Here is a 144179-nt window from a genome sequence, read left to right as displayed (position 1 = left end):
TGTGCAAATTGGCCGGCTGATGCAACCAGTTCACTAAGAATAATGTTGGTGCGCTCTTTTTTGGACTTTGGCTGGCAAGAACTAGAACCGGCCAAGTATTCATGATGACGGTGAGAGCGGCGGTGTCAAGAAGAAGTCCCGGAGCGGCATCAACAAGCAGAGGAAGGAGAATAATAGTCCCACACAGAGTGGAACACAGGAGGACAAGGAACGGAGGGACAAGAGGACACGGAGCAGAGACGCTGGAGGTACAGAGTGGGTGTGAGAAAACGCGGAAAAGCCGCCGCGAGTACTCAGAGTAAGGCGGCTGATTCCGCGTTCAACATGGCAGCTTGCGCGCATGGGCCTGCATCCACTAGCCTGACGGAGCGCGGAGAAACCCGCCGCATGCCCAGTGAACAAGGCGGCGGATTCCTCGTCCGTCGCGGCGGTTTGCACGTATGGGCTTACCACTAGCAGTATGGCTGAACGCGGGGAAACCGCCGCATGCTCTGACAGCGGTGCGGCTGGCCCCGCGTTCAAACTAACAGATGCATTACAACACATGTCTGGTGTGGCTGGGACTGATAGTCCACACAGGTTCAGAAGGACGTGCGCGTGCTGAGAGGCAGAGCCTTTATGGCAGTCAGAAGGGTGTCAGCTGATCTATTCTATCAGGTTTCATTGGTCCAGCACTTAGGGGAGGCGCTGGAGAGCGCTTGTGTATATATACTGGGTGCTGGTCATTTCTCTGGTGTCTGGCATTGCGATCACTACGTGGTAGCACTCAGACCTTGTCAGTATCTGTGATATTATCTGTGTTATTATCTAGACCAGTTCCTGGGTGTTGATGATCAAGGACCTCACACCTCAGTCTAGGGAAAACTGTATATTATCTATGTTATTATTTAGACCAGTTCCTAGGTGTTGATGACCAGGGACCTCACACCTCAGACTAGGAATTAGCTTTACCATCTAGTTATACTCAGACCAGTTCCAGGGTGTTGATGATCAAGGATCTCACACCCAAGACTAGGCATTGTTGATTATTTGTTATGACCTTCTGCTTTCCTGACTACTCTTCTGATCTCTGATTAGGTACTTCGCTATATCTGATACTCTGTTGCCGAACTCTGCTTGTCCTAGGATTCCGCATCTGTCTCCTGTCTCTGTCCCTGATCTGTCTGTCTGTTGCCGACCCGGCTTGCCCGACCTCGAGAGCTATCTCCTCAGTCAAGAGATAGCTCACAGACCTGTGGGTGACACCCTTCCTTGGTGTCACTCACACTCTGTCCTTCCTACTCCTAGCCTGACCCCTCCCTCGGGAGAGTCTCAGGCTTGCGGAAGGAACGTGTTACTGTGCAGTACTCCTTACTGCTGTGCACCTGCTCCTCAGGTGCAGTCCTCAAAGTATTTCTGTTGCACCAAACACTCTTATTACCCAGGTGTCCAGAGGTTAGAGATATATCTGATTATCGGTGATACTGCAGATCATCAATAATCGGGTATATATCTGTATTCTTGTAATCAGACCCTCTCTGTGTTACACCGATCGTTACAGTGGGACAGGAGGTGCACAGCCACTCCAGGAAATACATTTTTCGGGACATGGCCAGCCAGGTCCTGTAACTTTGTGTTTTGGCCAACTTCAGGTTCTGGCCATAATGTATATAACATCATATTTATTTGACATATGCCTCAAGTGGAGATTAGCTTTAACCATTTCAGCCCGCTGGGATTTTTCACCTTATGCATCAGAGCAATTTTCACCTCCCATTCATTCACTAATAACTTTATCACTACTTAACACAATTTATTGATCTATATCTTGTTTTTTCCGCCACTAATTAGGTTTTCTTTGGGTGTTACATTTTGCTAAGATTTTTTTTTTTATAAATGCATTTTAACAGGATTAATAAGAAAAAAAATGGAAAAAAATCATTATTTCTCAGTTTTCGTCCATTGTAGCTTTAAAATAATCCACGCTACCATAATTAAAACCTATGTATTTTATTTGCCCGTTTGTCTCAGTTATGACACCATTTAAATTTTGTCCCTATCACAATGTATGGTGCCAATATTTTATTTGGAAATAAAGGTGCATTTTTTCCATTTTGCGTCCATCACTATTTACAAACTTATAATTTAAAAATTGTTTGTAGTATACCCCCTCAACATGCATATTTAAAAGGTTCAGACCCTTAGGTAACTATGTTTTGTTTGTTTTTTTAATTGTAATTTTTTTTTCCCATTAAAAAATTTATTTGGGTAATATTTTGGTGTGGGAAATACACAGTTAATTTTTAACGTTATTATATGTGTAAATTTTAATGTATAATGTATGTTGATGTAGTTTTACTATTTAGCCACAAGATGGCCACCTTGAGTTTATTTTTTTCTCCTTGTGCTTCTCGATCATCGGACGGACGGGGAAACTTTTTTTTTGCAGAAAGACTGAAGCCTCTAGTAAGAGAGCTTCGGTTTTTCTGCTGGGGACATGGATGGGTGATCGGGAACCATGTTCCCGTTCACTGATCCCAGGGCTACCGGGGGACAGCATAGGGGCGCGGCACCGCAGCAGAGCAGCCGCCTGGACGTGAGGATCACGTCTGGGCGGCTGAAATGGCTAAAGAGTAACTGTCGGACGTAAAATCATAAATCAATGATTTCTTTTTTTCTGGTAAACCTGTAATAAGGATGCTAACCAGGCAATCCAACAGTTAAAATCTCTTTTACTTTTCTTGCTGATAAATGATCATTCCCCAGTTTACCTGACTCTTATTTGGTACACACAAAATTTGGTACACAAAAAGGAAGTTGCAGGGCATTCTGGGTTGTCCTTTTTTGCTTCTATACTTCCCCTCAGAATTAACTAATGCAGACTGATTGGCTGAAGCCTCTTTCCCTCCTGTTTTCCCCTCCCACACCTCTGTTCCTCTCTGATTGGCCAATATTTCTCATGCTGAGACAATGCACTTTCTATAGTGATAGCTTCAAAATAGCCACACTTAAAATGAAAAAAGGCTAAGAAGGATTTTCTCTTTTTTTACTGTAGAGAAATCACTAAAATCAAAACGTGGGGAGTGCAAAACATATGTTATGTAAGTAGAGCAAGTATTTATCTACTTATATATGTGTTTTTTTTCTGAGATAGTATGTCTGACGGCTCCTCTTTAATCCGAAAACTGCTTGAGTAAAGATGCCATCCTTTTACCAGGCTCCAGTGTTATGTGCCAGTTTATTTAGTTAACATCTTGCTACTTTTGCTAATCAGGTACCAGGTTATTTTAAAGTATTCCAGAGTGAGCAAGCAGCTCGGGGTGACCCAAACCACTAGGAATGTACAGGGGAAAAAAAGAGATTAAAAAGCCCTCCTACTACATGGTTGCAACCAGCTGTGATCCTCATATGTGTCCTGTCTACATCCTGCCTATCCTGTGCCTGTTCTGGCCCCTGGCCTTGTCAGATGTCACTGTTGACTTTGCACCTGGATAGCTTTGTGGTGGCCATCAGGAACCACTGAAGTCATGGCAACTATGACAACCTCAGAGTTCCTCGCATTTTGCAGAGCATAATAGCTTTCCTGATCTCCTTGTTCCTGATACTGTAAACAAGTGGGTTGAACAATGGAGTCACCACAGTGTATAGAATGAACACAACCTTATTGACAGTTACTAACTGTTTTTTGTTTGGAACAACATAGATGGTGATGAGGCTTCCATAGTACATACACACTGAGGTCAGGTGAGGGCTACAAGTGGAGAAGGTCTTCTTCCTCCCCTCCTTGGAGTCGATCTTGCTGATGGTTATGAAGATACAAATATAGGTCACAATGATGAACACAAATGGAGTGAGCAGTAAAGGAATGGAAACCACATAAATAATAATTTGAAACTCTATCACATCTGAGCAAAACAGCTTAAACAAAGGTCCAATATCACAAATAAAATGATCAATGACTTTAGGACCACAGAATGGTTGTGTAAAGGTCATGAGAATCGTATACAATGACGTTAAACCTCCAATAAGCCAAGAAAGTCCAACTAACCTAAGACTAACATCAAGGTTCATTATGGAAGAGTAGTGAAGAGGTTTGCAGATGGCGAGATAGCGATCGTACGACATTGCTGTCAGAATTAGATATTCCGTAACTGCTGTCATTCCATACACACAAAATTGGGAAAAACATTTTAAAATGGAAATTTTTACTGGGGCCTTTAGAACGGTTTGAAATATGTTTGGCACGATGTTAGTGGTAAATACAATATCACAGATGGACAAATGCATGAGGAGGAGGTACATGGGCCTGTGGAGCAGGTGGCTTCTCGATACCAGAATAATTATTAGGAGGTTTCCACATAATGTTGTTGCGTAAATTGTTAGGAAGGTGAAGAAGATTGGTATTGGACTATGAAGTTTTCCAAACCCATGCAGGGTAAATTCATTTTCTTCAGTTATGTTTGTCAAGGTCATTTCATCAAAGGCTGAAACAAAATGTATCATGCTCTGATTAGTGTTAAACTAGTGGCAGGAAAAGCAGCATTTTAACCCTCCTGGTGGTCTATTAAACACCGCCAGGAGGCAGCGCTGCCGGTTTTTTGATTTTTAATTTTTTTTAAATCATGTAGCGAGCCTAGGGCTCGCTACATGATAACCGCATCCCCCCAGCCCCTCTGATCGCCTCCGGCGATAGGCGATTAGGAAATCCCGTTCAAAGAACGGGATTTCCTGGAGGGCTTCCCCTGTCGCCATGGCGACGTCTAAGGGAGACCCGATCCACCCCTTAGAGCTGCCTGGCGCTGATAGGCCAGGCAGCGCAGGGGTCTAGGGGGGGGGGCTCTGCAGCGGCGCGGATAGCGGCGAATCGGCGCGGGGCGGCGGCCATCGGTGTGCTGTTGCAGCTAGCAAAGTGCTAGCTGCGTTCAGCAAAAAAAAAATTACGCAGATCGGCCCAGCAGGGCCTGAGAAAACCTCCTGCGCGGCTTACCCCAAACTATGTTCGGGGTTACTGCCAGGAAGGTTAAACTGCTTCCGCACGTTGCTATTTTTTTTTTTATTTGTTTTATTGAAAAAGAGGGCATAAAACAGTACAGCATTTAAATTGTACATGAGTAAAATACAAATATAATGTCTGCTGTTGTATCAAACAGGAGCTAATTTTCTGTAAATTATACAACACAAAGCTACAATCGAGTTGATAATATTGTCAATTTCCATATTACAGTACTGAGACATTATACATTTCCATATGTAGGATACTAAGCAGTATTTCTCTTCAGCATTTACCCTTGCACTACTTGTTCATTCAATTCGCACATAAGATTATTATCCTACAACTAACAGGAAGTACAACAACGTGTTGCACTTGTCTATTAACAGGTATTTTGGCGTCTAGAGGTGGGGCAGGCGGCCCCAGGTGCAAACAGTAACATATGCCTCTGGATTATTCAACTGTATCTGTTGAATCCAACCAATTTTGCCAAATCATACTATATTTTTGTGGGCACTTTCGATGTGAACATAAGATCTTTTCGAAATGTATAGTTTCAATCACTAACTTCTTCCACTCGCTCACTTGAGGAGGATCAGGAGCAAACCATTTAAGGATAATTACTTTCCTAGCTAGAAACAAAGTTTCGTATAGGCATATTCTATGATAGTGTTGGCCATCTTCAAATATCATAATACCAAACAGACAAAGTTTTGGTTCCAGGCTTATCGAGAATCCGGAAACGGTGGATAAAATTCTAGTCACCTGGGACCAAAAACTCTGTACCATTGGGCATGACCATATTAAATGCATAAAGTCAGCATCCTGTGCATTACATTTCGGGCAATTTGCATTATTTCTAAGATGTTTTAAAAACATTGATTTAGGGGTCCAGTAAGCCTGGTGTATAATATAAAGTTGTATAAGCCAATTGTGGGCAGCCGGAGATGACTGTTTTACTGACAGAAATAAATCTTCTTGTTCATCATCTGTAATTGTTATTCTACATTGGTCACATTTAGCAAAAATTGGCAAAGGCTGTTTAGTGACTTTTGTATTCAACAGGTGAGTATATAAATAGGAGATAAGTCCCTGGGCACCCTGTTTCTTGAGTATTCCAATTAGTGGGTATTGGGAGATGGGTAATGTAGAGCTTCCAAATTGGGTACGTAAGGCATGACGCAATTGCAAGGCCCTCAGCCCAGCTGAGCTTGGGATCTGGAACTTAGAGGTAAGGTCTGCTAATGACAAAATTTTATATTGGTCTGAAGTCACATCAGTGAGGGTTTTTACATTTTTTGTTTTCCAGTAGATTGGGTCAGGTAGAGCCAACAATTCAGGAAGTCTAGCATTATACCACAGAGGGGTCTCAGGTGGAAGATCTTTATATTTATGCAAATATATATGCGATTCATCCAACACCAATCCAATGTCGTAGTCATGGACAATGAACAATATGAGGAGATGTGCTTACGTATGCTGAGGAATCGTGAATGGTACTCAAGGGCCTCCGCGTCCAATGTGCTGAGGGACCAGGTGGCGCTCTTCTCCATCATTGATCGCGCAGCTAGCCAGGGTATCATTTCCCCCCAAACGGCTGCGTTCCTTAAAATTCAACACCCTACAATACCAACATTTTATGCGTTGCCTAAAGTGCACAAATCCCTTGTGCACCCCCTGGGAAGACCGATTATATCGGCCTGTGGTTCTTTGACGGAAAATATAAGCAAATATTTGGATTTCCATTTGCAGAAACATGTACAAACACTGTCTTCATATGTACAAGATACTTCCCATATGCTCCGGGTCCTTGATGGGGTATGTGCGCCGCCTGGTGCCCTCTTGGTCGCATTGGACGTTGAGGCCTTATATTCGAGTATACCCCACAGTGGGGGGCTCCGCACTGTGGCCAGATACCTGGATACCTTACCTTGTACAGAGAAGAATCATTCTCTTTTTCTTTTCCAATTATTGGAATTTTTACTTACACACAATCATTTTGTGTTTGGCACCTCCCATTACCTCCAGGTGCAGGGGACGGCGATGGGGACCACGTGTGCTCCGTCGTACGCTAACCTGTACCTGGGGGGGGGGGGGGTGGGAGGCAGACATTTTTTCTTATGATGACATTGTCGAGTACCTGTGCCACATTGATGTGTGGCACAGGTACATCGACGACATTTTTATGTTGTGGACAGGAGGGGAGGAACTCCTCCTGCAATTTGTAGAAATACTAAATACTAACACTTTGAATCTGAAATTGACATGTGCCTATGACAAGCTATCGTTCCCCTTCCTCGACCTCCAGGTTAGGGTAAAGAAGGATGGGACTATTATTACAAAGTTGTATCGGAAGCCAACTGCTTCCAATGCAATATTACATGCAGAAAGCTTCCACCCTGCACATTTGATTAGTAGCATACCTGTGGGCCAATATTTGAGGGCCAGGAGAAATTGCTCCAATTTGGAGGATTTCAAGCTGGAAGCAACAGAATTAAAGAGAACCCGAGGTGGGTTTGAAGAATATTATCTGCATACAGAGGCTGGATCTGCCTATACAGCCCAGCCTCTGTTGCTATCCCAACCCCCCCTAAGGTCCCCCTGCACTCTGCAATCCCTCATAAATCACAGCCACGCTGCTGACAAACAGCTTGTCAGAGCTGGCTGTGTTTATCTCTATAGTGTCAGTCTGCTGCTCTCCCCGCCTCCTGCAGAACTCCAGTCCCCGCCTGCATCCCTTCCCTCCCTGCTGATTGGAGGGAAGGGACGGGGGCAGGGACCAGAGCTATGCAGGAGGCGGGGGAGCAGCTGAGACTGACACTACAGATGTAAACACAGCCTCACAGCGTGGCTGTGATTTATGAGGGATTGCAGAGTGCAGGGGGACCTTAGAAGGTTTGGGATAGCAACAGAGGCTGGGCTGTATAGGCAGATCCAGCCTCTGTATGCAGATAACATTCTTTAAACACACCTCGGGTTCTCTTTAAACTCTAGATTTAAAGCTAGAGGATACTCGGGGTCATGTATTAAAAAGGCCTACAAAAGAGCAGTGGATTCAAATCGAGATGCCCTGATTGTCCAGAGAAAGTCTAAGAGGGGCAATATTTTTCTTGACACTGTCCCGCTTATTACTAAGTATAATAAACAACAGGACCAATTTTACAAAATTCTAAGGAGACACTGGCATGTCCTCACTGATGATGTGAGGATACGCCAATGTGTTTCAGATAAACCTAAATTGGCATTCAGGAAAGCCCCTACTATTTCAAATAAACTTGTTAGAAGTCACTATCAGGGGAGCCAACGAGGAGATTCATGCACTGATCGGGGGATTTACAGGTGCGGCTCCTGCAATCAGTGCCCTTATATAAAGGTGGGTCGATTCAATGTTTTTCCACATGTCAATCGGACTGTAAAGATTAGACATTTTATTAATTGTGCCACAGAGGGTGTCATATATGTACTTTAGTGCGTGTGTGGTGCCTTCTATATAGGCAAAACTACTAGGAATTTACATTGCCGAGTCTATGAGCATGTCAACGATGTGGAGAGCCATAATTTTGGCTCACTGGTCGCTAGGCATGTCATAGCATGTGAATTAAATCCATTCAACAAAATTTCTTTCTGTGCTGTGAATAGGATACATCCACCTCTGAGAGGAGGCGATTTTGATAAGATTCTGACACAGCGTGAGTGTCGTTGGATTTACAATATCAAAGCAATCAAACCCCCAGGACTGTTTTTTTATGAGGGTGGTATGTGTACAGGGGCCATGGTTGTGGGGACAGGTGGGGGGTGGGGGTTGATGGGCGGAGTGGGTTTGACCCTCCCTCTACCTCCATTTGGGGCTCTCTGGCTGGATTGGGGGGCCACCGGCAGCACCCCAAATTTAGGGCTGCATTTTATATTTTTTTGCAGTCAATCTTTTTTCCCTCTCTTTTTCTTTATATCATCATTGTGGTGAATATTCATTTTTTTATATGAGATGCTCTTAATGATAATGTACATTGATGCTTCTTACTTTATCTATGCAAGGATAATGTGATATGTCGATTTAACCCATTCAGGTTCCGTCGTTTTCACGGGAGAAATGTTCACCTCCCATTCATTAGCCTATAACTTTATCACTACTTATCACAATGCACTGATCTATATCTTGTTTTTTCCGCCACCAATTAGGCTTTCTTTGGGGGGTACATTTTGCTAAGAGCCACTTTACTGTAAATGCATTTTAACAGGAAGAATAAGAAAAAAATTGAAAAATTCATTATTTCTCAGTTTTCAGCCATTATAGTTTTAAAATAATACATGCCTCCATAATTAAAACTCGCGTATTGTATTTGTCCATATGTCCCGGTTATTACACCGTTAAAATTATGTCCCTATCACAATGTATGGCGACAATATTTTATTTGGAAATAAAGGTGCATTTTTTCCATTTTGCATCTATCACTATTTACAAGTTTAAAATAAAAAAAATATAGAAATATTTCATCTTTACATTGATATTTAAAAAGTTTAGACCCTTAGGTAAATATTTACATGTTTTTTGTTTTTTTTTATTGTAATGTTTTGTTTTTTTTATACTAAACATTTTATTTGGGTACTTTTGGGAGGGTGGGAGGTAAACAATAGATTTATAATGTAAATGTGTGTTAATTCTGTTTTTTTTTTTTCAGGTGTAGTATTACTTTTTGAGTTTGTTTACATGACGTCACTCTAAGCGTAGCACGCGCTTAGAGTGACGCATCAGGAAGAAGACGGCCAGAAAAAGCTCAGCTTCCGAGAGAAGCTGTCGCTTTTTCAGCGGGGGAGAGGAATCAATGATCGGGCTCCGTAGCCCGATACATTGATTCCTTGGCTACCGAATCCGCGGCCGGGAGTGCGCGTGCACGCGCACGATCGGCCGCGGTGGCGCGCGGTAGCACGCATGGTTCCTGGACGTAGAAACTACGTCCAGGAACCAAAATAAGTTAATATTGTGTTCCTCTCAACAGGACGGTTCCCCTTTAAGAGTCCGTTGCGCTGGGTGGGGGCGTTTTTTTGGAGCATGCTCTTTCCTTCCCTTTCCCTTCAATGTGTGTGTATTTATTCTTTTCCCTCTGTTCTCCCTTCAGGGCCTGCTCCATTCTCCGCCCTTATACCCAGCGCTTAGCCTGGCAGGGGGAGGGGCGGGGTCGGCTAGTGTTGTCCTGCCCCTGGCCCTGCCCGCTTTGTTGCCAGGATACGCATTGGGCATGCGTGCGTGCGTCAGTTCCGGCTGGACGGACCACGCTGGAGCACAGAAGCCGCGCCCACGGAAGTCACGTGGCTTGGGCCTCCTCGACGTAAGCGCCATTTAAGGCTTATGGAGACCGTTCCTGACATACACACTTGGCGGTCTGTGTCCTGATGAGCCGAACTATTCGGCGAAACCGGTAGACAAGGTCTGGGCAGCTTGGGGATGCTTCTACTCCAGCACTACTCACGATCCTCCATGGAGGTCAATATCCGTCATCTATACAAGGACATGTAAGCCTGCAATTGCACCCAAACTTCTTTCAGCATATGTGTTGAGGCCTACCCTGTTGCCTCACATTGGGACTTTACAAATTACTCATATTGAGCCATATTGATCCTATGGATGCTTTATCCTCTTCAAATGATGCATGGAATATGATATGTGCTGCTGTACATTAATGGTGGATACTGTTGAAACATCTAACCAACTACACCATCTACATTAGTTGCCTGCTTCTGGACAGGAACTTTGGATTGCTTTTTCATCGCTATGATGCTGTCTCTCTAGGACACGGTGCCTCATTATTATATCTTGAGATCTTTTTGACATACAGTTGCCTGCTTCTGGACAGGAACTTTGAGTTGGCCTTCTGCTGCCATTACGCTAACTTGTCATAAATCTGTGTCTCATCACAGCCTATAGGCAATCCCTGATTCTCCAAAACCACCAACTGCCTGCTTGTGGACAGGAATTCCATGTACAATCGGTTGCCTGCTTGTGGACAGGAACTCTAAAGCATCATCAGTTGCCTGCTTTTGGCCAGGAACTTTGTGCAAACTTATTGCTGCTATTACATTACCCTGCATCCTAGCATCCTTACATCAAGGATTCTTTAGCCTTATGGGTTATCCCCTTGAATTTGGGGTGCATTGCCATCTTTCCTTGTTTTGAATCATGTCATATTGTTGTATAATTGCTGTTGTACAATAACATCTTTTTCCCTTAGCTGCCCAGACACTCCGATCACCTAAAATTGTATGACCAATACTAACCTTTTTTAAGTATATTAATAAATGGTATTTTTTATTCATCCTTTGGTGTTTATGACTCATTGAAGTTAGACCTGGGTGCAGATGGGGTCTGCTTCCTTTTCTTTGCTTCTTTATATTTATGGACAGACTTACTGAGTCTCCATACTTGTATAGCTAGTAAGTGGATAGATGTAAGTGGCCTAACCGCTCCCATTGCTCCCATCTCCAGTAACAGAAACAGATTCTGTTTAAGGGCATAAGGTGCCAGGAAATTTTCTGACTCTAAGGGGATCTGCTCTGGCATCCATGACGTAAGAAAACGGAGTTGTCCAGCTAAATAATATAGAAAAAAATCCGGTAGAGCAAGGCCCCCCTCATCAATTGGTCTGTGTAGTGTCTGTAGTTTGACTCTAGCTCTTTTGCCTCCCCATATAAACATGGAGACAATGCTATTTAATTTGGTAAAAAAGGATTTACATATAGGTACTGCTGTGTGTTGAATCACATATAAAATTTTGGGCAATGAGATCATTTTTAGTAGATTGACTCTACCAATAACCGCCAGTGGGAGTTTGCTCCAGACCTTACATTTGTCTGATAGCTCCTGTAGGAGAGGAGCGATATTGGCTTGATAGAAATTATTTGGAGACTTTGTGTAACAAATGTTGGAGAGGCAGCCGGGGTGAATAGCGCTACCTCCGCGGCTGCCTCCAGCTCCCTGTCTAGCGTTGTATTCGTGCCTCAGGTGTCTAGCACGCCGAGGACTGGTCTGTCTGATACACATAGGGTTGCCTTGTCGCGTGCGCGCACGCATAGACAGGACCTTTATTCGGGGAGAAGGCGCGTCAGCTGACCGGCCGGTCGGCTGACGTCAGAGGAGCCGCTCGCCGCTCCTCATTGGCTGATAGGAGGGGGCGTGCCTGATGGGTCTCCTCTGCTTCAAAAGCCTAGCTGATTCACTCGCAACTTGTCTGCTGTTGCGAATACTTCGCGTTAGCGCTCAGACCCTTAGATAGTTCCGGTGTGCTTTGATCCGGGAGGAAACCGGGGATTTCACACAAGATAGGAATTGTTTGATAGCTCTAATCATTATACTACTGTGTATTATTTGTGCATGACTCTGGCTTGTTCTGACTATTCTTCTGCTCAGCGATTCTGTACCTTTGCCCATCTGATCTTGCTGCTGACTCTGCTTGTTTATACCTTTCAGTCTCTGCCTTCTGATTTTGTACTGCATCTATCTGTCTGTTGCCAAACCCAATCTGTCTGACCTCTCTACTCTCACCAGAGGGCCCTTGACTCTGGTGAGGGGCACTGTACTGTTAGTACCCACCAGCTCCTCTGGTGAGGTATTGTTAAACCTCTCAGTACTACTGTTGTACCAAATCACTATATATTGCTGTCACCACAGCTTCTGATATACCCGCATTATAGGTGATTCTGCAGATCACCATATAATCAGGTATACTTCTGCATTATAGGTAATACTGCAGATCACTTATAATCAGAATTCTGTTATTTGCTGACACAAATCGTTACAGAACAGCAGACCAAAATGTCTATGGACGCACTGTGTAACCAGGTTGAGGTCTTGACCACGGCAGTGAATAATTTAACTGGTCAATACTTAACAAACTCAAATCACCCAGCTGTCTGGGACGGTTCGCACCCTCCAGACCGCAATGGTACCAGTGCAGTCCCCTCCAGTTATAGAACCTAGAATGCCTATGCCAGGCAAATTTTCAGGGCACACATCTGATTTTCAGAATTTCAGAAACCGTTGCCTTTCTTACTTTGAGATGAGACCTGTTTCATCAGGGACTGAGAGTCAGAGAGTAACTTTCATTAAAACACTGTTATCCGGGGATTCACAGACATGGGCTTACAGTCTTCCTAGTGGACATGAGGCATTAACTTCTGTGCAGAGTTTTTTCAAATCAATGGCTATTATATACGATGATCCAGATAGCGCAACCACTGCTGAGAGGAAACTTAAAAGTCTCAGTCAGGGACAAAAGACCGCTGAGGCCTATGCTGCAGAGTTTAGATGGTGGGCGGTATTGGCTAGGTGGGGACAGTTTGCCTTATTAGACTGTTTCTTATCTGGGTTATCCGACCCCGTAGTGGATGTAATGCTAAGTCATCCTGAACCCACGACTGTAGATGATGCGATCTCCCTTGCAGTAAGAATAGATTGCCGTATTCGCTATCAGAGGCAAGCTCGTGGTAGACACTCTGTGAGATCGGTTCCCACCACCTCTCCTGCCCCTTCTCTTCCTCAGGATGAACCGATGCAGATCGGACATTCTAAATTGTCAGAGGTAGAGAAAAATCGGAGACGGTCAGAGGGGCTCTGCCTATATTGCGCAGAAAAAGGCCATATAGTACAGAACTGTCCTAAAAAGGCGGAAAACTCTGTCGCCTAGGAGTAGCTAGAGGTACTACCCTAGGCAAGCCAGTGTTACCTCTATTTGATAATCGGTTACTACTCCCTTGTTCTATTTCTGTAATGAATAGTGGAGATACTGCCGCGTGGGCAAGCGGCATGGCGGCTTCTGTCGCGCAGCAACATGCTACTGGTTTGCCTGGTCCTTCTAGTGCACACAGATTGAGAGCTACGCGCGCGCGCCAGGCGACAGGACCTTTATGCTGGCAAAAGGGGAGTCAGCTGATCATGCCGATTAGCTGACTCCAGCTATGCTCCGGATTGGCTGAGTGACTGGGGCAGCACTGTGGAGAGCTCTGGGTATATATAGGAATTGCCTGTCAGTTGCAAGTTGTCTGCTGTTGCGAATGCTTACGTGTGAGCACTCAGACCCCAGTCAGATCTTACAGTGTGTTAGAACCAGCCGGGGCTGGGAATTCACACTTAGTCAGATTCCGTTGACAGCCTTTAAAGTATTACTGTTTATGTGTTAGACTAGTTCCCAGGTATTGAAACCAAGGACTTTACACCTAAGACTAGGAGATTGCTACGTTGTTACTGTTTATGTGTTAGACTAGTTCCCAGGTGTTGAAACCAAGGACTTCACACCTAAGACTAGGAGATTGCTACGTTGCTACTGTTTATGTGTTAGATTAGTTCCCAGGTGTTGAAACCAAGGACTTCATACCTAGATTAGGATTGTTATGTTTATTATTACCTGTTATGATCTCTGGCTTTCCTGACCTCTCTCCTGCTTGCTGATTCGGTACCTCCGCCTATCTGATAACCTGTTGCCGACATTGCCTGTACCCGGATACCAAATCAGTCTTCCGTCTCTGTACTTTATCTGTCCGTGTGTTGCCGACTTTGCTTGTCTGACCTTTCTGGCCATCACCCAACCCTTGGGTGATCAGCCTCACTGTACTATCCGCTACACTTGCTCTTCAGGTGTTCTTCAGCTGCAAGCACTGGCTTACAGTCACCTGCTCCTCAGGAGATCATCTTGCAGCTCAGCCAGTGGTTCCTACCTCTTAGGAGTCCACTGGCTGCAGTACAGTCTGATTCCCTGCTCCTCGGGGAATCCTTGGCTGCAGTACAGTCTGATTCCCTGCTCCTCAGTCCTGCAGTCTGATCATATCTCTCATTACAACAGTTATCACTCTTGCAGTCCAGTCAGTGGTCCCTGCTCCTCAGGTGTCCACTGGCTGCAGTACCATCTGATTTCCTGCTCCTCAGGGAATCCTCGGCTGCAGTTCTATCATAATCACTAATTCCACCAGTTCTCTCTCCTGCAGCTCAGCCAGTGGTTCCTGCTCCTCAGGTGTCCGCTGGCTGCAGTACTATCCGAATTCCCTGCTCCTCAGGCAATTCTTGGCTGCAGTAGTGTCTGTATCTCCCGCTTCTCGGGAGATAACTTCTCTTAATACTGTTGCACCAAACACAATCTCACATTGGGTGTCCTGTGTCTAGCTATACTAGTATTATTGGTGATTCTGCAGATCACTACATAATCAGGTATAGCATCTGTATTGTTGGTGATACTGCAGATCACCAAAAATCAGAAAAAATCTGTGTTGCTGACACCAATCGTTACAATTTCCTGGGAAGATCAAGTCCGGTCTGCCCAGGCATTTATAGACTCGGGTTCAGCTACTAATTTTATAGATTATGAATTTGTTAAAAAATTAGGGATTCCCTTACTCCCTTTAGACCAGGGGTCTCAAACTCAATTTACCCGGGGGCCGCAGGAGGCAAAGTCAGGATGAGGCTGGGCCGCATAAGGGAGTTCACGTGTCCCCGACGCAAAACGAGGGCTGCAGAGCCCCCAAATCGTCCAGGGGGGCAATCCGCCGGCATTTCCTGGAAGGGGTAGAGCTTTCAACTTCAGCTCTGCCCCTCCTGACATCAATCGCGGCGGATCGCCGCCTCTGCCCGCCCCTCTCACTCTTCCTTCACAGAGAGGGGCGGGGGAGAGGCGGCGATCCATTCGGCGATTGACGTCAGGAGGGGCAGAGCTACAGCTGGAAGCTCTGTCCCTCAGCGCAATCGTGGATGTTTGCGCTGGGGATTTGGGGGTCTGCAGCCCTTGTTTAGTGGCGGGGATGCGGCGGATTACTTGGGAGCACTGAAGCGAACTATAAAGTAAAATGGGCAAATATAGTTCGCTTCCGTGTCTCTTTTGCTTTTGCCGGCAGGCAGGGCTGGTTTAAGCAACAATGGGGCCCCAGAGCAAAATAAACCTGCCCCCCCTCCCCCAACAGATACCCTGGAACAAAAATCGGCATTAAGGGACCTTTTTTGCAGCTGGTATAGTCAGGGTGTGAAGCCCCAATCGGTCGGAGCTCCACATTCTGGCTACCCCAGCCTGCATGGGGGACAAGGGGTTAAAAAGTTTCAGGAGGGGGGACCCCACATAATTTAAAAAAAAAATTCCCACACTCTAAACATAAAAAAAAAAATTTTGGGGAAAATAGGAAAAAATGTCAGGAATTTTCATACAGCCATATTGCGGCTGTATAGCGATCCCTGGCCAAAGCGCTGCGGCTGCGTATGGACCCCCTGGAAACCCCGTCAGGAAATGTATTGCTCTTTCTTTTGATACATGTAAATTTACACTACCGTTAGGCTTGCTACTAAAAGTGACATTTACTGCATTTAAAAGTATACTATTTTCCTTCGAAACTTTAAAATCGATTTTCTCAAAAACTATAAGGTCTTTTTGAAATATGGTTTTTTCCTCTTATTCCTAATGATCTCCTGAACATATCCTGCAAATTTAGGGTTTCTAGCATTTAAGGTGGATTTGCTATTAACCATTAAAGTCAGCGGGTTTTTAAATGTGTATTTTTTTCCTTTGCAACTTTAAAATCGATTTTCTCAAAAACTATAAGGCCGATTTGAAATTTTTTTCCCCTTTAGCCACTGGGGGCCCCTACAAGCTCTGGGGCCACAAAATATTGTATCGAGGGCCGCAAATGGCCCGCGGGCCGCGAGTTTGAGACCCCTGCTTTAGACAGACAGATTGTCCTCACTGCAGTGGATGACTCTCCACTTCAAGGGAGTCATCCCCTGTCTCAAACTCCGAGTTTGTTATGTCAAGTGGGGGTATTGCATATAGAACAAATACAATTTTTTGTGCTTAAAATGGCTACTTCTACTGTAATTCTTGGGATGCCGTGGCTGCAAAAACATTCTCCTCAGATAGATTGGAGTTCCGGCCAGTTACTTAGCTGGTCCTCCTTTTGCCATCATCATTGTATGGAGAAAGTTGCTGTTTGCACTGCCAAGATTCAAGTAGGAGGGTAACCTGCACAATATGCAGAATTTGCTGGTGTTGTCCTAAGTCGGCGGACAAACTTCCTCCACACAGAAGTTTTGATTGCCCCATTGAGTTAAGATTGTATGCCCCCTAGAGGTCATTTGTATAACCTGTCCGCACCTGAAAAACTCGCTATGCAGGACTACATTAAAGAAAACCTTGCCAAAGCGCCTCTGAGGTGGTGTGCAATTCCCCAGTGGACTTTTGATTGGTATGTCGGGGACGAGGGGAAGGGGTGGGATCATGGAGACGGAGACGCAAGCCTGAAAGCCGCTAGTTTGATGCAAGCCTACTCATACACATCATAGTGTATCTACCCTTGAGTACTCCTAAAACTACGCTCATAACATCATAATCTATTTATGACTCAGATGTGTCTCTCTCTCTCTGCATTCCCCCCATGTTCAGATCTATAACTATTTAGGTCCTTGAGGGGTGGGGGACGGCCCATCTTCTCTCCACCCTACATCCTCCCTTCAATTTAGGAGAACTCTAACACCATAAATGAGATCTCAATAAGCCCCCTGGTCCCCCCCCTCCCCCGGGGATAATTACATTCGGAGGGACTAACCAACTTCTTTTACCTACCAAATGGCATCTTAAATAGCTGGTTGGCCATAATAGCTTACACAGCCCAGACACCACCCCATCTCTCTCACAAATAAAATAACAATCCCAGCCCCATGCAAGGGTACCCACTTAGTAGCCCCATGGTAGGCCCAGGTTCCCCAGCATCTATCCAACGATGGAGTATAAAGCCCAGGGATGCTAACCACGCACATTACCCCTCACCCTAAAGGCCATATGGAGTTTTGGCCCTGAGATTACTTACATGTTTAGTTTCCGTTATCTCATACTGGTTTCTGGTTGATATTTTATTGTACATTTAATAGGGGATCGAAGGCGGCCGGGCTCGTGTGACCGGTATTGGCTTTCACTCCCCACTAAATCATTCACACCGCTGGTGCTCCCCAGCCCCAATAGTGTGACTGTGACTGTACTACATACAGTGCCGGCAATCTTTAATGCCGGCTGTTTTTGTTTTTGTTATTTGTTGTATTTCTCCTTTACCTTTTTTACTCCCTTGTCCCCCTGTTTCTCTCCTTTCCTGTTTTCCCACCTTTAAGGATGCTGCTGCCCTACGGCCCGAAGAATCCCATCGTCACTTCGGTCAGTACTCAGGCGATGTGGTAAGCATTTGCCCCTTCTGTCTAATCCCATATGGATAGTTGTCTAATCTCCTCATTTAATGTCAAGGGGTTCAATTCTCCCAATAAGCGTTCTCAAGTCCTACATTACCTGCATAAACAAAAGGTCTCCATAGCCTTAATACAAGAAACACACTTTAGAACAAACGAAGTTACTCCTATCAGAACTAGATACTTTGATAAATGGTACCACAGCAGAAATCCATTAAACAAATCAAAGGGAGTATCTATTGGATTCCACAAACACCTCAACCTCTCAATCCTAAGGGAATTAATAGATCCACAAGGGAGATTCTTATTCTTGATTATCCAAATAGACAATCGTAAATACACTCTAGCTAATTTGTACTTACCGAATCAAAACCAAGGGGGGGTCCTCTTGACATACCTTTCTAAATTGGACTCATTTGCTGAGGGAGAGGTGGTACTGGGGGGGGGGACCTTAATTTATGCCTTGACCCTAAGCTAGACTCCTCATCCCAAAGACCTGCTCTATCTAAATCAATCATACTTAAGCTGAAATCCAAATTAGCAGCACTACATCTAGTAGACGCTTGGCGAACACTGAACCCAGACACACGAGACTACACCTTCTTCTCACCTGTCCACAAATCCTTCAGTCGCATCGACTATATCTTTGTCTCTCAATCCTTATTAGATCAACAAATACAAGCCTCGATCGGGAACAGGCTCTGGTCCGATCATGCGCCCATATTCTGTTCATTCTGCACAAATGATCGGTCCTCTCGTCAGTTCCAATGGAGACTTAACGAGAACCTTTTGAAAGACACAAAATGCGCGGCTGCCATTAAAGACACGATTGAACAATTTATATTAAACCACGCTGAGGACGAGACTCCAGCAACCTTCAAATGGGAAGCACTTCAATGTGTATTACGTGGAGTCTTCATAGCACATGGTGCGCGTCTGAAAAAGGAGAGAGGCACTCAAATATCAGATTTATTAGCCAGAATCCATACTCTTGAAACTAACCTCAAAGGGGCTTACTCCCCTGCCACAGACCTAGACCTGTCAAATACCAGACAGACCTTGCTAACATTATTAGATCAGAAGTCCCTAGTAGCAAGGGAAAGATTCCACAGTAAACTTTTCTTCCAGGGAACTAAATGTGGCACTCTTTTGGCCCATTACCTACACCCTCGGGCTACCACCTCTAATATTTTTTCCATCAAAAACCCCAAAGGGCAAACTAAATTCAGGAATTCAGAAATAGCCCACGAGTTTCACACATACTACACTGCCCTATACAATATAAAAGGCAGATACCACGATATGAATCAAGCTAAGCTGAGAGAAAAAATCCTTTCATACATTAATGAGACTAAATTACCCACCCTCCCAAATGAAACGATAAAAGAACTAGACTCAGACATCACTGACTTTGAACTTATAACTTGCATAAGAGCACTTAAAAAAGGCAAGAGCACTGCACCAGATGGTCTCTCGGGACCATTCTACAAACAGTTTTGCACCTCCTTAACCCCTCTGTTACTACAGACCTTCAACTCTATCAATGATAGAACCTTCACTCCACAGACATCTATGGCACATATTACAGTGATACCTAAGCCAGACAAAGATCCCAATAGCTGTGCAAATTATCGTCCAATATCCTTGATCAATATCGACCTTAAACTTTACGCTAAAATCTTGTCTGAGAGACTCAAACCTATCCTCCCTACTATCATACATACTGACCAGACTGGGTTTGTGGCGGGTAGAGAAGCGAGAGACAACACACTAAAAACTGTTTCTCTGATACATTATGCCAAGAAATCTAAATCCCCCTTATGCACTATGTCGGTCGACGTGGAGAAGGCGTTCGACAGGGTCCACTGGCTCTTCTTGGATTCCTGTTTGGAACAGATTGGAATGGGACCCAATTTCAAGTCCAAGGTGATGGCCCTCTACCAAAATCCCTCAGCCAGAATTAAGATTAATGGGACCCTGTCGGACGCCTTCCCTATCGCAAACAGAACACGCCAAGGCTGTCCCTTATCCCCCTTGCTATATGTCCTATGCATGGAACACCTGGCAGTTGCTTTAAGACAAAACCCGAATATTCAAGGAATCATAAGGGAAGATAAACATTTTAAAATCTCGCTTTTTGCAGATGATCTCCTGGTCTATATATCAAACCCTACTATAGCCTTACCAAACTTGCTCAAAGAATTTGAGTTGTTTGGCAATGTCAGTAACTTCAAAATCAATATCACCAAAACAGAACTGCTAAACATCACTCTGACAAGCCCCTCAGTCATAAACCTCCAAAAATCCTTCTCCTTTAAATGGCAGCCCCACATAATCAGATATCTGGGAATACAAATTTCAGCAGATCCATCTGAACTATTCACCTTAAATTACATACCCTTATTAGCTAAAATTACGAGAGAGATAGAGACATGGCACCCCTTACATTTATCCTGGGCTGGGCGTATAAACGCTATCAAAATGGACATCCTTCCAAAGATTCTATACATAATGCAGGCAATCCCAATCAATCTACCCACAAAATTCTTACATAAAGTTCAATCTCTAGTACTAAAATTTATCTGGCATAACAGACCGCACAGAACCAAGTTTAGATTACTCACTCGACCTAAGGCGGGAGCGGGCATGGGGCTCCCAGACATTAAAACATATTACCATGCTATAATACTCACACATATACTTAACTGGTTTCAGGATAGAACAGATAAACAATGGATCAACCTGGAAGCCTCCTTGTCTACCCTGGACCCCAGAGCCTTGCTGTGGTTGGGATCCGAGCATAGACCTAATTCTGAGGACATGGCATTTTGGGCCCAAATTGTAATTAAGAAGTGGCTCTCCTTACGTAGCAAATGAAGTCCCTCCACCCCTTATAGTCCAATCACCTCCTTACTAGACAACCCAGGTTTTGCTTTAGGTGTCCATGCCCACTCATTCCTAGGCTGGCCACGAGATTTTTGGCCACAAGTCCGACACATCATCAGCGGAGGTCGACTCAATCCAAGGGACACAATTGGCAACCTCGACAGGCAGACAGAACTCTCCTGGTTGTCCTGGAACCAATTAGTTTGCTTTCATAAAACTATCAGTTCTAGATCCCACATCCATAGACAACTTTCAGAATTTGAACGCTTGTGTACTTCCACATTTTCTCTCCCACATAAAGTATCCCTACTGTATTCACTCCTGATTAGCGCCTCCAGTGAAGAGGACCTTCTTAAGCTCACAGACTTATGGGATAAAGAATTAGGAAGCCCCCTCCTGGACGAACAATGGGAGAAAGTATTTTCACTCATTCATAAAACCTCCATCTCCTTGATACACCAGGAAAGAAACTATAAAATCTTCTCCAGATGGTACCTCACCCCAATACAAATAGCCAAGTTCAACACAGATACCTCTCCGACTTGCTGGAGATGCACCCAAGCACCTGGAACATTCCTCCACATTTGGTGGGACTGCCCCCTTATACAACCCTTTTGGACTAAGGTTTTTATGATCCACAAACACCTATACTGCAAAGACCTGCAAATGTCAATCCCTACAGCTCTACTTACACTCCTACCAGGTAGAACCTCTGCAATTAAAAAATCAATCACGCCTCAGTTAATGGTTGTTGCCAGACTCTTAATCGCTCGGAACTGGAAGTCCACCTCCATTCCCTCCATGACAGATTTTTTTCAAGGAAATTAACCATATAATGAGATTGGAAGATCTCTACACTGAGGATCAGGCCGCAGCTGAGGCCTCCACTAGGAAATGGGCAATTTGGGTGGACTTCCGAGAATCTCCCAGGGCTCTTGACATGCTCTAAAGGCCTAATTATTATTATTATCAATGAACATGGATATCTCACTTGGGCACCCCCTCGACACATTTCTGAGGTTTTGTACTCCAAATATGTACAGCAAATGACTGACCCTGCTGGCCGTGGGGCGGCGGCACTCTCTTCCCCCATACTCTTTCTTCTATCTACTTCTTTCCCCCCTGTCTGTCCCCTGAACCCTGTCATGCTTCAACACTGGGATATAGTATTCAACAATAGCAGCCTGTTTCACAACTGTGTATTTCCAGGGTATAATTATACAGGAATCTTAAAACCTGAATCACTTATTCATTAACATTTTTCATAACTCACTGTATTACCAACAGCCATATATACCCAATAGACTTACTAAAGTATAGAGGAGTCTCTCTTCTAGCACCAATATATCAACGCGAATGTTACATGTTTGTACAGTGAACATGACAGGATGTTGTCTTGCTTTGTTTCTGTGTTTATTTGCTTTTCACTGTAACGAAAAATTTAATAAAAAGTTATTTTACAAAAAGAAGGATGGTGGGCTTCGCCCCTGCATAGATTATCGAGATTTGAATAAAATTACCATAAAGAATCGTTACCCACTCCCGTTAATTGACAACTTGGTTTCCCAGGTTACTGATGCATGTGTCTTTTCTAAACTTGACTTGAGAGGGGCATACAACCTGGTACGCATAAGGGAGGGTGACGAATGGAAGACGGCATTTAACACACCTGACGGGCACTACGAGTACCTTGTTATGCCCTTCGGATTGTGTAACGCTCCTGCTGTCTTCCAGGAGTTGGTCAATGAGATTTTCCGAGAGGTCCTGGGACGATTTGTCCTAGTATATTTGGACGACATACTGATTTTCTCACCCAGTCTAGCTAAACACAGAGAGCATGTGAGATTTGTCCTGGAGAAACTGAGACAGAATTCTTTGTATGCAAAAATTGAGAAATGTCTTTTTGAGGTATCAAAGGTTCCCTTCTTGGGTTATGTCATCTCCACCTCAGGACTCTCCATGGACCCCAAAAAAGTAGCTGCTGTTTAGGAGTGGCCACAGCCCATGGGGCTGAAGGCACTCCAAAGATTTCTTGCCTTTGCCAATTACTACAGAAAATTTATAAAGGGATTTTCTTTGGTAGTGTCACCTCTCACCAACCTCACTAAAAAAGGAGCTGACACTTATAATTGGTCACCCGAAGCACATTCTGCTTTCTCATCTCTTAAGAACCTGTTTTGCTCTGCCCCTATTTTGCGACACGTTGATGTCACCTGTCCCTTTATAGTTGAGGTAGATGCATCAGAGATTGGGGTCAGGGCTGTACTGTCTCAACACTCAGGTTTCCCGGGCAGATTGCTTCCTTTTGCTTTCTTCTCACGTAAATTCTCCCCCGCGGAGAGAAATTACGATATCGGCAACCAAGAGCTGTTGGCCATTAAACTTGCGTTTGAGGAATGGCGTCATTGGCTCGAGGTGGCTGAACACATAATTACAGTCTATACTGACCACAAAAACTTAATATATTGAAGATGCCAAGAGGCTTAGTCCTCGACAGGCCCGCTGGTCATTATTCTTTTTGAGATTCAGATGTATCATTACGGATAAGCCAGGGAATAAAAATGTTAAGGCAGATGCTCTGTCTAGATGTTTTGAGCCCGAGACAGTACAGCCGTCAACTCCCGAGAACATACTGCCCGAGAAGGTTGTCGTGGCAGCCACCGAGACCTGGGAGGATTGGGCACTTATTTTGGGGCCCTATCAACAAGACGTTCCCGAGGCGAAACCTGACGGAGTTCTATTTGTGCCACTTCAGTTACGGCTGCAAATTTTGCAATTATTTCATGCACATAAAAATGCAGGGCATCCTGGGGTGGCTAGAACGCAGGATTTACTGTGTAGGTGTGTGTGGTGGCCATCACTGGTCTTAGATTGTAGAGAGTTTGTCAAAAACTGTACAGTTTGTGCCAGGAATAAGCCATCCAGACAAGCTCCTGTGGGCACCCTTCAGACTTTGCCAGTACCTGAGGAACCATGGACCCATTTGTCCATGGACTTTGTGGGTGAACTTCCCAGGTCCGAGGGAAAGACAGTCATATGGGTGGTAGTCAACAGGTTCAGCAAAATGGCTCACTTTATTCCGCTGGACGGACTCCCCTCTGCCCAGGAATTGGCGGATCTCTTCATTCAACACATTTTCTGCTTACATGGCATACCAGAAAATGTGGTGTCAGATAGGGGAGTCCAGTTTGTGTCCAAATTCTGGAGAGCCTTTTGTCATCATCTTGGAATGAACCTGTCATTTTCCTCCGGCTACCACCCACAGACCAATGGGCAAACTGAGAGGGTTAATCAGTCTTTAGAGCAATTTCTTAGTTGCTATGTGGCTGACGCGCAGTTAGAATGGGCAACATTTTTGCCTTTCGCAGAATTTGCGCATAACAACTTGAAAAGTTCCTCTTCAGGCTTTTCTCCCTTTCAAGTGGTGATGGGGAGATCTCCCAAGTTCTCTCCATTACCAGTGGTGTCTTCTCCTTTCCCTGCTCTGGAAGAATGGCAGAGATCTTTTAAGGAGATTTGGAGCATGGCCAAAAGGAACTTGTTAAAGGCCTTCCAGATCCAGAAAAAGCAGGCTGATAAAAAACGATCTGTAGAGTGGGACTTTGTGCCCGGAGACATGGTGTGGGTTACCCGATGTTACCCGACATCTGACGCTGAAACAGCCATCAGTAAAATTGGGTCCCAGATTTATAGGCCCATACCCTGTGTCCAAAAAGATTAATAATGTCAATTTCTTGACCACCCAGTATGAGAGGTGTTAAATCATTCCATGTGTCTTTGTTGAAGCCGGCTGTGCATGTGGATTCTTCCCCCCCCCCCCCCTGAAATGATTGATGGGGAACCTGAGTATGAGATTAAGGGGATTTTGGATTCCCGGCAGGTGCGTAACTCAGTACAGTACCTTGTGCATTGGAAGGGGTATGGGCCTGAGGAGTGATCTTGGGTGCCGGGTCATTGCATGTATGGTGAAGAACTTAGAAAAAAGTTTCATGGGTTGCATCCTGAGAAGCCATGCAGGACATGTCCAGAGTCCACGCCTCAAGGGGGGGTACTGTAACAAATGTTGGAGAGGCAGCCGCGGTGAATAGCGCTACCTCCGCGGCTGCCTCCAGCTCCCTGTATAGCGTTGTATCCGTGCCTCAGGCGTCTAGCACGCCGAGAACGGGTCTGTCTGTTGCACATAGGGTTGCCTTGTCGCGTGCGGGCGCGCATAGACAGGACCTTCATGCGGTGAGGAGGTGCGTCAGCTGACCGGCCGGTCGGCTGACATCAGAGGAGACGCTTGCCGCGCCTCATTGGCTTATAGGAGGGGGCGTGCCTGATGGGTCTCCTCTGCTTCAAAAGCCTAGCTGATTCAAATACTGTTGCCAAACCCGATCTGTCTGACCTCTCTACTCTCACCAGAGGGCCCTTGACTCTGGTGAGGGGCACTGATCACCCACCCTCACCAATAGATCGCCTGCAGATCCGACATCAGATCACCTCCCAAGTGCAGTGTTTACATCGGTTCTCTCCTCTAAACACCCACTAATTACCCATCAATCACCCCCTATCACCACCTGTCACTGTTACCCATCAGATTAGACCCTAATCTGCCCCTAGGGCACCCAATCACCCGCCCACACCCTCAGAATGCCCTCAGACCCCAGCCCTGATCACCTCGCCAGTGCATTGCTTGCATCTATTTCCCCCCTCTAATCACACCTTGAGACACCCTTCAATCACCTCCTGTCACCACCTGTCACCCCCTAGCACACCTACCCATCAGATCAGGCCCTAATTTGCCCCGTGTGGGCTCCTGATCACTTGGCCACACCCTCAGATCCCCCTCAGACCCCCTTCCGATCACCACCCCAGTGCATTGATTGCATCTATTTTCCCCTCTAACCACCCCCTGAGACACCCATCAATCACCTCCTGTCACCCCCCTAGCACTCCTATCCATCAGACCAGGCCCAATACAACCTGTCATCTAAGAGGCCACCCTGCTTATGACCGGTTCCACAAAATTTGCCCCCTCATAGACCACCTGTCATCAAAATTTGCAGATGCTTATACCCCTGAACAGTCATTTTGAGAAATTTGGTTTCCAGACTCCTCACGGTTTTGGGACCATAAAATGCCAGGGCAGTATAGGAACCCCACAAGTGACCCCATTTTAGAAAAAAGACACCCCAAGGTATTCTGTTAGGTGTATGACGAGTTTATAGAAGATTTTATTTTTTGTCAAAAGTTAGCGGAAATTGATTTTTATTGTTTTTTTCACAAAGTGTCATTTTTCACTAACTTGTGACAAAAAATAAAATCTTCTATGAATTCACCATACACCTAACAGAATACCTTGGGGTGTCTTCTTTCTAAAATGGGGTCACTTGGGGGGTTCCTATACTGCCCTGGCATTTTAGGGGCCCTAAACCGTGAGAAGTAGTCTAGAAAACAAATGCCTCAAAATGACCTGTGAATAGGACGTTGGGCCCCTTAGCGCACCTAGGCAGCAAAAAAGTGTCACACGTGGTATCGCCGTACTCAGAAGAAGTAGTATAATGTGTTTTGGGGTGTATTTTTATACATACCCTTGCTGGGTGGGAGAAATCTCTCTGTAAATGGACAATTGTGTGTAAAAAAAAAATCAAAAATGTGTCATTTACAGAGATATTTCTCCCACCCAGCATGGTTATATGTAAAAATACAGACATTTGGGTTCAAGACTACTCCTCACGGTTTAGGGCCCCTAAAATGCCAGGGCAGTATAGGAACCCCACATGTGACCCCATTTTAGAAAGAAGACACCCCAAGGTATTCTGTTAGGGGTATGATGAGTTCATAGAAGATTTTATTTTTTGTCACAAGTTAGCGGAAATTGATTTGTATTGTTTTTTTTTTCACAAAGTGTCATTTTCCGCTAACTTGTGACAAAAAAAAATCTTCTATGAACTCACCATACTCCTAACAGAATACCTTGGGGTGTCTTCTTTCTAAAATGGGGTCACTTGTGGGGTTCCTATACTGCCCTGGCATTTTAGGGGCCTTAAACCGTGATGAGTAGTCTAGAATCCAAATGCCTCAAAATGACCTGTGAATAGGACGTTAGGCCCCTTAGCGCACCTAGGTTGCAAAAAAGTGTCACACATGTGGTATCGCCGTACTCAGAAGAAGTAGTATAATGTGTTTTGGGGTGTATTTTTATACATACCCTTGCTGGGTGGGAGAAATCTCTCTGTAAATGGACAATTGTGTGTAAAAAAAATCAAATAATTGTCATTTACAGAGATATTTCTCCCACCCAGCATCTGTATGTGTAAAAATACACCCCAAAACACATTATACTACTTCTCCTGAGTACGGCGGTACCACATGTGTGGCACTTTTTTGCACCCTAAGTGCGCTAATGGGCCCAAAGTCCAATGAGTACCTTTAGGATTTCACAGGTCATTTTGCGACATTTGGTTTCAAGACTACTCCTCACAGTTTAGGGCCCCTAAAATGCCAGGGCAGTATAGGAACCCCACAAATGACCCCATTTTAGAAAGAAGACACCCAAAGGTATTCCGTTGGGAGTATGGTGAGTTCATAGAAAATTTTATTTTTTGTCACAAGTTAGCGGAAAATGATACTTTGTGAAAAAAATACAATTTAAATCAATTTCCGCTAACTTGTGACAAAAAAAAAATCTTCTATGAACTCTATGAACTCACCATACTCCTAAAGGAATACCTTGGGGTGTCTTCTTTCTAAAATGGTGTCATTTGTGGGGTTCCTATACTGCCCTGGAATTTTAGGGGCCCTAAACCGTGAGGAGTAGTCTTGAAACCAAATGTCGCAAAATGACCTGTGAAATCCTAAAGGTACTCATTGGACTTTGGGCCCCTTAGCGCACTTAGGGTGCAAAAAAGTGCCACACATGTGGTACCGCCGTACTCAGGAGAAGTAGTATAATGTGTTTTGGGGTGTATTTTTACACATACCCATGCTGAGTGGGAGAAATATCTCTGTAAATAGACAATTGTGTGTAAAAAAAATAAAAAATTGTCATTTACGGAGATATTTCTCCCACCCAGCATGGGTATGTGTAAAAATACACCCCAAAACACATTATACTACTTCTCCTGAGTACGGCAATACCACGTGTGGCACTTTTTTGCAGCCTAACTGCGCTAAGGGGCCCAAAGTCCAATGAACATCTTTAGGCTTTACAGGGGTGCTTACAATTAGGCACCCTCCAAAATGCCAGGACAGTGAACACACCCCACAAATGACCCCATTTTGGAAAGTAGACACTTCAAGGTATTCAGAGAGGAGCATAGTGAGTCCATGGCAGATTTCATTTTTTTTTTGTCGCAAGTTAGAAGAAATGGAAACTTTTTTTTTGTCACAAAGTGTCATTTTCCGCTAACTTGTGACAAAAAATAAAATCTTCTATGAACTCACCATGCCTCTCACTGAATACTTTGGGATGTCTTCTTTCCAAAATGGGGTCATTTGGGGGGTATTTATACTATCCTGGAATTTTAGCACCTCAAGAAACATGACAGGTGGTCAGAAAAGTCAGAGATGCTTCAAAATGGGAAAATTCACATTTTGCACCATAGTTTGTAAACGCTATAACTTTTACTCAAACCAATAAATATACACTGAATGGTTTTTTTTTATCAAGGACATGTAGCAGAATAACTTTCGCGCTCAAATGTATAGGAAATTTTACTTTATTTGAAAAATGTCTGCACAGAAAGTTAAAAAAAGTCATTTTTTTGACAAAAGTCATGTCTTTTTTGATGTATATAGTAAAAACTAAAACTCGCAGCAGCAATCAAATAGCACAAAAAGAAAGCTGTATTAGTGACAAGAAAAGGAGGTCAAATTCATTTAGGTGGTAGGTTGTATGACCGAGCAATAAACCGTGAAAGCTGCAGTGGTCTGAATGGAAAAAAAAGGCTCTGGTCCTTAAGGGAAACCTGAATTGAAAATTAAAAGTCAAAATAAGCATACACAAGTCATACTTGCCTTCCATGTAATCTACTCCTCAGTGTCTTTCTCCTGTCCCATCACGTGTCCTGTTTGTTCACTGTGATCAAGGGAATTTTCTGTCCTCCATTTTGAAAATGACCATTACCCCATAACAGCTTTCTGGTCAGCACACAGTTATACTGTAACATCGCCCACTTGAGCCGTAGGGAAACATGGACATTACCTGGTACATCAGTTTTCCTCTCAGCTATAACTGACAGCAACTGATATTTTACGGACAGCAACTGATATATTTCAGAACTGACAAAATATTGTCAGAACTGGAAGGGATTATTGTCAGAAGAAAATAGTGAGCTTCTGAGAGGAACTGATGGCAAGATAACTATGTAATGTTCATTTGAAGTTACCTCATGTGTTTATTTTAAATATTTTTACTCAGTACAGGTTCTCTTTGAAGGGGCGAAAAGACTGTGGTCCTCAAGTGGTTAAGCCAACATCTTCCGGACATACATCTCAGTTGCATATGCTACTGGTGACATATAGTAGACGTATTTGTATAGACTTTAAAAATTAAAGAAAGGGTTAGTTCAGTTCAGTTTCTCATATATAAGGATTAGGATCATGTTCGTGTGAAATACCAGATCTTTCTTCTATACGATTTCCAGGCCGTATACGGCAGGCTATCAGCATTAACATAGAAGACCTGAATACTGTGGATAATTATATCCTATATAAAAGTAAAAGGGCTCAAAGTAAGTCTCCAGCAGTGGAAAAGAAGGTAGGGGCGATCCCATTTAAACAAGATGATATTTAACTGCGAAATCTAAAGCCCCTTCAGGTGTTTCAAAAAAGTGAGTCTTACCATCGTGGATTACTCGTAGTTTAGCTGGATACGCCATAGAATAGTTCACTCCCTTATCGCGTAGTTTCTTCTTAACTGCCATGAAAGTAGCCCTGCGTTTCTGCAGAGCTAATGAAAAATCTGGAAAGATCTGTATCTTGAGGTTTTCAAATGATATGTCGCCTTTCTCTCTTGCCAGGCGCAGTACTGTGTCTCGATCTCTGAAGTTGAGAAATCGGGCAATGAATGGTCTAGCAGGGGCACCTGGCTGCGGTGCTTTTCCCGGGAATCCTGTGGGCTCTTTCCACAACAAAAGCGCTGGATAGGCCTTCAGATCCCAAGTTTTCTCTCACCCATTTCTCAAGGATAGCCTCTGGATTCGTTCCTACCGCCTTCTCCGGTAGGCCTATCAAACGAACATTATTCCGACGCAGCCGATTCTCAAGATCATCAAGCTTCTCAGCGGTTGCAGTATCTGATTTCTGTAGCTCAGATATTTGTTTTGGTATTGGTTTCACTGTGTCCTCCAGGTCAGAAATCCTTTGCTCGGCTTCGGTAGTTCGCTGACGTAGCTTCGTCATATCTTCCCGGATGAGGTTTACCTCCACCTTCATCTCCTCGATTTTGGAGGTTAGGGAGGTTTTGGTCTCCGTTATAGCTGCCAGCAGATTTTCATATACCTTGTTTATTAAGGTGAGTTCTTCTCCACCTTCATTTAGTGGAACCAGCGTAGGGGGTTCTGTGTCAGTTTCGGAGCCTTTTGCTGCGTCCTCCGCGCCCTTGCTGGGTCCGGCGCCATCTTGTCTTCCACCCTCGGCATACTGAAATTGAGCAAGTTTGTCCGCTGCGTTCGGTTTGTTCTTGCGGGTAGTAGCCATCGGAGCAGAGTCCAGTAGTTCCTGGTCTTAATATCAGCCAGATGGTGGATGTTCAGGAAGTTTCTATGTTGTATATTAACCTTGGATAATAATGCTGCTCGGGAGCTCAAGTCGCGTGCGTCCTACTAAATCGAGCGCCGGCTCCACCCCCTCCCGCACGTTGCTAATTTAAATCTGTGAACTGTTTAGGACCTGTTATCCCTGGCACGGTGTAGATTTCAAGTTCCACACTGCACACTACCACCACTCTCCTGTCCCTGCGGGCCACTCACTCTGTAGTCGCTAGGTCCATGAGCCATTCAGGAGCCAATTTCATTGGCTCCTAACCGTGTGATCTCTGTAATCACATTGGCTCCCAGTGATCACAAGATCAGAAGCCAATGATATAAGCTCCTGAACAGCTCATGGACCTCTGCTGTCTTAGTGACAGTAGAGCGAGTGCTCCACAGCGATGGGGGAGCGGCGCAAATGGCGAGGGCGATGAGTCCGTACGGTGTGACGTTGGTGATCCCCGTTTTAGTACCAGCAGTCTCTGTTCTGTCTCTGGGCTGGAATCTGCTGGTACTCAAGTGATTCAGAAAAGCCCAAATAAAGTATATCATGAGATTATTATATTGTCACTAATATTACTTTATCTAAAAAAAATGTGGACTAGTGGCTGCCTGCGTCATTCAATGTGGATATTCAAGCTCTGTCTACTAATTACTATTTTGTCATCTAACAACTATATCCATGGATGCTCAGCTTAGGTTGTTTAGGGATTTGAATGTTAGCATGCCAATTTTGAGACATACCCCAAAAGGTCACAAATGAAGCTGGATGGGATTCTGACCCTTTCCTAGTCATTGAGTCCATATGGTGGTGGAGAAGAGCACATGGAGTAGAGAGACCTCCCAAATAGGCTTACAATCTATGGGGTGGGGGAGAGGGACACATGAGGGTGGTGTGGTGTAAGTCCAAAGGAGCAGGATGGAGTTATGAAAAGGGCAGATAAGCTATGGTGAACAGATGCATCTTTAAGGCCTGCTTGAATGACTTGAAGGTGGGGGAGAGTCTAATGGGGGAGGAAAGGCATTCCATAGAGTAGCAGCTGCTCTTGAGAAGTCCTGGAGCCTAGCAAATGATATGAGATAAATTACTACTTTAAGTCAACACCAATATTTTTTCCTATCAGTTGCTGTTTGATTTGTTGGAAATTAGCTGCATTAGGCACTGTCATATTTACGTTATCACCTCTGTATTATGTACCCATGTTTTTCCTCACCTTGACTAGCAGGACATGCATGGCTAGAATCACTAGGAAATTCCCAGCAGAGTTGAGCCAGGGTTGTTTTTTCCCTGCAATCTGGAGTCGGGAAGGGATTTTTTACTGGCACCACTAGTCTAGTTTAAGGAACCCAGCGGGCATTTCCAACGTCCCTGTAGACGTGCATGCACATCCTCATGCTGGCAGCTCCCTGGGGCAGGTGCGCATGGCCACGCGCCCATCCGATTCCCTCCGGCACTGGTGGAAACAGATTCAGTAGGAGGTGATCAGTTCATTAAACTGACCAATTTGGTCAATTTGTTCTATGGCAGCCTGAAGGCTGCTGGGATCTGTTATTCCCTCTGATTGGTCCCAGCCTCGGTATATAAAACAACAACTTTGCCCTGTGTTGTGCACCTCACCCATGGTAATGTTAGTTGCAATTAAAGGGAATCTGAAATAAGGTTTAAGCAATACCATGCAGCAGATCAGCAGACGGTTTTGTAAAATCTGACAAGATTAGCTGCATGCCTGTTTCTGGTGTGATTCAGACACTACTGCAACCAAATAGATCAGCAGGGCTGCCAAGCAACTGGTATAGTTTAAAAGGACATAAATATGGCAGCCCCCATATACTCACTTCAGGTTCCCTTTAACTTGCTGCTAAGGAGTGAATTGGATTGACCTTATGCTGAGTCCTTGCTGGACCTGCTGACTTGGCTTTGGATTTATGCCTGTACTGACCTCTGCTCATTGTGAGGTTTCCTCTGCCTGACCCCTGCTTTATCCGTCTGGCTACCCATCTTCCCACGTTTGAACCTTGGCTTGTTCTTCATCTTAAGTTTGCCTGATCCTTAAATTGACAGTCATGTGACCTCAGCTTACACTTTGGCATAGTTCCTGGACTCTCTGGTTTTAAGGTAAGTACTAGCTTCACTGGCCTCAGATCTTACACTTGACATGCTAAGTCCTGGGGCAACCCTAAGTCAGGTAGACATATCAAGTCTGTAAAACTTCCACAACAAAAACCGCGCTCCAACTGAGCATAGGATCCTGGAGATATATCTCCCACAGATGACATTAATTAGCAAGCTCCAATGATCATAGGAAAGATGAGTACTGCAAAACAAGATAAAACAGGAGCGCTCTATGGTGCATTAACGTTTTATTGCTGTTAAAAAAAGTAATAAAATTGCACTTACAAGATGTAAATGCTATTAAAAAAGCATATCGCCCAACATCCGGGCTGTGAGGCTTCCCTTTCTCCCTCTCCTTCCTCCAATTCCCAATTGCTGTGACCAGTAGCAGGGATGTCGAGTTGTATTTCAGACCAGGGGGTGCGGTGGGATCATCAGGACCTCAAGTGTAGTGCCTGTAACATCATGACGCGTTTCGGCGTACCTACGCCTTCATCAGATGATGCTGCAAGCTGGTGCACTACTTAAATAGACCTAATTCTGTGGTCAATTGCTTAATAGGGGGCGGGGTTTATCTGGTGGGCGGGATTGTTATGCTCCGATCGGATCTTATTACATGCACACACCTATGACCTCCATTGTTACATACAATCCTCTATAGCGAGGTGCTGAAATAATATCTAAACTTACTTCTTTTTAAAAAAAGGAAATGCGGGGGGCGTGTCCGCTGCTCACGGATGTCAGACGTGTGAGACAGCGGCTCCGCACAGAGTGCCCACAAAGCGACTTATAAAGCGGCCAAATTCGGCAAAAAAAGCTCCCTCCGAGATGCAGGAATCCCCGATGGACACAGAGGCGTCCCAAAAAAGGAAGAAGAATCCGCCCAAGCCTCAGAAACTGCCGGAGATCTTTGCGGGGATACAGGCGCGCTCCGGGAACAAAGATGGCGCCGGCGCTCGGCCCGGCAAGAACAACAACAGACCCGACTCCCAGCAGCTGCCTACCCTCGAGTCAGAGACAACCAGAAGGCAGGACTCCTCACCAGAGAGCACATTGCCGGACTCCCGCAGCCCAGTCAAAGCAAGACAGCGGCTAAATGAAGCTGAAGAGCAGGTAGGCCCGTCAGCCATTATGGATCCACCCTCCATTACCCTGCCATTAGACATAGAGCAATTCCCAGCCTCTGATCAGACAACCACACAATCCTATATGAAAGAGCTGATGTTAGCTATGAAAGCATCCCTCTCTTTAGAAATCTCTGCCTTCACAAGCAACTTACAAAACTCTATTGACTCACTAGGTGAGAGAATAGCCACGGTGGAAAGCAGTGTAGCAGCTCTCACCTCAGAACATAACAAAGCTGTAGACTGTCTGGAAGACAATCAGAATGACATTTCCTGGCTTAAAACCAAGGCAGCAGATCTTGAAGACCGAAATAGAAGGTGCAACCTTAAATTTCGGGGAGTCGAGGAATCAGTAACACAAAATCAGCTAAGAGAGTATGTCACCAAACTCACCAGAGTGTCTCTCCCACAAATCTCTGACATAGAACTGGCTATAGAAAGAGTGCACAGACTCCCCAAACCAGCCAATCTTCCCGACTCTGTCCCTCGGGATGTCATCTGTTGCTTTCAGTTTTATACCACAAAAGAAAGCTTACTCTATGCAATCAGATCCAATGGCTCCCTGCCTGACCCGTACAAGCACATAACCTTATACTCAGATCTATCCCAGGCTACATTAGCCAAACGGAAAGAACTGCAGCTGATTACGAAAATCTTAAGAGATAACAGCATTCAGTACAAGTGGGGCTACCCCACTAAACTACTAGTATCCAGAGCAGGGCGCACAATCACTATATCAGCTACAAATGACGGGTTTAAACTGTTACGTGCCTAGGGAATCAATTCATCATCTCACCCAGAAGATAAGCAAAAGAAACCAGGGGCTTCCAAACTGATGCAAGATTGGCAGCAAGCAAAATAAGGGCCTCTGTAGTGGTACTCTGGAGGACTTACAAATGGGGTGGAGACTCCCCGACTTTAGAGTCTTTATCCCCCGCTCCCAGTCTGGAGCTCGAACGTGTAGGACTCCTATACTGGTTTGTTCATTATTACGGTTCATGATAACGGCAGAGCTACATCGAAGTAGAGACTTTTATACCACTAATCAAAGCATTGACCTGCGCCCCTTATACCCTCCTTCTCACAATCTCTTGTTCTCCAAGCACACTACGGCCTCGCCCAAAAGACTGGCTCAAAACCAAGTATTACTAGAGCGACACTACTATAATATCTAAATGGTCCTATGGCACTTAGAATTTCCTCTATCAATACTAAAGGACTAAACGTTCCAGTTAAGAGACACGCGATGTGGAAAGAAGCTATGAGACTTAAAACAGACATACTATTCATCCAGGAATCCCACTTTAAGGAAGGGGCTTCCCCTAAATGCAACCATCCCAACTATCCATTGATAATATTCAGCAACTTTGTTAAGAAAAAAGAGGTGTATTTACAGCCTTCCACAGGAATCTCAACGTAGTGGTGCACTCTTCTGAATCAGACCCTCAGGGCAGGTTTGTCCTAATCACCTGCTCCATTGACAACTCCCTATTAACTCTCCTCAATCTATAAGCACCGAATGAAGGCCAGCACAAATTTATCAGAAGCATGATCAATAAAGCACGGAAGATACAAAAAGGCAATCTAATAATAGGAGGAGACCTTAATATGATAATAGACCACTCCCTAGACACTTCTAATACGAAAAGGAAACCTTACAAAACCCTGGCTTCTCTTCTCCACCAAGAAGACCTATACAATCCCTGGAGAGCCACCCATAGCGAAGAAAGAGATTTCAATTTCTTCTCAACAATTCACAAAACCTATACTAGAATAGACTTCTTTATCACTGACAGGTATACTCTACAAAAGATCTCAAAGGCTACTATACATGAGATAGCATGGTCTGACCATGCTCCAATAAGTATAAGCTTGGCACTCACAGGAGCTCCAAACAGACAAGATTGCTGGAGATTAAATTCCTCCCTCTTACTAGATCCCACTAATGCTAACAAAATTCAATCTCACCTTCAAGAGTATTTTCAATGGAACTCTACCGGGGAAGTTGGAGTGAGCACAGTGTGGCTAGCCCACAAAGCTTATATTAGAGGGATGCTCATAAAGATGGGAGCTATAAAAAAAAAGGAAAAAACAGCTAAGATAGATGAGGCCCTAAAGGAGATTAAAAAAACTGGAAATGAAAACATCACCTCTCCCTCCCAAACCACAACAAAAAAACTATTTGAGCTTAGACAAAACCTAAGACTTTTGTTAGCCTCAGACTATGAATTCAATCTCACTAGACTCAAATTTCGTCAGTACCATCAAAGCAATAAGGCCAGCCCCTTACTAGCCAAATTGATAAAACATAGACAAGAAAAATCCCAAATCCCTAAATTAATACACCCATTTTCCAAAAAATTATTAACCAACCCACAAGATATTGCAGACGCATTCAGCGACTTTTATAGCGCCCTTTACAACCTCAAAGAAGATCCCCTGACCCCTCAACCTACAGACACGGTTATAAACAAATTTTTAAACAATATTAATCTCCCCTCCATATTCCCGTTAGACTCAGAACAACTCAATAAGCCTTTTTCAGTCCCAGAAGTCCTAAAAACAATAATAAAGCTGAAAAAACATAAAGCCCCAGGCCCAGACGGCTTTTCAAATGAATATTATCCACTTCACCACTGAGGGGTTTTACCCCCTGAGCACCAGAGCAATTTTCACCTTTCAGCGCTCCTTCCATTCATTCGTCTATAACTTTATTATTACTTATCGCAATAAAATGAACTATATCTTGTTTTTTTCGCCACCAATTAGGCTTTCTTTAGGTGGGACATTATGCCAAGAATTATTTTTTTCTAAATGTGTTTTAATGGGAAAATAGGAAAAATGTGGGGAAAAAAATTATTATTTTTCAGTTTTCGGCCATTATAGTTTTTAAATAATGCATGCTACTGTAATTAAAACCCATGAAACGTATTTGCCCTTTTGTCCCGGTTATAAAACCATTTAAATTATGTCCCTATCACAATGTTTGGCGCCAATATTTTATTTGGAAATAAAGGTGCATTTTTTTCAGTTTTGCGTCCATCCCTAATTACAAGCCCATAGTTTATAAAGTAACAGTGTTATACCCTCTTGACATAAATATTTAAAAAGTTCAGTCCCTAAGGTAACTATTTATGTATTTTTTTTAATTGTAAATTTTTTAATTTTTTTTTAATTACAAAAAAAAAAAAAATGGGGAGTGTGGACGGTAATGAGTTAATTTTATGTGTAAAAGTCATTTATTTGTATGTGAAAAATGTGTAGGGTGTAGTTTACTATTTGGCCACAAGATGGCCACAGTAACTTTTTGTTTTAATGCGACCTCCAAGCTTCCTTCCGGAAGCTTGGAGGAAGAATAAGGAGGCTTGACACGTGAGTTTTTTCTCACAATGATCGCGCTGCCCATAGGAGAGCAGCTGATCATTGCGGGGCTTAGATCAACGAACGGGAATGGATTTTCCCGTTCATTGATCTCTGGGCGAGCGGGCGGCGGCGGTTTTACTAGCGGCGGGCGGCGTGTTTACGAGCGGGAGCGCGGGCAGCGTCGGGAACGCGGAAAGTACGTGTTTCTCCGTCCCTGGTTTTTAAAGGATGGAAAAAGGGGCGGAGAAATACGTACGCGCGGGGGTAAAGTGGTTATCTCACCTTTGCTCCACTACTAGCTTCTAAATTGACAGCTCTCTTTAATCAATTTGTAGCCGAAAAACAGGTACCATCAGAATTTACTAGGGCTATTATTACAGTCTTACCAAAGTCAGGCAAAGACCACACAGCTCCCTCCAACTTCCGTCCGATATCTTTATTAAATTGTGATCTTAAGTTATTTACAAAAATCATCGCTAACCGACTTTTTGACATAATTCCTAGATTGGTTAAAATCGACCAGGTTGGGTTTACCAAAGGCCGACAAGCCTCCGATGGAACGAGGCGGGTGATAAATTTGCTCCACTCCCTGGAGTCCTGTCGGAGGCCTTCTCTGTTCCTAGCTTTGGATGCAGAGAAGGCCTTCAACAGGGTACACTGGGGATTTTTGGAGAGGGTACTGCAAAAATTTGGAATAGGAGGATTCTTGTTCAATGCTATCATGTCTGTGTATAAAAACCCATCAGCTCAAGTTAAAGTATCAGGATTCCTCTCAAAGCACTTTTCTATTTCCAATGGCACCCGTCAAGGGTGCCCCCTCTCCCCCCTGATCTTCATACTAATAATGGAGACCCTGGCCGAAAGTATCCGAAACAACCCCCAGATTAAAGGAATTCAAAAAGGCTCAGACTCAAAATAAGTTTATTTGCGGACGACGTCCTACTAACACTATCTGATCCTATCACTTCTTTTCACGCAGTTGGCCAAACGTTGAGTGAATTCTCTAATGCCACCTTATACAAAGTTAATGAAACCAAGTCTACATTACTGGGTATTAACATCCCTAGTACCATAAAAGAGGAGATATCCACTAAATTTCCTTTTCCATGGGCCAAAACGTCTATTACATACCTAGGGGTGCAGATACCTGCTAAAACCAAAGATATTTATTCCAGCAACTTTCCACAACTGCTAGATCTAATCAAATCAGATTTATCACACGTGGCATCCTTTGAATTCTCCATCTCTGGAAAAATAGCGGCCTATAAGATGTCGATTTTTCCGAAAATCCTCTATTATTTCAGAACCCTGCACATTACCCTTCATCACAAATTTTTTAAAGCTCTAAGATCAATCATCTTACAATTCCTGTGGCAGAAAATAAGATGTAGAATTGCATATTCAGCATTAATAGCTCATCCATCAAGGGAAGGGTTTGGATTACCAGACCCCAGACACTACTAGCAGCTGGCTGATGGTGTAATGGTTAAGGGCTCTGCCTCTGACACAGGAGACCAGGGTTCGAATCTCAGCTCTGTCTGTTCAGTAAGCCAGCACTAATTCAGTAGGAGACCTTTGGCAAGTCTCCCTTACACTGCTACTGCCAATAGAGCGCGCCCTAGTGGCTGCTGCTCTGCTCTGGCGCTTTTAGTCCGCAAGGAGAAAAGCGCAATATAAATGTTATTTGTCTTGTCTTGTCTACTACTTAGCATCCCTCTTAGATATGTCCAAGCATTGGCTACCTGAGTTTCAAAACAATTCCTGGGTGGAGTTAGAAAAGTCATCATCCCCTTATCCGCTACAAGACCTCATATACTTAACCTGGCTTAAATTTCCCTTACCAGGTATAAACCACCCCACTATCAAAGCAACAGTGAATGCCTGGCAATGGCTTAGGAAGACACAGCTCTCAACCCCCAAACTGACCCCTCTAGACATTCCTATTAAGGTAATAAGCTCAGCCATACCTAACATAAATATTAAAAATTGGGAAAAGGCGGGTATTGAACGGATACAAGACATGTTCATTGCCTCCGCATTAGCTCCATTCCCCTATCTGAAAGAGAAATTCAAGCTCACAGAAAAAGATAGATATATCTACCTCTAAGTGGCACATCTGAATAGAAGGCATCCCTTAGTATCAGCAAAACTCCCACAAGAATTAGTATTGTTTCTCTGGCCACAAGGGATCACCAATAAGAAACAGAAAGGCATCTCACTTTGGTCTAAACACCTAGGGGCAAGTAATCCTAACCCAATGGTTAAATTCATTCAAGTATGGAACAACGATCTGCAGTCATCTATAGAACCCTTAATGATGGAGAAAGCGCTACAAGACCTCCGGAGATATTCCAAATGTATCTCACACCTCGAGACATCCAAAAAAACTTATATAAATGGTACACCACCCCCAGACTGTTAGCCAGTTTCTCAGTACAAAATTCACCTCTATGCTGGAGAGGCTGTGGTGATCACAGAACTTTAGTCCACATCCTATAGGATTGCTCCCTAATAAGTCCCCTATGGAACTTATTATCAAAGGTTATATCCTTTTGGCTCAAGGAAGAGTTTAAAATCAGTCCAGAACTAGGCTTATTTTTAGTAGGAATGGATTCTATCCCTCCAATTTTTAGATCCAGAATTGTCCATTTAATTTGTGTAGCCAGACAACTTCTTTTATCAAACTGGGGGACAAACAACTTACCTTCGTTCACCCAGATTAGACACTCAGTTGACTATAACCTCTTGATGGAAACACTTTTTAGTAACAGATACCATCCAGTGGTATCAACGACCCACTTACAAATAAACTGGAACCCCATAGACTGCAATATTACAATTCCCCCACAGTTTCAGTAACACGAGTAATAATTAAAAATATCGGGGCAGTACACCGTAGTGTGAATTTTGGGTACAAACTCTCCCCCTCTCACCTTTAGATGCTCTGCGCCAAGTAGTAGGTAGGTTTAAAGGTTCATTTAGATAGCAACCTTAGTAAGATAGTGCTCTTCACGCGCTCCAGTAGTAGGTGGAAATATAGTCTTAGACCCAACGCTATAAAGTAATACGTATTGGATAAATCTAAGAGTTAAGCTATAAAAACTGCATTAAAAAGATTTCCACTGTCTGTTCTAGTGTTCTATTGTTCTAATGTGTAACCTTCTCATATATGAAACGTATGTGATATTGTCCAATTTCTTTACTCATGTTAATGTTCTACTTTGTAAGCATTTTTGAAAAATTTAATAAAAAACTATTGAAACAAAAAAAAAGGAAATGCTCCTCAGGCGACAGCCTGTGCTTCAGCGCTGTCAGACGATGTGAAACCGCTCGCTCATGGGCTCATATGAGCCTACTGCATGAGCTACACTTCCTGAATGGACGTCACTATCCGGGTGTCTGAGGGCGGAAGTGACGTTTCCGTATTGCCCAAGGTGTGGGCGGAAGTGTTCCGTAGTTTGGTACCATTATCCCAATAGCTGGGGGCGGAGGCGGCTTCTCCTGTACTGCCCTGTTAGTGGGCGGGGACACTGCTACCGTGCATTGGCATATGCTAGTATCGTCTATAGCGGGGAAACAAAGAAAGGAAACAGAGAGGGGGGAAGTAAACACAACGGACTTCCGAGATTGCCTTGCAACTCCTAGTTGTTTTGGGAGTAGTGAATTAATAAGGACATATGCATTTCTGATAGTGGCCTCATTTCTCTGGAAATCACATAATATGAAGGATTATTATCTATCTCTATAGGGCATGATCGTAAGCAACATTTATAAATAGAAATATACATAATAAAAATAATACTATGATGATTAAAATATGAAAAAGATGAACATAATAAAAACAACTTATAAACGTATGTCCCAATGACTGGCACCTCTCAAATACATGACATGCCCTATAGACAAATGTTACACATGAATTCATATAGTACATGATATACTTGCCAAAACTGAACTTGTTAGAATGGCTTTAGACAAACTATTAATTTTACAGAAATGTGGCAGATTCCAAGCTTTCATTTAGACCATTGGGCGCAAGAGCATTAAATCTAAATATCCAATAGGATTCTCTTTCACAGAGTTTCCTATATCTTATTCCTTTGTGGAGACTTTTAGGGATCACTTCCAATCCCATTATACTGAGAGTGTCTGTGCTCCCCCCGTGGTACTTTTTAAAGTGTCTTGGAACACTGTGACAATCGGTTTGATCAATAATATTCCGCTTGTGCTCGCCTAGTCTCTGTCCCAGAGGTCTGGTAGTTCTACCAATGTACACTCTGGGACAGCCACAGGCGAGCATGTATACAACAAAGTTGCTTGCACAATTGATGAAATCCTTTAATTTGACAATTTTATCATTCCCATCTCTGACTTCATGCTTTCTGTGCCTCATAAACTTGCAACATCCACACCTTTTCACATTGCACCTGAAGTTGCCTTTCAATGTGGGAAAAATTCAGGATGGACTTTTTTTTCAGGCATGATATTACTTGGAGCTATTCTATTTTTCAGGGACAACGCTTTCTTGAATACCACTCCTGGTTCACCAGGCAGTGCCTCCCTCAGGAGCGGATCCTACATAATTATAGGCCAATTCCTCTTAATTATATTTTTTATGCGTTTTGCACCCTCATTATAAGTGGTAATAAATATAGAGGTGTTTTCAATGGTGATAGTTTTTTTGGGCGAATCTTTGCCTTCCCGGTTATGATATTTGAATTCTTCTATGGCCTTTGTCACCAATTTTTTGTCATAGCCCCTTTCTAAAAATTTGGCAGCTAGAATGTCACCCTGTATCTCAAAGTCTGTGTCTCTGGTGCAATTCCGTCGAAGCTGACAAAATTGGCTTCTTGGGATGGAGGTCAGTCCAAGCAGCAGGCAAGGGTTATCCAGGAAACAAGGCAGAGGTTGGTCCAGGCAGCACCCTTGCCTGATGCCTGGACCGACCTCTGCCTTGTTTCTTGGACAACCCTTGCTTGCTACCTGGACTGACCTTTGCTAAGTTACTGGACACTCTAGTAAGCCTGACGTAATCCTTGCATATTGAATAACTTGCATGTGATCCTCGCATGAACTCTCTCCTTGCCTGGAGCATTCACTGCCTGTTGAATAATGTTGCATGTGGATTTGCATGAACTCTCTCAAATCTGCCTGGATCCCTCACTGCCTGATCCTCATACATCTGTCATTACTGGCAATCGACGCGGAGGGCCTCATCCTCCTGAATCAAGGTAATTGCCCTGTGTGATACTTATGAACTATCTGAACTGTGTTACTAGCCTTAGTGGGGTCCTAGCAGGTTGTTGTTCTCTCTACTTAATTTTGTATGCCTTGCAAATTAAGACCTGGGGGTAACCTGAGTCAGGAGACCTATTTAGTGTCCTGTTCAAGCGGGGACTTGTCAGTAGGTGAAGACGTGGGCCGAGCTCAGATCTGCGGCACTAGATTGGGGCATAGAGACTGATTGGGAACATAATCTGTCAGATCTTACAAGTGACAAGACAATATACTCTGTCCACTGCGGAAGATGTCGGCACTATATAAATAATAATAATAATTAGAGAAAATGGTAATGTAGACTGAGATGGATAGACATTGCTGCCGAATTGCTGAATATAAACCTATGAAGCTTCAAAGAGGCACATGATGACCAATGGCAACAAAATTAGATTTGATTAAATTATCAAAAGAATTTTGTTAAAACTCAGAATTTCTCTATTAGTCCCCTCTGCTTACAATATGAGTATCTTGCTGCAGAGAAACAAACCATGTAGAGCTTGTAATTGATGTATAAAATGAATGAGTTTTCATAGAACAAGGCAGGGGTTGTTTTTAAGCATTGACGCCGCAGACTGAATCCTGGAGGAGATGTTCCTCAAGTCCAATAACTCTTAAGGGATACCCTGAGATTATTTCCCATCAGTAAAATGCATTTACCAGCACCAATTAAAAATCTCCTTTGTTTTTAAATAATATAATTTAGTATTGTTTTTAAAACAAACACATTAATATTATATGCCTACAGACTCTAATCTTACTAATATTATAAATGTGAACGTTTGGATGTTTGTTACTCAATCACGCAACAATGGCTAAACGGATTTGAATGAAATTTGACACGCACATAGTACATTACCTGAAATAACATATAGGATACTTTTTATCCCCATAACCAAAAAGTGAGACAAATACAAATTTCACCTGGAAAATGTAAACTGCAGCCATTCTTACACTGTTAATGGTAGAGTTCTCAAACTTTGCACAGTTGGTCACTGGGTGACTGGGATTAACCACTTAAGTACCAGCGGTCTCTGCCCTCTTAAGGACCAGAGACCGCTGGTACCAGAAACGGCAGAACACCAACGGATAACGAAGAATCGCTGCACATACCTGCCACAATCGCCATCTCCGCCGCACATCAGGAACCTGGGCCACCCACTCTGCCGTCTCTATGACGGCAGAGTTCCTGTGAGCCAGTCAGGAGCCGCTTTCATTGGCTCCTGACCCTGTCTTTCATGTAAGCCAATGGGAGTTGCTTACATTGAAAGACAAGGCCAGGAGCCAATGAAATCGGCTCCTGACCCGCTCACAGGGCTCTGCCGTCATTGATACAGGCAGAGCAAGTGAGCTGCGGCGAGAGACGTCGGGATTCAGAGGCGAGATCAGTGGGATCGACTGAAACGGCGAATTGAAATCTACGCCCTGCCAGCCAGGTAACCACCAAAACAGGGCGTAGATTTCAATTAGCTTGGTCCTAAAGTAGTTAATATTCAGAAAAGTGGTTGGTTGGAGCCTACAAAAGCCAATCAAAACTCGCCTATTGATTTTCACGAGGAATAATTAATTGCTGCCATTCTGGCACTGTTAGTGGCACAAGCCTCAAACCTGGTACAGTTGGTCATTGGGTGACTGGAGTTCAAATTCAGAAAAGGAGGTGGAACCACAAACAGCCAATCAGATTTGTTTCATTTCAATGCAAATTATTGATGCCAAAGACCGCAAAGCTCACAAACTTGGTCATTGAGTAATTGTGTGTTAAGGTTAGAAAAAATGGGCGGAGCCCACACCAGCCAAATACATACCCAGGCAATGCTGGGCCATCAGCTAATATATATATATATATATATATATATATATATATATATATATATATATATAGTGGCTTGCAAAAGTATTCGGCCCCCTCCTAGAAGTTTTCCACATTTTGTCATATTAATGCCACAAACATGAAGCAATTTTATTGGAATTCCATGTGAAAGACCAATACAAAGTAGTGTACACATGAGAAGTGGAACGGAGATCATACATGATTCCACATTTTTTTTTACAAATAAATAACTGCAAAGTGGGTTGTGCGTAATTATTCAGTCCCCTTTGGTCTGAGTGTAGTCAGTTGCCCATAGACATTGCCTGATGAGTGCTAATGACTAAATAGAGTGCACTTGTGTGTAATCTAATGTCAGTACAAATACAGCCTCTCTGTGACGGCCTCAGAGGTTGTCTAAGAGAATATTGGGAGCAACAACACCATGAAGTCCAAAAAACACACCAGACAGGTCAGGGATAAAGTTATTGAGAAATTTAAAGCAAGCTTAGGCTACAAAAAGATGTTCAAAGCCTTGAACATCCCACGGAGCACTGTTCAAGCGATCATTCAGAAATGGAAGGAGTATGGCACAACTGTAAACCTACCAAGACAAGGCCATCCACCTAAACTCAGAGGCCGAACAAGGAGAGCGCTGATCAGAAATGCAGTCAAGAGGCCCATGGTGACTCTGGACGAGCTGCAGAGATCTACAGCTCAGGTGGGAGACTCTGTCCATAGGACAACTATTAGTCATGCACTGTACAAAGTTGGCCTTTATGGAAGAGTGGCAAAAAGAAAGCCATTGTTAACAGAAAAACATAAGAAGTCCCGTGCGCAGATTGCCACAAGTCATGTGGGGGACAAAGCAAACATGTGGAAGAAGGTGCTCTGGTCAGATGAGACCAAAATGAACGTTTTGGCCAAAATGCAAAACGCTATGTGTGGCGGAAAACTAACACTGCACATCACTCAGAACACACCATCCCCACTGTCAAATATGGTGGTGGCAGCATCATGCTCTCGGGGTGCTTCTCTTCAGCAGGGACAGGGAAGCTGGTCAGAGTTGATGGGAAGATGGATGGAGCCAAATACAGGGCAATCTTGGAAGAAAACCTCTTGGAGTCTGCAAAAGACTTGAGACTGGGGCGAAGGTTCACCTTCCAGCAGGACAAAAACCCTAAACATAAAGCCAGGGCAACAATGGAATGGTTTAAAACAAAGCATATCCATGTGTTAGAATGGCCCAGTCAAAGTCCAGATCTACATCTAATCAAGAATCTGTGGCAAGATCTGAAAACTGCTGTACACAAACGCTGTCCATCTAATCTGACTGAGCTGGAGCTGTTTTGCAAAGAAGAATGGGCAAGGATTTCAGTCTCTAGATGTGCAAAGCTGGTAGAGACATATCCTAAAAGACTGGCAGCTGTAATTGCAGCAAAAGGTGGTTCTCCAAAGTATTGATTTAGGGGGCTGAATAATTACGAACACCCCACTTTGCAGTTATTTACTTGAAAAAATGTTTGGAATCATGTATGATTTTCGTTCCACTTCTCATGTGTACACCACTTTGTATTGGTCTTTTACATGGAATTACAATAAAATTGCTTCATGTTTGTGGCAGTAATATGACAAAATGTGGAAAACTTCAAGGGGGTCCAATACTTTTGCAAGCCACTGTGTGTATATATGTATATTGTTTTTTTTTCACATGCACCCAAGAGTCAACCCTCTTTTGAATTAGTTTATATATTATTGAACAACAACCATGTTCTCAATGAACCCAAAAAACTCATTATTATCAAAGCTGAATATTTTTGAAAGTAGTTTTTAGTTTGTTTTTAGTTTTAGCTATTTTAGGGGGATATCTGTGTGTGCAGGTGACTATTACTGTGCATAATTATTAGGCAACTTAACAAAAAACAAATATATACTCATTTCAATTATTTATTTTTACCAGTGAAACCAATATAACATCTCAACATTCACAAATATACATTTCTGACATTCAAAAACAAAACAAAAACAAATGAGTGACCAATATAGCCACCTTTCTTTGCAAGGACACTCAAAAGCCTGCCATCCATGGATTCTGTCAGTGTTTTGATCTGTTCACCATCAACATTGCATGCAACAGCAACCACAGCCTCCCTGACACTGTTCAGTGGTGCTCTGGGAGACATCTCGAGCTCACTCCAACCTGAATTATCGCAAATTCTTTCTGTTTTAGGAAAGCAAATTTTTGTTTTTCTTAACATCTTAGTAAGGGGGCTTTTAGGACCATAGTAGTCCCTTACACACTCCAATAAGTTCGGGGTCACCATGAGCTTGCTGGTTAGTCTGTACCTCTCGGTTTACAAGCCCTACTCCATAGAGCCAAATTAATCCATGCCATGCACTGATGAGGATCAAACAATCCGAAACAGTCTGTATGCATGTTGGATTATTATGGCTCTGTACAATTTAACAAGCTGACACATCATTGCATTCCAGCGGTTCTGGAGGTGTGTTTAGATTCTAAGGGTACAATGGTTAATTTGCATATATTCAGCAGTGGTGCTCTGGGAGACATCTCGAGCTCACTCCAACCTGAATTATCGCAAATTCTTTCTGTTTTAGGAAAGCAAATTTTTGTTTTTCTTAACATCTTAGTAAGGGGGCTTTTAGGACTATTGTAGTCCCTTACACACTCCAATGAGTTCTGGGTCACCATGAGCTTGCTGGTTAGTCTGTACCTCTCGGTTTACAAGCCCTACTCCATAGAGCCAAATTAATCCATGCCATGCACTGATGAGGATCAAACAATCCGAAACAGTCTGTATGCATGTTGGATTATTATGGCTCTGTACAATTTAACAAGCTGACACATCATTGCATTCCAGCGGTTCTGGAGGTGTGTTTAGCTTCTAAGGGTACAATGGTTAATTTGCATATATTCAGCAGTGGTGCTCTGGGAGACATCTCGAGCTCACTCCAACCTGAATTATCGCAAATTCTTTCTGTTTTAGGAAAGCAAATTTTTGTTTTTCTTGACACTGTTCAGAGAGGCGTACTGTTTTCCCTCCTTGTAAATCTCACATTTTATGATGGACCACAAGTTCTCACTGGGGTTCAGATCTGGTGAACAAGGAGGTCATGACATTAGTTTTTCTTCTTTTATACCCTTTCTTGCCAGCCACACTGTGGAGTACTTGGACGCGTGTGATGGAGCATTGTCCTGCATGAAAATCATGTTTTTCTTGAAGGATACAGACTTCTTTCTGTACCACTGCTTGAAGAAGGTGTCTTCCAGAAACTGGCAGTAGGACTGGCAGTTGAGCTTGACTCCATCCCCAACCCGAAAAGGCCCCACAAGCTCATCTTTGCTGATACCAGCCCAAACCAGTACTCTACCTCCACCTTGCTGGTGTCTGAGTCGGACTGGAGCTCTCTGCCCTTTACCAATCCAGCCACGGGCCCATCCATTTGGCCCATCAAGACTCACTCTCATTTCATCAGTCCTTAAAACTTTAGAAAAATCAGTCTAGAGATATTTCTTGGCCCAGTCTTGACGTTTCAGCTTGTGTGTCTTGTTCAGTGGTGGTCGTCTTTCAGCCTTTCTTACCTTGGCCATGTCTCTGAATATTGCACACCTTGTGCTTTTGGGCACTCCAGTGATGTTGCAGCTCTGAAATATGGCCAAACTGGTGGCAAGTGGCATCTTGGCAGCTGCACAGTTCATGGGCAGTTATTTTGTGCCTTGATTTTTCCACACGCTTCTTGCGACCCTGTTGACTATTTTGAATGAAACGCTTAATTGTTCGATGATCACGCTTCAGAAGCTTTGCAATTTTAAGAGTGCTGCATCCCTCTGCAAGATATCTCACTATTTTTGACTTTTCTGAGCCTTACAAGTGCTTCTTTTGACCCATTTTGCCAAAGGAAAGGAAGTTGCCTAATAATTATGCACACCTGATATAGGGTGTTGATGTCATTAGACCACACTCCTTCTCATTACAGAGATGCACATCACCTAATATGCTTAATTGGTAGTGGGCTTTCGAGCCTATACAGCTTGGAGTTATACAATATGCATAAAGAGAATGATGTGGTCAAAATACTCATTTGCCTAATAATTCTGCACTCCCTGTATATATATATATATATATATATAACAGTGTATAACAGTGTACATTGGCATCAAAATAACTCAACCATTGTTGTCTAAGCCGCTGGCAATAAAAAAGTGAAAAATGTAGCTCCCGGTCTAATCCAGGGTCACTCAACTAGGATTCCATGATAATCTTTCAGGGGTATCTCACACTTCTGTGAAGCAAAATTATCCTGTTTCCCTTTATTCGCTGAAGAAACTGAGCAGTCCCATTTTCTCTAGTTTTGCAACTAGTGGTTTTGTATCAGACGCAGCAGGCGTGTCAATAGGGCAAGAGATTTAAGGCACTTCCTCAAATCTCTGCCCATGGTGCCTTGCAAATGTTTCCAGTGGGGCGCACCCACTGGGAGCAGTGCTGGAGGGTGGAGTAGGGGGTGCAGGAATGGCCAGGCCAAACTGTTGCACAAGGAGGGAAGCCCGATTTCAATCCTCTCTCTCTGTCCTCTGGGCCCCCCTCTTGTCACTGTGCTCTCTTCAAAGTTGGCGCGGCAGATAGTACAGCGCTTCACACTCACCAGGCTCCGGTTTCCATCAGACACTAGAGTATCAGCCGCCAGGTCCAAGTTGGTTCCTTTGCAATGCCACTCACACTACTTCCTGATTTATTCATGTAGACCAGAGCCGGGTGAGTGTGAAGTGCTGTATCTTCCACCATTCTAACTCTTATGAAGGGGGAGCATAGTGACAGGAGGCGAGCTGCCCACCCTCCCACTCGCCACTAGTGTAGCTCAGCTACCAGTGTAGCTCATGCTGCCACTCCCCCACCAGTGGCTCCTACTCCCCCCCCCACAAGCGTAGCCCACCCTCCCACTCCACCAGCCACACCCCGGGGAGAGTGGCCCGATTTTTATCCCCCCTTCTGTCACTGTGCTCCCTCCAAAGTTGGCATGGTGGAAGATACAGCGATTTACACTCATCAGATGCTAGAGCGCCAGATGCAAGGTCCAAGCTGTCTCCTCTGCAATGCCGCTCACACTACTTCCTGATTCAGCGATGGAGACAGGAGCCTGGCGAGTGTTAGGCCTCTTGCACGCTACATGTGATTCCGATTTTTTATATGTCCGATTTTTTATTCTGATTAAAAAACGTAGCACGCAGTTCCTTTTTTTTTATCGGAATCCAAAATCGGATCAGATAAAAAAATCGGAATTGCATGTAGCGTGCATTGTATCTTATGCCGCACTAACCCTTATGGAGGGGGAGCACAGTGACAGGAGGAGGGCCCCGATGTGAGCTACCCACCCTCCCACTCACCACCAGTGTAACTCAGCCACCAGTTGTCTTTTTTGAGGTAAATCAACTCCTTTTTTTTTTAATTTGCTTTTAACTTTTTAGCGTTTTATACACCCTGGGTGCCTCTTACGCCCGTTATATTGTGTAGCTCATCTCTCCTAGTAAAACAGATTATTGTATAGGAAGAAGTGCAAGAAAATAATTAACCACTTAACGACCGCCTAACGCCAGTAGGCGTCGGCAGGTCATTAGTGGTTTCCCATGGAAACCGTTCCATGTCAGTTCACGGAGGCTGTCTCCGTGAACAGTCTGCGAGCTCGCAGGCTAAATGTAAACACGCGGGGAAGAAATCCCCGCTGTTTACATCATACGGCGCTGCTGTGCAGCAGCACCGTAAAGGAGATCGGCGATCCTCGGCCTCTGATTGGCCGGGGATCGCCGGCATTTGATAGGCTGAAGCCTATGCTAAGCAGCACAGGACGGATCTTCGTACTGCACAGCCCAGTGAGATAGCGGAAACCACTGCAGAGGGGGGCTTTGAGGAGCCCCCCTCCCGCAACACAAACATAGCTGGCGGCGATCAGGCGCCCCCCCCCCCCCAGCAGGACATCTCCATAGTGGGGGAAAAAAAGGGGGGGGGGGAAGTCTGATGGCCCTGGCTGAAACCTGATCTGTGCTGTACACGCAGCACAGATCAGAGCAGAAAACCCTGGTCCTTAAGTGGTTCTGTGAGCAGAATAACTCAATATGTAAATCTAATTCATGGGCCTGCATGACCTAGACATAAAAGGAAACTTAATGTGTAATTAAAATAACAACACACAAACACAACGTGGAGAAATTATTTATTGGGGTTTAGATCAATTGTTAGATTGTATACCAAAACTAAACTTGATTGTATTTTACCAAGTGATCATTAATCATAAGATCATACCAAAGAGAGAATCATGAACCAGAAACCATCAAATTAGTGACATTTCCTATTGCAGCCACCCAATTTTTTTTTTGTTTTGTTTAAATGGTGAGCCGCGCTGCTGGCACCTGCATTAAAATACTGCTCTTATAATTTGATTGGTGGCTTGAAAGTCCGCCAGGCTCATTCCACCAATGCATGCTGCCACTCCAGCGATAGACTCATCCAGGGTCCCAGCCATAGCCACCTGTGGAGAAAAAAAAAGCCAGAAGCCAGCCACGCACGAGAATAATTAAACATACCTGTAAGATCGGCAAGCCCATAGACCCCCAATTTTAGATATTTGTGTCCCTGCCAGAAGATGTGCAACCTTATAAATCATTAAAATCCATAGCAAACGAACAATGAATGCTATTCTACCCAGACTTTTCTGGAACATAAATCCATTTTTGAGCTCCGTCTAGTTGGCCCCTCCTACAATCACCACCAATAAGAACTTTATTCATGTTTGGTTAGTGCTGCATTTGTGCCCATTTCTGCTGCAAAACCTTTGTTCTCTCTTTTATAGTTTGAGATATCAAAGATATTTCCATTTTTTAACAAAACAAAGTAGTACAACTCCAGGATTGACAAAATAGTAAATGACTGTTTATTATAATATAAAAAGAAAAGTATTGCACTTACATCTGTCAGGACAGTAACAAGCATGTAAGAGGACATTAGCGTGTCCTGGATAAGCCACTCCCTTCCTCACTGCCTCTGGTCCTGCTGTATTTTGTGCACCATGAGACACCAACCTTACTTCTGTAAGCTCCGCCCAATGTGATTCCTCAATATTGACTCATCAGGGGATTATCATCAGGCGTCTTACACAGCAGCCATTCTGGCTATTAAGGGCATAAGGGAATCATGTACTGTATGTGCACCAATGAAGACCTGAATAGCTTGAAACAGCTCATGAAAAATTATGGATTAATTTTATTCTTTCAGGAAGCACAGGCTACAAAGTAGTTCTAGATAAAATGAGACATTACTTTTTTTTTGTATGTGACAAGTGATATTATGCACCACTACTAATCTGTCATCTCTTGAGAATGATTTATATAGTTTGACAACACGATTATATCTATAATACACATAGGGTATCATGTCATACTTTATAGGACTTGTTATCAATTCTTGTTTAAATGGAACCTGAAGTGTGAAGATATGGAGGCTGCCATATTTTATTTCCTTTCACAGCAAATCTATCGCAGAAGATATCAGCACACCAATATTGCAATGAATAAGCACGCTTTATTGTGCTCAATAAGGAACCTTGTGGGAGTTGAGCACAATAAAGCAGTGCTATTCATTGCAGTCACTGAGAAGATGCGACAAGCAGGGAAAAAGACGAGAACGCACAGACTAGTGAAGAAGCGCCTTGGCCGGGACAGGTGAGTCGCTACTCTGCAGGGGCCCAAAGGAGCTCAATAGAGTTGTGGGAGATACCTGGTGGGTCTGGCAGTAGAAAAGTGAGCCCTGAGTCATTTTCCAGTTTGCCCATATGTAAGCAAATCAGATTCCCATTAATAGCATTCAAATAGAGTTTAATTTGCATTCTATTTCATAGCCAACCATATAAATACAGACATTGAATAGACAAGGCTGCAGCAAGACTTTTTGTTTGGACTCTATCAGGATATACCCAGTAATGCCAGATTGCCTCACACTATGTTTGAGAGCTCAAACCCACGTGCAGCCTTTTCTAAGCGCTAGTGATTTGAAAAAGCTCTGCCTAATGCAATGCTATGGGGGATTTTTATAAAATCACATCACTCAAGTGGGATCACACTTATAGCATTACATTAGCAAGAGCTTTTCTAATCACAAAGCCCTCAGAAAAGTACTCCTAGTGGGTTCCGGGCTAAACCTTTAGGATCCTCTAGTTATCCAGTAATTTACAGATAGGGATGTGGAAGGCCAGGATATAGCTTGTATAGCTGCAGCATATACACGTTCCTCAGGGGTGCAGCACTCCACGATTCCATTATACTTAGCCTTCAATGATTTTCTAAAAGAGGAACTTTACTGAATGCAGATTGATTAAAATGGCTTATTTTTTACAATAATACTTTATAAATTATTTAGTCAGTGTTTGTCATTTTAAAATCTATCCTCACTATGGGGTTGATTCACTAACATAGTGCAGCATAGCGAGCGCTAGTTACTTTACGTCCGCTCCACTTATCCCACCCCGAGCGAACACTTGGGCGCAGCAGCACAGGAGACTTGGGCGCAGCCGGCACCAACATATAAATAAATAATAAAATCAATAAAAAGACAGTGCTCGATTTTTCAAACATTTTATAGCTTAATCGTACAGATAGACATTTATCCAAAAAGCACAAATCAACACCGAATCCCCATGCCGATCGCCATAAAAGTGCCAAACGTGCCACCGCTCTGCATCATCGTTTTTCCAACGCCGCCAATGAGTTCGCGACCTCTCATTCCAAATCTGGAAACAAAAAAACAAAACAGGATGAACCATCTATTGATGCAATAAATCTACTACTATGTACAAAAAGGTATAAAAGCTAAATGTTACCAAGAGCCCCTAGGAGTCAAATACATATTTGCAGTATATATGGACACAGTGTGGACAAAGTGTGGCACAGATTATCTGGTTCCTCAATATTATTTATACTACTATACTACTATGGGTAACATTTTGCACACTAAAAACCCACTATAATGCATGGACATGACAAAGTATCCCCTGACCCAAACACATGTAATCAGTTAAGAAGCCAGGATCTAGATCAGCCTCTCTCAACCTTTCTACCTTGGAGGAACCCTGCAAATAACTTTTGGATCTCAAGGAACCCCTGCAAACAATTTTTTGGTCTCGAGGAACCCCTGCATTTATTTCGCAGGAGGCATGGTCTTTAAAAGTATGTGTGGCTGTTTATTTCACTACCCCCATTACACTGCCACTCTTTATACCATCTCCTGATGGCCCAATTTAGTGCTTCTTGTTACCGTACTACCTATTATAGTGTGCTCTATTATACTTCCCCCACGATGGGGGAAAATGCCAAGCAACCCCTGCAGAGTACTCAAGGAACCCTGGGGTTCCAGGGAACCCTGGTTGAGAAAGCCTGATCTAGATGAACAAACCGAGATGGAAGTTAGGATAACTCTGTGGGTGCGATCAGGCCAATCCGATTTCAGGCAGCTCCACAAGTCCACTGAAATAAATAAATACGAAAAAAGGGCTCTGAGATGCAAATAAAACGATAGGGCACTGTCCCATCTAGAACAGGTCTCACCTGGAACTGGTGCGGCTGTCAGATGTACCCCCGCTGATAAACACGTGTGCCCTTTTCAGGTCAGCCGGGGACCAGGCTGTCCATGTCATCCACAAGATGGTCTAGGCAGCGCCCATAAAGTTATCTGTCTTGAGTGGCGGCATTCTCCTGGGGATTGGATTGCCTGCTCGCCTCTGACAAGTGTGCAGCGGTAAAGTGGCGTCTGTATCCCACGCTTGCCGCTATAGGTCAAAGATATGCTGTCGCTGTAAGCCGCAATGGCGTATAAGGAAATTACATCAAAGGGGATTCAAATAATAAAAATATATAGATATTTATTGGGCAATATGACGTGACAACGCGTTTCACGGAGGTCCACCCTCCGTTTTTTTCAAGTCATCAATCGGGCTGACCAGGAAGGGGACACTTGTTTATTGGCTGGGTACATCTGACAGCCGCACCAGTTCCAGGTGAGACCAGTCCTGGATAGGACAGTGCCCTATCGTTCTATTTGCATCTCAGAGCGCTCTTTTTTGTTTGTATCAGGATCTAGATGAAGGCACAAGTGACAAACCACTGAGTCAAAGGGAACCCAAGGCGAGAGGGAGGCGGACATGTTAAGTTCCTTTTAAACAACAACGCACAAGTAGTGGCTGGATAGTGTACTAGTTAAGGGCTCTGCCTCTGACACAGGAGACCAGGGTTCAATTCTCAGCTCTGCCTGTTCAGTAAGCCAGCACCTATTCAGTAGGAGACCTCGGGCAAGACTCCCTAACGCTGCTACTGCCTATAGAGCGCGTCCTAGTGGCTGCAGCTCTGGCGCATTGAGTCTTGTCTTATTTGTCACATTGTGTATTGTCACATTGCCCGGCAGTCTTGCTGGCAGCCTCTATTAAGCCTCATACACATGGTACAATTTTTCCCATCAGAATGACCGGTGATCTGATACGTGTATAGACATCCAAAAGCATTTTCAGATCGATTTTGCATTGATAAGTACCCAAAATCGATCGGAATCAGATCGGACATTATCTAATACATCCGCCAATCTGATGGAAAATTGTACTGTGTGTACCCAGCTTTTCTAAACAAGTGTGCAGATCAGAGGTCTATGACAAATCTGACTAGAAAAGCTGCAAGCTTGTTTCAGGTGTGCGATTTAGATACTACTGACCAGAAAGATCAGCAGGACTGCCAAGCAACTGGTATTTTTAAAAGGAAATAAATAATGGCAGCTTCCATAGGTCTCACACACAGGATTCATTTTAAGTGTTACCTCATTTTACACAGAAGTGGTAAGATTGTATCATTAGTGGGCACCTTTTTGTTTTCATATCGGGTTTGCTTTAACCACTTACCGACTGCAGTCTTAAAACCACTCAAGGACCAGACACTTTTTTTCCATTCAGACCACTGCAGCTTTAACAGTTTATTGCTTGGTCATACAACCTACTATCTAAATTAATTTTACCTCCTTTTGTCACTAATACAGCTTTCTTTTGGTGCTATTTGATTGCTGCTGTGATTTTTAGTTTTTATTATATTCATCAAAAAAGGCATGAATTTTGTCAAAAAAATGTTTTTTTTTTTAACTTTCTGTGCTGACATTTTTCAAATAAAGTAAAATTTCTATATACAATTGAGCGCGAAAGTTATTCTGCTACGTCTGATCAATAAATAGACACTTGTTTTTTTTTTTGTTTGGATAAAAGTTATAGCGTTTACAAACTATGGGGCAAAAAGTGAATTTCCCCATTTTGAAATCTGCCACGGACTCACCATGCCCCTCTCTGAATACTTTGGGGGTGTCTACTTTCCAAAATGGGGTCATTTGTGGGGTGTGTTTACTGTCCTGGCATTTTGAGGGGTTCTAAATTGTAAGCACCCCTGTAAAGCCTAAAGGTGCTCATAGGACTCTGGGCCCCTTAGCGCACCTAGGCTGCAAAAAAGTGTCACACATGTGGTATCGCCGTACTCAGGGAGAAATATCTCTGTAAATGACAATTTTTACACACAATTGTCCATTTACAGAACAATTTCTCCCACCCAGCATGGGTATGTGTAAAAATACACCCCAAAACACATTATTCTACTTCTCCGGAGTACGGCGATACCACAGGTGACACTTTTTTTGCAGCCTAGGTGCGCTAAGGGGCCCTAAGTCCTATGAGTACCTTTAGGATTTCACAGGTCATTTTAAGGCATTTGGTTTCCAGACTACTCCTCACGGTTTTGGGCCCCTAAAATGCCAGGGCAGTATAGGAACCCCACAAGTGACCTCATTTTAGAAAGACACCCCAAGGTATTCTGTTAGGAGTATGGCGAGTTCATAGAAGATTTCATTTCTGTCAATGGCTGCCTCCTCCCCTGGTGGTCGCTCGACCACTGGGACCACCAGGGGAGGAGGCAGCCAATATAATACACTTTGTTAGCTTAACAAAGTGTATTATACACTTTGTGTGTGGCAGATCGGGGGTTAACAATTCGCCGGCGCTGCTAATTGGCCGGCGGGTTGACGTTGCGGGTGGGCGGAGCCTAATGCTAGCAGGGATGCGTGCGGTCCCCGGCTGATTATTTTCCCAGGTGCTGCCGCCGATCGCCGTTATGCCGACCTGGGGGTGCCACTTTGCCACCGCCTATTGGTAATGGGCGGTCTGCAAGTGGTTAAAGTACAGCTGAAGTGAGAGGGATAAGGAGGCTGCCCTATTTCCTATTACAGCAGAATCCCATTAAAGTAAACTCCAATGGACCAGGAAAAGTAGTTTACTAGATCAGAAGTTTACTATACCAGAATTGGTCATACATTGTACATTCATACATGCGAATTTGCTGGGACCTGAGGGCTGAGTGTTCTATAGCTAGAGGTTTACTATATCAGAATTTATGAGAATGAAATTCTACGACATGGGATCCTTTAAGCCATAGCCCCTGAACAAGCGTGCAGCAGATCAGGCGTTTCTGACCTTGTCAGAGCTGACAAGATTAGCTGCATGCTTGTTTCTGGTGTTATCCAGACACTACTGCAGCCAAAGATCATCAGGATAAACAGGCAACTGGTGTTGTTTAAAAAGAAAATAAACATGACAGCCACCACATTCTTTTCACTTCAGTTGTCGTTTAAAAATAAAGTATGGGGGCAGAAGTGTGAAAACAAGGCGTGTGTGTTTCTTCAGTTTATTTGGCATTCTGCCCTTCCCCTTTCTGGAATTTACTAGCCGATGGACCCTCGGCCAGTCTTCCTCCAAGTGTATGAGTATCCCTCGGGTCCGTGGTGAGTGCTGCATGCTCACCTGTCACGCCAGCACAACACCTAGCCTCCTCCTGTTTCTATTGTCTCATCTGGTACAGGCATCGTGGTGACAATTCAAAAAGACGCCTGATACAGGAGAACTATGCTAAGCAACAAAATAATAATAATAACAATCATAATCACCTATCAGCAGTTGAATATTAGGAGGATTAGGAGATAAGGTTAGATGTTATGGAGTGGAGTTTATTTAGTTGGCAAAGAAGGATACCGGTTAAGCCTCATCTACACGCGTAGCTGATGCGGCTCGATTGATAAGATCAGTCAGGTCCGATTTTGCCGCCGCTGATTCCCTGCTCGTTCCCCACGAGGGGACAATGGCAGGGAATCGAGCGGAAGATAAGCGGCGCGGGGACGAGCGGGGGATCGAATCCGACGCACGCGGGGATGCGGAAGAGGCGATCTGGCGGCTAATCGAGCCGCCGGATCGCCTCGTGTAGATAGGGCTTTAGGGACAAGGTTAGGCATCAGGGAAGGATTAATGTTTGAGGGAGGGAGGACAGTTAGGCTTTTTATTTTTCCCCCCCTTCTCTGGTTTACATTAAGCCTAACTGTCCTCCCTCCCTCAAACATGAATCCTTCCCTGATGCCTAACCTTGTCCCTAACAGGTATCCTCCTTTGCCAACTAAATCAACTCCACTCCTTAACATCTAACCTTATCCCCTTATCCTCCTAATATACAACTGCTGATAGGCGATTATGGTTGTTTTGTTGCTTAGCATGGTTCTCCTGTATCAGGCGTCTTTTTGAATTGTCACCACGACATACATACATACATAGGGCTGATCGCTCCCTCGGCACCATCCTCCGCCTCCTAGATCTTTGGTAATGGTTACCGGTATCTCAGCCAGTCAGGGCTTTCTGCACATGTGTAGCCCGGCAGCACACGCATTACTGGGAGCTTTCTGGGCAGACACAGCACTTCTGCACAGGCGCAGAACTATCCTGGCTGCGGGAACAAGACGGGGGAATGCGCGCAGCCAACTGGTCTAACATACTGGGATCCGTTACCGAAGATCCAGGTGGCGGAGAACAGTGCAGAGGGAGCGATCAGGTCGGAGGGGGCTGGAGGTAGCCCCAGTTATGTATGATTTTTTTTTTTAAAGGTTTTGTCTGTTACATACCTTCGATTTTTATTGGCCATTCACGGACCTATTTTACCACCTCCATGTAGTATTAGAGTTTATCTACTCAGTATTCCAAATCGGTTGACCCTCATACTACATGGAAGTGGTAAAACTGGGCAATCAAAATTGAAAGGTGTGTACAATGCTTTAGGGTTGGATGGAAATTGGTAGTAAAGGAACTAGCAAGGTAATCAATGGGTGTGAAGAAACAATAAAACCCGTGTCACCAACCTGAAGCACAAAAAGTATTGCGAATCCCATTACCACTACTCTACAGTTACACCTAACTGACCCTTTAAAGAGAACCCGAGGTGGGAATTACTTTTACTATTGGGGCACAGAGGCTGGTTGTGCGCACTAAGACCAGCCTCTGTTGCCCCATCGTGTGCCTCCATGTCCCCCCTGCTCGCCGCTATACCCCCCGCATTGCTGGCTGTGTCGCCAGCTCAATGTTTACCTTGCGCTGTCAGTCAGCGCCGCTCCCCCGCCTCCTCCGCATCGGCGCCACCCGCCGCGTCACTTCCCTCCTATCAGCGGGAGGGAAGGGACACGGGCGGGTGCGCCGATGCGGAGGAGGCAGGGGAGCAGCGCTGACTGACAGCGCAAGGTAAACATTGAGCTGGCGACACGCTGCGTGTCGCCAGCAATGCGGGGGGTATAGCGGCGAGCAGGGGGGACATGGAGGCACACGATGGGGCAACAGAGGCTGGTCTTAGTGCGCACAACCAGCCTCTGTGCCCCAATAGTAAAAGTAATTCCCACCTCGGGTTCTCTTTAAATCCAGAAAAGTCCTGATTGAGTGCCCAGTCTGCTACACCAAGACCAATAATCCATGCAGACCGGAGACTGTCCCCTTGGGCTCTAGCAAGGCATTTGCGGGTATCTCTTTAGCATTTGGTATTCGCAGCAATGTTAGCAAAATTCTTCCGAGACCACAAAAGAAATGTAGTTTTACTTACCTGGGTATTCTTCCAGCCCCTAGAAGTTATTTGGGTCCCTCGCTGCAGTTCCAGTGCTCCCCAGGTGTCCCACTGGCAGCCTCTAAGGATTGCTGACCCCCAATGGGTCGGTGTCTTTTGCGCATGCATGCACCCACGTCATCGGGGCCGCATGTGTAGTAGACACCGAGCCACCAGGGGTCAGCGATCCTTAGGCCTCATTTCCATCTATGCATCTCTGTCTGCTTTTCAGCAACATGTATCAATCTGTAACATTGATGTGCTGATAAAAAGCGGATAGAAAGGCACTAGGGACATTTCTGTGCGCTTTTCACAGCGCATTGCCCTGGGCGCAAGGTATTGACTTTCCCATGTAACTAAATGTGCCTGGTTCACATCTATGCGCTGTGTTACAAAAACGTAGCGTTGCATGCATTTCTGTGCGTTGAGCTGTAAAGCGCACATCAATGCGTTGCATGCATTTCTGTGCGTTGAGCATTTCTGTGCATTGAGGTGTAAAGCGCACATCACTGCAAGTGAATGGGTCCGCTTTTTTAGTGCATAGAAGAGCATACAAGCTCATGTTTTTTACCCCTAATTGGGAAAGAAAAATACATTTACATATTAAAAACAAAGCTTTGACAACTGCTACAATAAGAAAAACAGCTTTAAAAAAAGCGCAGCACAATGCACTGAAGCGCGCGCATTTTTTAAACATGCGCTTTTACACGTTTCTCAGCGCACCTAATGTGAACGGGGCCTTAGTGGAAATTAGGCCTTAGAGGTTGGCCTCAGGTGTCCTTTAAATGCTTCAAACCCCAACAGCTTTGCTTTCCTTTTACTGTACATCAGCAAATCATTCACTCTGGTGCATCAAGTGGCGAGCATTACACATGCCAGGATTACACAGAGCAACGCTTACATTTCATGTGGACTCTGATCTCAGAAAGAAATAGATCAGCGCTCTGTGTTTGCTCACCTTAAACAGGAGAAAGTGCCAAAGAGAGCTCCGGCAGCCATGCCCACAGTGAAGCCCATCATGAAACCCATCTTCACTTTGTCAAAACAGCTGGGCTGCGACTGCCCAAAGGGCCCACCTACTGAAACTGGCATCTGCAAGAGAACACAGGGATTCATTCGAGAGGGAGTGAAGTCATTTCATCAAGTATAGTTTTAAGGTAGCCATATACATATTTCCACCAGATTCAACAATCAGACAGATTCCTTTTAGATCAAATCTGGCAGGAATCCATCTGTGTGCCACACACTAGGAACCATAGCGTTGCACTGATCGATGCAGTGCATGGTATGGACCATCAATCTGCCATCGCTCTCCACCCAGATTTCTCGTACAGACTGATCAGGCGATTTAGATTATTATTATTAAACGTATTAGAGGCAGATGGTCAGCAGGACATTTTCTATACTATTTTTGCCTGGTATTCAGCTGCCCAGCAGTTCCGGATGTCCTATATTCCTCATTTCATAAAGTGGCAAACATTTTCAATGGGCGACAGGTCTGGACTGCATGCAGGACACTTTAGCATCCCAACTCCTTAGCATCCCTACTCCTTTTCTTTGCTGTTCTGACTACGATTCCCAAAATAATTTCAAACTCTGCAGAAGAGAGTTCCACAAGAGGGGTGAATCTAGTGAAATGTCCTGGATGCCAAAGGAGGAGGTGCCAAACTAGATGACCAGAGGGTTTTAATGTGAAGAGCAAAAGTTGCATCTGGGATGATACCCATAAATTAGCGAGGAACTGTATGGAGAGGACAACTCAGAAGGCAGCAAAGCTATTAGGGCTTGATGTGTAGGTTATAAGGCTTACTAGAGCTTTGATTGGCCGTTTTATTGTTTGATTTGACCAAATGTCAGCTCCCTGGGATACTCTTTTTATTTAAACGTTTTTAAAGTGTACCGAGGTGAACCTCTGGTCAAAAAACATATACTTCCCTAAGACAAGGGAGACCTCTGGGGCCTTAGCGGCTTCCCACACCATCCTCCAGACCTTCGTTGCTGCTCCCGGACCCCCCATAGAAATCCGACACGCGCTTGTTGGATTGCAGATCCAGGTCGCACTCTTCTTTATGTGTGAGCGTGGCTGTACTGCACCTGCTTGCGGAGGAGCAAGTGGAGTGCGGCCCGAATCTTCCTGAAAGGCCCAGTGAGCGGCAGTGGTCTGGAAGAGGACACAGGAAGCCTCTACAATATCCATAGGCTTCCCTCTTGTTACGTTAAGTGTTTTTTGACCCGAGGTTAGGGTTCACTTTGAGCAGCACCAAATTAAAAAGAAGCATACCTTTCATAAAAATAACTATTCTTAATATTTACCAATTTCAATGAAATATGGGTGTACTGTACATAATCTGCAAATCATTGCTTTTAATGTACATTTTACACTGTAATTACCATTCTGGATGTGGGTTGTACATAGCCTCACTACTGATTTGGTCAAATGATCGCCCCACCACCTCTTCCATGTCATGCCTATCCTCTCCCCATTACCTCTTCCATGCCATGCCTCTCCCCATTACCTCGTCCATGCCATGCCTAGCCTCTCCCCATTACCTCTTCCATGCCATGCCTCTCCCCATTACCTCTTCCATGCCATGCTTAGCCTCTCCCCATTACCTCTTCCAAGTCATGCCTAGCCTCTCCCCATTACCTCTTCCATGCCATGCCTAGCCTCTCCCCATTACCTCTTCCATGTCATGCCTCTCCCGATTACCTCTTCCATGTCATGCCTAGCCTCTCCCCATTACCTCTTCCATGCCAGGCTTAGCCTCTCCCCATTACCTCTTCCATGTCATGCCTAGCCTCTCCACATTACCTCTTCCATGCCATGCTTAGCCTCTCCTCACCTCTTCCATGCCATGCCTAGCCTCTCCCCATTACCTCTTCCATGCCATGCCTAGCCTCTCCTTTCCCACCACCTCTTCCAGGGCATGCCTGTCCTCTCCTTCCCCACCACCTCTTCCAGGGCATGCCTGTCCTCTCCTTCCCCACCACCTCTTCCAGGTCATGCCTGTCCTCTCCTTCCCCACCACCTCTTCCATGTCATGCCTGTCCTCTCCTTCCCCACCACCTCTTCCATGTCATGCCTGTCCTCTCCTTCCCCACCACCTCTTCCAGGGCATGCCTGTCCTCTCCTTCCCCACCACCTCTTCCAGGGCATGCCTGTCCTCTCCTTCCCCACCACCTCTTCCAGGGCATGCCTGTCCTCTCCTTCCCCACCACCTCTTCCAGGGCATGCCTGTCCTCTCCTTCCCCACCACCTCTTCCAGGGCATGCCTGTCCTCTCCTTCCCCACCACCTCTTCCAGGGCATGCCTGTCCTCTCCTTCCCCACCACCTCTTCCAGGGCATGCCTGTCCTCTCCTTCCCCACCACCTCTTCCAGGGCATGCCTGTCCTCTCCTTCCCCACCACCTCTTCCAGGGCATGCCTGTCCTCTCCTTCCCCACCACCTCTTCCAGGGCATGCCTGTCCTATCCTTCCCCACCACCTCTTCCAGGGCATGCCTGTCCTCTCCTTCCCCACCACCTCTTCCAGGGCATGCCTGTCCTCTCCTTCCCCACCACCTCTTCCAGGGCATGCCTGTCCTCTCCTTCCCCACCACCTCTTCCAGGGCATGCCTGTCCTCTCCTTCCCCACCACCTCTTCCAGGGCATGCCTGTCCTCTCCTTCCCCACCACTTCTTCCAGGGCATGCCTGTCCTCTCCTTCCCCACCACCTCTTCCAGGGCATGCCTGTCCTCTCCTTCCCCACCACCTCTTCCAGGGCATGCCTGTCCTCTCCTTCCCCACCACCTCTTCCAGGGCATGCCTGTCCTCTCCTTCCCCACCACCTCTTCCAGGGCATGCCTGTCCTCTCCTTCCCCACCACCTCTTCCAGGGCATGCCTGTCCTCTCCTTCCCCACCACCTCTTCCAGGGCATGCCTGTCCTCTCCTTCCCCACCACCTCTTCCAGGGCATGCCTGTCCTCTCCTTCCCCACCACCTCTTCCAGGGCATGCCTGTCCTCTCCTTCCCCACCACCTCTTCCAGGGCATGCCTGTCCTCTCCTTCCCCACCACCTCTTCCAGGGCATGCCTGTCCTCTCCTTCCCCACCACCTCTTCCAGGGCATGCCTGTCCTCTCCTTCCCCACCACCTCTTCCAGGGCATGCCTGTCCTCTCCTTCCCCACCACCTCTTCCAGGGCATGCCTGTCCTCTCCTTCCCCACCACCTCTTCCAGGGCATGCCTGTCCTCTCCTTCCCCGCCACCTCTTCCAGGGCATGCCTGTCCTCTCCTTCCCCGCCACCTCTTCCAGGGCATGCCTGTCCTCTCCTTCCCCACCACCTCTTCCAGGGCATGCCTGTCCTCTCCTTCCCCACCACCTCTTCCAGGGCATGCCTGTCCTCTCCCCATTACCTCTTCCATGCCATGCCTCTCCCATTACCTCTTCCATGCCATGCCTCTCCCATTACCTCTTCCATGCCATGCCTAGCCTCTCCCCATTACCTCTTCCATGCCATGCCTAGCCTCTCCCCATTACCTCTTCCATGCCATGCCTAGCCTCTCCCCATTACCTCTTCCATGCCATGCCTCTCCCCATTACCTCTTCCATGTCATGCCTCTCCCCATTACCTCTTCCATGCCATGCTTAGCCTCTCCCCATTACCTCTTCCATGTCATGCTTAGCCTCTCCCCATTACCTCTTCCATGCCATGCCTAGCCTCTCCCCATTACCTCTTCCATGCCTAGCCTCTCCCCATTACCTCTTCCATGCCTAGCCTCTCCCCATTACCTCTTCCATGCCTAGCCTTTCCCCATTACCTCTTCCATGTCATGCTTAGCCTCTCCCCATTACCTCTTCCATGCCATGCTTAGCCTCTCCCCATTACCTCTTCCATGCCATGCCTAGCCTCTCCCCATTACCTCTTCCATGCCATGCCTAGCCTATCCCCATTACCTCCTCCATGCCTAGCCTCTCCCCATTACCTCTTCCATGCCATGCCTAGCCTCTCCCCATTACCTCTTCCATGTCATGCCTAGCCTCTCCCCATTACCTCTTCCATGCCTCTCTCCATTACCTCTTCCATGCCATGCCTCTCCCCATTACCTCTTCCATGCCTAGCCTCTCCCCATTACCTCTTCCATGTCATGCCTAGCCTCTCCCCATTACCTCTTCCATGTCATGCCTAGCCTCTCCCCATTACCTCTTCCATGCCATGCCTATCCCCATTTCCTCTTCCATGCCATGCCTATCCTCTCCACATTACCTCTTCCATGCCATGCCTATCCTCTCCCCATTACCTCTTCCATGTCATGCCTCTCCCCATTACCTCTTCCATGTCATGCCTATTTCTCTCCTTCCCCCCCACCTCTTCCATTTCATGCCTGTCCTCTCCCCATTACATCTTCCATGTCATGCCTGTCCTCTCCCTACCACCTCTTCCATTTCATTGCTGTCCTCTCCCCATTACATCTTCCATGTCATGCCTGTCCTCTCCCTACCACCTCTTCCATGTCATGCCTGTCCTCTCCTTCCCCACCACCTCTTCCAGGGCATGCCTGTCCTCTCCTTCCCCACCACCTCTTCCAGGGCATGCCAGTCCTCTCCTTCCCCACCACCTCTTCCAGGGCATGCCTGTCCTCTCCTTCCCCACCACCTCTTCCAGGGCATGCCTGTCCTCTCCTTCCCCACCACCTCTTCCAGGGCATGCCTGTCCTCTCCTTCCCCACCACCTCTTCCAGGGCATGCCTGTCCTCTCCTTCCCCACCACCTCTTCCAGGGCATGCCTGTCCTCTCCTTCCCCACCACCTCTTCCAGGGCATGCCTGTCCTCTCCTTCCCCACCACCTCTTCCAGGGCATGCCTGTCCTCTCCTTCCCCACCACCTCTTCCAGGGCATGCCTGTCCTCTCCTTCCCCACCACCTCTTCCAGGGCATGCCTGTCCTCTCCTTCCCCACCACCTCTTCCAGGGCATGCCTGTCCTCTCCTTCCCCACCACCTCTTCCAGGGCATGCCTGTCCTCTCCTTCCCCACCACCTCTTCCAGGGCATGCCTGTCCTCTCCTTCCCCACCACCTCTTCCAGGGCATGCCTGTCCTCTCCTTCCCCACCACCTCTTCCAGGGCATGCCTGTCCTCTCCTTCCCCACCACCTCTTCCAGGGCATGCCTGTCCTCTCCTTCCCCACCACCTCTTCCAGGGCATGCCTGTCCTCTCCTTCCCCACCACCTCTTCCAGGGCATGCCTGTCCTCTCCTTCCCCACCACCTCTTCCAGGGCATGCCTGTCCTCTCCTTCCCCACCACCTCTTCCAGGGCATGCCTGTCCTCTCCTTCCCCACCACCTCTTCCAGGGCATGCCTGTCCTCTCCTTCCCCACCACCTCTTCCAGGGCATGCCTGTCCTCTCCTTCCCCACCACCTCTTCCAGGGCATGCCTGTCCTCTCCTTCCCCACCACCTCTTCTAGGGCATGCCTGTCCTCTCCTTCCCCACCACCTCTTCCAGGGCATGCCTGTCCTCTCCTTCCCCACCACCTCTTCCAGGGCATGCCTGTCCTCTCCTTCCCCACCACCTCATCCAGGGCATGCCTGTCCTCTCCTTCCCCACCACCTCTTCCATGTCATGCCTGTCCTCTCCTTCCCCACCACCTCTTCCAGGGCATGCCTGTCCTCTCCTTCCCCACCACCTCTTCCAGGGCATGCCTGTCCTCTCCTTCCCCAACACCTCTTCCAGGGCATGCCTGTCCTCTCCTTCCCCAACACCTCTTCCAGGGCATGCCTGTCTTCTCCTTCCCCACCACCTCTTCCAGGGCATGCCTGTCCTCTCCTTCCCCACCACCTCTTCCAGGGCATGCCTGTCCTCTCCTTCCCCACCACCTCTTCCAGGGCATGCCTGTACTCTCCCCATTACATCTTCAATGTCATGCCTATCCTCTCTTTCCCCACCACCTCTTGCATGCCATGCCTGTCCTCTCCTCTCCCCATTAAATCTTCAATGTCATGCCTATCCTCACCACCTCTTACATGTCATGCCTATCTTCTCCTCCCTCCCCATGTCATGCCCATTCTCTTCTTCCCTCCTCCCTTCCATGTCATGTCTATCCTCTCCCCCTTCCCTTTGTGTCACAGCATGCCCATTCTCTCCATATTCCTGACTCCCCAGCAGTGATTACAGGGCCCTCCTCACCTCAACAGCCCAGCGTGCGACCACCAGCCAAAATTCCTCCCGATCACCTCTGCGCTCCGGGCCGCGGCTGATGACGCCAGCAAGGCCCCGCCTAACCCGGAAGCCGCCACAGTCTGCCACTCCCCCCGATCCCCGTTACACAAGCCACCTGGTTGTATCCCGGGGACGCCATGCTGTGCAGGGCCGCGCTGAGGAGCTGCCGGAGGGTCCCCGGATCCCGGGCCAGCCATGGCGGGCAGAGGGTAGCTACTCCAGCAGGTGGGCAGCAGCGTGACATATGGAGATATCTCGCTCTGTTTACATCCCACAGATAGCCGTATGTGCTACTCTGGGCTGACAGGTGTGCGTGTGTGTGCCCCCAGGAGGTGACAGGCACCCTATCCTGTGCCTAAAGCTACCCTCCACCTATCTTCTGCCCAACACTAACCTCCCCTCTGCCTAACGCTAACCTCCCCTCTGCCCAACACTAACCTCCCCTCTGCCCAACACTAACCTCCCCTCTGCCCAACACTAACCTCCCCTCTGCCTAACGCTAACCTCCCCTCTGCCCAACGCTAACCTCCCCTCTGCCCAACACTAACCTCCCCTCTGCCCAACACTAACCTCCCCTCTGCCCAACACTAACCTCCCCTCTGCCCAACACTAACCTCCCCTCTGCCCAACACTAACCTCCCCTCTGCCCAACACTAACCTTCCCTCTGCCCAACACTAACCTTCCCTCTGCCCAACACTAACCTTCCCTCTGCCCAACACTAACCTCCCATCTTCCCAACACTAACCTCCCATCTTCCCAACACTAACCTCCCATCTTCCCAACACTAACCTCCCTTCTTCCCAACACTAACCTCCCTTCTTCCCAACACTAACCTCCCATCTTCCCAACACTAACCTCCCCTCTTCCCAACACTAACCTCCCCTCTTCCCAACATTAACCTCCCCTCTTCCCAACATTAACCTCCCCTCTTCCCAACATTAACCTCCCCTCTTCCCAACATTAACCTCCCCTCTTCCCAACATTAACCTCCCCTCTTCCCAACATTAACCTCCCCTCTGCCCAACACTAACCTCCCCTCTTCCCAACACTAACCTCCGCTCTTCCCAACACTAACCTCCCCTCTTCCCAACACTAACCTCCCCTCTTCCCAACACTAACCTCTCATCCCTTGTCTTAACACTAATTCCCTCCTATAGGATGCAAATGCTATGCTACAGTAGTGGCAGGCCTGCATGTGACCCCTGGAGGTTGCAGGCCTGTGTCCCCCCCCCCCCCCAGGGGTGGTAGGCATGTGTGACCCCCCAAGGATGGTAGGCGTGTGTGACCCCCCAAGGGTGGTAGGCGTGCGTGTGACCCCGGCGGTGACAGGCGTGCGTGTGCCCCCCCCCCCCCCCCGAGGGTGACAGGCGTGCGTGTGACCCCCCCCCCGAGGGTGACAGGCGTGCCTGTGACCCCCCCCCCCCCCCGAGGGTGACAGGCGTGCGTGTGACCCCCCGAGGGTGACAGGCGTGCGTGTGACCCCCCCGAAGGTGACAGGCGTGCGTGTGAGCCCTGAGGGTGACAGGCGTGCGTGTGAGCCCTGAGGGTGACAGGCGTGCGTGTGACCCCCTGAGGGTGACAGGCGTGCGTGTGACCCCCTGAGGGTGACAGGCGTGCGTGTGACCCCCTGAGGGTGACAGGCATGCGTGTGACCCCCCGAGGGTGACAGGCGTGCGTGTGACCCCCCGAGGGTGACAGGCGTGCGTGTGACCCCCCCCCCCCCGAGGGTGACAGGCGTGCGTGTGACCCCCGAGGGTGACAGGTGTGTGTGTCCAGGGGTGGCAGATGTGTGTGACCCCCACAGGTTACAGGCGTGTGTGTGTGTCCAGGGGTGGCAGGCAGGCATGCATGTGTGTGTGACACCGGGAGTCGGCAGGTGTGCGTGTGTCTCTGGGGTGGCAGGTTTGCGAGTGACCCTGAAGTGAAGTGTACCTGAATCTATGGTTAAAAAAAAAAAACTGTCCTTCCGATGTCCTCCAGGCAATCCTAGTTGCCACGCACGGACCCACAATAGAAATCTGATGAGCTTGTTAGATTTTTGTTCATCGCAACCACGCTCCTTTTTATGCACAAGCGTGGCTGTACTGCGCTTGCATGAGTATGGCACATGCCTACAGTGCCTTATGGGAAATCTGGGCCTGGTTCACATATAAATCTCCACTTTTACAATCTGGTCCAGTACAGGCCTGTCCTGTCAGTTTTGCATCCATTTTCTATCAGTTTTACCTGACTGGACCAGAAAGGTACACCTTTTATGTGTGAACACACCCATAGAAACATATGCAAAACTGACTGGACTGGAAATGTACAGATGTATGTGTGAACCGATGGAAAAATGCAAAACTGATGCCAACTGTCAAAAACTGACAGGACTGGACACATTTTTGTGTGTGAACCAAACCTTATTCACTTGCACACTATTTTGGCAGTTGGGCTGACCAACTGCTGTTCAGTGAGTTCTTTGAAAATAAAGAAAACCCTTAGAATCCCCCATGAGGTGATAGACTAGTCTAAAACCCATCAGTTCTGTACATTTTATACATATGCGGTTTAAATTTAATTTTTTTTCATGATAGTGGACCTTTAATCAGAGACATGCTATTTTATCTGTGAGTTACAGTAAGTTCCGATACCTTTGAATGCCTGTAAACATCCTGTTGTCATGTATGCGTGTGAATTAAAATCTTGCATGTGGCACATCTGTAAGTAAGGCAATAAAGTAATGGTTTGTATACTTTGCTGTTTTGATACTGCCTTGTGGTCTGCTTCAAGAATGCTGTCACAGGGGAAGCAGAATGGGTAATCCATCTGCTTAAATCTTCTGTTTATGATGTTATTCCTTTAAAGAGACACTGAAGCGGAATGTGTAGTACAGCTAAGAAATTAAACATTAAGATCAGATACATCAGTCTAATTGTTTCCAGTACAGGAAGAGTTAAGAAACTCCAGTTGTTATCTCTATGCAAAAAAGCCATTCATTTCTACGACTTTCAAAAGTCGTGGAGAGGGCCGTCTTCTGACTTTTATTATCTCAACTGTTTTCTTTTTCTCTGCCAGAGGAGAGGTCATTAGTTCACAGACTGCTCTGAAATAATCATTTTGAATGCTGAGTGTTGTGTAATCTGCACATATTATAGAATGATGCAATGTTAGAAAAAACACTATATACCTGAAAATAAAAATATGAGAATATTTTCTTTGCTGCTAATCTTCTAGTAATTATTCATAGTACACAACCAATTCATTATATCATATATTTTTTTTCGCTTCAGTGTCTCTTTAAGAGTGCTAATGTTCGAAGTAAACACACAGCCAGTAAACAACTCTGTTTTAGAAGCGGGCTGGAAGTTTCCACAACTATTGCATAACCGAGCAAAGCCTATGCTGGAGCATGATTAAAGTAAAAAAAAAAGCCAGATACTTACCTAAGAGGGAAGGCTCTGGGTCTTAAAGAGAAGCTGTCAGCCATATAATATTTCAGAAAAAACCAAAACCAAACTAAAACACATTATATAAGTAGATAAATACTTGCTCTACTTACATAACATATGTATTGCACTGTCCACATTTTGATTTTAGTGATTTTTTCTACAGTAAAAAAAGAGAAAATCCTTCTTTGGACTTTCCAGCTTTACTCTATCTTGAAGCCAATCCTGACATCATTTCCTCCCTTACTATGTCTGTATTTGCATTGGCTGCCCTCTTCCCAGTCTTCAGACACTCACACCCAGCTCTGCAATAGAAAGTGCATTGTCATTGTGTTATTGCTGCTTCTCAGCACGAGAAATATTGGCCAATCAGGGAGGAACAGAGGTGTTGGAGGGGAAAACAGGAGAGAAAGGGCTGCATTAGTTAAGTCTGAGGGGAAAGTAAAGAAGAAAAAAAGAAATGCCCTGAAACTTCATTTGTGCAGCAGACGTACCAATGATTTTTTACTTTTGGATTGCCTGGTTAGCATCCTTATTACATGTTTACCAGATAAAAATAAAGAATTGATTTTTGATTTTATGCCTGACAGTTACACTTAAAGAGACTCCGTAACAAAAATTGCATCCTGTTTTTTATCATCCTACAAGTTCCAAAAGCTATTCTAATGTGTTCTGGCTTACTGCAGCACTTTCTACTATCACAGTCTCTATAATAAATCAATGTATCTTTCCCCTGTCAGACTTGTCAGCCTGTGTCTGGAAGACTGCCAAGTTCTTCAGTGTTGTGGTTCTGCTCCCCCTTCCAGGCCCCTCTATGCACACTGCCTGTGTATTATTTAGATTAGGGCAGCTTCTCTCTTCTCTCTTATCTTTTACAAGCTGGATAAATTGTCCTCTGAGCTGGCTGGGCTTTCACATACTGAGGAATTACAGACAAGGGCAAAGCTGTTTGCAAGAAGAAACGAGCAGCCTGAAACTTCAGTGCATGAGAACTGCAGGGGGAAAGAAACACACAAATGAGATTCAAAAGGAAGGGTGTATACATCCTGCTTGTGTATGGATGTATTTTCTATGTGTGGACATACTGTACATCAACCTACTTCCTGTTTTGGTGGCCATTTTGTTTGTTTATAAACAAACTTTTTAAAACTGTTTTTAACCACTTTTAATGCGGCGAGGAGCGGCGAAATTGTGTCAGAGGGTAATAGGAGATGTCCCCTAACGCACTGGTATGTTTACTTTTGTGCGATTTTAACAATACAGATTCTCTTTAACACTTTAATGAGCCTTCCCTCTGCTCTCCTGGTACCCTAGGTGCATTGTTGTCCCCGGGAGCAGCATTTTATTAATTTGGTCAAATACTACTCGCTTCATTAGCAAAGGTGACTCCGGAAAGTCTTCGGGATCCTGAGTGCTCCTGAAGACGTGCCGGGCCGCTCCATACTGTGCACTAGCGAGCGCCCTCTCATGCACTCGCGTGTGCACAGTATGGAGCCACCTATCTTCGGGAGGACTCTGCTCCCGAAGATTTTCGAAGTCCCCTGCAGCGGGGATTTAAACGGGGAAGCCAGCGCTGCATCAAGGGCACCGGGAGAGGAGAGGGAAGGCTTCCCTCACCTTAGGTAAGCATCTGATTTTTTTTTTTTAAACGAGTCCCATTTACTTTAACCACTTCAGGACCGCAGTGCTAAACACTCCTAAAGACCAGGCCATTTTTTACTAAAAGGGCCACTGCAGCTTTAAGGGCTCGCTGCAGGGCCGCACAAAACCGCACACAAGTGATCCCCACCCCCCTTTTCTCCCCACCAACAGAGCTCTCTGTTGGTGCGGTCAGATTGACCCCCTGATGTTTGTTTCCTTACTAATATTTATATTATTATTTTATTAAATATACGGGGTTTTTTTGCTCACCATCCCTCCCCTGGATAGCCTATCACAGCGATCGGCTGTGATAGGCTTCAGCCTATCACTGCCGATCGCTCCTTTGTCCAGCTCCAGGACCCGACACCAATTGGCGTTAGGCAGTCCTGGGGCTGCCGCCGCGGTCGCACCCACTGGCTTGACACGGTCTTCAGGTAGTTAAAGAGGAACTTTTTTCAACTGCCAAGCAAGCAATATCTGGCTCTGTGTATTGAACTTCTCAGTAACGAGCATTCGACTGAGATCATATGGCAGAACTTAAAGGACCAGTATTGCGAAAAAAGTAGGCAGTTAAAATCTGACAGAACTGACAGGTTTTGGGCCAGTCCATCTCCTCATGGGAGATTCTCAGGGTTTTCCTTGTTTTCAACAGCATTTCCTAAACGGTAGTTTAACTGCCAAAATAACAAGATGCCAGCCTTCCTACTCACTTTCACACTATTTTGTCAGTTAGACTTTGCAACTGCTGTTCAAGAAATACTGTTGAAAACAAAGAAAACCCTGAGAATCCCCCATGAGGAGATGTACTGGCCCAAAATCTGTCGGTTCTGTCAAATTTTAACTGTCTACTGTACTTTTTTTCACAATTGTGGTCCTTTAAGATGAGATACATTTCAGAATTTAAATCAGGCAGAGGAAAGATTTTACAATGTGAAAACACTGACTAAACAGTCTATAAATGAATATTGTAAGCAATAAGCAATTTTAGTCATTATGTTATTTTCACCACATGTTAAGTGTTTGAGTGCAAAAGACTTTCTGCTCTTCGCAGCAAGCAACCAGAGTCTGTATTACGTGTGCCGGCCTGCCTCCCTGTAACAGGGAAGGGAGATGCTCATCGGTTGCTTGGAAACGGATGCTATTTGATATACATACTCTTTACATGTGAGAACTGTTGTATATATTTATTTGGATTATTGTGTTTTCCACCAGACTGGCGGGATAAAAAGTCCAGAGAGGAGTCAGAGCTTCGGCCGCTGTATATGGATGTTCAAGCTACAACCCCAATGGTGTGTACTATTTCACTTCTCTAAGGAATACACTTAAAGAAAACCAGAGATGTTGCAAAAAAGCTTTTATACATACCTGCGGATTCCTCCAGCCCCATAAGCCTGGATCGCTCCCACGACGCCGCCTCTATCCGCCGGTACTGGGTCCCGTACTTTCGGCCAGTCGACACAAGCGCAGTGCGTCACTACCGGCGGACGCGGCCAATTGTTCGCAAGAACTGGGACTCTCTCCATATCCTTACGCATGTGCCTCCATACTACGCAGGCGCATGCGTAAGGATATGGAGGGAGTCCCTGTTCTTGCGTACAATTGGCCGCGTACGCCGGAAGTGACCGGACCCGGTAGAGGCGATAGATGCAGCGGAGGATAGCGGCGTGGGAGCGATCCAGGCTTATGGGGCTAGAGGAAGCCCCAGGTATGTATAAAAGCTTTTTCATTTTTTCAATGCTGTTCGTCTCTGGTTCCCTTTAAGGAGAAACCGTGACCAAGAATTGAACTTCATCCCAATCAGTAGCTGATACCCCCTTTTACATGAGAAATCTATTCCCTTTCACAAACTGATCATCAGGGGGCTCTGTATGGCTGATATTGTGGTAAAGCAGGAGACTGAGGACCATTTTCCTGGCAGTTTCCTGTCTGTGAACCTTGCTGCATTGTGGGAAATAGCTGTTTACAGCTGTTTCCAATTGCCAAGCAGCTACATCACCTACCAGCAGTAAAAATGTCACCATGTGATAAATGTCAGAATGTAAATCAGGGAGAGGAAAGATTTTACAATGGGCAAACACTGACTGAATCATTTATACATAATTATTGTAAAAATGAAGCAAAGCTTTTTTTTTTTTTTATTACATAATTTTCACTGCAGTTTCTCTTTAAAAGACTTCCAAGGCGAGGGGGATTAAAATCTGTTAACTCACCTGGGGCTTCTTCCAGCTCCTAGCAGCCGTTTCAGTCCCTCGCCACAGCCTCGGTCCTCCGTTGTCCCAGTGGCCTCCCGTAATGATCGGGTCCCGCCGGCGGGGTCGGCTCTCCTACGCACGAGTGCCCACGCCTCCGTGTCATCTGGCGCATACCTCGCCCCTGCAGGAGTTGTGTGTAGGCGCAGTGCGCCCGCCACATGACGTAGACGTGCAGGCAAAGAAGAGCAGACCCCGCTGGCGGATCACGATCAAAGGCGGTCAGCAGGGACAAGGCGGAGGATAGGGGCTGCGGCAAGGGACTGAAATGGCTGCTGGGGGCTGGAGGAAGCCCCAGGTGAGAAAACAGCTTTTAATGCTCCTTGCCTTTAAAGGAGAACTATCACAAAAAACTGTAAAATCCTTACATATCGATGTACATTTTCCCAGAGTAATATGCACTATGAATTATTTTTTCCCCTATGCCGCTGTCACTTACAGTAGGCAGTGAAAAACGGTCAGGTTTTGGACAAGTCCATCTCATTACAAGAGATTCTCAGTTATTTATTACAAAAGCACCTGACTGAACCGCAGTTGCTCAGCGCAATTGGCAAAATAGTGTGCAGCAAGCAGGGAGGCTGGCTGACATCGTTGTATAGATACTTTCCAGGGAGTGATTTTTTTTTTTATAAAGAATAAAGATAATGCTGAGAAGCTCCCATGAGGAAACGGACTAGTCCAAGGGTGGGCAAACTTTTTTTTTTTTAGTCTCGAGCTGCATTTCTCTCCTCCCTCCCTGCAGAGGTGTGAGCGGTAATGACAGGCTACTCATCCAATCGCAGCTTTCAGGGCAGCGTCATATGATACACTGGCATGTACTGAAGGCGGGTCACATGACGGCGCTGTAGCAATGGAGGTCGCCGCTACGCACCCTTGCCATTCTGCAGGGAGGGAGGAGAGGATTCAAAGTACTACGTGGGCCATAGTTTGCCTATCTCTGCACTAGTCCAAAATCTGTCAGATCCGTCAACTTTTTGCTACCTAATGTTTGTGAAAACAACATTGGAAAAAAAGTAATTTATAGTGCGTATTTTCTCTGGGAGAAATGTACATTTTATATGTATGAATTTAAAATTTGACAGTTTTTCACAATAGTGGTCCTTTAACCACTTAAAGTGATACTGTAGGGGGTCGGGGGAAAATGAGTTGAACTTACCCAGGGCTTCTAACGGTCCCCCACAGACATCCTGTGCCCGCGCAGCCACTCACTGATGCTCTGGCCCCGCCTCCAGTTCACTTCTGGAATTTCAGACTTTAAAGTCTGAAAACCACTGCGCCTGTGTTGCCATACCATACCATACTGGGCCTGTGCAGAACGCTCCTGGTGACATCAGCGGGATCGAGGACACGGCATCCAAGGCACAGTGGTTTTCAGACTTTAAAGTCTGAAATTCCAGAAGTGAACCGGAGGCGGGGCCGGAGCATCGGTGAGAGGCTGCACGGGCACAGGATGTCTGTGGGGGACCGTTAGAAGCCCCGGGTAAGTTCACCATATTTTCCCCCTCCCCCCCCCCCCTCCCCCCCCCCCTCCCTCCTACAGTGACCCTTTAAGTAGCAGCGGTCTCTGCCCCCTGAAGGACCGAAGACCGCTGGTACAATAACGACGGAAGACCCTGAACAAGCACGCAGATCAGGTGCTCTGTCTGAAGTCAGACTGGATTAGTGGCATGCTTGGTTCAGGTGTAGAATTCAGACACTGCCAGAAGATCAGCTGGACTGCCAGGTAGTGATGAGCTCACTGTTAGAAAACTAGCCGAATCCGTGATTCTAATGAGGCATAATTGCCTCAGGTGTGCGGCTGGGAGAGACGGGGTTAATTACCCAGCTGCCCGCCGCTTCAATGCGTATCACAGCCTCGCACACGTCCAATGGGACGCGTTCCATGACTCAATACCGCGCACTTCCTCTCTCCCAGCCGCACACCTGAGGCAATTAAACCTCATTAGAATCACGGATTTGGCTAGTTTTTTAACTATGAGCCCATCACTGCTGCCAGGCAGCTGGAATTGTTAGAAAGGAAATAAATATGGCAGCCTCCATATTGTTCTCACCTCGGGTACACTTTTTAAGGCAGTTTAGTGCATATGTTATGCCCAGAACCTGAAGTCTGGCCACTTAGGCTTAGGCCAGCCAATATGCAAAGTGGATGCTGTATTCCCCTGCTTTAGCTCTTCCACCCGGGTCAGGCAAAACCAGTGCTGGAAATTTGGGCGCACCAGGCGCCGCCTTGCATCATAATGGGAATTACAGCTATAGTAGCACTCGGGCAGAAATGTGGGCGCCATCAAGAGACTGGGCCCATATTACGATAAAAAGGCGTAATTCGTCTATCAACAATAGCTGAAAGCTAAACTGCATTTTTCCCTGGAGGGGGAATAGTAATTAACGCCATCAGGACTTTGGCTTCAACCTGCGCCCAAATTTCCCGGCGCCTTTATTACATGTACAGCCTGCCACCTTTCTCTCACCTCTGTAGTAGTAGAGAGGAAATATGGGGGGGGGGGGGGGGGGGGGGGAATATCAGATTCTGGCCGCAACACATACACCCCTTACTGTGTGTACGACCCTACAGTTCCAACTGCTTATAGCTACTGCACCATAGTTTGAGGACTTTACTGCCACAAGGGATTAACAGAGAATACATTTCCATTGATATGTATATAATCAATTTTCGCTATAAAATTGAATGGACACTTTTTTTGTTTGCTGGCATTGGTTCTGCTTTAACCCATGTGTCAGCATTTTTGTATTGATGGTAGAAGGTGAGCCAAGCCTGTTTTTATTTTTTTGTGTACTCTTTACATCTTAGCAAAGCTACTGCTTGCTGTATATTTAGGTGTTTTTACCAGTGCTTTCTTACCCATAATTTGTTTTTTCTGCATCTTTCTAAGGATCCCAGGGTACTAGACCGTATGCTGCCTTACATGGTGAATTACTATGGGAACCCTCATTCCAGAACACACGCGTATGGCTGGGAGAGCGAGAAAGCTATGGAGAAAGCACGTGAGGTACTTTGTGAGAGAATTTACTAAAGCAGACCTGTTAAGAGTGAATATGAAAATCTCCCATGCCAAACGCTTACTAAACAATCCTAGTACTATAGAAACATAGCATCTGGGCAACAATCCAAAGATGATCCTGTTTAGTTAACATCCACAGTATAGACTGACAGAGACACAAGAACAGAGTATGCAGTATGACCTGACAGTCATTTTGCGGGTACTCCCCCTGCTTTATCAGAGGCCAGTGTTTTTGGACTGTCAGGCCATACTGCATGCTTTGTTCTTGTGCGCCTGTTAATGTGTAATACGGATCTTAAATAAAATATGCACTAAAAGATAAACCATCCGGCACCACGTTTTACAGGTCCATTAATCTGTCATTTATTGCATCATTTTATCCAAGTCATGCATTGATCCATGATTCAGTAGTTCATACAAACGAATATATCATATCCTGCCCAATAGTTGCTGTGGGGCAATGTGGGAGCAGCAGTCCTCCTGACGGCCGTTTCGCTAGAAAACGAGCTTCTTCCGAGGCTCCGTAGTATGAACTACTGAATCATGGATCAATGCATGACTTGGATAAAATGATGCAATACATGACAGATTAATGGACCTGTAAAACGTGGTGCCGGATGGTTTATCTTTTAGTGCATGTTATATTTGATGACTTTTTCAGCATCCTGAGCACACGGAAGGTTAACACCCTGTCCCCTCCGTACCAAGAAACCCCTCCGTTTTTGTCTCATGACCGCAGTGCCAGTCCTTTTCTTTTTCTGGTTTTTCTTTCTTTGATGTGCAGGATCTTAAATAAACCAGTCCTTAGATTGGTAAATGGATGCTATATTTCCATGCTGTGATTATTTAATGACTTTGTTGAGCACAGTACCAACCGCGCAGATAACCCTTTATTAAGGGGCCCATACACTGGTCGATTTCAGCCATTGATTGATCGATCAATTCTATGGAATCGATCGATCGCAAATTGATTCTAACAAACTAATCAATCGATGAATTTGCGGCCGATTTCGATAGATTTAAACTGACAGGATGGAAAATCTAGGTCGACCTGCTGCTGGCAGCAGATCGATGGCCCATAGAGTTGCATTGGATCTAATGATCCAATAATGCATTTAGATCAATTTCCAATAGATTTCAGAATGAAATCACACATCAGATCATGATCACATCCTGTGAGATTCTACTTGACAGGCATCTGACAGAAATCTATCTGATGGTCAAATCTGATGCAAATCTATAAGTGTATGGCCACCTTTAGTCTCACAGCTGTGTCTGCTGCCTGTCACGGCAGACAGCTGATAGGCAAACATGTTAACCCTATGTCTACACCCATGAAAGCAGGAAGTAGACATACAGCAGATTTATTGCAGGATTTTTATCAGCTGTAACCATGTTTCTTTTTTTTTTTTTAAAGGTTATTATACTTTTATTATTAAATAATCAAAGCGCATCTGTTTCCCACTATCAGCAGAGTGCGCTTTAACCTGAGTACAGCAATACTCCACAGATATTCTATAGTTGAAGTCCAGCGCACATCTCCTATTAACACACACACAGTCCCAGTTATGATTTCCTTGGCGTTTGCTTCAATCTTCTCAAATTCCACCACCAGAAATCACCAATATAAAGCGCACTCACCAGATACAGAGTGACCACTATCAGACTGGTCAATCGGCACTCATCTCCAGGTTACCCCAGCACTTCAGGTCCTGGTCCTGCTAGCGTTTAATCCGCATCCAAAATCACTTGCCCAGATTAGTAGTACCTCAATGAGCTCCTGATGAGTCACGAGGCAGTGACGAAACTAGTCGATCGGGGAATTGGACACACTGGGAAGTAAACAGTGGCGATTAGAACGCCAGAACATCACCCAGCCTGGCTTGGCAAACGGGGGAGAGCCCGTGGTAAAAAACTCTGTGCCTTGATTACAACTTGATGACATGTGAGTGCAATATTTAATACAATTTTAAGTGGTTTTAAAACAATATTATGCTATGAGAGGCTCTTGTTTGAGGTACTACTAATCTGGGCAAGTGATTTTGGATGCGGATTGAACGCTAGCAGGACCAGGACCTGAAGTGCTGGGGTAACCTGGAGATGAGCGCTGATTGACCAGTCTAATAGTGGTCACTCTGTATCTGGTGAGTGCGCTTTATATTGGTGATTTCTGGTGGTGGAATTTGAGAAGATTGAAGCAAACGCCAAGGAAATCATAACTGGGACTGTGTGTGTGTTAATAGATGTGCGCTGGACTTCAACTATAGAATTATTATGCTGTTGCTTATCTTTTACAGCAGAGAGGAAGTTCTGAGTTTGTCTGCTTTAATGTATTCAAAACTTTCTAAACGTAAGGCTTGTACACATACTAGAAATAATGCTCGTTTTGCAAGGGCTTGGCTGAGAATGTAGCATTTGCGACATCATTTAGGAATCTGGCTTGCCGGAACCATAAACGGCACTGACAAACGAGCCCTAGCTTGTCCCACCACCCCGTCATCCCCCTCCCTTCTGCATTCAAAAATATGCAAGCACTCCCTCTTCTGTTTTTTTTTGGGGGGGGGGGGGGGTAAATTAGGTCATGTATGAAACGTGGATAAGTAATTTGGCCTGAGTTTCCACTGCTACGATGTCTAGCCGTTTCCCCGCTCACTAATCCGGATGCTATTTTACAGCCTATTGAAATTAATGGGCGGCCCCTGAATTTGCATGCGGGGAAAAAAAATGGACAGTCTGCGGCATAAAATTGGATCACGGTTATGAATCCCTATAGCCGTGCATGATATGGCTAGAGGGATTCGGGTGGGTTCTTGCATTACTACAGGTGTTGGCGTTGCGTTACATAGATGCATGCCGACACAGCACAGTGGAAACGTAGCCTAACTTTTGGATTTGCACATATAGTAAGTAGTTTAATGTGTTTTTAACTTCTTACAATAGTTTATACTATACTGTAACCCGTAACAACAAAAATATGTAATAAGAAAAAAAGCACTGTAAATTTTGTACATGAAGACAACTTTGTATGTATGAAATGTAACTTGAGTTGTTTGTAAGTAGGGGGACTGCCTGTACACTTCTCTGCTATAGCAGAAAAGCATGTTCGATCGGCATTTGTGCTCATCAGTGTCACCCTGATGATCAAGCAACTATCGTTAAGGGAGACAACAGCCACAAGAACATTTTCAAAGATTTTTTTTTTTCCCCATAGGAATCAAAGTGCATAAATATCTTTTTAGATCAATACATAGATGAGGTGGAACGTGCTTCAGACGAAAACAGTTGTGTTCATAAATGTCGGACTGTACAGGTGGATTTTTATTTTGCGTTTTAAATGCCTCCAGGGTTTGGGCTGTCTTGATTGGGTACGGTAAGGAGTTCCAAAGGTTGAGGGAGCATGACCGAGGACTCCAAAGGTTTTGAGGTGGACATGTGTGGCCACTAGAGTTGGGCCGAACCTCCGATTTTAGGTTCGCGAACCGGGTTCGCGAACTTTCGCGGAAGGTTCGGTTCGCGTTAAAGTTCGCGAACCGCAATAGACTTCAATGGGGATGCGAACTTTGAAAAAAAAAAAAAATTATGCTGGCCACAAAAGTGATGGAAAAGATGTTTCAAGGGGTCTAACACCTGGAGGGGGGCATGGCGGAGTGGGATACACGCCAAAAGTCACCGGGAAAAATCTGGATTTGACGCAAAGCAGCGTTTTAAGGGCAGAAATCACATTGAATGCTAAATGACAGGCCTAAAGTGCTTTAAAACATCTTGCATGTGTATACATCAATCAGGGAGTGTAATTAAGGTACTGCTTCACACTGACACACCAAACTCCACTGAACAGAACAGGTATGCAGTGGCGGGTTCACTGAACAGAACAGGTATGCAGTGGCGGGTCCACTGAACAGGTATACAGTGGCGGGTCCACTGAACAGAACAGGTATGCAGTGGCGGGTTCACTAAACAGGTATACAGTGGCGGGTCCACTGAACAGAACAGGTATGCAGTGGTGGGTTCACAGAACAGGTATGCAGTGGCAGGATCAATGAACAGGTATGCAGTGGCAGGATCACTGAACAGGTATGCAGTGGCAGGATCAATGAACAGGTATGCAGTGGCAGGATCAATGAACAGGTATGCAGTGGCAGGATCAATGAACAGGTATGCAGTGGCAGGATCAATGAACAGGTATGCAGTGGCAGGATCAATGAACAGGTATGCAGTGGCAGGATCAATGAACAGGTATGCAGTGGCAGGATCAATGAACAGGTATGCAGTGGCAGGATCAATGAACAGGTATGCAGTGGCAGGATCACTGAACAGGTATGCAGTGGCAGGATCAATGAACAGGTATGCAGTGGCAGGATCAATGAACAGGTATGCAGTGGCAGGATCAATGAACAGGTATGCAGTGGCAGGATCAATGAACAGGTATGCAGCCAGGGACAAGCTAAGGCTAACTAATCTTTCCCTATGAGAGACTGCAGTAGCTCGCCCTACTCTAACTAATGCAGGCACACGAGTGGCCACGGCCGCCGCTGCCTGCCTATATAAGGGGGGGTGGGGCTCCAGGGGCTAGTGTAGCCTAATTGGCTACACTGGGCCTGCTGACTGTGATGTAGAGGGTCAAAGTTGACCCTCAGTGCATTATGGGGCGAACCGCAATGGGGCGAACTTTTCCGCAATAAAGTTCGCGTGCGGTACCCGCACGCGAACCACCTAGGTTCGCGCGAACCAGGTTCGCCGGCGAACCGTTCGGCCCAACTCTAGTGGCCACATGAGATCCTGTTGCAATAACATCCTTAGGTATCAAACCTCAAATTGTGTAAAGATTTGGATGTTGGCCAAGAATTGGCAATGGCAGGGTTGGTTTGTTAACAGCCTGGCATCGGTATTCTATACTAACTTCAGGCAGTATAGGTCTTTATTTGAAAGTCCTGCATAGAGGGCACTGCAATAGTCTAGCCGTGATGTGTACAAGGCATACACTAGGGTTGGAAGTTCCTCTGGAGGTATGGGTTTCTTCATGTTCACTGTTTCTTAGGTGAAATAAGCAGGACTGTGGAGTCAGAGCAATTTTTGGGTACCTGGAGTCGGGTGATTTTTGTATCAACTCCACAACCCTTTAAAAACAAAACAAAAAAAACAAACATTTCACTTCAGCTGTGATGTGATTTCCTGTCAAGCAGTACACTGAGTACACAAAGTCAGCTATTAAGGTCTGAGCTCCCTACTTGACTTTGCTGCCAGGCACTGACCTCCAATGACTAGAACCTCAGTTTTGTCAGCAATTAGTTTAAACCAGTGGTCATTCATCACCTCTTGAGACACCACACATTGAGCTTTTAAAATATCCCATACAACTACAACAAACCCCCCACCCTTCCTCCCCCCACCCTCTCCCCTGTGTCAGCTGAGCCTGCAACAGACAGCCTTTATGTTCATGTTCCGTATAACATCCTTCAGTACATGCGGCTTGCCCACTGCCTTCAGAACACTCCAAGCCTACTCAGGTAACCTCCTAGTTCTTCTAGATTGTACCATGTGGTATATCTGAAAGGGTGCTTGTTTGACGCTATTTCATATTCAGTGTAAGATAAAAAGGTTTTTTGGTCGTTTTTTTTTTTCCCTAAAGAAAGCATTCAGCTTGTCAGTATGATGAGATAAACAACTATATCTATCCTCCTGCTCATAGAAATTGCTTCTTTTTTTTTTTTTTTTCTTTTTTAGATATCCCATGGTTTTATTTTATGTTTAAATCTATTCTTTGAGTTTTTATTTTTTTCATTGTCTCTGCTTAAAGGGAAGGTTCAGGGACTATCCCAAAAAAATAAAAATCCCCATCCACTTACCTGGGGCTTCCTCCAGCCCGTGGCAGGCAGGAGGTGCCCTCGGCGCCGCTCCGCAGACTCCCGGTGGTCTTCAGTGGCGCGCCCGACCTGACCAGGCCGGCGGCCAAGTCAGGCTTCTGGTGCACTCCAAAATGCGCCTCACGGCGGCGTGCTGACATCATCGGACGTCCTCCGGGCTGTACTGCACAGGCTCAGTAGTTCTGGATTTTTACCTTATATTCAGCAGGGGCATGTTTGCCCCAGCTAAAACGCCGCCATCCCACGGCATAACGAGGGGTCTTTACCCCCCAAATCCCCCCTGCAAAATCCACGACCAACTTGGTCGTGGATTTTGCTGCCCCTGTGCGCTTCCCTGTGAGGCAGGGCTATGAGCTGCAGCCCTGCCTCACACGTGTCTGTCAGGGGCGGGGGAGAGTCGGAGATCCGCCGCTGATAGACGCGTGTATGGCAGGGCTGCGGCTCATAGCCCTGCCTCACACGGAAGCGCTCCCTGGAGGTAGCAGGGGGATTCGGGGTGTAAAGACCCCTCGTTATCCCGTGGGATGGCAGCGTTTTAGCAGGGGTAAACATGCCCCTGCTGAATATAAGGTAAAAAGCCATTTTTATCATGGCTTCAGACTCTCTTTAAGAAGTTGGCCTTCACCACTGTAAGTACTGCTGGTGATTTGTGCTGGTTGGTTGAGACTGCTGGTTGAGTTCTGTATAACCAGGACTGTATTGCCCTTGTTATCTCTTCCATGCTTTCAGAAGCTGTTCTCTTCAAGGAAAGTGTTTTATAGCTGTAATTCTTACTGCGTGAGGATTAGGCTATAGTCCGACTTGGTCCAGACTGGAGAGAAGCTCTCACTTACTTGCACAGCTGAATGTTAACTCTTTCACGCAGAGAAAGAAAAAAGAAACACAGCCTAGTTATATGAATGCTTGGCCATGCACATTCACCTTGGTATATCTTTAAGCTCCATAATGAGCGTGTGTCAAACTATGTAATAAGAGCACACAGAGTTTAGGTACATGTACATAATCCGCAGGATTAGAACTTCCACTATATGAATATCATATAGATGTGCTTCTATATAACCACTAATCCCAGCGGTATAAACATGACGGTGTGTGTTAGACAGCTGGTTTACAGTTCATCATCCCCATATCGTAGCATCCGCCCAATCACAGTGGAGCTGGGAGGTAATTGGAGAGTCTCCCTAGCTCCAAATCACACAGCTACTCAATCGCAGTGGCAGATGAGGGGAAGCTGCTACACCGGTCCCTAGACAGGCTTGCACAGAAAGACAGCACAGTATCAGTTGTACGATATCTTTCAACACAGTGGAGTACTTCGTCCCGTGTCACTATGAGCCACACAGACATCCGCCAAGGAATCGGTCACAGAGAATTAGTAATAGAGAGATGCATATCAAAACCCCCTCCATCTGTAGTTTCTCTCTGAAATCTTCTACTGTTGGTAGGTTTGGAAAGTTCCATCTCCTAAATATTGGTAGAAAAGGAGTAGAAGACCAGTTATTTTTATACTGTCCTCAACTTCCCATGAAGTGCAGGCTTATCAGCAGAGATTAATTGAAAGCAATCTTTTGGCCCACTGAATATCTTACAGCACGAGTTGCATTATCTCGTTATTTATGAATGAACTGTTGAGAGGTTGTTGTATGTATGTTCATGTCATGCAATTCCCTACATTATTTTCATTAACCAGTTCAGGACCACAGGCTCCCCCAACCGAACCCCCCAAATCTACTTTTACACTTTTTTTTTTTTTTTTTTTATACAGCAATAAACCTCTGGTACATTTAGTCCTTTGTTTTAATGTGTTTTTAATTACTGTATTATAACATAAACACAGTTTGTGGTAAGTATACAGAGTGTGGTATAGTACTGTTTTGTTAGCCAGGCCTATTTTTAACTTGTCTCAAGCAACCAGAAGCTACACATAAACGGCATCAGCCAATCCCCATTAGTGCCAGATAATGGGGGGTTTACTATACTCGCTCTCCTTATAGCTCTGTCTTCCATCACTCTTTCCTCTACAGGACGAGCTTCTGTGATGGCTTCGCCACTAACTTGATCACTCCCATACTCTTGCATTGATGTAAACAGCAAGGTGCGAAAAAAAGAACATTTTGGTAGGCCTTGCTGTGCCTCAGTGAAGCACACAATGACAATACTGCATGTCAGTATCAGGGCTCTGGAGTCAGAGTCGAGGGGTCTGAGCAATTTTGGGTACCTGGAGTCGGAGTTGGTGGTTTCAATAAACGGAGGCGTCTGAGTCGGATGATTTTTTTTTTTTAACCAAATCCATAGCCTTTGTAAAAATTAGACCAAGGAGTCGGAGCCGAGAAATCGGAGCAATTTTGGGTACCTGGAGTCGGTGGTTCCATAAATTTTGGGTGATTTTTGTACCGACTCCACAGCCCTGGTCAGTATACATGCCTCACAGGGACGCTCCAGAACCGGAGGTAGCTGCATTATGTCTCCCTCACAATTGGTCTGGCAGTGAGGATGCTCAGATTCAGCCTTGCTAATCTTCCAGCTAGTAGTGTGTAGTGGCTGGAGCCACTTTTAGGCCATCTATAGCAGTTGCTACATCACTCTTTGTTTTTGCTTGCTGCAATCTCTGTATAAAGTTTCAGCAGTCCAGTCCTATTTTTAGAGCTTGGATACTGAGATAAAAAATGACCTATCCAAGGACAAGAGGAACTGCTCTACAGCTTTGCTTTTTCCACTTCTAAACAGCTGAGTTTTATCACTTTAGTCTAGATCATAAATCCCTGAACAGGGCAAATTCTGAAAGCAGTCATGCTGATTAGTGAAAATTAAGGCTGGTACACACAATGCAATTTTCCTGTGAGATCGACGGGTAGATTGATAATTTCCGGCATATCTCATGGTAAATTGCATTGTGTGTATCAACTTTTATACAGTATTGCCTCTAAAACTGAAATGCAGACATCAAACCAACAAACGTTGATTCCGGTAATAACGTTAATGTCCAACTACATGGTTTATTGCAAGCTTTTGAAACATTAACACTTCTTCAGGCATTATACAGAAGTGGATCAGAACCGTACTGCTCTTTGATTAACACCAGACCATACTTCACTTGCTCTAAGACTGAACTATTGAAATTGAAAAATCCAATCAGAAGCTGTGCTTCCTGCTGCGGATCAGCTATCCTTACAGACTTAAGACCTCTAGAGCCTTTTATTTCATGTTGCTAGAACTGAGGGTCTTGAAACTGATCACACCTACATCTGTGAACTACAAAGTTCCACCTCTAAATATAGACGCCTAGTTTCTACTGTAATACTTGTGGATGAAGTCAGGCTTATATTGTTATTCCTTCCACTTTGTGTCACATGATCAGATCTGCAGTCACAGAGTACAAGAAATAAGCTGCACTGCAGGGACAAGCACATTTAGCCCAAAAAATTGGTATTCTGTACAATGTACCATTTTTATATTTGCTGGTCATCCTGATTGGTGATAGAATTAGGCTTGTTTAATTTAGGGTTTAATTGGTCTTTTAGAGGACCCCAAAATGAGTTACAGAAAATAATACTGGGTACACACCATATGTTTTTCCGCTCGATATATGGGTTTGATAATTTCCGACATGTCTGATATTCCTTCCGATCGTTTTTTGGGTAGATTTCTCATAGAAGTGAATGGAAAAAGATAAGAAAAAATGAGTGGAAGATAAGAGAATCAAGTGCAGAATTGAGAGATAAAAAACGATCGGATGGAAAATCGAGCGGAAAAACGTATCGTGTGTACCAAGCATAAGTTTTGCAGAGACTCTTTGAAATTGCTAACGGTTTGCTTGCTGATGTTGATTCTATTGTGTTACTCTGGCTCCACCCTCACTCAGCCCTCTGCACATTGGTTCCGGATAAGTGGCTCAGACACTAGTGAAGCCAGTCCTTCCTTATATGCTCATGAGAGAAGCTTGTCATCAGCTTCATCAGGCGATAGATTGGTAAAGCTCTGATTTGCCGGTCTTGATCATGTGTCACTTCTGTTTCCTGTTTAGGCTAAAGCAGGAAGTGATCACCGCAAATCAGAGCCTTACCAATCTGTCACCTGATCAGAAAGATCACATGCCTCTTCACATGTTGTTCTGCTTTATCTGAGCAGCTCTACAGCCAGATAACTGGTAGTTTTTTTGTTTTTTTTTTTTTAATTTAAAGCTGTGGTAATGATATAGTTTGTTTCATATTCTTCTCACTTTGGGTTGCCTGTAAGTGAGGCAGTAGGGAGGGACTCTGTGTCCCTTTTAAGATCGTCCAGTTGTTACATTTAGTGTGGTTGACCTTGGTTACCATCGGCACCAGCAATCTAATGACTGCACTTACTCTCATATCAGCTTGACATGTACACAGCTGTAGCAGATCAATTTAGACCATGGACGTTCACAAGCACTTTAAGCCAGGGGTGTCCAATGTGTTGATCGCGATCTACCAGTAGATCATGAAGGACTGCTGGGTAGATCGCGGTCAGACGCTAAAAGTGGTGAAGCCACGGAGACTGACACTGCTCCCGCGCTGTGACTGGCTGGTACTGCACTGTCAGCATGCTGTGAAAGCCAATCACAGCGCAAGAGCACAGTGTCAGTCTCTGTGGCCACTTCCGGCAGTTCATAGCAGCAAGTGAGAGCTGCTAGTGTGTCTGTGGCCCCTCCCCTCCAGCAGTTGGCTTGGGAATTATTATTATTATTTATTGTATTTATAAAGCGCTAACATATTACGCAGTGCTGGACATTAGTTTAGGTTACAGAAAATATTTAGGGGTGACATACAGCAAAATGACAATACCTGAATACAAGAAAGACCAGATCATGCAGCACAGTATGAGTACAAGGTAATGCTTAGTCACTGGAGGGGAGCATGGAGATTAGGCAAGTTAGGTTCACTCTGATGCATAGCATGGGTTCACAGTAATGGAGGTGCATGATCAGGTAGGACACAAAAGGAGGAGGACCCTGCCCAAAGGCTTACAATCTAGAGGGAGAGGTAAGGACACGAAAGGTAGGGGACCAGAGTTCAGCTGTGGGTTTAGAGCACTTGTGAGGGGTAGTAGGCCAGAGTGAAAAGGTGAGTTTTGAGGGCTTTCTTGAAGATGTTGAAGGAGGGGGCTGCCCTAATGGGTGGAGGTAGGGAGTTCCATAGTGTTGGAGCAGCTCTTGAGAAGTCCTGGAGGCATGAATGGGACTGGTTGATGCAGGGGGCGGTTAGGCGAAGTTCATTGGAAGAGCGGAGTGAGCGGCTAGGTGTGTACCTCTGAGTAAGATCGGAAATGTAGGTTGGACAGGTTTTGTGGACAGATTTGTAGGTCAGACACAGTATCTTGAATCTGATTCTGGACTGGATAGGAAGCCAGTGGAGGGATTCAAGGAGAGGATCCGCCGTGGTGGAGCGATGGGAGCAGTGGATAATTCTGGCTGCCGCATTCATGATGGACTGCAGTGGGGCTGTTAGGGTCATAGGGAGACCAGACAGAAGGGCATTGCAGTGCAGGGAATTGAAGGATTCCTCCCCCGGCTGCTATTTCCTGGACCTGAGCGAATTATTTTTTTCCTGTTCCCCGCTCCAGGCTGCCAGGTAATGACAATACACACAGTGGGGGGTCAGCGTTATCAAAGTGCTTTATGTGTGAGGGGGAGGGAGAAGAGAGGAATCCTTATCATCTGGAGTGGTGGTGCTGGCTGTGCTGTCCTTTGAAACAGTAGGACGCTGGCTGCAGTGAGTGGAGCGTCAGCTCTTCTGCCCACACTTCTCCTGGGACTATATAAGATGGCAGAGTGGAGCTGGTGATTGAAGCATCACAGTATTTATTATAATTAGCAATGTAGCAACAGGGTGTTAATAGTGAGTATAGTATGACATTAAGTAGTGTAAGTGGCTATCACACTTTTTCAGGGTGGAGGGGGGTTTCTGCCTAACTATGTGGGTTTTTTTTTTTTGGGGGGGGGGGGGGTAGATCACCTTGAATCAGAAGCTTGTGAAGTAGCTCGCAAACCAAAAAAGTGTGGGCACCCCTGCTTTAACCAACTGTATTGGCTTCATTCAGTAATACAAGGTTTTCACGTCATCAGCACTTCTTTGTTGCAACAGAAAAGCAAGAATATGAATATCATTGCAGATCTTGGCTTAGGCATTGTAATCAGAAGTCAGCGCTCTATTAAGCTGACACAACTAACCTGTCACCAGTGTTTGACTTGAATGTGTTTTTGTTACGCAGCAAGTGGCTTCTCTGATTGGAGCAGATCCCAGAGAGATTGTCTTCACAAGTGGGGCAACCGAATCCAACAATATCGCTCTAAAGGTAAACTATAGTTATAAGTAGCATATTTACTAAGGGAATTATACTGTAGGGGCATTGTTTGTACCTGTGCTTCGTGGCCTGAATAAAAGAAGATTCACTTGGAGAGTGCTGGAGTCCGTGTTTCTTTCTTGTTCATACTGTACATTTTAATTGAAAAAAACAAAATAGCAAACAACCTTGTATTTTACACTGCATGTACTGTTTTACCTAGTGTCATTCGAGATATGTCTACATGGGCTGATGGTCTGCTGTTAGACCTGAACTGAGACAACTGCCCTCTCTATCTGCCATAAGGAATTTTTGAAAAATTATTTCTAATATGTTACCTTGGTTGTAACTGCAGAGGTAGCCACATGCATATCTCAGTGAGTAGGGGAATATCGTGTGGTGCAGGCGATGCTCCTGACACCCTGATGAAACGTCCAATGCAGACGTGAAACGCGTCGGTGGGCAGAGCTGACGCGGCTGTGTGTCCAGCAGCACTCATCCACACACGTGGATCACAGAACTCCGGCTTGGCGTCCTCCGCGGTGGAGTGAGCGGCGCAGTTGGAGCCGATAGCTCAACGCTGGTGAGCCATCCAAGCGGTTTGGACCATATTGCATGCGGCAGCGGAGTTACAATGAATGGTTGTCCATAAAAGCCAGGACTGGGTGAGAGCTAATCCCTCATATTATGAAATTGATGGCAGACATTACAAGTCCCTATGTCATCTACTGTGGACTGAACTGCTGGAAAATTGAGTTCTTAAAGGGGGCCCTCACGATTTAAAAACAAGGCACATGTATGGGTGGGGAATGAGTGCGCGGACGGAAGTTGAATGTGGCAAAATTCTATTATCTGGCCAGATACAGTTTGCCTCTACATCCACTAGTTGAATACAAATGAAATAGTTTGACAACGCAGTCAGCGTCGTATATGCAATCCGATCATTGTTTTTAAATATGTGTGTTTTTTCTACTGTGATGAATTGTTATGTGGTATTTACATCCATGTGAGGCCCGGTGTCTCTTATGTAATTTTGATATAATAAATGGCAACTTGGTATACTTTGTGAGGCTGTGTGACCATTGAATGACCCAATTGTTATAGGATGCTCCTGTAGAGTTGCAATGCAGTCTGTTGTTGTGTGCAGCTATTTACACGTGTAGAAAAAGGGACGTTGCTGGGCAGCTAGTGTTTACACAGTGCACCAAATAGTGCAGATTTCAAGCTGGAAAAATAGTGCAGTCAGGTTTTAAACTGAAATGGAGAGCTACATGTTATTATTGATAAATGAAAAACAGACTTGTGTACTACTGATAGCATTTTTGTGATTGTGTTCAAATTGTCACGGTTTTGTGTTTGTGTTCAAATTCGGGACATTGAATTCAGAAGCCCAAATTATTTTGAACATCACATTTCAGCACCCGAGCAAGTGGACAGGGTCATGGTGTTAGTGCTTCAAATGACTCCAATGCTTCCCCCTGCTGGCTTGGAAGGAGGAAGCATCACATGAAGTGCAAGCAAGTGAACTCTGCATGTACTGCATCTGTCCAATTGCTCTGGTGCTGAAGTCTGGGGTTGAGGTTTCTGAATTCAGTATCCCGAATTCAAACATTGACACTACTCATACTCATCCTCTTGTGCAGATCTTTGTTTTGTTCAGGGAAGCGGCAGATTTACTTTATCACATCTAGAAGTGAAGTCCGACCTTTCACCTGGATTACATCAAGTGCAGCTGAGAGCAGAAGCTGAATTGGGATGATTTAAAAATGCCTTTTATACTCACCCCAACATGATTTATTTTGATTGAACAACTCTTCTATTTTGTATGTTGTTGACATGTAGGGAGTTGCCAGATTCTACAAGTCCCGCAAGAAACACATCATCACCACTCAGACGGAACACAAATGCGTGTTGGACTCATGCCGCTCACTGGAAGCAGAAGGATTCCAGGTCACGTACCTTCCTGTTCAGAAGAACGGCTTATTGGACTTAAAGGTAGCCGTCACACACTTAAGCTGGCCACTAACTGTCCAATTTCTAGCAAAAAATCGTTCGAGCGATCAGAAATTCTGATCGGATTGGTTGTAAATAATCTCCATTGATGGACACAATCGATTATGAACAAGTGAAAAAAATGTCGCCCGAACGAATTTTCGTCGAACGAAAATTTGGATTTTCTTGGTGGTCGTGATAGATAGGATGAAATGATTGGTTAGTTGATGGTGTAGTGAACGATTTTTCGTCCGATCAGAATTTCTGATCGCTCTAACGATTTTTCGCTAGAAATTGGACCGTTAGTGGCCAGCTTTAATCTTTAGTGGTCAGCTGTCAGCATGCAGCATTGCTATAATTCCAGTCATATGATTGGTTACTTTTGTCTCTAGATTCTAGAGGAGGCCATCCAGCCAGAGACGAGCTTGGTATCCGTTATGGCTGTGAATAACGAGATCGGGGTGAAGCAGCCTATTGCAGACATAGGTAAGTATGCACGTCTTACTAAAAAATATGTATTTTAATTTTGTAAAATTTTGTAAAGAGGTTCTCTAGGTATAGAAAAGAGGATGCATAAATATCAACATAGATGGGAAGAAAACTGAGACAGGTCTTCTCATTGGAGTACTCGCTTTTGTTACCAGAGGTAGACATTGATTTAAGAGGGACTGTAGTGACATATAATAGAATTCAGTAAATTATTTAGGATACCCATTTTTACAGTAATTATCCTGGTTTCAGCATCAGAAACACTTCCTATATCTATATATTGCTGTATATTAGTATGTACCCCCACCTGTGATGGTTAGCCTAGGCTGTTTAGCTATGCAGAATTCTCCTCCCAGAGCATTCTGGGAGACCAGGCATTATTTTCATTGGTTCGGAATTCTCAGTAAACAAACATTGTGCAGAGATAGATGTTCCTGCTAGGACTAAAGATGTTGCCACCTGTGATAAATTTCAGAATGTAAGGCCTCGTTCACATCATCATGCACAGAAAGCTGTGCGGTCTGAACACAACGCTCTGCGCTGCTGATCCCATTCATTACAGTGAATGGGTCAGTGCTGCGCTTGCGGACAGTACACACGCGCATCATAGCACATCGTACTGCTGCGCAGCGCCTATGATGTGAGCATCAGAAGGGATATCTATGCCCTTCTGCTGTTTTTGCGTGTCGCACATTATACGCATTTCCAAATGTGCATAGAAGCACGTCATGATGTGAACGAGACTTAAAGGGACACTTAAGTCAGGAATAAAAAATCAGTTTTATTTTCCTGGGGCTTCTACCAACCCCCTGCCGCCGCCCCATGCCCTCGCAGTCACTCACGGAGCCTCCGGTCCCCTGCCACCACCTAGTTTCCTTTTCGCTGACAGGCCTAGCCACTCGTATTTTTCTTCACGTTCCCATCCACAATTGCGCCCTGTGCAGGACGCTATTGAGGAGGGGAACATGAAGAAGGATACGCATGGCCAGGCCTGCGCAGAAAGCCTGCCGACTCCTGTCAGAGACTGTCAGAGAAAATGAAACTAGCTGGCGGTGGAGGACCAGAGGCTCTACCAGTGACTGCGAGGGCACTGGATTGCTGCAGGGGGCTGGTAGAAGCCCCAGGCAAGTAAAACTGATTTTTTATTCCTGGCTTAAGTGTCCCTTTTAAATCCTTGAGGAAATATTTGACAAACACTGACTAAATAATTTATAAATGAATATTGTAAATAAAAAAAAAAAGCAGTTTATTTATTTATTTAAGATAACAAGCGTCGTGATTTTGCTACAATTTTACCGTGATTGTAATGTAAGTCAGTGGAAGCATTTTTTTTTTTTTTTTAAATTTAAATTGAACTGCAAAGTGCTCTTTGGAGCGCCAGGGCCCTTATACAATCTTCACACTCTGACTACTTTACATTGTATGAAAGTGTCTAATCTTCAGAGTTGTCCCTTGAAAAGCTATAATAAAATGTTTATATGAGAGATGTGAGAAGTGTGCTCACTTTTGTGACATACTGTAGGGAATTCTCTTTAGAGAAAGTAAGCAAACGTGCCAGTTAGAAGTGTGAAATAAACATTAACATTGCTGAAACCTAATGGATTTTAATGAACGCGCCAAAGACACTTTTTACCGGTACAGATAGTCCCCGGTTAACAAATGAGATAGGGACTATAGGTTCGTTTTTAACCTGAATCTGTTCTTAAGTCGGAACACTGTGCCATCTCTGTCCCCTGTACCACCTCTGTGCCTTTAGTGTCCCCCTCCGCCCTCTGTACCTGCTTATACAAGTATAAAAGCCATTTTTTTCTTTGAATTTTTTTAATGTATTTTCTCAAAAACTACAAGTCCAATTTGAAAAAAAAAAAAATTCCCATGGAAACACAAAATCCATTCCGTTCGTATCAGTGGGTTGTTCGTAGGTCGGGGACTACCTGTAGTTACAAAATTGCTCTGGCAGGAGATAGCTGAAATGAACACAATTGATATTTGGCTGTACAGAGCTTTACTATAGTTAGTGCTGTTGTTGTTTTAGCTTTGTAGAGCAATAACATTGGCTTTAGCAGCAGTGAAGAGGGTGCAGTCAGTGCTGTGTGCAGTAGCTGTATGCCAATAATGGGGTTCTAAGGCTCTATTTTGTTTAAAAAAAATTGAGAAAATTAATTTTAAAAGCATTCTCTAATTTTTATTTGAATCTGCCTCCAGGTCATATCTGCAGCTCAAGAAAGGTTTTCTTCCACACGGACGCTGCGCAGGCTGCTGGCAAAATTCCACTGGACGTCAATGAAATGAAAATCGACCTCATGAGCATAAGTGGCCACAAAATCTACGGACCAAAAGGTGACTAGGCTTGTTGGTTGGATTTGTATGATGTTCCTTCTATGTTATGATGTTATGATGATGCCAGAGAGCTGAAGCAGGTGTGATGACTGTAACATGGTCTGCAGAGAACCTAGCATAACTGGAAACTGTCTTTTAAAGCAAACCTGAAGAGAAAATAAACTGCTTCTAATGTTCTCCCCGTTATCTGTACTACACATTCAGTTCATTATCTCAAAGACAAAAGTCTCATATTGTTTCCAGTACAGGAAGGGATAAAACACTTGAGTTGTGATCTATTCTATGCAAAAGAGCTTCTCTGAGCTAAAGGACCAACTTGGTGGAACAGGAACAGTGAGAGACCGCTTGTGATAAGGTTGTACTGCAGGAGAGTTCAAAGTGTCCTTAGCTCTGCTCTCTTTCATAGTTTAAAATGCAGTGTAGTTTGTAAACTACAAATATGACAGATTGATGCAATGTTATAATTAAAGCTATATAAATGAAAATAAAAATATGAGACTTCTTTGCTACTAATGTTCTATTAATTATCAGTACTACAATTAATTATATCACAAGTTTATTTTCACTTCAGTTTCACTTGAAAGAACACCTGAAGTGAATTACAGAAAAAAGTTACTTGCCTCATTAGTGGGATCCAGGGGCTCCCCAGCCCACCTATCCAGTGCTGGGACCATCTACCTTGGCACTCCAGCTGTGGTGGAACTACAAGTCCCATGAGGTATTTCAATACTCTGACAGCTCTAAGCATAACTTGGGGAGGCAGAGGCATGATGGGATTTGTAGTTTTGTCACAGCTGGAGTGCCAAGGTTAGCCATCACTGGTCTACACCATCAGTGCCCTAGATGACTCCCACTAATGACACAAAAGACGTTATTGGTCTGTGCCCACTTTCCTGAGTGGCCACATTGAGAAGCTGGTTATGGATACACAGATCTGTTACCCTCTGTAAATATCTTGCTGTCTGAAATTTTGGTTTGGAGACTTCATTTCACGGGATGGCAATCCTCAGAGCGAACCTGCACTGGTGGGGGAAGATAAAGTTCTCTACCAACGTAGAGGGAAGTCTCTGGAATGTCCGTAGACTTCTCATGTCCTCCTGGACACCGTCGCTCCTTGTGGACACTTTGAATGTATCCGGCAAGAGCTTTCCTGATATGCTTTTGTGACTGCACTCCCCCCCCCCCCCCCCCCCCCCCTCTTCCCCACATGCTACTTCAGGTACACTTCAAGGCCAGCAGTGGGACGACACTAGAAGGCTCTGGACTATCCAAAGGCTTCCCTCTCCATGGGTACTTACTAACGTTCCCTGTCAGTACAAGTTTGTTTTAACTTGCTTTGTGCCTTTTTTCAGGAATTGGAGCAATTTATGTTCGGCGGCGGCCCAGGGTACGATTGGAAGCCCTGATGAGCGGTGGAGGCCAGGAGCGAGGCCTGAGGTCTGGTACAGTTCCAGCTCCACTCACTGTGGGCTTTGGGGCAGCCTGTGAGATAGCCCTGCAGGAGATTGAGGTAACTGGTTTGTATTATTCGGTAAAATGCAGGTCTTTGGTGAAGAATGTTAATTAAAGAGATACTGCTAAAAAATGCTAGAAGCAACAAGTACCAACACTATTGACTTGATGTAAATTGAGAGCGCAAACTCAGAAAAAGTGACACAGGATGGATAGGCAATCTGCCCCATTAGACTTAAGTGGACCTGAACTCTTGCACAGGACAGAAGGAAAACCTAGAGAAATTCCCCCTGTATATATTTAAAGAGTTTAGCTAATCTAATTCCCCCTCATGTTACTAATCACAGCTGTAATTTGATCTCTCAGCTGTCAGCTGACTGCCTCGGCAGAGCAGCTAATTTGTAAACACAGGTTGTTAACCCTATGTCTGCTTCTATGAAAGCAGGAAGGAGACACACTGCAGATTTATTGTAGGAGTTGTATCAGCTGTTGACAAAGAAATGTTTTTCCTTAACCACTTGAGGACTGCGGTGTTAACCACCGTAGTGACCAGGCCATTTTTACTTAATTGGGCCACTGCAGCTTTAAGGCAAAGCTGCAGGGCCGCGCAACTCAGCTCACAAGTGATTCCCCTCTCCTTTTCTCCCCACCAACAGAGCTCTCTGTTGGTGGGGTCTGATCGCCCCCACATTGTTTATTTTTTTTTTTTTATAAATATTTGTCTTATATTTTTAAATAAATGTTACTTTTTATTTATTTATTTATTTATTTATTTACTTTACCCTCTCCCCTTCCGGCCAGTCACGCGATCGGCTGTCATAGGCTTCTGCCTATGAGAGCCGATTGCTCTCTTGTCCCCCAGGGGGACAGCCGTGTCACACGGCTGTCCCCAGTGCAGCGCTGCTGCAGATCGCAGCGCAGTACAAAGTAGTTAGACGGCGATCGCCGCACGGAGACTGAAGGTGGGGCGGAGCTCCGCCCCCCGAGCAGGAGATGCGCTCGCAGCGTGCGCGCAATCTTCTGCTAGCCCCATAGAAGACCGTTCACAGCAATGGGTGTGGAGCGGTTCTGGGGCTGCCGCACTGCTCACGCCAATTGGCGTGGAGCAGTCGGCAAGGAGTTAAAGGTTATTATGCTGTTTCTTATCTTTTAGAGCAGAAAGGACGTTCTGAGTTCAGGTCCGCCTTAATATTTTTCTCTTTGGTTTCAGTATGATCATGAGAGAATCAGCAAGTTGGCCAACCGTCTGATCAAAAATGTATTGAATAATATTCCTGAGGTTGTGTTGAATGGAGACCCGAAACAACGTTACCCAGGTATATTTTGTGTGTTTGTGTTTTCTGGCAGGCCTGAAATTCTTATTTTAGATTGATTCATTGATAAAAAAAAATAAAATAAAAGCTTTAAAACTGAACTCCAGATAGGCTTTTAAATACACAAAATGAAATAAAATACAGTGCTGCCCATAATTATTAATACCCCTTGCAAATTTTGACTTAGTTACTTTTATTCAACCAGCAAGTAATTTTTGAGGGGAAATGACACAGGTGTCTCCCAAAAGATACGACGATGTACAAGAGGCATTATTGTGGAAAAAAACATTTCTCAGCTTTTATTTATATTTGAACAAAAAGTGTCCAGTCCAAAATTATTTATACCCTTCTCAATAATCGATAGAAAAGCCTTTATTGGTTATTACAGCAATCAAACGCTTTCTATAATTGCAGATCAGCTGCAGGTATTTTTGCCCATTCATCTTTAGCAATGAGCTCCAAATCTTTCAGGTTGGAGGGTCGTCTTGCCATCGCCCTGAACTTTAGCTCCCTCCACAGATTCTCAATTGGATTCAGGTCAGGACTCTGGTTGGGCCACTCCAAGACGTTAATGTTGTTGTCTGCTAACCATTTCTTCACCACTTTTGCTGTGTGTTTTGGGTCATTGTCATGCTGAAATGTCCACTGGTGCCCAAGGCCAAGTTTCTCTACAGACAGCCTGATGTTGTCATTGAGAATCCTCAAGTATTGCTCTTTTTTTATATTGCTGTTTACTGTGATTATATTCCCTGGTCCATTGGCCGAAAAACACCCCCAAATCATTTGGTCTCCACCACCATGTTTGACAGTAGGGATGGTAATCTTTAGGTTGAAGGCTTCTCATTTTTTACGCCAAATTAAGGAAACATTTTTGTTTCATCTAACCATAACACAGAAGACCAGAAGTCTTCTTCGTTGTCCAGATGAGCATTTGCAAAGGCCAAGCAAGCTTTTGTGTGACTTATCTGGAGAAGTGGCGTCCTCCTTGGTCTGTATCCGTGGAACCCAGAAGTGTGTAGTGTCCGTGAAGTAGTAAAACATCAGCCAATCATTCATCTAAGTGCAGAGTGACGTCACTTTGAATCAGCATGCTAGCGTACCCTATCAGCGAGCACTTTCGGTCTCCTGAACGCTACGATCCATCAGCTGCGGCTACAGCCACGGTTGTCTCTCCCTGCTCTGCATTACCGGCCGGATCAGAGCAGTTGGGATTGAGACTAAGGAAACCATCACTACAGCCATTTCCCCCACAGGAGTGGTAATGTATGAGCGCATACTTTAACAAGGCTTTGGCACCATAGCACACACATGGACGTTGCAAACGGTCAAACATATAGTGTGCTTGCTGTCATAAATACAGTTAACTCTGCAGTTTGTTCTACGCACAAGGCACACTTGTTGGAGGAGGATTATTTTTTTTAAAAAAGACTTTGATCCACGCCCTAAAAGGACTCTGGCTCATGCCTTAAAGAGATATTAAACTGAGAAGGATATGGATTTTTCCTTTTAAAATTAAACCAGTTGCCTGACTCTCCTGCTGATCCTGTGTCTCATATACAGGTACTTTTAGCCACAGCCCCTCAACAAGCATGCAGATCAGGTGCTCTGACTGAAGTCAGACTGGTTTAGCTGCATGCTTGTTTCAGGTGTGTGATTCAGTCACTACTGCAGCTAAAGAGATCAGCAGGATTGACAAGCAACTGGCATTGTTTAAAAGGAAACATCCATTTCCCTCTCAGTTTAGGTTCCCTTTAATAAGGCTTTTTGGTGTTTTTTGGCACTTTTCTGCATCTTTCTACATATGTTTTCTATTATTTAGATACATTTTAACTGGTCCCAATTTTTTCCCTGACCTTGTTTATGCTCACTGCAGTGAGGTAGTGTGTGAGAGGGTAATGCATGCAAGTTGTACAAGCAGGGTTTAATGGGCAGGTACCCAATTGGGTGTATGGATGTAAAACTTCATGCTTTTTATGGAATAAAAGGTTTAATTACTTTTTACTACCAGCGCTGTGGATTTTATTCTTATAGTGTGCAGTGTCCGTTGAATTGTCTGCCTTGAGACACTGCCACCAGCAGAGTCCAGATTCACCAGGATGGCTTTGTTGGTGACCCTTGAAATCTTTTTTTTTTTTTTTTTTTTTACCTCTATCACTATCCTCCTGGCCAGCACAGGTGTCACTTTTGGCTTCTGACCACGTCCTCTGAGATTTTCCACAGTGCGGAACATCTTGTATTTCTTAATAATACTTTGCACTGTAGCCACTGGAACTTGAAAATATTTAGAAATGGCCTTTCCTGACTTGTGAGCAGCCACAATGCGCAGCCGCAGGTCCTCACTGAGCTCCTTTGTCTTAGCCATGACTGTCCACAAACCAACTGCAGAGAGCTGCTGTGTTTCACCTGTTGAGTTGATTAAAGCAGCTGTTCCCAATTAATCAGGGTAATTAGGATGCTTTAGAACAGCTTGGACTATTTGGAATGGTATAGAACTTTGGATTTTCCCACAGTCTGTGACAGTTTGTGAAGGGTATGAATCATTTTGGACTGGACACGTTTTGCTCAAATATAAATAAAAGCTGAGAAATGTTTTTTTCCACAATAATGCCTCTTGTGCATAGTCTTATTATCTTTTGGGAGACACCTATGTCATTTCCCATCAAAAAATACTTGCTGGTTGAATAAAAGTAACTTTAAGTCTAAATTTTCCAGGGGTATGAATAAATATGGGCAGCACCGTTTGTAAAATAATTTACCTGAAAGTTTTCAGACATGGCCAATCAATCCTGTGATTCTGATGACCCAACCAGCATAGCACAGACATAACTAAATACAGTAGGGCCCCCCTAGTTTCCACTTAACTCCAGGGAATAAGTAACAACACCCACAAAATATTAATATAGTACAGCGGGCAGCACGGTAGCGTAGAGGTTGGCACTCTCGCCTTACAGCGCTGGGTTCCCTAGTTTGAATCCCAGCCTAGGTTTCCTCCTGGCAGTCCGTTTTTCCTCCCACATTCCAAAAACCTACAAATAAGTTAATTGGCTTCCCCCTAAATTTTCCCTAGACTATGATACAGGCACTGCACGATACATACATAGACATATGACTGTGGTAGCGATTAGATTGTGAGGCCTTCTAAGTGTTAAGTGACATGATAATATACTCTGTACAGTACATCACTAAATGTGGCCAAAATCGGAAACACGGTCTAAGTTGCGGGCCGCATTTATTAAAAATTAAAGGATGGAGGGGGCTTGTGGTGTCTCTGGAGGGCACCCCACATGAAGTGGAATACCTGAATGTGGCCGCTTTACTGGTGGCTCCTCTGGATAGGAGGGCAGCGGGCTATCATCTGCAGTTTAAAAAAAAAAAAAAAAAAAAAAAAGGTAAAAGGAAGAGCAGCAACTTGTGCTGTGTGTACTGTATTCCACAAATCTGCTCACAGCAAACTGGAAGTTGCATGTGTATTGTTATACCAAGGCCTGTAGAGGGTGTGGCAGCTAACAGCTGTCTCACTTATATTGTTTTTCATTCTGAGGACTGAGTTGTTACGTGCACCTTTTATGTAGTGTATGGTAATCTAATCCTCTTACTTTTTAGGTTGTATTAACCTATCATTTGCCTACGTGGAAGGGGAGAGTTTGCTTATGGCACTAAAAGATGTGGCTCTCTCGTCTGGAAGGTATGATAGTATAACATTAAACATTTTTTAACTCCTTTCTTTTTGTCAAGGATATTGGAGAGATAGGCTGGCACTGAACGCTGGCTAGAAGCTCACTGGCAACACTGGTGCAAAGAGAGTTAAGGCACTGTAGATTGCAATACTTAGCACCTATAATCACAGTGAACAGACATCGGGGTGTACAGTGGAGGTGGTGAGGGCCTGACAGCCGTTTTGCTTTAACAAAAGCTTCCTCAGAGGCCAATAAGATATTTCTTTTTGTCACAGTATATTCTAGGATTTTTAGAGTGAGTCTCCACTTTAAAGCCTCCACTTTTTTTAATTTATTTATTATTTTTGCATTGCAAGGGTTATTAAAGCCTCAAACAGCAAGTCAATGCAGTTGCTCACCTGAAGAGTAGACAGATCAAATTAGTTTTATCTGGATGAGCAAACACTGCTGATAACAAAATGCTGAAGAGTTTAAATGTTCATTATCTCCCTTTTTTGACAACTGAATGAGGAAGATATGAAATCGCTGCTGTGCAAATATCACAGTTAAGGGGCCTATACACCTAACGATTTTCCTGCCGAAATACGGCCGTTTCGATCGCCACGCACACCGCTGACAGAACGATGGATTTCCGTCCGAAATCCATTGTTCCCGTCGATCCATCCATGCGGAAGATTTTTCTCGGTCGCCTGCGGGTCGGGAGTGTGTCGATTAGCGGCGCTCTAATGCCCGACGACCGACTCAATACAGCGGGTATACATTATCTGCTCCGCAGGCGCGAGTCCCCGCTGTCACCTCCCGGCTGGCATCTTCTCCGCATCAGCTTCCGCATTCCCGGCATCCGGCATAACTTCCTGTGTCACTGCAGTGACAGCGAAAGTACAAATAGAGGGCGCTCTATTTGAACTTCCGCTGTCACTGGAGTGACAGAAAGTTATACGTGGATGCCAGCCAGGAGCCGATGCGGAGAAGATGCCGGGACCAGGCGGAGAACAAGACAGCGGTGGACCAGGGGACTCGCGCTGGACGGAACAGGTAATGTATGCAGGGGGGGGGGGGGGGGCAGCTCCACAGATTGTGATCGGTTTCAGGCTGAAATCGTGGGGGCGTGGAGAGGGTGTGTAGAACTTCTCCCTATCACAGCAGAGCAGCACATTCCTGCCTGAGCCAACAAAGCTGACAAAGGAAAGAAGATTAGATTATATAACAGAGATAATACAGCCACTGTGCAACTAGGAAAGGCTGCAGTAATCCAGACCACATTAGAACAGGTATAGGAAGTTATAGGATAGAAGAAATAAGGCTTAACATTTGGTTACAGAGTCTCTTTAAAGCATTGAAGTACACCTGAAGTGAGAGAAATATGGAGACTGACCTTTATTTCTTTCCTTTTAAACAATGCAGATTGCCTGGCTGTCCTGGATATTTTCTTGGCTATACTTCTTTAAGCCATAGACCCTGAAGAAGCATGCAGATCAGGTGTTTCTGAATTAAGTCTGACTGGATCAGCCACATGCTTATTTCAGGTGTGGGATTCAGACGTTAGCAATGCCAGAAAGATCCACAGGGCTGCCAGGCAACTGGTATTGTTGTAAAAGGAAATAAATTTGGCGGCCTCCATATCACCCTTACTTGCTGTGTCCTTAGTCAGTTATGTAGTACATCGCTTCCTTTCATCATTTATTTCTTGTGTGCTTTTCAAAGCTGGTTGCGTGGAGCAGTAGTGTGAAAGCTGTGATATAACTCTCTTGCAGGCTTGTGGCTTAATCCTTATGTGTTTTCTGTCTAGCGCCTGCACTTCAGCGTCACTGGAACCATCTTATGTGCTGAGAGCTATAGGAGCAGATGAGGACCTGGCTCACTCCTCTATCAGGTGGGTGCTCTACAGTTCATATTTCATTTTTTGAAGTAAATATCCAGTCTTGCTGACAAGTGAGTAAAGATGATCAGTGAGATGCAGATAATCCCATGTAAGGATGAGGCGGCGAGTACAGAATCTAATTTCACCTGTAGTAAAACTGAACCTGCGTGTTGGTTGGCGCGGACCACTCAAATTTGTCACAGCGTCTTGCCCATACGTTGTACTCTCATCTTCCTGACACTTCCACCTTCAAAACTGCTCTGGCCCATAAGGGGGAAACAAGGTCTGGATGCAAAGTGGTTAACATATAGGGGCTTGGTCCCCCCCCCCCCCCCTCCTGTCAAGCACAGGCACCTACAACTGGCCTTATGTAAAGGTTTACATGACAATTCTGGTTTTATAAAGTAGGAATTCTGGGTAATGTATTTTGGAATCCATTGTTTTTGCTACTTTGGGTATCGTGGTCACATCTTATTGTCCTGTCTACCAGCCTAATGCAGTGAGTAGAGGAAGCCTGCTGTACTGTAGTTTCAAGTACATTTAGCCCATGAAACATCTATTCTGTCCAAAGGTTTGCGTCTTTGTGGCGTTCATATTCACTTATTATTATCTGGATTTGTATTAGCATTTGCTTTAAGTAGTTTGCAGCTGAAAACTTTTCCAAGGACAAAATATATTGAAGGTATATATTGCAAATGCCATTCTTACTCCTTGCCCAGTCTTGGAGTATGAATTGAGAATGTCCTTTTACTTTTACATATTTGTTTTAATGGTATATTTGTGTTGTTTTTAAGGTTTGGTATTGGTCGCTTCACGACAGAGGAAGAAGTTGATTTTACCGTAAATAAATGTATCCAGGAGGTGAAGCGACTCAGAGAAATGAGGTATCGTAGACTTGTTTAACCACTTTACCCCCAGCGGTACGAATTTCTCCGCCCCTTTTTTCCCAACTAAAAAACCAGGGACGGAGAAATCCGTACCTTCCGCGCTCCCGCCGCTGTCCGCGCTCCCGCCGCTCGTGCGCGCGCACCCGCCGCTCGTGCACGCCGCCGCCCGCTCGCCCGGAGATCAATGAACGGGAAAATCCATTCCCGTTCGTTGATCTAGCCCCCGCAATGATCTGCTGCTTCTTTCAGAAACAGCGAGATCATTGTGAGTCTCCCAGCCTCCTACTGCTTCCTGTAAGCGTCCTTCCGGACGCTTACAGGTCGCATGTAAACAAACACTCTGTGGCCATCTTGTGGCCAAATAGTAAACTACACCCTAAAAGCATTTTACATATTCAAACATTACATTTACACAATAAATTAACTCATTACCTCCCACACTCCCCAATTTTTATTTTTTTTTTGTAATTAAAAAAAAAAAAAAAAACATACAATAAAAAAAACAACATAAATAGTTAGCTTAGGGACTGAACTTTTTAAATATTTATGTCAAGAGGGTATAACACTGTTACTTTATAAACTGCGGGCTTGTAATTAGGGATGGATGCAAAACTGAAAAAAATGCACCTTTATTTCCAAATAAAATATTGTCGCCAAACATTGTGATAGGGACATAATTTAAATGGTTTTATAACCGGGACAAATGGGTTAATACATTTCATGGGTTTTAATTACAGTAGCATGCTTTATTTAAAAACTATAATGGCCGAAAACTGAAAAATAATAATTTTTTCCCACATTTTTTCCTATTTCCCCATTAAAACACATTTAGAATAAAATAATTCTTGGCATAATGTCCTACCTAAAGAAAGCCTAATTGGTGGCGAAAAAAACAAGATATAGTTCATTTCATTGGGATAAGTAATAATAAAGTTATAGACGAATGAATGGAAGGAGCGCTGAAAGGTGAAAATTGCTCTGGTGGTCAGGGGGTAAAACCCCTCAGTGGTGAAGTGGTTAAAGATTAACTGTCAGGCTGCAAAAGCTAATTTAAACCTCTATTCTCCTGTGTTAAACAGTTTAGAAGGAAGCCAAAAAGGCAATACTGAAGTTAAAAATCTCTCTAAGGGCCTTTTTCCACTAGCCTGCGATTTGCGATTTGCTTCTGATCGCAAATCGCATGGTACATTAAACTAATGGAAACTGCAGCAGCAATTCCCATTAGTGCGATCCGATTGCGATGCGATTTTGGTCAAAGCGCAATCGTCGTCCTGCCGCGTTTTGTATGCGATTGAGCTGGACTATAATGAGTATAGTAGCTCAATCGCAATTGCATGGTGGAAATTGAAACGCAATTGCGATCGCGATCAGAATCTCAATCGCATTTCATAGTGGAAAAGAGCCCTTACTATGATGTGTGCTGAACAGCAAGGCTCTTTATTCCCAAGCTCCTAAGGAGGACGCAGGCCGAATAACAGCTACTGCAAAGCATTCTGGGGCTGCCTCTTCTTCCCACTGCAGTACCTTGGGTCATCCCCCTTCATTTCCCTATCACGCCTAGGCTGCTTTCTCAGTGAGAAGTTACAGGCTCATGTTACAGCAGCTTCTAACAGCAGCCAGCACTGAAAAATCACAGGGCATATGGTGTGTTAGAATATACTGCATGAGTCCGCTATTGTTCCTAGCCACATGGCTAATTAATATTCACAGCACAGTAGTGTTGTCCATTACGTTCTTTTTTGTGAGTCGAATTATCAGGAAGCAGGGAGGATATGACCTCACACTTGGCTTCATAGGAGACAGACAAACATGGAACCTGCCATGAGCTGTCAGGAGCATCATTCTCTGCAAATACTATATAAAAATTCTGTGAAATCCAAACGTGGACAGAGAAATGCATATGTAATGTAAGTACAGCCAATCTTTAGCTACTGATATGTGTTTTTTTTTTCTCTGAGACCCTATACCTAACAGCTCCTCTTTAGAGTGGTATAGAATACACATATAGCTCATGGTGACCCAGAGCAACTAGGGGAGTATAAGGTGCTAAAAGACACAGAAAAGCCAAAGCAGATCAGGGACTAACCAAGGCAATACATTGTGCTCCGGTATGGAGAATATTGGGGGGGGGGGGGGGGGGGGGGGATTTGGGCTTTCTTCAGCCCTTAGCAGTTTATCAGGTTCCCACTGTAGTTGTAGTTCCGCTCTCCCCTTCAAAGATTCCCAAACTCATGTCAGGCTCTGTCTTAATGATGCAGGATAGGGGGAGGGGTTGTATCAGGGTTAATTATTTACGTGATCAGCTATAATTCATGTCGGTGACTACTCCACCCCCTTTGGAAATGCGGCTGTGGCAGTTTTTTTTTTTTTTTTCAAAGTTATGCTGTGGCACTGGCCACCCTATCTGCATTGCTGTAGCCCGCCCTCAGCTCAGCATCTGTGGTCTAATTGGTGACTGCCAAACTTGGAGCTGGCGGAGGTTTCAAAGAGCTCCAGTAGACCTTGGAAACATGACAACGACTGCATTCCCGAGGGGTGGAGCATCATCTGAGCTAAATTACAGCTGATCAGGCTAATATTTAAACGTGAGACATCCACTCCCGATCCTGCATCATTAATGGTAACCAGAGATGATTTCCTAGCTTTTATTTACAATTTCCTGGGGCTTCCTCCAGCTCCATGAGCTCCGTGGCCTCCCTCGCCATCCTCCTCGGGTCCCCCGTTCTGCTGCTATTACTCCCAGTAATCCAGGAAGTCGGGGCCTTCTGTGCATGCCTAACTCAGCCGCACGTGCAACCATCGTCGCGTTCCCATCCCCTGGAGCATTCTGCGCCTGTGTAGTAGTACTGCGCAGACGCAGAACGCTCCAAAGGATGGGAAAGCGACGAGGGGTGCACTCACGGCTGAGCTGTGCATGCGCAGAAGGAAACGACTGCCGACAACTGTCTGAAGTCGTAGCGCCAGAACGGGGGACCCGATGAGGACAGCGAGCGAAGCCCCGGTGCTCAGGAGGCTGGAGGAAGCCCCAGGTAAGTATAAATAGTGGCCAGTGTACAATCTCTGGTACACTTTAAGGCTCTGTCTTTTCTACTGGAGGTATTTTTTGACCTAATTTTTAATGTAGGTGCTCATGTATTGCTCATATAAAAGCATACCTTAAAACGGGTATGTCAAACCGGTCCTACGAGGGCCGAGATCCTCACACATTTTTGATACAGCTCAAATGAATTGATGGGTCTGAATCAGGAAAGGTGTGGTCCATCAGGTAGAACACATTCCTTTCTTTCTCAGTCCATCTTAAACACTGGCATGGGTCTGGCCCTCCAGGTCTGGAGTTAGACACATGTGCCTTAAAAGGACTCCGAGCACCTCTCATGGTTATGCCTTTAAGCCAGAAGACTTCCAACAAAGTCGTGCTATGACCCCTCTGGAGGAGCCTCTTGCAATGGCCATGCGTGTCACTTCCTCTTCTTGCTTCATTCAGTGATGCACTTCTCTATCAGAGAAGACAGGGGTGACCCAAAAGTTATAACATAGCCAAGATTAAAACTATTTGGTGTAGAATGGCAATGCAGGCATCAAATGAAAGAGGAGAGCACAAGCTACAGAAATGTATGCATGTTTAACCACCCTGGCGTTCTGATTAAATCGCCAGGGTGGCTGCGGGAGGGTTTTTTTTAAATAAAAAAAAAACTATTTCATGCAGCCAACTGAAAGTTGGCTGCATGAAAGCCCACTAGAGGGCGCTCCGGAGGCGATCTTCCGATCGCCTCCGGCGCCCAGAATAAACAAGGAAGGCCGCAATGAGCGGCCTTCCTTGTTTTGCTTATATCGTCGCCATAGCGACGAGCGGAGTGACGTCATCGACGTCAGCCGACGTCCTGACGTCAGCCGCCTCCGATCCAGCCCTTAGCGCTGGCCGGAACTTTTTGTTCCGGCTGCGCAGGGCTCAGGCGGCTAGGGGGGCCCTCTTTCGCCGCTGCTCGCGGCGAATCGCCGCAGAGCGGCGGCGATCAGGCAGCACACGCGGCTGGCAAAGTGCCGGCTGCGTGTGCTGCACTTTATTTGATAAAAATCGGCCCAGCAGGGCCTGAGCGGCAGCCTCCGGCGGTGATGGACGAGCTGAGCTCGTCCAGACCGCTCAGGAGGTTAAATACTTTGCAGTACTGGTCGGAGTCTTAAAGGGAATGTCCAAGCAAAATTAAAAAATGAGTTTCACTTACCTGGGGCTTCTACCAGCCCCATGCAGCCATCCTGTGCCTTCGTAGTCACTCACTGCTGCTCCAGTCTCCCGCTGGCAGCATGCTGACCTCGGAGGTCGGCGGGACGCATTGCATACATTTTTACGCATTCCTGCTAGTGCAGAAACATTAATACATACATTTTTATGCATTACTGGTTCAATGCGTACATTTTTACGCATTGAACCAGTAATGCGTAAAAATGTATGTATTAATGTTTCTGCACTAGCGGGAATGCGTAAAAATGTACGCAATGCGTCCCGCCGACCTCCGAGGTCAGCATGCTGCCAGTGAGGGACTGGAGCAGCAGTGAGTGACTACGAGGGCACAGGATGGCTTCATGGGGCTGGAAGAAGCCCCAGGTAAGTGAAACTCATTTTTTAATTTTGCTTGGACATTCCCTTTAAGGCATGCCCATGAGAGGGGCTCTGAGTCCCTTTAACCCCCTTGCCGTTCCAATTATGTCGGCAAGGGGGTTAAAGCGCTAGCGCTAGCTACATGATAGCCGCTGACAAGCGGCATCCCCCTACCTACTCTGATCGCCGCCGGCGCTCTTTGCAATCAGGAAATCCCGTTCAGAACGGGATTTCCTGCTCGGCTTCCCCCGTCGCCATGGCGACGGGCGGGATGACGTCATGGACATCAGAGGGAATCCCGATCCACCCCTCAGCGCTGCCTGGGGCAAAAGGGTCTGGAGGGGGGGGGGGGCGGCAGGCAGCGGCGAATCGGCGGCGAGCGGCGGAGATCGAGATATGCACGCAGCTAGCAAACTGCTAGCTGCGTGCAATAAAAAAGAAATAAAAAAAAAATTGTGAAGGTCGGCCCAGCGGGGCCTGAGAAATCCTACTGCACAGGTTACCCCAAGCTGAGCTCGGGATAACCGGCAAGGAGGTTAAGTGAAATTAAAATGTTATATGAGATGGTTGTTCTTACCTAAATAGTAGTGCAATCTCTAAGATGTAACCCAAAACTCTCAGTTGCGCTGTGGGGATCCCTGTCAAACTCTGTGCAGCCACACCATCATTGAAAACTGCTTTGGCACTACGTTGGCCAAACTCGCACGTGGTTGTGAGAAATCACTTTACCTCCCCTCCTCCAGCCTAAGTAAAAATCATTTTATAGCATCTGGTATTTTCATTGTGTGATTAATACCTACTATGTGTTCTCTTGCAGCCCATTGTGGGAGATGGTGCAAGATGGGATTGATCTGAAGAGCATCCAGTGGACCCAGCACTGATGCACACAGGGCTGGCTGCCCTAGAAAGAACAAGTCTTGTTCAGTGGAATGGCTTCTGTTACATGATGGGCTACTGCTATAGATGCCAACACTCCTGATAGCAGAGGGGTCTGTCAAATATCTGTGTGATCCTGTCTCTCCCTATATTTATAACACAAGCAGTAAAAGTAGGAGGAGTAACCTCAGCTGGTCTCTTCTGCTGCAGAAATAGTGTTCATACAAAGTCACTTTAAGCTTCTCTGACATTTATGTATATGTTTATCTATGTGTGTGGCATTGTGCTCTCTAAAAGCTGTTAATTGCCAAAAAGACAAAGCTTGAAACAATCCTGAAGTCTAAAAATAAAATAAAATATAAAAACCCAAAGGGCCCGTTTGCACTATCGCGGTTTCCGCCGCGATTCCGCAGAGTTTCCTCGCACATGAATCGCACGGGGAAACTCTGCCATAGGGGATAGCGGTGCCGAGGCCGAATCGCTTGCGGGAGCGAATCGGCCGGAACCCCCCGCAGAATTTGCGGCGGAGGCTGCGAATTCCATAGCCGTGCATGGCACGGCTCATGGGATTCGCCTGCGATCCCGCCCACCCGCTCAGTGCCGGCGTGCGTCTGCGAGACGCACGCCGCAATAGTGGAAACGGGCCCAAAAGGTTAGCTACTTACCTCGGGAGTGGGAAGCCTCTTGACAGTCCACTGGCTTCTCAAATCCTTTTACATGGGACTGTTCCGGCGATGGGTCCCTTTTTATCTTATCTTAAAGCATAGCTATGGACGAGCACAACCACACTGTGCATTGACGAATATTGTCCGCACATGCCCAGTAGAAGAATCTTCTGCCGTGTGTGAGCATTTCCCTCTACTGGGCATGCACAGACCATACTTGCGCATGCCCACTGCGGTTGTGCTCATCGACAAAGAAACCTTTTCAGCCCACTGGGTCGAATGGATCTAGAGGGACCAGGTGCTGTATCGGTAGCATGTGGAAGGACCCGGGGAGGGATTCTCACTACCGAGGTAGGTAACAGACTGGATTTTTTTTTTCAATAAATACACTTCAGGATTGCTTTAAAGACATATATATATATTTTTTTTTAGATTTTTGTTGGGGTCTTAGTGTTGTATGGTGTAGATCGGGCAGTATTTTTTTTTTTTTTTTTTTTTTTTTTATATCTGTGTGCCAGATTCAGAGATTCCCCTCATTAAACTGTCCCTGGGGCCTCTGTGGCACCTGGTGGCTTAATATGAATACTGGTACTCCCAGGGACAGGAACAGAGGGACGACAATAAAAACTTATTGGGATTCTAACTCTTTTACTTCAAATAAATGATAAATCTGTTGCTGCCTCTGAGACTCTCAGAGAGATTTCCTGTCAGTACAGGATAGGATTGAAGTTCCCACTGGTGACAGCAATAAACACCCAAGAGCTGTAATCCTTTACCACACTAACCAAAATTAGTCTTTTTTTTTTATTATTTTTAGAAATTGGACTATAAAGTCAGACTCTAGATCGGAACAATTTTTTTTTTATATACATCTAGATGGATTGGGGAAGATTTTAAACTTCTTTGTGGTACTGGTTTATGGAATAAACACTGCCATTATTAAAGTAAAACTGAAGTGACATATCAAAAATGGTTGGATACTCCCCTATATAGAAAGAAGGCTGTGTATCTTATAGAACCTTCCCAGTCCTCTCTCTGTGCCCTTGGTCCACTGCTGTGCCCCCCCCCCCCCCCCCTTCTTTTGAAGATATTCAACCACTTGGTCGAATACATCTTTGGAAGTCCTAATGAAGGGTTCAGAAGTACTTCGGAAAACTAGCATATCCGTACTGCATACGCGCGAGTTCTGGCAGGCGCAGTACGGATGTTTCCATCTTCGGAAGCACTCGGGGACAGGAATGCATCTGAAGCCTTCCAAGGAGTCCTGAAAGTGGGGAATTTCATTGGGGACAGTCGGGTTCCGATTTACATCACAAGAGCCTATAGACACAGATGTTCTGGCACCCTAGACTACGGCCTTCATGTGCAGGCTGTCCCAGCTGTCACTTCTCCCTTACTTCTCTTGCCTGTCAAAGGTAGCTACAGATGTTCCTTAGAATTGGGTAGCTAGAGTAACCTCAATATTAAGTAGCTAGAGGTGCACCTGACTGAGGGGAGATCTTGTCAATGGAATGCAGAGACCCGGGTAAGTAACCTCTCATTTACACTCTGCTCAGGACTCTGTATAGGTAAGGAGGGAGGGAGGTGCTCAGGGACAGGAGTGAGCTGCCTTATCATCATCAGGCGCCTGTAGGCACGTGCCTTATGGTAAATCTGGCCCAGGGGGCAATGGTGTAACAAGGGCATGGAAAAGGGTGAGGCCAAGAAAGTTCTATGAAATCCCCAGCCTTCCCTCTCCATAGGGGAGTATGTACCGGTAGCTATTTTTTTTCGGTTGCTTCACATTCGCTTTGAGGTAGTACAGTCCCTGTCACCTCTTATTTTTAGGTAATTAAGCTGGGAAAGATCTGGGCGACAAAAATGTAAATGTATGAATATTAAAGCTTAGGGTTTTTGTTTAACTGGGCAGGTTTATTTCTTTATTCTTGTCTCCATTAAAACAAAAATCCTAAACCACTATAATCCTCATACATTTCTATCAGTGTGGCTTGTACATAAACTGTCCTTGCTGTGAATGAGCCTCCTAAACCTTTCAGGCATAACAAAAAATGTTGTTCTTAGAACTTCTGGAAATGTGGCCAATAGTTTGACTGTAGTTTGCTTAAGGTAATTAGGGCCTTATTCAGTATATTATAACTAGTCTATTGGCAGGGGAGGAAGCATCTAGGTATTAAAATGTTTTACCAAACAGGCTGAAAAAAAAAATCTCACTGCAGATCCATACACTTACGGTAACTGCAACAGCACAATCACAATTTCACTAACCTTTCCTCAACCCTCATAATGCTCCCACGTGATCCCGGTAAGGCCTCTTTTTCAAGGGGGGGAGTTGAATGGAGGAATTCACCACCTGTGAGCTGTTCCCATGCATTGGAAAGGCGGCCCCCCATGGAGTCACATCTGAGCGCGGTCATGCTTAGACGCGACAACTCGTGTCTTTTACCAACCAGGTAACACCACCACGTGTCAAACTATGGCACGCGTGGCGTTTATAAATGCTTTCATTTCTCTGCAAGCTGAGAGGCCTTTATGGCCAGGAGACTGAACCCCCAAGCATGCAGTTCAGCCGTCCGTAAAAATATATATATAATTTCCAGTCCAGGAATGCAAAAAACACTTACTATGTTCTCCAGCTCAGGAAGCCATTATTATATTAAATCGGGCCAATTATCAGATATCGTCTTGTTGTTCCACAGCAGTAATGCAACCCTGTTCAAATCCAGGGAACAAAGAGAGACGGTCATGCTCTGGTGATCATTCCTGCCATTCAGCAGGTCTAGTTACCCAGGCAATAAGGTCAGCAAATAATGCATTTTTATATGATATTTATTTGTGAAAAAAGCAGGAATTTTTAGTGCAATTAAAATATTTTTGGCTGGTTTCTTTTGGCTATATTTAAGGCCATTTCTTCAGAAAAATGTTTGGTCCTTATTAGAGCAAAACTACTTTACAATGCATTAAGTGGGGGAAGGCTGTCAGTGTCACCCAATCCATCCCTCTCCACACTCTAGCAATTTAGGTGTTCATAATGCCCTCTAATACCTTTTATTTTCCTGCAAACAGACCACTGCTGCTCCAGCTTTTTTTTTTTATTAAGGTGCAGTGTCTTCTGGGAAGGAAGGTGTGGCTGACCAGTCGCTCACCATCCTACCCAATCAGGATGTGGGAGGGATCCATGGTCACGCTGCCACTCAACCCTGCTCCCCTTCAATATAATGGAAAAGGAACGTGTGTTCAGTAGGAGGGAAAAATATGGACAGCATGGTGTTTTTGTAAGAGAGAATGTACCTGTCCTTTTCAATGGGAAAACAAAAAGGTCACAGCAGAGGTCACATGACCACGGTATTCAGGGGTATTTGGAACACTTACATATAACTTCAATGACTACATGGAAGAAGTTAGGGCATTTGTTTATTAAAAAGTTAGACCAAACATGAACTTTTAAGTATCATAATTAAGTGACATAGGTATTTCAAAAGGAAAATTCACCCCTTGACATATAATGAATTGTGCAGGTATGTGTACAGGTATTGATACGTCCTAAAGGCTTGTTATCTTAGTATATAAGGGTTACATGATATTGACGTAAATTATATCACTATGCTCATTACATCCTACATATTCAATACCACTACAAACTAACAAAAAAAGAGCTCAGAACTAAAGGACCTTCTTAATTTATTAATGTAACAATAGATGAACAAATATACCAAACAGTGGACTCACATCGATGATCCCAAAGTGCGTCACGGTATCATCTCATTGAAATATCCCGGCGGTGATGTTGCATGCATTTGCTTTGATATGCTCCGCCCTTCCAACCGCCACACGTTTTTTTTCACGCGACCCTAATGTGTTTTTTTCAACACATTAGGGTCGCGTGGACAGAAAGCACTAGCCTAACCTAAGACCCATCTAATTGTCTTAAAGAGGAGTAACGGAAGCTGAAGATACCAGGAAAGCCTTTGGCAAGGAGACCTTCTTGCATGCGCCTCCACCCTGCCATCCTATGGCAATGAGTGGTGCTCTCTTAAAATCTCTTTTCTAACATAAAATTATTCCATCGTTTTGTCTGGCAAATTTGTTCAGTTGTTCTCTGCAGCAGAAGGGACCGAGTCTTAACGCCCCCCCACACACAGCATATTACATTTATCTAAACGCACAAGGAGACACAGCTGTGTGCTCCAACCTTCCTATGTAATGTGTTCTCGTGTGTGCATGTGCTCTGTTGGCTTCATCTCCTATCGTGTCCACGTTAAGTCTCTTAGCAGTTTCTATACACATAGAGGGACGTAGTAGTATTTGGGCACAAGTGGTGGGGACACTATATTCACGCATCATCTCCTTGACTATTTTTTGCCTTATTTTTGCTCAGGTTTGGAAAATGTGAGGCTCGTGTACAGTACCATTAATATTTTGCATTTGGAAGGTTGTAAATCAATAAAAGGTTTCTAAGATTGTACTGGCATGTTTGTCTTTGTACTGCCTTCATACATGCATACATACGGTACATACATATAGTGGCATGCAATATGTACGTTTTAGGAAGAGAGTTTTTACACTAAGTGTACCCGATGTGACATGAGATAAATGTGTATGTAGAGGTCAAAACATATTAATAACCAGGATGTTTTACTTGTTTTATTTTGCTGCCTGAAAGAGTTAATTTTTAGGCATGAAAGTGACAGCTTCTGTCTTGTAGCACCTTGTGGGGAGTATAGTAGACACCACTGCTAAGCAAATTACAGCTATACATGTTTTCCTGGCAGAATACAACATCTGAGTGCAGGGAGAGAGGAAAAAAAAAGGTCAGTAGTTCATGTATTATCACTCACGGACACTTAAAGGAATACTATCGATACCCAAGTGTTCTAAAATGACAGTGTGCAAATAATGTCTAAGTAGCTGTGTAAACATTTTCCTACTTTTCATGTTAAATATCAGAGGCAAAAGCTGTAATTTATTGAGGGTAGTATTTAGCTATATTGGGACAAATCAATTGCAGAAGGGGTGTCTGCTTCAATGCACAGCCAGAGTTGCATATGAAACTACAGAAAGCAAATATCAAACATCAAACTCTGAAAGCAAAAACCGTATGAAAAAGCTGTGAGAATTAGTTGCATTTCCTCTGCTCTCTTCAGACAGGTCAGTCAGAAACACAGAACACAGGAGCTGCAGCTGTTGGGAGCTCTTCTCTGTCACACACAGAGCTACACATAGTTAACTGATCAAGTGTGAGGGGAATTTCCCCTCTCCTCATGGCTCAGTCAGCCATCAGTTTTGGCGTCAGTAAACTTTGAATGTATTTTGATAACAGTAAACAAAGAAGTTGCTACTAAAATGTATACACCAGTACTTAGCAGCACTTCCCAAACAATTCCTGTGTCAATTGAAAAAAATAGGTGAATCGATAGTATTCCTTTAATAGGCTGCCACTGAGAGACAACAAAACATTCAATCTGTAAATATTTAAATATTAAATAAAACCATGGGATTTTAGGAGTAGGAGGATAAATACAAATGACATCAGTTTATTTTCACCTTGGGCTCACTTTAAATACCTAGCTCCAACTCCCTTTTCAAAGTGTACCTGAGATGAAAACACCTTAGGTTGTATAATCACCCAGGGCTACAGCCCCCTGTAGTCTGGTCCCTCTGATCTGTCTGTTCATATGATTATTATTTATTATTATTTTTATTTATGTAGCGCCAACATATTCCGCAGCGCTTTACAAAGCACAATAATACGACAAGGGGAACATAGATGCAACCAAAAAAATGTACAGCTAAGTCTCAAGCAGCACAAATATTGCGACAAAAACAGTAAACATTAGGAGGAGGACCCTGCCCTTGCGAGCTTACAAACTAAAGGGTAGTGGGGGGTGGGGGGGGGGGACACTAGGTAAGGGGGTGGAGGATGGATGAAACAGTGACCCTTTGTCTCTGTTCTGATCACATTGTGAACAGATAAGTAAATAGGGGCTATGGAATGTTATAAGCTTGTCTGAAAAGGTGTTTTAAGAGTGCGTTTGGAGCATGACGTACAGGCTGTGGAAGAGAGTTCTAAATGAGGGATGATGCTCGTGTAAAGTCCTGGATGCGAGCATGAGAGGAGGTGATCAGCTTAGAGGCCAGGAGAATTTCTTGGGAGGAGCGAAGGTTGCTGGAGGGACAATATCTCGAGATTAGTGAGGAGATGTATGGAGGGGACAACTCGTGAAAGGCGTTTAAAGGAGTTTAAACTGGATCCTCTGGGTAATGGGTAGCCAGTGGAGAGAACGGCACAGTGGGGCTGCATCAGAGGAGCGTGTGGAAAGGTGAATGAGACGGGCAGCTGAATTTAGAAGGGATTGGAGAGGTGATAGCCTGTTTTTTGGTAGACCACAGAGCAGGGCGACCCAATAAATTTCTGACTGGCCCCATCATGAGCTACTGTGCAGTTGCTGGCTCTCCGCTGCCAGCTAGTTTCGTTTTTGCCGACAGGCCCGTCAGGACTGGCCACGCGTATCTTTTTCCGCATTCCCGACTGTAATTAGCGCTATTGAGGACCGCATTTTTGTACGCGTTGCGGTCTGCAATAGCGCTAATTACAGTCGGGAATGCGGAAAAAGATACGCGTGGCCAGTCCTGATGGGCCTGTCGGCAAAAACGAAACTAGCTGGCAGCAGGGGACCAGAGGATTAGTGAGGGCACAGGACTGCTGCAGGGGGCTGGTAGAAGCCCCAGGTGAGTAAAACTCATTTTTTTTTTCTGGCTTAAGGTTCACTTTAAGATGTCTGAGACCGTTCTGCATGGATTTCTAAAAACCTACCAATATTTTGTCTCGGATACTCTTGATAAATATCCCCCACAGAGATGCAACAGAGAGACTGGACGGAGTGCAGGGGGCTGGAGAGGAAGGCCCAGGTGGTTAAAATCCTGAGGTGTGCTTCATTTCAGGCTTCCTTTAAATATATTTAATAAACCATGATTTTAAATGGGTAAAGCAGAGGTTAGAGGCAGCACTAGGTATGTACACATGGCAGGGTGCCATTTACCGGCAACCTTATCACCTGCTCTCATGGTGAAACACAATAAGGTCCAATTGGTGAGAGAGCCGGGCACTTAATGAACTGCGGGCTTTATTTGCTATCAGCAATCAGCACATAGATAAAACGGTACCAACAGCGGCCTGACAGCCGTTTCACAGAACTTTCCGCTTCTTCCACTTAAAGAGAAACTGAAGCGAAAAAAAAAATTATGATGAATTGGTTGTGTAGTACTGATAATTAGTAGAACATTAGTAGCAAAGAAAATATTTTCCTATTTTTATTTTCAGTTCTATAGTGTTTTGTTTAGAACATTGCATCATTCTCTAATATTTGCAGTTTAAACACTACTCAGCATTCTAAATGATTTTACAGAGCAGGCCAGTGAACTATTGACCTGTCCTCTGGAGAGAAAAACAAAATACAGTGACTGTTAAGATAAGTTAAGATAACAAGCTTCAGAACACAGAGCTCTCTGCGACTTTGAAAGTTGTGGAGCTCAATGGCTCTTTTGCATACATAACTGGAGTTTCTTAACTCTTTCTGTATCCTCATGTCTCTGCTCCTAATGTTTTATTTCTTAGCTTTACTACACATACCAATCATTATATCATATTTTATTTTTTTTCGCTTCAGTGTCTCTAAGTCGCATGGACATAAAGGAGGGAGAATGACTGCCCTGTCAGTTGAAGCTTGCCTTTCCGTATCAAGAAGGAAGGGACCAGATTCATACTGACTGCAGGGGGGGGGGGGGGGGGGCTGAGCAGGCAGCTGATGATTGCCAAGGGTCTATGAATTGGAGTAGTAGGTATTTTCCATTTAGCAAAATTGATACTAGTTTTTCGTCTGATAGTTTTTGAGGGGGTCTCACACTGGAATAGGGGCTATAGGTTGGATGATCCCTCAACTAAAGTAAGTATCTAACTCCCCCCCCCCCCCCCCCCATTTTAGGTTCCTTGAACATACATTACAAATAATAAAGTGCTCCTCTGGTGTAAATTAAAACACTAATTGCTTAATGGTTTAAAATTGTCTGGGCACATTCTGTTAGTAAAAAATCTCACCCGAGACTCTAATCTGGCCGGGACCCTGCTTGGAGTTCCAACGCGTTTGCAGAAAAAGGAGTCGGCCTTTTGTTTGTAAGGGGGCGGAGCCAAGTGCTAGAACTTGGCTGATTCTGGGCTCTGGTGAAACTTCTTAGTATGTGCCTTGATCTTATAACTTTTAAACAATACCAGTTGCCTGGCATCCCTGCTGGTCTATTTGGCTGCAGTCGTGTCTGAATCACACCAAAAGCAACCATGTAGCTAATCTTGTCAGATCTGACAGTAATGTCAGAAACACCTGATCTGCTGCATGCTTGTTCAGGGTCTGTGGCTAAAAGTATTAGAGGCAGAGTATCAGCAGGACAGCAAGGAAAATGGTATTGCTTAAAAGGAAATAAATATGGCAGCCTCTATATCCCTTTCTCTTCAGGTTCCTTTTAAGCCATAGACCCTGAACAAGCATGCGTATCCGGTGCTCTGACTGGATTAGCTGCATGCTTGTTTCAGATGTGTGATTCACACCCTGCTACAGCCAAAGAGATCACCAGGACAGCCAGGCAAGTGGTATTGTTTAAAAGGAAATAAATATGGCAGCCTCCATATCCCTCCTACTTCAGGTGTCCTTTAAAGTGATCTGAAACTCTGACATAATGTTCAATAAAAATGTGTTTTCATACTTTTTATTACAAATACAGTTCTCATATTTGCTCTTGTGCACGCATAATATTGTCTGTTTACAAATTACAAGTTTCCAGAGTGTAGTTTTTCTTACCCCGAAAGCTGGCATTGCATTTTATTTTCTATTATAACTGCTTTTTATTATATATTAAAATCTTCTGAGCTATTGTGAACACTGTGTGTGCCTGAAGCAGAGAGTTTCTCAGAGTGTTTGTTTACATTCCAGTGTTGATACATTTGTGTTTAACTACTTCACAACTGAGGGGTTTTACTCCTTGAGCACAAGAGCAATTTTCACTTTTGAGCACTCCTTCCATTCATTCGTCTATAACTTTATTATTACTTATCGCAATGAAATTAACTATATCTTGTTTTTTTCGCCACCAATTAGACTTTCTTTAGGTGGGACAATATGCCAAGAATTATTTTATTCTAAATGTGTTTTAATGGGAAAATAGGAAAAAATGTGGGATAAAATCATTATTTTTAAGTTTTCGGCCATTATAGTTTTTAAATAATGCATGCTACTGTAATTAAAACCCATGAAATGTATTTGCCCATTTGTCCCGGTTATAAAACCATTTAAATTATGTCCCTATCACAATGTTTGGTGCCAATATTTTATTTGGAAATAAAGGTGCATGTTTTTCAGTTTTGCGTCCATCCCTAATTACAAGCCCATAGTTTATAAAGTAACAGTGTTCTACCCTCTTGACATAAATATTTAAAAAGTTCAGTCCCTAAGGTAACTATTTAATTGCAAATTGTAATTTTTTGAATTGCAATGTTTTTCTTTTTATTACAAAAAAAATAAAATAAAAAAATTGGAGTGTGGGAGGTAATGAGTTAATTTTTAGTGTAAAACTATTGTATTTGTATATGAAAAATGCTTTAGGGTGTAGTTTTACTATTTGGCCACAAGATGGCCACAGTAACTTTTTGTTTATGCGACCTGCAAGAGTGCAGGAAATACGCTTGCAGGAAGAGTTATGAGGCTGGGAAACTGTTTTCTTTTTTTCACAATGATCGCTGCTTCTCATAGAAGCAGCCGATCATTGCCGGGGGCTTAGATCAACAAACGGGAACGGTTTTTCACGGTCATTGATCTCTGGGCGAGCGGGCGTTGGGGAGAGCGGGCAGCGGCGGGAGTGCGGGAGGTGTGGATATCTCCGTCCCTGGGAGTGAAAGGATGGAAAAAGGGACGGAGATATCCGCACCGCTGGGGGTAAAGTGGTTAACAAGTAAAAAAGATGCTGTTATCTCCAGTTTGGATGCACATTTGAAGCTGAATAACAGGAGAAAGTGCTTTGTTTAACCATTTCAGTGATGTCCTGCTAGAATTTTTTTTCTGGGATAGTGGCTTTCAAGCTGTGAGGAATCTTTTAGAGTAAGGTAGAAATGCTGACTTTCAGACCACCTTAGATATATTCCTGTGGAATGTTTTTGTAAAACATGTTCCTGAACTAGAGCTTTACTAGACCTTGCTATTAGACTAATGCTGGGCATACACGGAGCGTTTTCTCCTTATCAATCGAGCCGCTGATGGCTTGATTGATAATATCCGAAAGGTCCGATGACCTGCCAGATAGCGAGGAATCGAGCGGAAGATAAGAAGCTCCCGCTGGGACGAGCGGGGATCGATAACGGCACCGGCAGGGACGAGCGGGGATGTGCCGGGATCGAGCCAGCGGCTCAATCCGGCGCATAATCGTGGCCATGTATGCCCAGCATAACAGGTGCCCCAGACTCTTCCAACACCTTAATCTATAGTTATCTGGCTTGCACCCACTGCCATGTATCCCCTTTTCTTATTTCTCTCTGCTTCAAACACAATAAGGGAATGATAGCTGAGTGAGTTGTGTTGCCCCACCTACACTGCGCCCTGAGGCTGGAGCCTCTCTCGCCTCTGCCTTGGCACGGCCCTGCATGGAGGTGATAAAATTCTCCAATCAAAATGAAATGTGTGTACCAGGCTTAATACTGAAGCATTAACACTGGAGCATACCATCTGACAGTGACTTGAGCCTGAATGGAAGGTCTCTGTTAGTATAATGGAGATTAATTGGAGGGGGCATCTTTAAGTTAGTATTAAGTTAAAAATGACTCGGAGCAGAAGCCGCTCTCAAATTTTTTTTTATATATATATATATATATATATATATATATATATATATATATATATATATATATTTCCTCTGTTTGTGGCACCTGTTGCTTGACAAATCTGTCTCAGATCATCATGAACTCTGCTGCAGCGAGCACTCACCAACAGTACTAAGTAATGGCAAAACCATCACAGACAGATTTACAATATGAATATAATAAAATATCCAAAGGACTGGCGCCACTCTGTAGGTAAATTGCTCAGTTACTTTATTGAAGCATCAAATAGAACAATGACGACGACAGCCCGCTGTTTCGGCCCTTGTGGCCTTTGTCAAGTTGCCCAGCAGTCATATAATCAAACAATGTGCTCACAGTGAATATATACAGTGGGTTGCAAAAGTATTCGGCCCCCTTGAAGTTTTCCACATTTTTTCATATTACTGCCACAAACATGAATCAATTTTATTGGAATTCCACATGAAAGACCAATACAAAGTGGTGTACACATGAGAAGTGGAATGAAAATCATACATGATTCCAAACATTTTTTACAAATAAATAACTGCAAAGTGGGGTGTGCGTAATTATTCGGCCCCCTTTGATCTGAGTGCAGTCAGTTGCCTATAGACATTGCCTGATGAGTGCTAATGAGTAAATAGAGTGCACCTGTGTGTAATCTAATGTCAGTACAAATACAGCTGCTCTGTGAGGGCCTCAGAGGTTATCTAAGAGAATATTGGGAGCAACAACACCGTGAAGTCCAAAGAACACACAAGACAGGTCAGGGATCAAGTTATTGAGAAATTTAAAGCAGGATAAGGCTACAAAAAGATTTCCAAAGCCTTGAACATCCCACGGAGCACTGTTCAAGCGATCATTCAGAAATGGAAGGAGTATGGCACAACTGTACACCTACCAAGACAAGGCCATCCACCTAAACTCACAGGCCGAACAAAGAGACGCTGATCAGAAATGCAGTCAAGAGGCCCATGGTGACTCTGGACGAGCTGCAGAGATCTACAGCTCAGGTGGGAGACTCTGTCCATAGGACAACTATTAGTCTTGCCCTGTACAAAGTTGGCCTTTATGGAAGAGTGGCAAGAAGAAAGGCATTGTTAACAGAAAGCATAAGAAGTCCCGTTTGCAGTTTGCCACAAGCCATGTGGGGGACACAGCAACCATGTGGAAGAAGGTGCTCTGTTCAGATGAGACCAAAATGGAACTTTTTGGCCAAAATGCAAAACGCTATGTGTGGCAGAAAACTAACACTGGACATCACTCTGAACACACCATCCCCACTGTCAAATATGGTGGTGGCAGCATCATGCTCGGGGGGTGCATCTCTTCAGCAGGGACAGGGAAGCTGGTCAGAGTTGATCGGTAGATGGAAGGAGCCAAATACAGGGCAAACTTGGAAGAAAACCTCTTGGAGCCTGCAAAAGACTTAAGACTGTGGCGGAGGTTCACCTTCCAGCAGGACAATGACCCTAAACATAAAGCCAGGGCAACAACGGAATGGTTTAAAACAAAACATATCTATGTGTTAGAATGGCCCAGTCAAAGTCCAGATCTAAATCCAATCGAGAATCTGTGGCAAGATTTGAAAACTGCTGTTTACAAATGCTGTCCATCTAATCTGACTGAGCTGGAGCTGTTTTGCAAAGAAGAATGGGCAAGGATTTCAGTCTCTAGATGTGCAAAGCTGGTAGAGACATTCCCTAAAAGACTGGCAAATTGCAGCAAAAGGTGATTCTACAAAATATTGACTCAGGGGGCCGAATAATTACGCACACCCCACTTTGCAGTTATTTGTAAAAAATGTTTGGAATGATGTATGATTTTCGATCCACTTCTCACATGTACACCAGTTTGTATTGGTCTTTCACGTGGAATTCCAATAAAATTGATGCATGTTTGTGGCAGTAATGTGACAAAATGTGGAAAACTTCAAGGGGGCCGAATACTTTTGCAACCCACTGTATAAAAACCATGGCCACCAGGGCATATGGTAACCAATTATGGCGGGGAGAAACGTGCGGATCTGATAGGAGACTATATACCAAACATGCCGACCAATAGTTAGCATCATATTCAGAAATCACACTCACCAATCAGGAGTAGTAAAGAAACGGCAACTGCCGATCTGTTATACCCTGGTGTGCACATTGTTTTATTATATGACTGTTGGGCAACCTGACAAAGGCCTCAAGGGCCGAAACAGCGGGCTGTCATCGTCATTGTTCTATTTGATGCTTCAATAAAGTAACTGAGCAATTTACCTACGGAGTGTTGCCGGTTCTTTGGATATTTTTTCATGAGGTGGTGACCCCTTGGTACAGGTGTGCGTACCAGGGCACACTTGGTCATTTGAGCCTAGATTGGCGCTCCTGGATTCTTTGTTCACATCTAATATGAATGTAATGGTTTCCAATCCACTGTCTGACTTGGTCCATATTTGAAGTCCATTTTCTTCCCTAAATAATGAATGTGGGGTGATTTCTATATTATGTTTGCCATGTATTGGTAAATTATAATTACATTCATACATATTTATGTATACTGTTATTTCCCTTTGTTTATCGTCCTCATTAGATGATTGAGTAGTTTTGGTGCTAGTCTAGTTTAGGGGACCCAACAGGAAACCTCGTTGGGGAATTCTGCTAAAGTGATTGGGTGAACGGCACCTTCTTGAACTGCTAGGTTTCAGATATTATATAAAACAAAATTGTATTGGCGCGCTCCACACCCTCTCCTAATTTTGTCACCTGCATTAACTGTGTGTATGCTGCATGGAAAAATGTCACATAAACATCCAATTTCAACCGTGCTCACCTTTCCTCCAGGCTGCCACAATCACAGACAGCTCAATCACATGTGTGCACGGTGACAGTGTTGCTGATATATTTCTCCACCTGGCACGTTCAGTCCCACAACCTCAGTTATAAACAGCCAACTGCAACTAGAAGAGCTTCCATAGTGTAAAACCTTTAATCCTTATAAAAAAGTAAAAGAGCGCTACTCACAAACATCCAAAATGTCACAGCATATAATAAAAAGTTCAGAGGACGTCTCCTCCATACACTGCCAGCACCTCCTGATTAAAACGAGTCAAAATTCCCTCTGCTAGGTGCGGGGAGCGCTTCCTGATTGAGGCAGAGCTTAGGGCTATAGCTCTGCCTCTTCGCACGTCAATCCCTGCTGATCGCCGCCTCTCCCTGCCCCTCACAATCTTCCTTCACTGAGAGGGGCGGGGGAGAGGTGGAGATCCACGGGCAGATTGATGCGTATGGAGGCAGAGCTGCAGGTCTAAGCTCTGCCTCCATGGGCAGCAAAATCCATGACCAAGAAAGTCGTGGATTTTGCACAGGGGATTTGGGGGATAAACCCCTCGTTTTGCCGCGGGATGCTGCGTTTTAGCACTAGCTATAGTGCTGAACATAAATAGAAGTTAAACACATGGATTTTGACTCGCTTCAGAGTCTCTTTAAAGAAAACATGCAAGCTGTTAAAAAGAAAGAGATCCACTTACCTGGGGCTTCCTTCAGCCTGTAGCAGCCGTCCTGTGCCCTCACCGCAGCTCCGGTGGCTCCCGATCTTCTCCGCTTGCGCAGTATCGTCCTGATAACGTCGGAAAGACCATGTGACCCGCGTGGTGGAGCACAGAAGAGGCTGACCCGGAACCCGACCTGGTGAGGTCGGCTGCGCCAGCGGAGAAGACCAGGAGCCACCGGAGCTGTGGCGGAGGCACAGGATGGATGCTACGGGCTGGAGGAAGCCCAAGGTAAGTGGATATTTTTTTTTTTTTTTTTAACAGCTTGGATCACTCCTTCAACCTCCCTGGTGTTCAATTTCCCCAGGATTTCTGTGCAAAAAGTGACCCAATTAATTTTTATAACCTTTTTTTATTCCTGTAACTTGCCAAAATGTGTCAAGCAAGGGAGGTTAAGTGCCACGCATTACTTCCAATTCACGTGCTTACGTACGTGAATCGGAAATGATGATATCTTGTGGCCAAATAGTAAAATTACACCAAAATTCATTTTTATTTAATAAAAATCTCCACACTGAGTTTTATAATTAACTATTTCCCTCCCACACCCTCCAATAGTACCCAAACTTTTTTTTTGTATAGGAAAAAAAAAATTACATAAAATATATATACCGTATATACTCGCAAGCAAGCCGACCAACTTTCACCTGAAAAAACAGGGAAAAATGATTGACCCCCATATAAGCCGGGGGTAGGAAATGCTGGCCGCCTTATTCCCCTAGTGTGTCCCAGTATAGCTAGTATAGTGCCCAGTATCGCTAGTATAGTGCCCAGTATAGCTAGTATAGTGCTCAGTATAGCTAGTAAAGTGCCTCAGTTTAGCTAGTATAGTGCTCAGTATAGCTAGTATAGTGCTCAGTATAGCTAGTATAGTGCTCAGTATAGCTAGTAAAGTGCCTCAGTATAGCTAGTATAGTGCTCAGTATAGCTAGTAAAGTGCCCCAGTTTAGCTAGTATAGTGCTCAGTATAGCTAGTATAGTGCTCAGTATAGCTAGTATAGTGCTCAGTATAGCTAGTAAAGTGCCCCAGTTTAGCTAGTATAGTGCTCAGTTTAGCTAGTATAGTGCTCAGTTTAGCTAGTATAGTGCTCAGTTTAGCTAGTATAGTGCTCAGTATAGCTAGCATAGTGCCCCAGTATAGCTAGCATAGTGCCCCAGTATAGCTAGCATAGTGCCCCAGTATAGCTAGCATAGTGCCCCAGTATAGCTAGCATAGTGCCCCAGTATAGTCAGTATAGTGCTCAGTATAGCTAGTAAAGTGCCCCAGTTTAGCTAGTATAGTGCTCAGTTTAGCTAGCATAGTGCCCCAGTATAGTCAGTATAGTGCTCAGTATAGCTAGTATAGAGCTCAGTTTAGCTAGTATAGTGCTCAGTATAGCTAGTGAAGTGCCCCAGTTTAGCTAGTATAGTGCCCCAGTATAGCTAGCATAGTGCCAGTATGGGTAGGAGGGTGGGTAGGTAGTTAGTGCCCCTCCCCGCTCCCCCCGCGGCCGCCGCTGCTATTACCTAAGGCGGCGCCGCTTCCTCTATCCCCGTCCTGCTCCGGTAACTAACTAATTCACAGCAGCGCGCCCCTCGCTGCTGTGATGACGGAGGAAACCATAGAGAGCGGCTTCCTGTAGCGGCGATGCCGTTACTATGGGAACCGCTCTCTATGGTTTCCTCCGTCATCACAGCAGCGGGGGGCGCGCTGCTGTGAAGTAGTTAGTTATCGGAGCAGGACGGGGATAGAGGAAGCGGCGCCGCCTAAGGTAATAGCAGCGGCGGGAGCGGCACCACCTACCCACCCACCTACCCATGACTCGCAAGCAAGCCGACCCCCCAACTTTTGGGGGGTGAAAAATTCGGCTTGCTTGCGAGTATATACGGTATGTATAAGTAGTTACCTTAGGGACTGAACTTTTTTTTTAATATTTATGGCAAGAGGGTATATTACTATTAATTTTTAATTTACGGACTTGTAATTAGTGATGGACGCAAAACTGAAAAAATGCACCTTTATTTCCAAATAAAATATTGGTGCCATACATTGTACTAGGGAAATGGTTTAAATGTTGCAATAACCGGGACAAATGGGCAAATAAAATGTGTGGCTTTTATCCACAGTAGAGCATTTTGTTTCATCACTATAATGACCAAAAACTGAGAAATAATGCATTTTTTTTCAATTTTTTTCTTATTATTCCAATTAAAATGCATTTAGGATAAAATCATTCTTAGCATACTGTACCACCCAAAGAAAGCCTAATTGGTGGCGAGAAAAACAAGATACAGATCATTTCGCTGTAATTAGTAGTGATTAAGTTATTGGCGTACGAAAGGGAGGAACACTAAGGCCTGGTGCACACCAAAAACCGCTAGCAGATCCGCAAAATGCTAGCAGATTTTGAAACGCTTTTTCTTCTTTTTCTGTAGCGTTTCAGCTAGCGTTTTGCGGTTTTGTGAAGCGTTTTTGGTGTAGTAGATTTCATGTATTGTGACAGTAAAGCTGTTACTGAACAGCTACTGTAACAAAAAACGCCTGGCAAACCGCTCTGAAGTGCCGTTTTTCAGAGCGGTTTGCGTTTTTCCTATACTTAACATTGAGGCAGAAACGTCTCCGCAATCCAAAATCTGCAGCAGCCCGGGAGTATGCGTTTCTGCAAAACGCCTCCCGCTCTGGTGTGCACCAGCCCATTGAAATACATTACCCAATCGTATCCGCAGCTGCAAGCGGATCGCAAAACGCAGCCGAACCGCTCTGGTGTGCGCTAGGCCTAACAGGTGAAAAATGCTCTGGTCCACTATGGGAAAAAACCCTCAGTGGTCAAGTAGTTAGGGTGTTTAATGTTGATGGCTTCCTTTTCAGCAATCTGGTGGGATAGATCTGCTAGAGTTCATGCGAGAACTTCCTTTGGAGATCAAACTTCGCTGTTCCACTCGATTGCCCTAATCCAACATGTTGCTCAGTCTGCTATAAGGTAGCGATTTGCCTGGGCCTCGTTACTGCCACCCAAAATGAACAATACAGATCATTTAGGACGTCAAGGGATACATGCGATAATGTTAGTCACAGTAACCTCCATTCTCAATTACAGGTTACGGTAAGATCATGTTAGAATTCACAATATTTTCCACCCAAAAATACAGTTTGCATTAAAAAAGTGATAAAGCTCAGTAACATGTCCTTAAAAATTTTGTAAAATAATTATTTTAGAGGTAAACACTGCAAAAAAAGGGGATTCATAATTAAAAAAGAGCATTGTTTTATTGTTAATTACCAATTGTTTTAATCTCCTGTAAGTGCCTGATGATTGGCACACAACGGAGTGGGCAGAGGGAGTGAAAATAACATTTCAATCAGGCCTGCTTGAGCATCAGGGACCGTTTAAGGGCTGGTGCACGCCGAGCGGGATTTTTGGCGTTTTCACAGCCGCTTGCGGCTGTGGATACGCTTGGTTAATGTATCTCAATGGGGTGGTTCACACCAGAGCGGGAGGCGTTTTGCTGAAACACATACTCCCAGGGTAAGGCATTTTTTGGATTGCCGGAGGCGTTTCTGCCTCCAATGTAAAGTATAGGAAAAACGCAAACCGCTCTGAAAAACGCTAGATCAGAGCGGTTTTGCGGGCGTTTTTGTTACAGAAGCTGTTCAGTAACAGCTTTACTGTAACAATATATGAAATATGCTACACTGAAATCCGCAGTAGCAATCCGCAAAACACTAGCAAAACGCCTCATAAAAATAAAAAAAAGCGTTTCAAAATCTGCTAGCATTTTGCGGATCTGCTAGCGGGTTTTGGTGTGCCTCAGGCCAAAGTGAACCTTATCTGAGGGAGGGGGAAAGAGTTTCACTTACCTCGGCCTTTTCCTGGCTCCCTGCAGACGTCCTGTGTCTGCACCGTCACTCAAGGATCCTCCGGTCCCCCTGCAGCCTGCCAGTTTCGTTTTCGGGCCAGTGCAGGTCCCTCAATCACGCACCCATCGCCGTGGTTGGTGTGCAAACATACTGCCCTTCTGCAGGACGGCAAAGGGAGCGCGATAGAGAGTGACACGCAGCCAGGGATGGCTGCAGGGGACCAGAGGATTCTTGAGTGTGCGCAGGCACAGGACGTCTGCAGGGGGCCAGGAGAAGGCCCAGGTAAGTGAAACTCTTTCCCCCTCCCTCAGTTAAGGTTCACTTTAAAGAGACTCTGAAGTGAGAATAAATCTTGCTTCAGAGCTCATAGTTAGCAGGGGCATGTGTGCCCCTGCTAAAACGCCGCTATCCCGCAGCTAAACGGGGGTCCCTTCACCCCCAAACCCACCCTGGCAAACCTTGGTCATAGACTTGGTCGTAAATCTTCTTTTCCTGGAGGCAGGGCTAACGGCTGCAGCCCTGCCTCTAGTCGCGTCTATCAGGCGCGCATCGCCGCCTCTCCCCCGCCCCTCTCAGTGAAGGAAGACTGAGAGGGGCGGGGGAGAGGCGGAGATACGCGTCTGACAGGGCTGCGGCGGTTAGCCCTGCCCCAATGCGGAAGCGCTCCCCTGCTTTACGGAGGGGATTTGGGGGTGAAGGGACCCCCGTTAAGCCGCGGGATAGCGGCGTTTTAGCAGGGGCACACATGCCCCTGCCATCTATGAGGTCTGAAGCGAGATATATTCTCGCTTCAAAATCTCTTTAAGGCCTCTTTCACAGTGGGATGTTAAAGTCGCAAGTTATAAAAAATTTTAACGCAGACTAATGCACAGCAATACAAAGTATGTGCAACATTCACAGTGCACACGTTGCGTTGTGTGTAACGTGTAGCAATATTTAGAGAGTGCTGCATGCTGTGCGTTTAACAATACATTTGCTGCGTTATGTGTGTTGCACACGCTCAGTAATGTTTTTTGTTTTTTTAAAATGTAACGCATGCGCCGTTTTCGTTTCATCAGTATGCGATGAAAACGGCGCACCAAGTGACACAAAACACAGTGCAAAATAATGTTCAATTTACTAACCTACATGCGCTGCGTTAGGGGCACGTTGTGCAACTTTAACGTTGCATCAAACGCAACATCCCACTGTGAAAGTAGCCTTAAGATCCCAAAAGTCGGAACCTTGGTGGTAGTCTGGTTTAGAAGTCTCAGCTGGAAACCTCATAAGGAACAATTGTACATCACAGCACCCTCTACAAGCATTGCGAGTTGCCGAATAGTGTGGGCTTAGTTTACTACGACCTATCTGAAACCTAGCAGTTCAAGAGGATGCCGTCCACCCAATTACAATAGCAGAATTTCCCTATGAGGTTTCCTGCTGGGACCCGTAGACTAGCGCCAAATCATTGCTCAATATCGCGTACAATGTGCACACACTTTTATCTAATGTGTGTAATTAAAAACATAAAATAAATCATTGCTTAGTTTTATCTCTGACAAAATGTAATCTACTATGTACTACTGAAAATGTGTATTTTATATAGGGTCTATTAGATTGGCAGCTCCTTTTAGCAGTTCAGTGATCAGAAGGCTGCCAATAAAGCATTGAAAATTGTCAGCAGTAAATAAATGTAAGGGCTTGTTCACACCTAGGGAGTTTTGCGGGTTTTTTTTTTTTTTAGAGCGCAGGCTATTTTAAAAAACGCCCGTTTGTGCAATGAATCCTTATGGGATAGTTCATATCTTAGGCTGACCAGGCGTCCTCTTTTGCCCGGACAGGTCCACTTTTTCCGACCTGTCTGGGCCGTCCTCGCGGGTTTTTGAAATGTCCGGGTAGGTGAAAAGAACCGAACACGAACCAACTTTTTGGGAGCCGAGCGGCCAACCACAAGCCATTAGAGCTGATGCTTGAAGAGAGCCAAACACGAGCCGACACTTTGGGAGCCGAGAGGCCAAGCGTAAGCCGGAAGAGCCAATGCTTTAACCACTTCGCGTCCCTGGGGTTTTCCCCCTAAAAAACCAGAACAATTTTCTACATTTCATACTCCTCCCATTCATTTGCCAATATCTTTATCACTACTTATCATACATAAATGATATATACCTTGTTTTTTTCCGCCACCAATCAGGCTTTCTTTGGGTGGTACTTTTTGCTAAGAATTATATTATTTTCTATGCATTTTAAAGGGAACAAGGGGTAAAAAATGAAAAAAAGTCATTATTTCCCAGTTTTCAGCCATTATAGTTTGAAAATAAAAGTTGCTGCTGTAAGTTAAACCCACACATTTTATTTTTCCATTCGATGTGGCTATTTCACCATTTAAAATTCAATCCTTGTACAATGTATGATGACAATAAATTATTTGGAAATAAAATGCATTTTTTCAGTTCGTGTCCGATTTTTATTTGGTTAATTTTTTCCTCCTTTATAATTCAATCCTCCCCCCAGTTAGTCAGATGTGCACCTACATATGCCTCCCTCCCCCATAGTTGGTCAGATGTGCCTCTGGATACCCCCCCCCCCCCCCAGCCCTTAGTACCCCTCCCCCCAGCTAGCCAGATGTGGATATTCATCTATTCACCCCCCCCCAAGCTGTCTGGATGTGTCTATTTCCCCCCCCTCCCCCCATAGCCAGGTGTGTGTGCGCCCCTTAACTCCCCCCCCCCCCCCCATGTGTGTTGCTCCCCGACCGCCCCCCCCCCCCCCCCTCCCCTCCCCTCCCACAGAGCAGTGGTGTTTTTTCAATCCCCATCCACCCACCCCCTTGCAGAGATCGGCGGTGCAGGGAAGCTATGAAAAGTCTCACCTAATCTTGTTCCTGCGGCGGCGATCGGCTCCCCTCCATTCAGTACCGCTGACAGCCTCCATGTGCAGAGTGGATCGGGTCCCGGCTTGATGACGTCATCAAGCCGGGACCCGATCCATTCTGCACATAGAGGCTGTCAGCGGTACTGAATGGAGGGGAGCCGATCACCGCCGCAGGAAAAAGATTAGGTGAAACTTTTCATAGCTATCACCGGCGATCTCTGCAAGGAGGGGGGGGGGCGCAGGGGGTTTTAATTACAGGGGATCGCGCATGGGGTGGGGGGATCGAACACCTGGGAGGGGATCCCTCATTAGTGTAGTTAGACAGAGGGGGGTTTATGAGCCCAGGTGCGTGCTAGCACGCACGCTGTGCTCATTTAAAGGGAATAACGTATAATCACGTCATGTGGCTTTCACAAGCCACTTGCAATGACATGATTATACTGTACTTGGGACATGAACTGGTTAAAGAGCCGGAATTCCCATCACTAGACTGAGTCTCAGTAGACTCAGTAGTGATGGGAATTCCGGCTCTTTAACCACCCTGGCGTTCTATTAACTGCGCAAGTGTGGTGGCGCAGCAGTTTTTTTTCAATATTTTTTTTTTAAATCATGTAGCTAGCCTAGCGCTAGCTACATGATGCCCCCCTCCCTGCGGCGTCCTCCCTTACCGCTTGATCGCCGGCGGCGCGTACCCACGTAAGGAAATCCCGTTCTGAACGGGATTTCCTTGAGGGCTTCCCCCGTCACCATGACGACGATCGCGATGACGTCATCGATATTGTGACATCAGACGGAGTCCCGATCCACACCTCAGCGCTGTCTGGCACTGATTGGCCAGGCTGCGCAGGGGTCTCAGAGGGGGCCATTACATGGCGGGTAGCGGGGGCTATTGTCATCAACACGCAGCAAGCAAAGTGCTTGCTGCGTGTTTTTTAAAAAAATTGTGCAGATCGGCCCAGCGGGGCCTGAGCGGCGCCCTCCAACAGTCATGGACGAGCTGAGCTCGTCTATACCACCAAGGAGGTTAAGCATCGGCTCTTCTGGCTCGGCCGCTCCCGCTCGGCTCCCAAAGAGTCGGCTCGTTTGACTCCCGTCCCCAAACCAAACGCCTCTTTTTCGGGCTTCGGCAATCAATCCCTCCCTGCTGCTCTGCTCCGCCTCCATCCACTGAGACTGAGAGCAAACTGCGGAGGAGAGGGGCGGAGTTTAGGGGAAATGTGCTGCCAATAAGATTGCATTTGTGGGGAAATGTGCTGCTAATAAGATTGCATTTGTGGGGAAATGTGCTGCCAATCTCATTGCATTTGTGGGGAAATGTGCTGCCAATAAGATTGCATTTGTGGGGAAATGTGCTGCCAATCTTATTGCATTTGTGGGGAAATGTGCTGCCAATCTTATTGCATTTGTTGGGAAATGTGCTGCCAATAAGATTGCATTTGTGGGGAAATGTGCTGCCAATCTTATTGCATTTGTGGGGAAATGTGCTGCCAATAACATTGCATTTGTGGGGAAATGTGCTGCCAATAACATTGCATTTGTGGGGAAATGTGCTGCCAATCTCATTGCATTTGTGGGGAAATGTGCTGCCAATAAGATTGCATTTGTGGGGAAATGTGCTGCCAATCTTATTGCATTTGTTGGGAAATGTGCTGCCAATAACATTGCATTTGTTGGGAAATGTGCTGCCAATAACATTGCATTTGTGGGGAAATGTGCTGCCAATAACATTGCATTTGTGGGGAAATGTGCTGCCAATCTCATTGCATTTGTGGGGAAATGTGCTGCCAATAAGATTGCATTTGTGGGGAAATGTGCTGCCAATCTTATTGCATTTGTGGGGAAATGTGCTGCCAATAACATTGCATTTGTGGGGAAATGTGCTGCCAATAACATTGCATTTGTGGGGAAATGTGCTGCCAATAAGATTGCTTTTGTGGGGAAATGTGTTGCCAATAACATTGCATTTGTGGGGAAATCTGCTGCCGATCTCATTGCATTTGTGGGGAAATGTGCTGCCAATAACATTGCATTTGTGAGGAAATGTGCTGCCAATAAGATTGCTTTTGTGGGGAAATGTGTTGCCAATAACATTGCATTTGTGGGGAAATGTGCTGCCAATAACATTGCATTTGTGGGGAAATGTGCTGCCAATAAGATTGCTTTTGTGGGGAAATGTGTTGCCAATAACATTGCATTTGTGGGGAAATCTGCTGCCGATCTAATTGCATTTGTGGGGAAATCTGCTGCCAATAACATTGCATTTGTGGGGAAATCTGCTGCCAATCTCATTGCATTTCTGGGGAAAATGTACTACCAATAAGATTGCATTTGTGGGGAAATATGCTGCCAATCTCAGTGCATTTCTGGGGAAAATGTGCTGCCAATCACATTGCATTTGTGGGGAAATCTGCTGCCAATCTCAGTGCATTTGTGGGTAAATCTGCTGCCAATCTGATTGCATTTGTGGGGAAATATGCTGCCAATCTGATTGCATTTGTAGAGAAATATGCTGCCAATCTGATTCCATTCGTGAGGAAATCTGTTGCCAATCTCCTTGCAGTTTTGGGGGAAATCTTCTGCGAATCTGATTGCATTTTGTGGTCGGCCGGCCAGCCCTCCACCATGTGATCTGGAAATAAAAAGAAACAGCCCTCCATGCCCGCGACAGCACACTGCTAAGGTCTTGTATATATGGCCCCACCCATGACCATGCCCACATGCTGTTGTGATCGTCCTCTTTTTTTGGAAATCAAAATATGGTCACCCTATTATATCTGAGCATTTTGTCTGCTTTACGTTCAGCAAAGCTTTTCATGTACCATTTTTAGGGCGTTTTTGCTACAATTGAAGGTATAGGAAAAGCGCAAAACGCCCACAAATCAATTCCGTTTTGCTTTCAGGAATAAATACATTGTATTTATTCATTTCCGGGTCAAAGAGTTCACTTCCTGACTTGCGTCAGGAAGTGATAAAACAAATCGCTCTGCAAATGCGCTTTGAAAAGCGCTGTACACAAAATTGTAGCGTGCAGTGGTGGGCTGGGGGGCGAAAAAAAAAAGCGCAAAAAAAAATAATTCTAAATTATCGCTGGCGTTTGCAATTTTAGATGTGAACAAAGTGTATATGTAGTAATTATATACTATGATGGCCATAATTTTAACAATAGACGTTTCAAAGGATACCCGAACTGACATGTGGCATGATGAGCTAGACATGTGTAAGTACAGTGCCTAGCACACAAATAACTATGCTGTGTTCCTTTTTTTCTTTCTCTGCTTGAAAGAGTTAAATATCAGGTATGTAAGTGGCTGACTCAGACAGGAAGTGACTACAGTGTGACCCAGGGCCGAAGCTACCATAGGAAAAAATGGGCAATTGCCCCAGAGCCTGTAGGGGCCCCCAAGGTGTCCCTCCCTTATCTTAACTGTTGCTCCCCAGGGACTCTGCAGAGTCTGTTAAGTTGGGAGGTGATTGGGGGAGGGTCAGCAGCCAGCTCAGGGGCCCAGGAGGGAGATTTGGCTGCAACAAAGGGCCTCTAATGACGCTTTTTGGTTGGGGGTGTCTGTTGGGGGAGCCCCCAAGCGAATCTTGTTCTAGGGCCCATTTGTTACTTAAACTGGCCCTGGTGTGACCCTCACTGATAAGAAATTCCAACTATAAAACACTTTCCTAGTAGAAAATGGCTTCTGAGAGCAAGAATGAGATACAAATAGGAATTTTTTATTAGTGAGAGTGACACTGTAGTCACTTACTGCCTGAGTCAGGACTGAGTCAGCCACTTACATACCTGATATTTAACTCTTTCGGGCAGAAAAAAAGGAACACAGCATAGTTATTTGTGTGCTGGGCACTGTACATACACATATCTATCTCAAGTCATATGTCAATTCGGATATCCTTTACCAACAGACGTTCTCCACTGTGTTGTCCGGATCATGAACGATTTGGATCTTTGATCCGAATCTATTTTATGAGTCGATCATCCGAATCATCAAAATGAGTGATTCGGATCGTAAAAGGGGGCGGGGACAGGAGCGACACGCCCCCTCTCAGCGGGCAGCGGGCTCTTGGAAGCAGAGCAGAGATGGATCGCTCTGTTGGATGGGAGGCAGCCTTGCAGGGAGACAGGTAGATGAGAGAGAGGGGACATGGGTGTCACTGCCAGATATGTGTAGAGCACACATACTGGCTGCAATGTGCTGCCCATTATAGGCTGGCTGTTCCGTAGTGCTGCACAGTGAACACATGGGAAGCTTTTGGCTCAGCACAGCTCAGTAACTTTGCAGACACTGTGATTGAAAGGCAATATAATCCTCCTGCACTCGGCACTAAACAGCTGCACTTATCTTCTGGGAATGCTTTCTTTCACTGTGCGACATTTTCTTTCAAAGTGTACAGATGAACATATAGGTGAAATATATGTAAAGCATATGACTTCAGCATGTGGGTATTACGTGCAAACATTTCTGCTCTCTGCTCGTCCCTCCTCCCATCTCTGTCCACTCCCTGCCCTCTGTCCATCTTCTCCCCTTCTCTGGGCTCTATTCATAAAACCTTACCGCAAGTTTTACGCTCAAAACAGCGGATTTTCCCGTCCATTTAGCAAAGTGGGCATTCATAAAAGCTGTTCCCGCATGAAAATCTACAATCCCCCAGCAGAGTGAGAAATTTCCGCCTTCTCCAGTGTTTTTCTAGATTTATCTAGAAAAAAGTAACAAAATGGCCATTCATAAAGATTAGAGGAAGCGGTATGTGGACGGGAAATACCGCTTCCTCTGATTTTGCGGATTACATACAAGTGAATGGGACAGACCTCCCAGAGAGAGCAGTGCACGGAGGGACTCTGCCGGCTGAAGTGTTTCCGCATGCCTTCCGACAGCTTACCGCCAGCCTTCAGCGGGAGATCTCCGCACTTGCATCGCAGCTTTCAAGATTTCTTTGAATGACCACCCAGAAGTGTGAAATACCGCTGCGGTATTTTACCTCCAGGATTTTTTCCGGCTCAGAAGTTTTATGAATAGAGCCCTGTGGGCTCTATTCATAAAACCTTACCGCAAGTTTTCCGCTCAAAACAGTGGATTTTCCCGTCCATTTAGCAAAGTCGGCATTCATAAAAGCTGTTCCCGCATGAAAATCTACAATCCCCCAGCAGAGCGAGAAATTTCCGCCTTCTCCAGTGTTTTTCTAGATTTATCTAGAAAAAAGTAACAAAATGGCCATTCATAAAGATTAGAGGAAGCGGTATGTGGACGGGAAATACCGCTTCCTCTGATTTTGCGGATTACATACAAGTGAATGGGACAGACCTCCCAGAGAGAGCAGTGCACGGAGGGACTCTGCCGGCTGAAGTGTTTCCGCATGCCTTCCGACAGCTTACCGCCAGCTTTCAGCGGGAGATCTCCGCTCTTGCATCGCAGCTTTCAAGATTTCTTTGAATGACCACCCAGAAGTGTGAAATACCGCTGCGGTATTTTCCCTCCAGGAGTTTTCTCGCAACAACTTTTTTATGAATAGAGCCCAGGGGGCTCTATTCATAAAAAAGTTGTTGCGAGAAAACTCCTGGAGGGAAAATACCGCAGCGGTATTTTACACTTCTGGGTGGTCATTCAAAGAAATCTTGAAAGCTGCGATGCAAGAGCGGAGATCTCCCGCTGAAAGCTGGCGGTAAGCTGTCGGAAGGCATGCGGAAACACTTCAGCCGGCAGAGTCCCTCCGTGCACTGCTCTCTCTGGGAGGTCTGTCCCATTCACTTGTATGTAATCCGCAAAATCAGAGGAAGCGGTATTTCCCGTCCACATACCGCTTCCTCTAATCTTTATGAATGGCCATTTTGTTACTTTTTTCTAGATAAATCTAGAAAAAGACTGGAGAAGGCGGAAATTTCTCGCTCTGCTGGGGGATTGTAGATTTTCATGCGGGAACAGCTTTTTTGAATGCCCACTTTGCTAAATGGACGGGAAAATCCGCTGTTTTGAGCGGAAAACTTGCGGGAAGGTTTTATGAATAGAGCCCAGAGTGTCCACTCCCTCCCCTTCTCCTGTCCACAGACCTGTCCTGCTGTTCATTTCACCCCCGAATGCTTCCGGTAGTAAAATGATCCGAGATTCGGATCAAAGATCCGGATCTCTTCAATGATCCGATTCGAATCATCCGGATCATTGAAAAGATCCGAACTTCCCATCTCGACTCCAGAGAACTTAGCTCGCGCGCGCCTCATGCGCCTCCCTTTCTTTCTCCCTCTCCCTTTCCCGCCCCCCGGGCCAGCCTCTGTGCGCGCGGCCGCCTGCACTCCTCCGTGCTCTGCGCTCGCGCACTAGGCGGGAAAGGCGCGCCTCCCAGTGTGACGTCGCTTCTTTGCTTTTGGTGTTCGCTGCGCCATTTTGTGCGGTGCTTTACGCTGGAGAGAGAGAGAAAGGGAAGGGCGGCGGTGCTAACACACCTGCTGCACGGGCTGAGGAGACCGAAGGGGGACGCGGCTCCCGCTTTCCCTCACTTCGTTGCTTTTGTTTTCTGTCAGTAAATACAGATTGAAGCGGTAAGAGCTGTGAGGAGGCGCTGAGGGGACGGGAGGTGTGAGGAGGGGGGAGGCCTGTGCACCGAGCGCTCAGGAAATGTGTTATGTGCGTGCTTTGTATGCTGGGGGATGTAGACGGTTTATTTCATGGAGTCACGTGTTGTAATCCTCTATACATTCTTATAGAGCCTGCCTAAGCATAGGACTCTGTTGTAATGAGGGTAGTGTGGTTGGTGTAATGGTGGTAGTGTGGTTGGTGTTCCAACATTTCAGCACGTCCATCAAACTGGCACACACATGCAGCAGGGGTATGAGCTTACACTGGATTTGTAGTGCTGTCCTGTGTCTTCATTTGAAAGAGATTTCTGGATAGTAGGAACTAATAAAACATTTTAGTAAAGCAGAGAAAAGCTAGAATCCATTTCTAGTCTTTGCTATCCTTTATTTTCTAAACCTGGTGTACAATCTATATTAGGATCACAGTGGATGTCCTGGAGACATAAAATGAGCATGGTGCTCCATACTGTAGACACAAATTCTAAAATTAAACTAAACCTTGGAATGGGACTTTAAACCAATTCCCATGTAAATAATTGCCTAGCATGATTTATGTGACTCGGTTGAACTGTTCCCTAAGGACTTTGCTGCAAACAAAGCACCCTCTACACCTTGAAGTATTGTGATTGGCTAAAATAGTGTTGGTGTAGTTATTACAAACTATCCAAAATCTAAAAGTTGTGGAGGATGCTGTGATTGGAGAACTATTTAAACCTTTGGGAACGGACAACTCTGTACCTGTATTTTTCTTATTGATGCACTTCAATTGGCTCACAGTAGTTATGGGGTCAGAAGATCTGAGACCAAAGAGCAAGCGGGTGCAGCGGTGAAGATGGCTTGAGTGCACGGTAGTGAATAGTTGGAACTACGTCCGGTACTTATCCGTTAGCCGGGCGCATCCTCTAGGTGGCGACAAAACTCCACCAGAGTTACATCTTTCCCTACTATCCATGTCGGCCTGGAGGGGGAATAGTAATTAGCGCCACCTGCCGGATGCGCCCGGCTAACGGATAAGTACCCTACGTCCTGTCAGAGCTGCCAGGAGGACGTAGATTCCAACTATGTCGGCCTGGACGGCGTGAAACAGCAACCAGTCGTGTTGTGGATCTTCCCTGAGGTTTCCCACAAGGTTGCCTAAACAATGCTAGAGCCATTTTTTTTACGTGGGTGGACATTGCTGGCTTTCCCACATTTTTCCCTCACTAGGCCTCTGTGGCAGTACTTCGGTTAAGGGCTTTTTTCACACTGTAAGTGCGATCAATTTGCCGTGGAGCTGAAGTCACACCGTGTGATGCAATTATAGTATGCCTCACTCACACTGTAAACATACGCTTAGCCCTGTACAGCATACTTATTGAGTCAGAGCCTGCTGCGTCACACCACATGTGAAAGCCCTATAGGAATATCACTGCGATGCGGTTAGTGTGAAAGGGCTCTTAAGAATCAAGCATGGGGTTGGAGCAGAGCTTTGTATGGGGCTAATCAGGTTTGGAGACCAAATGATTGACTGCCTGATGGCTAGTAACCTCCTCCTGCCCAGACTGAGCTCCTATAACCCCCTGCTACTTGGGCCTGATTGCCAAGGCTCTCTTAAAAGCTGTGGGCGAGGCTTGTTTAGTCTATAGGGAATTAAGAGTATTAAAACAAAACAAAAAAAGTATTTGGCTTGAGGTATGCCCTATAAACTATATGAAAGGAACACAATTATGCAATGAGTAAAAGTATATTGGATCCACTTTAAGCACAAAGCATTTATATTTAGGTCTATGGATGGTTAACAATTTTTTTATTTGGATTTATTTGCATATCTGTGACCATCTGGGAGGGGTTACCACTAGATGCCATGGTACTTTATTTGGGGGGGCAGGCACTAGACATCAGGTATGCGGTACAGGGGAGGAAGGCGGGCCACTAGACACCAAGGAATTGTATAGATGAGGGCGTTAACATTTTTGAACAGCTTTCTACAGAAAGCCAATCTTGATAAAAATGTCAGGAAATATGCTGAAAATAACATCTCACTACTGTAAACAGGGCATTGCGATTACTGTTAATTTTCAAAATGCATGTGCTTCGATTATTCACTCAGTGTATGCGGTGTGTCATGGCCTAGGAAACAACCATATGGATCATATCTAAGAATGATCACTTTAACAGAACCCGAGGCGGGGTTCTTACAACGCAATCCCCATACAGAGGCTGGGTCTGCCTATGGAGCCCAGCCTCTATTGCTATTTAGCTTCCTCCAAAGGCCCCCCCTGCGCGCTATGAGACCCCATAAAACACAGCCGCGCTGTCGACATGCAGCGGGCTGTGTTTATCCCTCTCTGTCAGTCTCCACTCTCCCCGCCTCCTGAAACGCTCCGGTCCCCGCCCACGTCCCTTCCCTCGCCGCTGATTGGAGGGAAGGGAAGTGGGCGGGGACCGGAGCGATGCAGGAGGCGGGGAGAGTGAAGACTGACATTAGAGAGGTAAACAGCGCGGCTGTTTTTTATGGGTCCTCACAGCGCGCAGGGGGGGGGGGCCTTTGGAGGAAGCTAAATAGCAACAGAGGCTGGGCTCTATAGGTAGATCCAGCCTCTGTATGGGGATTGTGTTATAAGAACCCCGCCTCGTGTAAGTGAAGGGTTTGAATCGCACCAGCATTCTTACCTTTGCATTATGTGCATTGTGTCAGTATAAAAAAGCTTTAATGCAGAGGTGAATAAAGTAATATGGAATTTAGTTCCTGTGATGGGAGAGATGAAAAATTAGGCGACAGCTGTAATTTTTGAGGCGCCTGGGCTACCCGATTCCTGAGGATGTGTCCAGCCCAAACTTTATATAGCAGTGGGTGCAGACCTTCTGGGTATGACTAACTAGGTGAATAGGAGTTGAACATAGGTCTTTTATTTAGTGATTCATTCTCCAGGCTGTTCTATTTTATAGAGAAAGAGTGACTTGTACCCAACTGACTTCATTACATTAGTGATTAGCACTGTGCTGCCCAGTCGCTGTTACATACTATTAAGTTAACAAGCGAATGTGGGAGTTTTTTTTTTGTCGATTTAAAAAAGTAGTTTATAAGACGGTTTCTTCAAAATCTGTTTGGGCTTGAGGAATTGTATTTTGTGCATTTTTTCATGGTGTAATCTAAATGGCAATGACGTTAACAGCTTTTAAAACCTAAAATCACGTTGTGATAGTGAAGTACTGTTCATTTGGCTGGCTTCACGTTTAGTAAAAAAAAAAAAATAAAAATGAATGCCTTTATCAATGCTAGACATAATTTAGTGCTGTAATAAGCAGTTTCCATTTGAATCTACAGCCGATTTAATTTATAAAGTTGAAAATTCAAACCAAAAGTGGTGAAAGCTAACATTAGGATTTGTACCTTCCTAGAGTTTTCACAATTTTGTTTGTGCAATTTGCTTAAAGGATATCTGAGGTATAGAGCCGCCGGATCAACTCTTTTGCATCCCCGAGCGTCCCCGCTCGGCCGCGCGTGCGTCGGATTCGATACCTGCTTGTCCCCGCCGGCGCCGCTTATCTTCTGCTCGATCAGGGCTGTGGAGTCGGTACAAAAATCTTCCGACTCCTCAGTTTCTGAAACCACGACTCCGACTCCGGGTGCCCAAAATTACTCAGACTCCACAGCCCTGCGCTCGATTGTCCGCTCGCGGGGAATCAGCCGCGGTGAGATTGGACCTGTCGGATCTTAGAGCCGCACTAGCAGCTCGATTAATAAGACAAATCGGCACGTGTAGACTAGGCTTAAGTAAAGCTACATTTCATTTTTCACTTGGGAAATCACCACTTGCCGACCAGGGCTTTCTGCACTGATCGGTGCTGCGTGGGCTCTCCAGCCCGCAGCACCGATCAGGAGTGAGCCAGGGCGATCAGTCTACCCCCCTTTTTACCCCAATAGGGGGATGTCCTGCTGGGGGGGTCTGATCGCCGCCGGCTCTGTTCGTTCGGCGGGGGGCTCCTCAAAGCCCCCCTCCGCAGCCATTTTCCGCCTCCGTCCCCCTCCGGCGTTTCCCTTCCTCCTATGGGCAGCGCAGGACGGAGATCCGTCCTGCGCCGCCTACAACAGATGCTGGCGAATGAGAATGCGGCGATCCCCGGCCAATCAGAGGCCGGGGATCGCCGATCTGCCTTACGGCGATGCTGCGCAGCAGCGCCGTATGATGTAAACAGCGGGGATTTCTTCCTCGCCTGTTTACATTTTGCCGGCGAGCCGCGATCGGCGGCTCTCCGGCTGTTCACGGAGACACCCTCCGTGAACTGACATGGAAAGGCCTCTCGAGCGAGCGGCCGTTTCCATGGTAACCCGCAGACGACCAGTTTACGCCAATCGGCGTTAGCTGGTCGTCAAGAGGTTAAGTAAATGGCACAAACAAAATTGTGAGAACTCTAGGAAGCCTAGTGAACGGATCCAAATGTTAGCTTTCACCAAGTTTGGTTTGAATTTTCACCTTCAAGTTAAATCAGCTGTAGATTCAGTAAAATGCAGTACATTTCCCTCTCCATCGTAGAGAACAGCAGCTATCTTGCAGTTTGTTTTACAGTGCTTGCACTTAATATATATATGACTTCATATCGCTGATATGGCTAGGATTTTTTATTTTACATTTTTGAGAATGGAGTTACTGTGATGATTTTAATCCTAAATTTGGTATCCATATCCATTATAGTTACGTTTTTCGTCAATCTCCACAGATCATGGCAATGTTGGTGTTGACATTTTGGTCATGTTTACTGTATGGATATTTGGATCCACTCTGACATTTTCTGCAAATTTTACTTTCCACATGACATCTATATTGGTTCTACACTGAATATAGTACTCTTAAGTGGTAAGAGTGTACCACAAAATGCATCTGTGTTTACTGTTTTGTCTTTATTTGGTGGATAGGTAAGAGCTTTTTTTCTACAGATTTTACAGGATTGCAGTTTGTATTATCAATTTGTACATATGCATCATTTTGAATTCTAAAATGCAATGGCTAGTGTTTGTGTATTACACGTGAATTATTTGGAGGTTTTGTAACATTGCAATCTATGGAGAACAGCTGTATGCACATGTAAGGCTATACCTGTGCCATACACCAGGAACTTCACACACAGTTTGGCTAACCAGCAAAAAATAATAGTTTGCATGGCTCTGCCCACTGGCACAAAATTAATGTGAACACCTTGTTGAGTCTGTAATAAGTTAGTACCCCCTTCTATAAAAGGGCAATATTGTACTCTGGTAATTCATGGAATGTAATTTTCTTTTCTGTTTTAAGTGATGACGTCCACAGATTACAATTTTTGTGCTTCTAGCATTTTCTTATCTGAACAGCACACTTGCCAAGGCATTGTTTTGGTTATCAGGAAGAGTATACATGTTTGGAGACATTTTTTTGTGGCAGTAACATAAAAATGTGATAAGGATTTTTTTGTTGAAATATGCTAAGCAGAAATTGGTGTTGAGGTTTTAAAAATTGTAAAAATATTGTCATATTGGATTGGGGAAATGCCATTTGGATATTGGCATTTTGGTTAGAATTTTGCAAACTGGTGTGTGTGGTAGTGTATTTTTGCATTTGTAAATCGGTGTATTTTTGCATTTGTAAATCGGTGTACTGTTAATCTGCTTTCCTATGGGGGAAAAAGGGGGTGGGGGGGGGGGGGGGTGTCAGTAATGCTTAAAGTAAACCAGAGCTGTAGTAAAAAGATGATTTGATACTCACCCCCGGCTACCTACCGCGCATGCGCAGTAGACCTGGACTGACCCGATTTAGCCAGTCACCATGGCAGACTGCGGGAGGGCAACGTGAGACTGACGTGTTTGTACTGCTGGAGGAAGGCGCGGATGATTACCAAATATTCTTTTTACGACCGCTCTGGTACAAAAATTTGGATGAAGTGTGTGTTGTTACATGGACCTCTATTGCATAGAGGATCTGCAGGGTTCTGCTGGGTTGCATGACATTCTGGCGAGGTAAAGTAAAAAATGCAGGCCTATTTTTAGTGCTCATTGTTAGGGCCCTTTTCCACTAGCTGCGATCCACTTCAAAAAGCCGTTCGCAGCCATTTTGCCGATCACAAGATCACCTAGATTTGCATGCAAATCAGTGTTCATTTTACCCTAATGGTCGTTTTTTTTTTTTGTTTTAATATACTCGCATGCAGTCGCTGGCTTGTGAAATTCTTGTTGCGATCGTGTTTGTTCCCGGCTCAAATGCAGTGAGTGGAATTTGCACTGCAATCATGTAAGCCTCAATTGCGCTTAGCAGTGGAAAAGAGCCCTTAATCTTGTTCATATGTCTTGGTACTCCATAGAACTGTATAGTTGGTCATTCAAAGAGCTACGCAGCGCATGCACCGGCTGGGAGTTTGAGCCTTCAATGGATTGAAGCCATTGATGACAATCTGACGGGTATGTCTAGTACATATTCTGGCACTCCTCTCTGCTCACATACTGGAATTGGGGACAGGTGGAGTTTATAAACATCCAACATGAATGTTGAGGTTGGCTGGGGCCAGCTGTAAGTACCTGTACCTAACTGCTGCGCTTTGTGCAGCTCTGCATATGTCTCTGGGTGTGCCTAGAATTGCATGTGCTTAAAAGAGAGTCTGAAGCGACTTTAAAAACAGCTTTTTACCTTATATTCTACATGGGCATGTTTGCCCCTGCTAAAACGCCGCTCTCCTGCGGCAGAACGAGGGGTCTTTACCCCCACAAATCCCCTCCGTGGTGTCCGGGGATCGCTTCCAGTTGAGGCAGAAGCCCTGCATCTCAGCACGTCTATCAGCTGATCGCCGCTTCTCCCCCGCCCCTCTCAGTCTTCCTTCACTGAGAGGGGCGGGGGAGAGGCTGATAGACGCGCATGGAGGCAGAGCTACAACCATTAACTATGCCTCCAGGAAGAGCAAAATCTACGACCAAGTTGGTCGTGTATTTTACAGGGGGGGATTTGGGGGGTAAAGACCCCTCGTTCTGCCACGGGATGGCGGCGTTTTAGCTGGGGCAAACATGCCCATGTAGAATATAAGGTAAAAGGCTGTTTTTAAAGTCGCTTCAGAGTCTCTAAGTGTTAGGTAATCCAAAATGAAAATGTAAATTCTTTCCATTATGATATGTTGGTTACTGCACTACATGTCGTGCATATGGATTTTTGTTTTATGTAACTCGTACGAAGATATCAATTTAAACATCCTAGGTAGACATGCATAACATTAT

General features: G+C 45.1%; 3 protein-coding genes across 3 annotated transcripts in view; 2 read left to right on the top strand and 1 right to left on the bottom strand.

Moving 5' to 3' along the window:
- Window positions 1-53093: 53093 nt before the first annotated feature.
- ROMO1 (reactive oxygen species modulator 1) lies at window positions 53094-66719 on the bottom strand. Its single transcript, XM_068263394.1, has 3 exons — window positions 66612-66719; window positions 60410-60543; window positions 53094-53264 (listed from the first exon to the last, which is right to left on the bottom strand). Exons 2-3 carry the CDS (start codon window positions 60541-60543, stop codon window positions 53156-53158), a joined length of 243 nt encoding a protein of 80 aa, XP_068119495.1. The 5' UTR covers window positions 66612-66719; the 3' UTR covers window positions 53094-53155.
- Window positions 66698-113761, top strand: NFS1 (NFS1 cysteine desulfurase). Its single transcript, XM_068263393.1, has 13 exons — window positions 66698-66869; window positions 72927-73003; window positions 76855-76971; window positions 89079-89162; window positions 90993-91145; window positions 91535-91628; window positions 93837-93971; window positions 95324-95481; window positions 96634-96739; window positions 100340-100421; window positions 102203-102286; window positions 103069-103158; window positions 108576-113761. The coding sequence occupies exons 1-13, from the start codon at window positions 66782-66784 to the stop codon at window positions 108637-108639; spliced, it is 1332 nt and encodes a 443-aa protein (XP_068119494.1). The 5' UTR covers window positions 66698-66781; the 3' UTR covers window positions 108640-113761.
- Window positions 113762-136840: 23079 nt separating this feature from the next.
- RBM12 (RNA binding motif protein 12) overlaps window positions 136841-144179 on the top strand; it is a 25629-nt gene continuing 18290 nt past the window's right edge. The window contains exon 1 of the mRNA XM_068263633.1: window positions 136841-136930. The gene's annotated coding sequence lies outside the window, so the exon portion shown is untranslated. The remainder of the gene's footprint in view (window positions 136931-144179) is intronic.

Source organism: Hyperolius riggenbachi, chromosome 12 (assembly GCF_040937935.1).
Source record: "Hyperolius riggenbachi isolate aHypRig1 chromosome 12, aHypRig1.pri, whole genome shotgun sequence".
Lineage (NCBI taxonomy): Eukaryota > Metazoa > Chordata > Amphibia > Anura > Hyperoliidae > Hyperolius > Hyperolius riggenbachi.
The sequence above is the reverse complement of the archived record's forward strand: the minus strand, read 5'-3'. Positions and strand labels throughout refer to the sequence as shown.

What these genes read in the sequence shown, in the direction of transcription:
- ROMO1 (XM_068263394.1), bottom strand. Translation starts at nt 60,543, where the DNA reads ATGCCAGTTTCAGTAGGTGGGCCCTTTGGGCAGTCGCAGCCCAGCTGT. An exon ending in GGCACTTTCTCCTGTTTAAG is followed by an intron (nt 53,265 to 60,409) that starts GTGAGCAAACAC and finishes TTTTGTTTCCAG; the next exon opens with ATTTGGAATGAGAGGTCGCG.
- NFS1 (XM_068263393.1), top strand. Translation starts at nt 66,782, where the DNA reads ATGCTGTGCAGGGCCGCGCTGAGGAGCTGCCGGAGGGTCCCCGGATCC. An exon ending in CCAACAATATCGCTCTAAAG is followed by an intron (nt 89,163 to 90,992) that starts GTAAACTATAGT and finishes GTTGACATGTAG; the next exon opens with GGAGTTGCCAGATTCTACAA. An exon ending in AAGCGACTCAGAGAAATGAG is followed by an intron (nt 103,159 to 108,575) that starts GTATCGTAGACT and finishes GTTCTCTTGCAG; the next exon opens with CCCATTGTGGGAGATGGTGC.